This window comes from Medicago sativa, chromosome 7 (assembly GCF_051527215.1).
Source record: "Medicago sativa cultivar Bolivia chromosome 7, Bolivia_mono, whole genome shotgun sequence".
Classification (NCBI taxonomy): Eukaryota; Viridiplantae; Streptophyta; class Magnoliopsida; order Fabales; family Fabaceae; genus Medicago; species Medicago sativa.
In genome coordinates this window covers 65,138,478-65,258,297 of record NC_140755.1, presented here as the reverse complement: position 1 = coordinate 65,258,297, position 119,820 = coordinate 65,138,478, and the positions used below count along the sequence as shown (strand labels likewise).

At 33.1% G+C, this 119,820-nt stretch overlaps 7 protein-coding genes, 2 long non-coding RNA genes and 1 pseudogene across 9 annotated transcripts in view; 4 read left to right on the top strand and 6 right to left on the bottom strand.

Moving 5' to 3' along the window:
* Positions 1 to 13,217: 13,217 nt before the first annotated feature.
* Positions 13,218 to 16,795, bottom strand: LOC146907725 (uncharacterized). Its single transcript, XR_015019210.1, has 4 exons — positions 15,312 to 16,795; positions 14,293 to 14,380; positions 14,035 to 14,121; positions 13,218 to 13,733 (listed from the first exon to the last, which is right to left on the bottom strand). It is a non-coding gene; the product is annotated as an uncharacterized LOC146907725 (long non-coding RNA).
* A 6,753-nt stretch (positions 16,796 to 23,548) lies between these two features.
* LOC146907724 (protein NRT1/ PTR FAMILY 5.6-like) lies at positions 23,549 to 32,786 on the top strand. The gene is made up of 4 exons (XM_085723329.1): positions 23,549 to 23,753; positions 29,025 to 29,242; positions 30,619 to 31,166; positions 31,779 to 32,786. Exons 1-4 carry the CDS (start codon positions 23,627 to 23,629, stop codon positions 32,623 to 32,625), a joined length of 1,740 nt encoding a protein of 579 aa, XP_085579455.1. The 5' UTR covers positions 23,549 to 23,626; the 3' UTR covers positions 32,626 to 32,786.
* Positions 32,787 to 49,729: 16,943 nt separating this feature from the next.
* Positions 49,730 to 54,342, top strand: RPL (POX (plant homeobox) family protein). Its single transcript, XM_085726075.1, has 4 exons — positions 49,730 to 50,711; positions 52,532 to 52,896; positions 53,327 to 53,387; positions 53,483 to 54,342. The coding sequence occupies exons 1-4, from the start codon at positions 50,079 to 50,081 to the stop codon at positions 53,978 to 53,980; spliced, it is 1,557 nt and encodes a 518-aa protein (XP_085582201.1). The 5' UTR covers positions 49,730 to 50,078; the 3' UTR covers positions 53,981 to 54,342.
* A 2,442-nt stretch (positions 54,343 to 56,784) lies between these two features.
* LOC146907722 (uncharacterized) lies at positions 56,785 to 60,504 on the bottom strand. The gene is made up of 2 exons (XR_015019098.1): positions 60,285 to 60,504; positions 56,785 to 57,082 (listed from the first exon to the last, which is right to left on the bottom strand). It is a non-coding gene; the product is annotated as an uncharacterized LOC146907722 (long non-coding RNA).
* A 7,492-nt stretch (positions 60,505 to 67,996) lies between these two features.
* On the bottom strand, positions 67,997 to 68,506 carry LOC146907721 (uncharacterized). Its single transcript, XM_085729156.1, has one exon. It carries the CDS (start codon positions 68,504 to 68,506, stop codon positions 67,997 to 67,999), a length of 510 nt encoding a protein of 169 aa, XP_085585282.1.
* Positions 68,507 to 80,877: 12,371 nt separating this feature from the next.
* Positions 80,878 to 81,732, bottom strand: LOC146907720 (uncharacterized). The gene has a single exon (XM_085729155.1). The coding sequence runs from the start codon at positions 81,730 to 81,732 to the stop codon at positions 80,878 to 80,880; it is 855 nt and encodes a 284-aa protein (XP_085585281.1).
* A 5,035-nt stretch (positions 81,733 to 86,767) lies between these two features.
* Positions 86,768 to 91,715, top strand: LOC146907719 (uncharacterized). The gene is made up of 7 exons (XM_085725569.1): positions 86,768 to 87,162; positions 89,326 to 89,511; positions 89,615 to 89,761; positions 89,945 to 90,046; positions 90,149 to 90,219; positions 90,335 to 90,402; positions 90,953 to 91,715. Exons 1-7 carry the CDS (start codon positions 87,013 to 87,015, stop codon positions 91,189 to 91,191), a joined length of 963 nt encoding a protein of 320 aa, XP_085581695.1. The 5' UTR covers positions 86,768 to 87,012; the 3' UTR covers positions 91,192 to 91,715.
* Positions 91,716 to 95,294: 3,579 nt separating this feature from the next.
* Positions 95,295 to 96,550, top strand: LOC146907718 (uncharacterized). The gene is made up of 2 exons (XM_085729153.1): positions 95,295 to 95,530; positions 96,175 to 96,550. The coding sequence occupies exons 1-2, from the start codon at positions 95,295 to 95,297 to the stop codon at positions 96,548 to 96,550; spliced, it is 612 nt and encodes a 203-aa protein (XP_085585279.1).
* Positions 96,551 to 108,469: 11,919 nt separating this feature from the next.
* On the bottom strand, positions 108,470 to 109,250 carry LOC146907717 (putative calcium-binding protein CML25 pseudogene; annotated as a pseudogene).
* A 9,831-nt stretch (positions 109,251 to 119,081) lies between these two features.
* Positions 119,082 to 119,820, bottom strand: part of LOC146907716 (uncharacterized) — a 3,343-nt gene continuing 2,604 nt past the window's right edge. Inside the window, exons 3-4 of the mRNA XM_085727406.1 lie at positions 119,696 to 119,820; positions 119,082 to 119,602 (exon numbers count right to left, since the gene is read on the bottom strand). The exon at positions 119,696 to 119,820 is cut by the window's right edge and continues 278 nt beyond it. Coding sequence (XP_085583532.1) covers positions 119,288 to 119,602; positions 119,696 to 119,820 — 440 coding nt within the window. The 3' untranslated portion in view covers positions 119,082 to 119,287. The remainder of the gene's footprint in view (positions 119,603 to 119,695) is intronic.

The following is a 119,820-nucleotide window of genomic DNA, read 5'->3' as shown; positions in this document are numbered from 1 at the left end:
GTCAACAAGAAATATTTTTTAGTGATGTAACGATCAAACGGGGTTATCATTGAAAGTGGATATAGCATAAAGCAAAACAAAAAGGAAGAAAAGAAGAATCTTATCCTCTCCAGACTGGTGTTTTTTCACTAAAGAAAGACAATGAAAGGAGTTTTAAATTCTAAATTTTTGATTCTTTATTCTAGTTACATGTATTTCTATTGGCTTATTTATGGACTACATAATTTCATTTATATATGCCATTTTCTTTGGATTTGGTACACAATCATACTCAATGAACCGTACGAGGTTATTTTGATCAAAAACAAGATTTGAAAATAACTTATCAAGAACATTTTTCTAATTGGATCGAATTTTATGTTTTAATACAATTATCGACATCTTTAAGTCAATATTTTATTTTAGAGAACAAAAATAAGGGTCCTTAAAAAAAACAGAATAAGGGTTTGTCTAATATGTGCAATATTGCACATGTTAAAGAAATTAAAAATAGTAAATTTTTTTATTGAAAAACACTAATTATTCACTAAAAAGTTATATATTTAATAAAAAATGTACAAGTTTCACTACAAACTAACCATTTTAAATTTTTTTACATGTACAAATTTGCACATGATAAAAAAACTCAATAAATATTACTCTTTCCGATCCTTATTATAAGAAAAATAAAAAAAACATCAAAACTAATGCGGTCATTAATTATTGTAACATTTCAAATATTTTTACATATATATTCATCCTTATAGAAAATTGTGAAACATTAAATACATTCACTAATATAAAAAACATTAAAAGAAGGATAAAAAAGTCTTTTAAGCAATAACTACACCTTAAAAATTGTGGCATTTTCTTATAAATATGATCAAATGTTTTTCTTGAAAATCTTCTTATAATAAAAATTAGATGAAATATAACTTAATTTGGTCATGTTAAACACTGCGGTCTTGCACAAATGGTTGACGTTGAGTGTATTTAAATGTTGTAAGTGTGTGTGTAAGTGTCGTAAACCATAAGATATCAACTTCAATTTCTAAAAAAAATGGTGATCACAAGACTTAGACAAGTATATATTTTTATTTTTTTTTTATAGTGAAGGAATAATGTTTCAATTCAAAGTAGAGAAGACTTTAAAAATCCAAAGAATAGTTATAAAAGATATTTATGTTTTCCTCCCTTCAAGAACACTAACAAGACTCAAACATGAAACATTTAAATCTAAGACATATCTTTTTAACACTGAAACAAATCCTCAAGTTTTTAAGATAAATACATGAGACAATATAAAAGTTCCCAACAATATTCCATCCATTATTTACACCTATCACCCAAACTCTTGTCATGAAATCAACTTATCACTATTGATTCTAATAAGCCTTGTATACACTGATCAAAGAGTGCCATCAAATGGGTGCCACATATAGTTCCATCATATAATTCAATCAAGAAGTACCTCTTTTTGACTAAACAGTTGTTTTTAATAAAGCTGAAATCGACATATTTTATGTGTCTAGTGGCTGTTGGGTGAAAAATATATGAAAGATATAACTTTTGATTGGCAGGGCAGTGTGGACCGTAAAGATTTTAATCAGTTCATTGCTGCTATGGTCCTGTCCACAACTAACAAAAGCACACTACTATCTTTAAAAAACATGCAACTATCATATATGATTTAACATTCTGATAAATAATTGTTCTAATATTTTCTTTTAAAGAGCGTACCATTAATTTTTGTGAGCGAGTTGTTCACTCAAATCATTGATCTAGTCTTAAAAATCTTAAGGGTGAGGCAAGAAGATCTCAAATGATCATAACTAGCTTATATATATATATATATATATATATATGTTACATTATAAAAGTAATTTAAACTATATCATGAAACGTCAAAAAAAAACTATATCATGAAAATTCATTTTCAAAATGAAAATGTTGAAACCATGTTATTTACTCTAGGATTGGTAACATAATAACGAATATTATTTTGATCTTCAAGTCTACGACACATTTTTGGATACATAATGTGTGTTTGTTTCAACTTTAAAACTATATATTGTGTTAAAAAAATTGAAAAAAACTTAAAAGTTATTTCTGTTTGTTTACAGGCTAAAATTGTGGTTAAAAGGTTGTAACCAACTTTTTGATTTGATAGTCTACTATACCGTAGTAATTTGGAAGCAATATTTTTTTTTGTTGTTGAGGGAATTTGGAAGCAATGTTTTTTTTTTTTTTTTGAGAAAATTTGGAAGCAATATTTGTAAACTACTATTATTAATCTTCAAACAACGTGACACTTTTTTTTTTAAGGAACAACGTTACACTTTTTGGTACTGCAACAAGTATATTAGCACATTTAAGAATCCAATCACATGAAAGAAGGCATATAAGTACATTCGATTAGAAATCATGTGCTAAAAGAAAGTATGATCATAAACTTTCAAATCAAACCCACCTTCATCTCACTGATCAAGTTCAAAGAGAATATATATTGGATTTGTATAAATCTTAAGTGTTCTCAACTACCATTGAATTGATCAAAGGGTAAATCATCATCACCATTGGTTGAGAAGGTTATTTTTTGAAGAAAAAAAATAAACGATATTCATTTATTCAAATTGATAAAGTATATCGATACAATATAAATTTAAAATCGCTAAAAACAAAGAGATGAATATGCGAACAAACTCACAACGTCAATGTTAATAGCATAACACGACAGAGTATATATGCCTATAAATATGAAACTGAAATACTCATGTTACCGAATCTGCAACGTTACGACGCAAAAATCATTGATTGAATTTGCACTTGATCAAAACTAATATATTTCAACCTGAATCAAATAAACACTGCACTAAGTCAGGAAATAAAAAACGCACCGCACAAAGACGGGAAATAACAAAACCAACGACGAAATCACAAAACCAACGAAAGAAAGTTGAAAATATGTGAAAAATCACATATTTAACTAAAAGAGAAAGAAAAACAGTCCAGATGGATGATTTCGGGTCAAAATTGTTCTTAAACCACCCCTTTTTAGTAGACGAGAAGAAGAAAAGTTTTGACGGCTAAGTTTGGAAAAGAGCAAAGAGAAAAGAGAGAGGATATGTTATCTCGAGTCTTTTTTAAACAAATACTCAACGTAAAAAATAAATTTAAACATATACTCTCTCTTGTCTTAAAAATAAGTAACAAAACAGAAAAAATTAATGGTCTTGAATATAAGCAAATGTCTTCTACCTCCATCTTATTTAATGATATTATTTTTAAATTATCCTTCAATTAATGTGAATTTTATTTTTTGACAAAACTTTTTTTCTTATGGAACAAGTTTTTCATGAGAGGTAATTTAGAAATTACAGTTGTATTTTTTATAACTTTGAGAGATTTTTCATTGTCTTAGAGATTGCTCAACTTCTAAAAAAGTGGGGCATGGTCTTGGATTCATGGACATCAACTTCTTATCAAATTTGAATCTGCAGGATTGGATTCGAACTAATTCCACTGGCCCTTCTATGTGTCTGTTCTTAGCAGGGCTTTGGTGGAATTGGAGAGCTCGTAATATTGTATGTGTGCAATAGGAAACAGTCTTTTTGTTTCAAGTCCTAGCAGAAACAAGAAAACTTGCCTCTATTATGGAAGTTTCTTTTCGAAATAGTAATATTTCGCCAATTGACATTAGATGGGTGTCCTGACATCCAACAAGAGAGGATTATTTTGTTCTAAACGTGGATGGAAGCTACCTTGGTGACGTAGAGCTGGAGTTGGTGGTATAATTAGAAGATGGGATGGTACTTGGTTAACTAGGTTTAGCGACTTTCTAGGTATTGCCAATAATACTTATGCGAAACTTATGCCAAAAATACTTTTGGTCTGAAGTTTGCTAATAATATGGGTTGCAATCAAGTATGTTTCTATTCAGACTCGAAAACTATTATTGATATTGGTACTTAGCCGGTTAACAAGTACCATTGTTATGCTTTTGTCATTGGTTGTGTTTAGAATTTATTAAGAATGGATTGGGAGGTGTAGTTATGCCACTCTCTTAGAGAAGGGAATACTAGTGCAGATTTTTTTGGCTAAATTGGGTGCTCCCAACGATGACAAGTTCAAGATCTGGGACTCCTCACCAGAAGACTTGATTCTTTTCTATTAAGTGACTCCTTGATGGTTCTTTATCCTCGGGGCTAAGTTTTTTTTTTTTTTATCATATGTACCAAAAAAAATCTAACTTTTTTCAGAGTATGTGATTTTTTTTTTGTTGCTTACATATGAGACCCGATGTATCATTTCCCTACCTAAATACCCCCTACAGTCTTATTTGTAAGAAACAATTGACTTTTTAGATTAAGTGAAGAGTTGATGTATCTCGTATATATTCCAGACCAGATACATCTATTAAACAATGAATCTAAAAAATCAATTGTTTCTTATAAATAGAACCGGATGAAGTATAAGATTCTCTTGAAAATGTATTAGTCCTCTTTTTATAAGATCCCCATTGATTTTTCAATTGCGTATTTATTTACCAACATACTGTTGGAACAAAATGTGTTTAACAATGAACCTTAATGAGTTTTGATGATAACAATGTATTAAAAATTGTAAATTGGACTAGCTAATATTTGTTCAAGTGTACATGACCATAGTTAAATTTTTACATCATTAATTGGTACTGAAGAACAAATAAAGAGCAAAAGAAATCAACAAATTGAAGCTTAGACGCTCCTGAAGGCAATATGCTCCTGAAGACAAAAAGCGCTCATGAAGTCAATTTGCTCTTGAAGAGAGAAAAGCGCTCCTGAAGTCAAGTGCTCCTGAAGACTAGTGCTCCTGAAGACTAGAGGTCCTGAAGTGCCACGTCATCATCAGAAGCAACATCATCAGAAGCTGCCTCATCAGAAGTCATTTCACCAGAAGCTGAAGATCAACTGAATTTGCGAAATTCAAGGATTCAAGAGTTGTTTCATGGATTGAAATTCATCAAAGGACATCAGAAGACTAGTGGAACGTTGCAACGGTCATTTCAAAGTTGTTTGAAGGGATTTGCTTGCAAAAGGAACGAAAGCGTTGACATTGTACTGTGTACGAACTGTACAACCACCTTCTCCACTACTCTGTTTTGTGTCCACGCTACAAGACAAGAAAACAACTCTAGAATACGGCTTCACCTGCAAAGATGTTCCTTTGGATTAGGAATGGATTTCAAATTGGTTCTTCATAGGACAACAACCAAATCAGGCAAAAGATCATTAGTGAAAGATCAAGCTTCAACAACGACTCTTTTGATGTGTTGGCAATTTCTCAACGTCTCTTTCACACCTCTATATAAAGGAGTGAAGACTTAGAGATTTGGTAATGCTGAACGAATGACTCTCAACTTTTTTACAAGTGCCAAACCTCTGCTGAAATTGTTCTGCATTCACTTAGAATTTCTGTTTCTCAAAGTTCTAGTCTTAGAAATTCTTAAGTCTTAGAGTCTGTATCTGATTGTATTGTGAGCACCTCTGATTGTATATCAAGTGTTCAACCTCAAACATTATTCTTTGTAATCTTGTTTGTTTAGAAGTCTCTTGCAGTTGTGCTTGAGCATAAAAGTCTCTTGATTGTGTTCTTGAGCATAGAAAGACTCTTGCGAAGTGTGCTTGAGCAAAGGAAGTCTCTTGATGTGTGCTTGAGCAATTGTAATCAGATATTACATTCTAGTGAAATCTCCTTGGAAGTGCAAGGGGGACTGGACTACTTCCGGATTGTGGAAGGAACCAGTATAATTGCTTTGTGTCTTTCTTCTTCCCTCTCTATTTTATTCCGATGCGTTCAGATTCTGTTTATCACTTCAGAAGCTGTTTCACTCAGCTTCTGATCAGTGTGTTCAGTTTTTAGGAGAAACGAATAATTTTTCAAAACACAATTCAACCCCCCTTCTTGTGTTTTTCTCACCTTCACATACCTCTATTGATTTTATCTTTTTCTACAATCAATAATTAATATTATGTCGGGAACATAAAATAACTCTCTCATATTAATTACTAACAAATTTAATACTACTACCAACTTTATTTTTCTAAAAAAATAATTTAATACTACCACCAACTTTCTTAATTTATGTGATTTACCAAAAATGATCTTATATTAAAAAGTGAATATCCATTTTAGTCCCTGCAAAAATTCACAGGAGTCAATTTATCCCCTGAGAAATTTGAAAGCAACTTTTAGTCCCTAAGAAAAGTAAATTGGGACAAGTTAATCCTTTTCCTCTTTAAATTTGTTTGGTTGATGAAGAAAATATAGAGGAAAGGAAAGAAAGTAAAAAGAAGAGATTATTTAATAATTTTGTTTCGAAAGTACGGTAACCGATCCTCATCGTATTTTGGACAAGGTGAAACGGGTGTCTTTTTTATGGCTATCGTCGAATTCTGTTCCTTTAGCTTTTGGTTTTCATGACTGGTGGAGATACCCACTTACTTGTATTGGTGTCTTGTAATTGAGTTTTGTTTTGTTCGGTGGTGGCACTTTTCTTTTGTGCCTGGTCTTTGTAACAGATTTTGGATGCTTCACCACTTTAGCACATCTTGTGCGGGGTGAAGTTCTCCTTTTTTGAGCAATATATTCCATTTTGATTTGTTCAAAAAAAAAAATAATTTTGTTTCGAAGAGATTGAAAGAAAATTATGATAGAAAATAAATTTATGTATTTATTTAATAACATAAATATCATTCAATGAAAACTTGATATGATAAAAATAAATTAAAATAAACAATTTCAATACAATCAATGAAATTTACAAAATATAAAAATAATAATATAAAATATATTTTAGAACAATCAAATAATTTTCTTTTTCTCAATTTGATAAATTAGTAATAAAATGAAAGAAATGTTACAAATAATTTTATGCATTTACATTACAAACTATGAGTAATAAACTGTAAGAAACTAACGTATACATATAAGATAAAGAAATATAAAATTACATATTATACATTTAATTAAAGGTTAGATATAATTTTTATCTCTATAAAATTATCAACTTTTTTTGCCTCCATGAATATTTTCTTCAAAAATTTATCCTACAAATAATTTATGCCACCAAATGTATCATGTCACGGTCAACCTGACCATAATTTGCATCAACAACGTAGTAAAGGTCTAATGTAGTAAAGATCATAGGCCTCTACTATATCCCAAAAGCATCTTTGATTCCTTGGATGTTTTTTGAAGTTGATTATCCTTTTGACATTGTTGATGCACTTTAGCAGTTAAGTTTAGCATGTTCATAAAAAATAGCAACAAAAACATTAATACAAACGTATACAACAACAACAACAACCAAGCCTTATCCCACTAAGTGAGGTCGACTACATGGATCAAATGACGCCATAATGTTCTATCAAAAACCATATTTGGATCCAACTCATTGACCTCTAAACCTTTTCTAATGGTTTCTCGAATGGTTTTCTTAGGTCTTCCTCTACCTCTTTGAACCTGACTCTCCTCCATTTGATCTACTCTTCTTACAACGGCATCTACGGGTCTTCTCTCTACATGTCCAAACCATCTAAGCCTATTTTCTACCAACTTTTCTACTATAGGTGCTACACCCACTCTCTCCCTAATGATGTCATTCCTAATCCTATCATGTCTAGTCTTACCACTCATCCAGCGCAACATCCTCTTCTCTGCTACACTTACTTTACTTTCGTGGTGGCTCTTAACCGCCCAACGTCCGTACCATACATATTTATACTTACATCTCTCACTCATATATTCCCTCCGTTTCAAAATGAGTGTCGCTTTAGCCAAAAAAATTTGTTTCAAAATGAGTGTCGCTTTCAGTTTCCAATGCAATAATAACTTTTTCTTTTCAATTGTACCCTTCAATTAATACTCTGTACACTACTTCCAAAGTATTACTTTTAAAACTAACCAATAGTTAATAAGGATAATTTGGTAAAATAACCATTCTCTTTCTCTTAATCATTGCATTTCTTAATATATGTGTAAACAACTAAAACGACACTCATTTTGAAACGGAGGGAGTATATGTCGGCTTCAATGTACTTTACTAAAATTCGGCAGCAGTGACATATTAAATAAAAACCCTCGCTAAATTCATGATCAATTACTGCCATCTCAACATCCTGTAGTGGTGGTGATGACATTTGTGGCATCTCAGGCTCTTGCGCCAGTGAAGGCACTCATATGACCCGTTTTGGAGGATTATTTGTCGCACATTCTCTTTATGCGGATGATGTAACGTCTCCCTAACAAGTCTCGTGCTACCAACATCATCAATCATATCTATAACAACTAACAGGAAATGACAAAGTAATGATTCAAACATTTTGTAAAACACTTGGAACATACAACATAAGAACTACATTCACATTCCTAAACAAAATTTCAATACCACATTTCACTAATTACAAACAACAACTAATCTATACATAAACAATACTTAAATAAATCCTATTACTATATTTTGCTACTCAAAACCTAAACAATTTATACTTGATCGACAACTAAAAAACCTTAACCTTCAACAAAAACAAAATGTGAGAAATTTAAAACTCACTTGTTGGATTTAAGAAGAAATGTGACAACAAATACAATATCCTTAATGTCAATTTGATATAAATCAATGGTTAAAATAAGGAGTGTTTGGAGGTCCAAAACTCATTTTTTAATGTTTTAAATCAAATGTCACACAGATGAAAACAAAGCTTATATTCTAATATTATTCTAAAACACATCGGAATGTATCTCCTTTTATCTAACAATCAAAATATATCTTCCAATTCTATCAAATTGTAAATTATGATCGATTTATAAAAAATAAAAAATAAAACAATTTTGAAATTTTGGAGATCTGTGAGCAAGTAGGGCACAAACAGCAATCTCCTTGTGTAATCTGCTGTTTTGTGCGTAGTGCGTAATCTATATATGGGTTGACTATTTTAAAGTAGATAATTACAATTATATTGACCATTTAAAAGTAGATCACTACAATTATAGTTTCTTGCAAAAAATTGTATATTTTTTTTTCATTTAAAGTTAAAACATTTGGTAGGTTGTGCTTTCCACCACCTTCCATATGGACCGGTTAGATTCATATTAGCGCACTGAAGAACGTGAAAGTGCTTTGGCCACCATGAATTTGGAGCTAATCCACTAATTGACCAGCATGTTAAGAGGATTGTATTTTTTTTAATGGGGAATTAGTCACTTTAGTCCATGAATGAGAAAAAAGTAGTCACTTTAGTCCCTGAATGCTAAGAAATTGTAAAACAGTCCCTGAACGTAGACTCTATTGGTAAATTTCAGGGACTAAAGTGACTAGCGGAGTCTACAATTAGGGACTAAATTGACTAATGAAGTCTGCATTCAGGGACTAAATTGACTAAGAGAGTCAACATTCAGGGACTATTTTGCAATTTATCTACATTCAGAGACTTAAGTGACGACTCCTTTCCTATTCAGGGACTAAAGTGACTAATCTCCCTTTTTTAATGGATATCCAATCTAATGATCAACTAATCTTATGATCAATCTCATTGTCTATTAGAAGAAGGTTAAGCCGAATACAAAACAAGTCATATATGTAATGTCTAATCATAGAAATTGTTGACATCTAGAGAATTCGAACCCAAGATCTAGAAAAGGAGCACATTAATCTTAGATCTCAAACTAACATTATCAGAACTATCCTTAGGGATGTTCATTACACCATTTGATTTTATAAACAAAAATACTTGATTAAAAAAACCATGTAGTATCAAAAGTGTCCCTAAAAACTTAATTTACGAAAATAAAACAGTAATTGACAAAGCATTATTAAATAGAGTGAAAGTTGTTTAATGTAGTTATCTTCGAGATTTTTCTGAATGGTCTATCAAAAAAAGAGAATTTTTTGAATATATTTGAGATTATTAGATATGTTCAAACTACGATCTTTTAATTATACTCGAGGGAGTACTTGCTTTCCAACTTCAAACTACGACCGGTGTTTTATTTTGAGCATAAACTTAATTCAAGCTCCTCTTGCCACTAGGATCCTCTCAATACTTGGCATATTTATGTAACTATCATTCGAAATATCAACGATCTCCTTAATCTCTTTTGAAATGTGCATCTGACCCACATCCTTCGAGAGATAAATGAATATGCGGATTTTTTTAGTCAAACATAATGCCAATCACGATTCTTCTTAGTGCAGTATGGAGAAACCCCTCCCAAATTTGAAAGATTTACTTCTTGCTAATGCATCTAGAGTGTAGAGTGCAACTAAGGTTATAGCCTAGTTTTCTTTTTCGTTGTTTTCTCGATGTACCAAAAGAATTAAGATTAATAACTTTTAAGACTGAAAGAAAGAAAGAAAGACATCACTCTTGTTTGATATGAGAAGTATGGGTCACCAATAACATGTTGCGCTTCCTTCAACAACAAAAAAAGAAAAACATGTTGCGCTGCTTTATGACTTGCAACATATGTAAAAGTAAGAAATAAAGAAAGCAAAACTTTCGTAAAAAAGGAAAGGCGAAATCGTTATTAGATATAGACATGAAAACTTCATTATTAGGGCTACAAAGTTTTAATCACATGATTTAGATTAAAGGTGTGTGGTGGATTTGTTTTTCTTTGAATGGACTGGTATAGTGGTATTGTGTATTGCCAAGAAGGTAGGGGAGATATTGTCAAAATCAATATTCAATTGTGGCCATAATGGAAAAAGAGTTCAAAAGTTATGGATTTCATTGTCTTATTTTCTTTACAAAAGTGCTAAATGTTACTGAAAATGACACTCTTTTATCATAGAAGAGTGAAGAATGTGTGCACCAAAATTTGGACCATTAGTGATAACTTATACATGTACCCAGTGTGATACATATACGTAGGCATAACAACAAAACTCATACTTGTGGATATCCTCCCGAACCAAACTCAATTAGACGGGTTTTCTCCGCTTTGGTTGGGTTCATGTATGAGTTTGAGTTTTTCCTGATTTCAAAACACGGGTACATGACGGGTAACGGGGATATATGTACCTACCCTGAACCGTACCCAAACTCGTCCCAAATGTACAAAATCAATTTACTATCCATTTTATATAAATAGAAACTCAAACCCTAAATTATTTCACTCACATAGTCAGAGTCTCTGTCTCTAAGATGACACTCATTTATCATAGTTATCTTTTTTATCCCTGCATATCTCACACTCTCGGCCTTTATCTTCTCAATCACCACAGCCATCAATCGTCATCATCTCTTTGCCGGATAATGCATTAAAACATTGCGGTCGGGGCTGAAAAATACTTTTATTTTTATTAAAAAAAAATCCATTGCAGGGATGGGGATGGGTGGGGGATACCCGAACCCGTCGGGGACATGAACGAGATTCGATTTCTCATCTCCGTTAGGTATGGGTAGAGTAACGGGTAAGTATACGAGACTAAGGTATGAAAACGGAGAAGGTAAAACTCGTCCCCACCCCGCCCCATTGCCATGCCTACACGTATGGATGGTGGCATTATTTGTAATTTAAATAGTTTTGTTAAAGGATTTAAATAGTTTGTTTGTTTACGGATTATTTAAATAGTTTGTTATTTGTTACTCCCTCCGGTTCTTATTATAAGAAAAAAGTTGACTATTTAGGTTCATAGAATAATTAATGTATCTTATTGGAAATATAGACTAGATACATCACTTGCACAATGAACCAAAAAAGTTAATTGTTTCTTATAATAAGGACCGGAGGGAGTATAATTTTAGATTATATAATTGCTCAAATTAATTTTTAAAAAAAATATAATCTGCTGGACATGAGATCTCTAGATGGTGGCGTTGAATGACTTTTGAGTGTGGACCTTCGTCGACAACATTCTTCTCCGACATAAGGGCGGTACTTATAAATACACTTTAACACTTAAGTTAGTGAGCATCGATGATCCGTGATATATTTTAGGGTAAAATATATGCGTACCTTGACCGATGTCATGGGTTAATATTTGTAAAGTAGGTTTAGGATTTTGGTCATTGAACCTCTACCTCGACCAATGTCACGAGTTAATATTTATAGAGTAGGTTGAGAGTTTTGGCCATTGAACTTGCAGCAGTGCTATTTATCCCGACGGAAATTGTCCCAAAGGGAAAGCGAAAAGCAATTCACCAATAACATGTGTGCCTGGCCGAAATACAAGGGAGGTAGTTGCTTTAAATTAGGAAAAATTATTCAGTAAACACTTCTCCTGAAACCTTCGCTAGATGTTTGTTCGCTATACACAACAGTTCCCTTGAACTTGTGCCTGAACAAGTGCCATGCATACCTGGACCATATTTTTAGATTTTAAATTTGATCAAAATCATTCCGACAAAATCAGTTGATAAGATGAGATGTGTCATCCTTAAAAAATTTATTTCATATTTCATCTTTATTAATGTAAGATTTAGATTTTTTACATAGTACTATCTCAAGCCCATCACTATCACTATTAAATTTGATACGTAGATATAAATAGTGGTGACTCAAATCGATAGATTAAAACATATATTAAATTTATATTTTACATAATTTATCTTTATAAAATAAACTTTTTTTTACTAAATCTTTATTAAAATCAATTTTTAAGATGAAAAATGCCAAAACATATATAAACTCATTTTTGAATTTTATCTCTATTTAATGGACGACTTCAGTTTTTTCTTTCCCAAAACATGTATTATATGCGCAATGCTTATCCATCCATTTTAAGTATATGCCTATTATGCAACTAACTAGATCGTCTACCCGTGCTGCCGCACGGGCCATAAAAAGCTAAGAACATTACTTGCTATTCATCGTGAATTGTCGAACGAAATTAGTAAAATGTCCATGACACACGCGATACGTTATAATGTGGTTATTATTACATATGTTCTTATGGATGTAAAAATAACAAAGAACCGCAACCACCAATGGACATCATACCGTACTCCAGTACCATCACCTTCCATTAGTTATATAACCAAAATTGATGTAAAAAATGGCTAACATATTGAACAAACCACTTGGGAATATTAAGAATTACAAACGTATGTTAGGTATCAGCCAAACCTGCTATGGCCTTTGTTAGCAAAACCAAATCCCAAGCCTTACAAATAGACCATGCTTAAATCAACAAATATGAGAAATGTAGATTCACACCCCTATGTTATATTATATAATCAACAAATAGTTCCAAATTTATACTCACAAAATAAACATATTATTGACATCGGCAAGTAGTCCTTCAAATTTCATTGGCCATTTACTAATACTATGCATTGGTTTGCTTCCATGATATGCTACTCGCAACAACTAATCCACTAAGGTTCAAAACTGACTTTTGTAAGGTCTGCTTGTAGTTTTGAGACTACATAACATTTATATGAACATTATAAAGAGACAAAAGGAAATACAGTAGTTATGCAAGAGCACTAAAAAAATAAAGGAAATATGAACCAAGAGAGCATAAGAAATCATTCCAACCAATTCTCTAGTACCCACTTGCTTGGTAATAGTATGGTGTGGGACGTTTTGTGCCTGCCATGCTTTTATTTTCATTTGACTCTCAAAATCCAACTTAAAAGTCTTTTCCAAAGGTTTTTACTTGATCACAACTCAGTCTTCTTTTCTTCTCCAACATTAAGCTACCATCTTGCTCCAAACATTAATGGAAATCATTCACAAACATCTTGTTTCATTACTCTGATTCACCCCTACATTGGTAAGAAATGAAATCAATTGAAAGTTTGGAATCAACCATGAAGAAGCATAACTTCAATGTTAAATTAATGTAAGCCTTTTCAACATTTTTCTTTCCCTCAACTGAAAATTTGGTCCCTTACCAAACATTCCATTCTTGAAAAGCAATCGGTAAAAGTATATTAAAAATAGGAGGCGGAATTTCAACATTATGAAAAGTGAAAATAAGGAATATCAACATAATCAATCACCCAAAAAAAAAAACTAAAAAAAATTAACGGAACATAGAGCAAATAAAGAGACCAAGTTACCAACCATTTGTCACATATGAGGATGTCATATACTTTCATCATATCTGCTACGAAATCCACTCCAACATTATGAACGCTTACATAAAAATTTCTGCAAATACAAATATATACATAAGTCAATTAAAGGACTAATTAGAATGGTTTTACATATATACAAAGACATATATGAAATATATTTTTAGAACTGAAAAGTATTGATTGACAACCAGCAATAGGGTTTTTACAGATAGGAAGTGGACAAAAAAAAGTTGGAATATCAAACCTGAGGCAAATAAATTAAACTCTTTGGATAAAACCTTGAATTTCAAAGGTTCATGCCACAATTGGTTTTGCACAGCAAGTTGAAAGCACTGCAAAATGAACGATAAATAGACAACATACAAAACACATTAGCATCAGAACAATCAAGAATATGGCATGAAGAACAAAATGAGAAAGGTGGAGCAGAAAAGATATGTGGGAAAATGAACAAAATCAACCGAACGTGGGAGACATAAATTCAATTTGGTTTGTCACTATTGTACATCTTTGTAGCCGAGGAGCGGAAAATATGAAGTATTTTGCGGTTAAGCTTTGATTTCTTAATTAAGGATATGCCACTACTATGATGAGAGTATAGACCTTCTTGGTTAAGAGAGTGAGAGTTGGAGAAATTAGTGAGAATGTGAAAGGGCAACATGAGGAATAATATCTCAACCATTTTTCTATATATCCTTCTACTTCTAATTCGTAAGTGTTTGGAGCACCTCGTTTTGAATTGAATTGTGTGACAGTTAGTAATTAGAACTTTCAAAAATGAGAAAATTTGTTTCTAAAGCACTCCAACAGTACAAAACACATTTAACATTCTTCAACGATAATCTACAAAAGAAATGGAATCTTGCTTTGCAGCATGACCATGTCAAACTCTATATACCACAAACAATCATTAAAGTGGGGTACAATATTTCGACAAATTTTAACATATAAATTTAACCAACAAAAATTGATTATGAAACATATCATCTTTAGCATTATTAACTAACTTGAGCTTTAAGCATAATTTGTCACTGAGCTTTATGCAGAGCTTAGATAACATTGTTATTATGTGTTTGGTTCCAACAATTTTGAAGAAGAGGCATTTTTTTTTCCAGGAGACTTTGATTTCTAAACAAAACATTCATGTAACAGGTTCATATTGTACTAACAATAATACTTTTCTAACCAAAAAATTAGACTTGATGAGAAGCAATTTAAATCGCAGTTTGGTCTTCACAGTTTGAGACAATATGAATGACTTACCACCACCACCAACTAAAGCTGGTAGAGATAGCTGTAGCAGCACATACGGCAACCAGATACTTTTTTCATCATTTCCATAATCTAGTAATGATATAAACTCACCTGCATTTGACTCTCAATGCAATCAAGTCACCAATGTTGTTAAACCCATTTTAAGATATAAGAATTATGAATCAAACACTGTAGCATAAGTATTTTTTTTTTCAAACTTTGTTTTCCGAAGACATTGTATAACATCATGATTAAACAAAACATTCATGTAATTAGTTCATTTGCTTCACCATTAAAAATCTCATCCAAACATAGATGAAGTAGTAGAATGCTTAAAATTAATGCCAAATACACAGATGCAAATAAAGTGTTTAAAAAATTAAAATTAACCTACTTTTCACAATAGCACTTAATGAGTAGATATTCATAGTTGGTGTGATCTATTTCAATAAAAATAAATCTGAACAGAGAAAATAAGAATAAGAGAACATGAAGAAAAAGTCCAACCATTCTTCTTTATCAAAATAGACCATGCTTCTCTATAATCAGTGCTTGAAAGTTTTGATTCCATATCAAAATAGACCATTCTTCTATATCAAAAATAGACCATTCTTCTAGCCTAAAAGTTTTGATTCCATCAAAAAAACAGACCATGCTTCTCTATAAGCAGTGCTTGAAAAATCAATGCTTCTCTACAAATTCATGTCAAAAGAATCATAAGCAAACTTCAAAGGACTCTTGATTACAACATCTAACTAAAAGAAGGAACATTCAATTTTAGAAAAACGTATTTTAGCCTGAAAAGAGTTAAGTTGTTCTAAAAGAGCCAATCAAAAAGACAAACCCTGTTTAGTAAAACTAAAAGAGTGATAATCACCACCCACAATCAGTTATGAGTTAACTGTTGTCAATCAGTTAGAGAGGAGGCCGCAAGAGAAAATTCACTGCTGACGGTGGCGGTCGATTCAACAACGGCCAGGGATGAGAGGAGAAGTACGACTGTGGAGACGCTTTACCCCTGCCATGCGTTCCGTTGCATCCTTCGTGCGTGCTTCCTCCATTGTGAAGCGGTTGGATTTGGTTTGTGGTGGTTCAGATCTGGTTACGGTGTTCTCTGATTCGGCACCGCATGAAATTGAAATGGGAGTGTGGATAGAGAAAGAGGAAGAGACGGTAAATTGACAGAGAAAGAGGTCGGTGAACATGGAGGTGCCTTGGAAAATACAGGTTAGAATGGAAGAGAAGAAGAGAAAGAGGCTCACGTGATTTTGTTTTCCCATGCGCGTGAATCAATTTTCAAGGAGTGAGAATTGATCAACGGCTGATATGCTAACCCCACTAATTACAATGATCTAACGGTCTGGATAGATTGGAGCCAAAAAAGTAGGGTTATGGGTTGGGAATTAGGGTAAGAATGTTTGCTAGGATTAGATATAAAGGATAACATTTTGTGGTTTAGAATGACATCAAAGGATAAGTCCAACATTCTGAAATCTCACTTCCATATTCTCTGGCTTTGAGTTGTTCTAAATGTCATATGTTTTATCCATCTTTAACTGTTCGATAATATTTTTTATAATAAACTTTTTTATAATTAGTATGCAAATAAAGTGTGACATCATACTCCATATCTTATAGTTCATATGTTTTATCCATCTTTAACTGTTTGATAATATTTTTTATAATAAACTTTTTTATAATTAGTATGCAAATAAAGTGTGACATCATACTCCATATCTTATAATGAACAATTATATAAATTAATAGGTTTAAAGATTTTTTCTGCTGTCGCACCATAAAGGAGCCATAGAGGATTAGAATCCTCAATTTTTCATCAAACAAATAATGTGATATCGTTAAGAAGCCATTTTAGTCAACTATGTATTGTATTTATAACATGGTTAATAGTTAAATATATAATAGGGACATCAATAAAGTTATGGGGATTGTTCTTTACGAACCTAACAAATGCCCATAAACATCTAAAAAACACTCCGATAGGTAATTAACTAATGTTTAACATTTAAGCATGGCAACAAAACTCATACCTATGGTTACCCACCCGAACCAAACCCAATTTAACGGGTTTTCCCCGTTTTGACTGGGTTTGGGTATGAGTTTGAGTTTTTCCCAATTTCAAAACACGGATATGGGACGGGTAACGGGTATATAGGTACCCACTCCGAACCCATACCCAAACTCATACCGAATACTGAAAACTACTTTATGTTGATATGTTGCCATGTTATTTTGTTTGATAATTGCCGTGATATAAAAACTACCGTTGATATTTAAAGGAGCAACTAAATCAATCGGTCTAACAAATGTTAAAGTGAATATATTGTTGGATAATGCATTACAATATTTCTCTAGGGGTTGCAAAAAAACTTCTATTTTTTATTAAAAAAAATTATTCAATGCGGGAACGTGGACGAGGATGAGGTGAGGATACCCGAACCCTTCGGGGACGGGAATGAGGTTCAATTTCTCATCCCCGTTGGGTATAGGTAGGGTAACAGGTAAGTATATGAGAATCGGGTATGGGGACGGGGAATGTAAAACCCGCCCCCACCCCGCCCCATTGCTATGTCTATTAACATTAACCCACTTGGGTTGGCTTAGTGGTATTGACTTGAAGCCTGGGAGTGTGCTCCTCCTCGAGGTCTCAGGTTCGATTCTCCCTAGTGTCAATTTAAGCGGGCTAATTTAATTTCTTAAATAAAAACTAATATTTAACATTTTTTTAAATCAGTTAAATCACATTTTTAAACTGGTTAAGTCACTTTTAAAAGATCCAAAGGTAATTAACTACCGATGGATTGATTTAGGTGTTTGTGAATTTTTAAGTACCTAAAGAACAATCTTCTAAAGATATTCTTCACCAAGGCCGACCCAATCTCAAGCCAAGTGAATCTAGGGCTTTAGGCTTCTGATTTTAGGGCCTTAAAGGATAGTGGAGGAAACTCCAAACATACCTTTAAATTGACAATGGAGATAAAAACAAGTAAATTGATATTGTTAAGAATGATTTACTCATTTTGGAAAACCATTGGGATGATGAAACTGAAGGTAATAGTTTAGATAGAATTGAAGACTTTCTTATCGCACCTTTAGGTAATGACACCAATTGGTTTGAGGATAGTTTGGTGTGTGTGGTCGATAAAGGTAAAAAAATACTTTATTTTGGAGAGATTCTTGGTTGAAAGATGGTGCTTTAGGAGAAAGGTTTGAACGGTTATATGATGCTAGTAACAATAAAAATATTACTATTATGGATAGGTTTAGATTATGGTGGGGTGTTGGAGGAGGAGGTAGGAGTTGGAGGAGAAGGTTATTTGTTTGGGAAGAAGAAAGATTTTTGGAGTGCATTGCATTACTGGCTAATGTGATTTTGCAAGTCAATTTAGTTGACAAATGGAGATGGAAAGAATGAGCAATCTGAAAAATACTTTGTCAAAGGCACGTACCAATTATTAACTCAAGACTTTTCAGTTAAAGAGATTAATTTGCTTGATGTCAAAGATATTGTGTGGAGCAAAGTGGTGCCGTTAAAAGTTTCAGTTTTTTCTCGTAAGTTGTTGCAAAATCGACTTCCAACAAAAGACAACTTGTTTAGGCGCGGTGGTCTTACTTTTACTTATCTTGCTTGTGTTGGAGGATGTCACACCGAGGAACGTTTTATTCATCTTTTTTTTAGTGTCCCGTGTTTAATACAACATGATGACTTATTCTTGAGAGCTGGGTATACATAGTGCTTTATTGAACAATTTCTAAATTCACGTTCATCAATTTTGTGGTTTATCTTCTAATGTAAAGCAAGTCACAATTTTCTTTTGCTGTATTTGGTTGGTTTTGCATTTGGTCCATATGGGAAGAACATAATAGTGGTTTATTTCGCCAATAGGAAGTTTCTCTAATGGAGATCATTGACATGGTGAAATTGCATACTTGATGGTGGCTCTCGAGAAAAATTCTAAGACTTTTGGTTTTTTTTTTTTTTAACAGTAAATTTTATTAAAACAACCAGATCTCTGCTTAAGACGAACAGAGACTGGTGATTTAGATAATACAAACTAAAAGCGCCGTATATAGGTGCAACACCCGAAATAAACACCATAAAAGACACTCATACACACAACCCCTAGCCAATCCCTACCTTCATCATCCATGAGGACACACCCACCAAAATAAACATCAACACTATAGCTAAGCCACCTCCGAAAAAGTCCTATTCTTAAGATCATTCAGCTTCGACCACCTCCCAAGCTCCGATCCACCGAAAGAACACCAAAATAAACCCAAAGCAGAACTTGAACCAAAGAACTGACTCTCGATTTCAAATCAAAAACGATCGGCCCACCAGACTTTAGTACCAAATCAGAAGGGCACCCCTCACCCCGGTCCACTAGAGAAACACCATAGCCAGCCAAACAAGATTGTAACTAGATACCAACTCCCGATCTCGAAGCAAAATTAACCGTCCCACCAGAATTCAACATACAACTTATAAGACAAATGACATGATTTGTGGTGGTGCAAACCTCAGTTAAATCAAAGAGGAAAAGGCTCAGCTCAAAGGACACACTCTCTCAAAGCACCCAAAACACCTTAATACCCCAAAACTCAAACAAAAGCTAGCGACGACAGATAAGGACCCGAATAATAGAGGCGACCTCCAAAAAAATCACCCACAACAAACACCACAACGTCTATCGCCCCTTCTTGATCAACTCCCATGCACAGATATATCCGAGTCCAGAAATCCCACCACGACGCCATCTAAGACTTTTGGGTTTGATTTTTAACCGTTGGTGGTCTAATCCTTTAGAGTGTTGTTGATTTGCGATAATTTTCCTTTTTTGTTTGCCTATTTTCTTATAACATTTTGTATTTTTATGGTTGTCCTAGCACTCCCATAGATAACTTATTTTTGCATTTTTAGCCTTTACATAAAAAAGGTAATCTTTAAATATTTAAAATTCTTGAATTTAGGTTCTACTATTAAGATGCTAGTGATTAACATGATGGATTGACATATTTACCGAATAAATTGATAGATTTCATATATTTTAAAGATTAATTTTTATATTTATTTACTTCATGTACTAAATTGGAGAGAGATAGTTTAGAAAACTAAATTGGTGGTCAAGTCTATGATGCAAAAGGAAGATAAAACTCGAACCATGCGCAATATTGTTTGCATCATTGGTGGTTTATTTAAGGTGCAGGCACGATACAAGACTTATTTACATGTTCACATTAGACTAAAATTCTATTTAATTCTAAAGTAAATGGGTAATTCATAATTCACAAAAGTTTGATCTAAAGCTCAAAAGTATTACGGGAGTTTAAATAGAAAATGTAATTTCATATAGGGTTAAATATATTTTTGGGGAATTAGTCACTTTAGTCCCTGAATGGGGAATGATTCGTCAATTTAGTCCCTGAATGCAGATAATATGCAAAACAGTCCCTGCATGGTCAATTTCAGGGACTAAAGTGACTAACGAAGTCTACATTCAAGGACTGAATTGACTAACAGAGTCTGCATTCAGGGACTAAATTGACTAACAAAGTCTACATTCAGGGACTATTTTGCAATTTATCTTCATTCAGGGACTAAATTGACGAATCGTTCCCCATTCAGGGACTAAAGTGACTAATTCCCCATATATTTTTAGGGTGACATTTAGCATGGGAAAGGGAAGTTGTTTCCCACTATAGGAAAGCTATTTTTTTACCACTTGATTAAATAGGAACGCTGATTTAATCATAGACTACCCACACCATATCTTGTTTACATTGTCTTCAACCTCATGGGATTAGGCATGGCAACAAAACCCGTGCCCATGGTATCCGCCCAAACCAACCCCTATTTGACTGGGTTTGGGTATGGGTTTGGGTTTTCCCCGATTTTAAAATACGGGTATGGGATGGGTAACGGGGATATATGTAGCCACCCCGAACCCATACCCAAACCATACCCGGATGTAGAAAGGTCATTGTTTTGTTTTTGTTGAGGAGGTTGATAATGATATGCCATGTTATTTGGTTTGATAATTGTGAACTTTCATTGATAGTTAAAGGAGAAACTGAATTATTTAGTAAGGAAATGTTAAAATAAGCGCAAATTGTTGGATAATGCATCACAACATTACCATTGAAGCTTAAAAAAACTCTTTTTTTATTAAAAAATTGATTCAGTGCGGGGACGGGGATGGGGCGGGAATACCCGAACCCATTGGGTACGTGGATGTGATTCAATTTCTCATCCCCGTTAGGTATGGGTAGGGTAACAGGTAAGTATATGAGATTAGGGGATGGGGATAAGGAGGGCAAAACCCGTCCCCATCCCGCCCCGCCTCATTGCCATGCCTACATGGGATTGAAACTAACCCACGTCGACCATTTTCTTTACTGCTCAATCAACAACACAAATCCATACTAGATTTTTTTCCTCTCCCAATTGTTTCTAAAATAAGACTTATTCAAACCAATTTTTTATTTATTGGGGAATTAGTCACTTTAGTCCCTGAATGGGGAACGATTCATCAATTTAGTCCCTGAATACAGATAAATTGCAAAATAGTCCCTGAATGTAGACTTTGTTAGTCAATTTAGTCCCTGAATGCACACTCCGTTAGTCAATTTAGTCCCTGAATGTAGACTTCGTTAGTCACTTTAGTCCCTGAAATTGACCATGCAGGGACTGTTTTGCATATTATCTGCATTCAGGGACTAAATTGACGAATCGTTCGCCATTCAGGGACTAAAGTGACTAATTCCCCTTTATTTATTTATCAACATCTAATTTAAAAGAAAAACAAGCATCAAAATCAAAATTACTCAGAAGCAGATCTGGGTATCAAAAATAAGTAGAGTTTAAAGAAAATTACAAATTATTTATTTATTTATTAACATCTAGTTCAAAGAACCTTCGCTTGATTAAATATGACTCATGTAGATGTGTTTTCTATATTTGGGGAGATTTATTGGAGTTTGATTCATCTATATTATTGGTAGAGATGCTTATAAATTTGCCGATGGTGACAACATAGTCCCTCGTTGTTTCCAAAACTCAACTCAGTTTGTCCAAATTTGAGTAGTAAATTTGGGGTTAGGATCCTCTCCATTTGATAAAATAAATGGAAGGACGCAATTTGAAGAGAGATAGACACATAAAATAGATAGTGGTTCCTATCACTAAGTGGGTCCCACCATCATTAATTGTTTTTTACTTTTTCCAAATTTTTTTGAGTCTATATCTCTCCAAATGGAGAAATGGAGAGGATACAAAATGGAGAAGATATTGACTCGTAAATTTGTGTTCTTTGGATTGAAAAGTATGACTGTGATGGAAGATGAATAGTGTGGTGGTGGAATGGAGGAGAGAGAATGCTGATGGATTATATAGTGTAGACAAACCATCATAATTTTTTTTTTTTGAGAGAAAACCATCATAAAATTTGTATTCCTCTTTAATCTAACGGTCCAAAAAAACTTTCTCATGGTAGGAAACAATTTTGCTTTCCCATACTAAACCCCACCTGTTTTTGGTCCCTATAAATATACTCACTTTTCATTTTAATCTCTTTAAAATTTTCCTTCAACTTTTAGTCCCTAAAAAATTTTCAATCACTACTTTTGGTCCCTATTTTAAAGTAAATTTTTGTATTTTTTAATGAAATTGTGCAGAAATGTGTAGAATATTGTAAAAATCTCTCCCAAAAAAAATTAGAATTTTTTAACATAACATAAATTTAATATGAATTTTTAACCAGCAAATATAAAAATTCATATTTAATTCATGTTTTGTTAAAAAAATTAATTTTTTTTGGGAGAGTTTCTTATAATATTATAAATTTTTCAGCAAATTTTCATTCAAAAATATGAATTCTACATATATGAGTTTACTTTAAAAAAAGGGACCAAAAGTGTAGATGAAATTTTTTTGAGAGACTATAAGTTGAAGATAATTTTTAGAGGGACCAAAACGAAAAATTGACATATTTATAGGGACAAAAAACATATTTAACACTTTTATATATCTCTAACATTTTTGCATGAGTTTTAGTTTTGATCCCCTGATTTTATTTTTATTTTAATTTTGAATAAAAAGATTTATTCTTTGGATATATAGTTCAAAAATCTTAGTAACGATGTGATGATAAAAAAAAAAAAAAAGGCAAAGCAAACCCTTCTCCATTTGTTTCCCTATAAAAGCAGGTCAAGTAATGACAGTGAGTAGTACACAACTAGCTCACATATTATACTCTCTAATTTGACATATTTGAGCTATAGCTAGAGAAGCTACACTTTTCAAGATGGAGAAGATCAATGTAAAAGAAGATGATGAGATGAATTGGGTTCATGATTCTTCAGTTGATCATAAAGGAAGGGTTCCACTTCGAGCTTCAACTGGTTCATGGAAAGCTGCTCTTTTCATTTTTGGTAAGCAATGTTTGTGAATTGCTCTTCTTTTACCTAAATTATTGCATTCAAATATATGATAACTTTTATGTGTTGTGTCTTTTCATTATGCTGCCTCATTTTGTCTCTCAATAGAACTTTTTGTTTCCTCAAACTTCCACCTATCAATTACAATTACCAATTTTGAAATATTCCCACTACTTTTTATCTATTTGCATTTGGCTTTAAGCATAAGTTCGAATTTTCAATTAATTGGCAAAAAAAACCTATTCTAGATTTCAATTTTTTTTTTTACTTCCACTGTATGCTACCTTTGGTTTTAAATATAGGCAAAAGTCAAAATGTATTTGGTCCTAATTTTAGACTAAATACGTTTTGACATTAGTTAAGATACATGTTAAATGAGTTTAGACAGACTTGACTTTATATCACATAATTGATTAATTTACGTGAGTGAAAATTATATCACACTTTTTAATTTAAATAAAGATTATAAAACCATATTTTTGAATCTCTTTTAATTTTCTGTGAGAATATTGACATGTATTAACAACATTAAAAAAACAATATTGCATTTCTAATCAAAACTTTACCACTTAATTTTATTTTTTTGTCAAATCACTTATTTATTGTTTTTTTAAACTGAAAAATGGAAACATATATCAAAATTATTTAAGATAAAAATCACAATTATTAACTCTTATAGAGAATAAAATTTAGAGAATGAAGGTATGAAATTTATCACTAGTCTCATCATTAACTTTAATTAATAGAAAGAAAATTAGAGAGGAAGTTAATATTTTGCATCTCTATTCTAATATTGGCCACTAATGAACATAATCATATACATGTATCTATGATTAATTACATATAAATAGAAGGTAAGCGGACAACAAGTTGCGTCGTTAGACCTTTTTGATAATAAAATGTAAACACAACATTCATGAACTTAGGAGACATGACATTGTTACGCATGACCTTTTGAACTCTATATAGAAGGTCGACTGCCTCTAGTGCTAGGAAACGAAAATGATCAAAAACAAATGGTATAAAAACATATTGATTGTCCTAACACAATTTCTCATATTTAACCACTTTACTTGACGTAGTTTTCAGAGTTGCGTACCCTACCATAAAAGCCACTAATTATATTTTTTTTAGTAAGAGATTGCTTCGGCATGATCTTATCACTCGTATCTAAAATTCACAATAAATCAATAATCCAAATGAGATCAGAAAACTTTACATCTGATTCATAAAAATAGGAAGGTTTAAATGTGTAATTGGTCCCTGCACTTTTAACAGATTTTGGCATTGGTCCCTGCACTTTTTTTTGTTTGGCATTGGTCCCTGCACTTTGTAAAAATATTGGCATTGGTCCCTGCACTTTTTTTTGTTTGGCATTGGTCCCTGCACTTTGTAAAAATATTGGTATTGGTCCCTGCACTTTGGAAAAATATTGGTATTGGTCCCAATCATTTCATGCCACGTGGCACCAATACCAATATTTTTTCAAAGTGCAGGGACCAATACCAATATTTTTACAAAGTGCAGGGACCAATGCCAAACAAAAAAAAGTGCAGGGACCAATGCCAATATTTTTACAAAGTGCAGGGACCAATGCCAAACAAAAAAAAGTGCAGGGACCAATGCCAAAATCTGTTAAAAGTGCAGGGACCAATTACACATTTAAACCAAATGGGAATGCATAAGTTTACGAGACATCAACCCCATTTGGAAAGCAATTGTGGACAGGGCCACATGCGCACATTAATTGGTTTGTGGTTGAAGAAGTTTGAAATAATCATCTTTTTATATCTTCAGATGCTCATTTTTCATATGGGTCATGCTAACCACTCCCTCCGCCACATAATAACTGAGCCATTTTCATAAAAAAAATGTCCTAAAATAATTGAGTCATTTCACTTTTCAATACAATATTAATTACTTTTTTCCTTTTATAACTCTAATTAATATTACTTTCATCACTCCCAATTCAATACATTTCACTTTACATTTATGATAGTGGAGAATGCACTAATACTTAACAAGAGCACTTAAAACCATTTTTCTCTCTCTCTTTCACTTATATTTTTTTTCTTAATATGTGTGAAATAAGCAAATGGCTCAGTTAATCCGGAACAGATTAAGTAATTAAAAATAGAAAGAAAATACAAAATTAGTATTAAAAAGAATGTTTTTTTAAGTTTTAAAAAGTAAAATACATATTGTTACACCCAAAAAATTTAAGAAAACTGAGAAATATGTTTAAAATAAAGAAAAATAATTTTTTTTAAAACAGGTCAAACCATTTTGCTGAACTTGTTAAAGCAACAATTGACCAATCCACCCCAATTTTTTTCAACAACAAATCATTTTATTAAATAAACTCTTCTCATAGTGGGCAAGAGTTTGAAACAAGAGTACAAACTTGTGCAAACACAGCTGAAAACTACCATAATATGCCAAGGCAAACCAAAGCAATTCCAAACAATAAAATTATATTTGGCATATTTAACTAGTTTTTTTAACACCTTTTTGTTCATATTCATTTAGGTGTGAATTTATAATCTAATAATTCAAATCAATTAATCCTAAAAAAAGAAATTCAAATTAAGTAAAATTTAACTAATATTCGATCTGATTTTCAAAGATAGATAATAATTCCGTGTGCAACCAATCCATTGAACGTGATGGATTCTCACTGCCAACAAACAGATTATATACGAAGAGCACCCACTAATATACATGATAAATCATACCAACCACACAAATCAGTTTTATCATCTTATGGTTACATACATTTTTCTTTTTGGAACAAAAAGAAAATACATTTTCTTTAAGAACCTTATGGTTACATACATATATACCTACACTAACAAATTGAAATTATATTGATTTATTTATTAACAAAAAAAAAAATATTATTTTGATTTCTCCTTTTGAGATGTTGACATTACTTTAAATCAATTATTATAAAGAATTATTTTTTTCAAAAAAAAAAAAAAACTAAACTAACCCACTCAAATTAACATCGGGAGAATCGAATTGAGATCTTAATAGAAACTTTCTCCAAATTATCAAACCAAGTCCACCAAACCAACTCATATGGATTAAAAATTATATTATTTGAACATCAAAATACATACATCATACATAACATCATCTATTTTTTTTCTCAATCTCTCTCAAACATTAAAATTTTGATGTTAATGCATGATTTCTCAATCTTTCTCAATCTCTAACAAATATTAAAATTTTGATGTTAATTGTCTAATAGGTTTACAAAAATAGTCCTTTCGTGTTGCAGTTTCAATTTTTAATAAAATATCTTTTACTTTAGTTTAATGTGATGTATTACTAATCATCTTTTTGGTATATACTATATAATGTAAAATAACATATATTATGCTCTATTCGACCCTTAGTCCATCTCCCATGATATGTTGCCTTAGGTGGTTGATCTCGCATTCTCTACCACAAAACTAATCATTTATCTTCTTCTTTTTTTGACTAAAAAAAACTAATCATTTATTTTGAATATATATTTGCAAGTTAATAAGGACCTATACCTTCCACTAGTTTTAAAAATTCCTCCTGCACTATGATGGCAAATCATTGAGCTCTCAATACTGTTCCTCTTTCTTTTAAGGAACACAAGCTTAAAAATTATTTCTCAATATCAATGCATAATTAAAAATATTTTAGAATTAATTAAATTAGATACATTATTTTGTTTTGCCTTCTTCTAAGTTAAAAAAAATAGCTTAGTTGGTCAGCTGTAAACGTTATTTTTTTTGTTAAAGAAGTCAAGCTAGTTCACGAAATTGACGCCAAAGAAAATCGAGTATACAATATACACACACTGAAATATATTTTAGAGTTTGGTTTTTTTTTTTGGTTACATTTTTTTTAGAGTTTGGTTGAGTACACATACCTCATTGACAAAATTTGTTTAACAATTAAATATATTTTAATATAAAATATGACATGACATTGAATGATTGGATGAGAAATGCATATTCAACTAAACTCAATGATATACCATTCTGTTTGAAAATGCTAAAAAAGGAATGGAATTGTACATGTTTGCTTTATGTCTAATTAGTGCTTAGAAGCCAAAGATTAGGGATGAGTGGCTCAAGTTGATTGTCCGTTTTCAAATGGATTCGACCTTTATGGTCAGCTTAACAATATCTAACATGCACTCAAATATGAACATAAAATCACTTCCAATTTCCTTTATCTAAAAGTATTTTTAGTGCAACAGTGGTAGCAAGATCTAATGTCCACTATACAAATTGCAGCTCTAATTGCTGTCTTTTTATATCCAAAAGGTTAACATCATTTCTTGAATTGGCAACATTAATAATTAATCATTTCCAATTCCAATGGTAGCCATGCACCAAATTTTGTCTTGCACTTAGCATATAGTATACAGCAGGGGTTACATTCCAATTATTTCCACTAGTTTAATTAGTGTGATAAATTTTGATATCCCATGGTTCTCATTATAGAAGACTTGAACAATTTAATGATTAAGCTGTTTTTAAAACATAATTCATGATATCAGTATATCATAATTTGAAAATAATTTAATCAATTTCTTTTCACTAAATTACACTTTTAGTCCCTTAGTTATTTTTAGAAATCACTTACACTTTTAGTCCCTTAGTTATTTTTAGAAATCACTTTGGTCTTTTAAATTTTTTTGTTCAATTTCGCTTCCTCAAGTTACATATGTTAAACTCTTTGGTCTCTAAGTTTTTTCTATTTTATTTTGATCGCTAAGTTATAAACGTCACACTTTGGTAATTTATGTTAGTTTTTCCTTTGAGTTCATCAAATGTTTGTTTCTTCTTGTTGAGTCATATACCTAATCACTAGAACGTAATATACAATATTTGATAAATCTATTTGGGTTGGTTTGGTGGTACTGTCTTGGGATTTGAGAGTCCGCTCCTTCTCAATATCTCAGATTCGATTCTCTTTGATGCTAATTTGGTGGACTAATTTAGTTTTTTTTTTAAATATTTGACAAACACAAAAATATCTAAAAAAATAAAAAAAAAATTAAAGTGTTTAAGATTTTATACCTTAAGGAATCAAAATGAAGAAGGAAAGAAAAAACTTATGAGACAAATGTCTAACTTCAAGGAGAGAAAAAATAAATTAAAGGTAACAAAATTAAACTCAAAAAGTAACTAAGGACTAAAAGTGTAATGTACTCTTATGTTTTTACATGTCATTTAACCACAAGAGAATGATTATTTTTTGAATAATTGTTTTCAGCAATTGAGTTTAGTGAGAGGTTGAGCTACTTTGGAATAGCAACTAGCTTAGTCCTTTACCTCACAAAGGTTATCCATCAAGATCTTAAGACAGCAGCAAGGAATGTTAATTATTGGGCTGGTGTCACAACTCTGATGCCACTGTTTGGTGGATTCATAGCTGATGCATATTTGGGTCGTTACTCCACTGTGGTTGCATCAAGCATTGTTTATCTTATGGTAAGCTTAATTGCTACCCCACTACAACTTAATTAGGATTTTTTACTATTGTTATAATTGTTTAATTTTTCAGATCATCCCTTGTTATATTTGAGTGTTGCTGTTTTCACATCCATTGTTTTCCAGACACACATGGAAATGACAAAAAAAACTCAGCAATAGTTAACTACCGTCGGTTTTCTAGTAATAAGTCAGCGGTAGTTAACTACCGTTGATGTGTTTTTGGTCATTTCCATGTGTTTTTAGAAAACAATGGATGTGAGAAAAAATTATCGTTATATTTTTACTTGTTTAATATTGTCTAGACTAGTGTTTTATCTTGGGCTTGCATCCAAAGTCTCCCATGGCCCTCAAGTATCTGAAGATTACTCTTTAGACACCTAGCAATTGCTTACAAATAACCATTACCTTTCACTGAACGACAATTAACTACCTTTCGCTTCAAAACGGTAATTAATTCCATTTAGTCATTTTTAAATCGGTTAAATCACTTTTTAAATTATTGTAACCTATTAAAAAAGTTCCCCAACAATAGTTTCCTAAAGAGCAATTTTACAAATCTCCCTTTCTTTAAATTATTTGTGTATGTTCTTTTTGAGTCTCAAAGACCCATTTTTTCTTTCTTTAAATCGGTACAAACTATTATGTGATTGAACTTTCTCCCGTGATTCTTAAAAATCGTTGCCATTCGAATTTATTCATTTGGACCAAGAAAAAACACCTTATTTTCTGGATTGTCCGTTCAAACGTGAGAAACACCGTGTGGGTTTGTAAATCCACATGGATGTGGTTTATAAGATAACAATAGAAGGGTGAAGCAAATTGTTGTTCCCACCTAAGTTTTTGCTTGAAAACACATGGAAATTACACATTTAACTCCACTGGTAGCTAACTATCGTTCAACTTCCTTCGTTTTCTTTTTTCCCGAACGGTAGTTAGTTATCATTGGGATTAAATGTGTAATTTCAGTCTATTTTAAAGGAAAACTGAAGTGGAAACAACAATGATCAAGGGTGAAAGTATCTCACTTGGACCTTTTTTAGAGTGAGGCCAATGTGGGCAATACACACTAGAGTGAAGTCAAGCCTAAAGAGTTGTAATGTTGTTAAAAAAAATTCTAAATTTGATGGATTAAAACACTCAAATTTAGGGATCAAATTTACCCATTTTCCACGTTTCTAAAAACCTACACGACTCTTGGATTGTACACTTTTGTACGAGAAAAAAAAATAGCTGGGAAATACACATCCAGACGATACATAAAATTGTGTTTTCTTTGAATGTGAACTTTTAAAGTGACTTCAATAAAGTTATTATTTTAATTTTTTACTCTAGATTCTTAACTAAAACAACTTCATGTTGTAAAAAAATCACAGGGTTTGATACTCCTTACTCTCTCATGGTTCCTACCAAGTTTAAAGCCATGTGATCACACAAACACATGCAACGAACCAAGGAAAATTCATGAAGTGGTTTTCTTCCTAGCTATCTACTTAATATCAATAGCAACTGGAGGCCACAAACCCTCTTTGGAGAGCTTTGGAGCTGACCAATTTGATGAGGATCATGATGAAGAAAGGAAACAAAAAATGTCCTTTTTCAATTGGTGGAATTGTGCTCTATGTAGTGGACTTATTCTAGGAGTGACCCTTATTGTTTATATACAAGATAACATAAATTGGGGTGCTGCTGATATTATTTTCACTGGAATTATGGCTCTTTCACTTCTCATATTCATTATTGGAAGGCCTTTTTATCGTTATAGGGTACCAAGTGGGAGTCCCTTGACTCCAATGTGTCAAGTTCTTGTTGCTGCCATCTCTAAAAGGAAACTTCCTTATCCTTCTAATCCTGATCAATTGTATGAGGTTTCCAAGTCTCATGGTAACAAAAGAAAGTTTCTTTGCCACACTAAGAAACTAAGGTATGTGCATTATTAATCACATTTTGAAAAATGACTCAATTGAAGTATGTGTGAATATCAAATTGGTCATTATGTTGTAAGTATTGGTCAAAATAGTATTTTATTCTTGAAAAATGATAAATGCATTCCCAATATTTTTAAAAATATTTGAAATGATCAATTTATAACATATGCCGTTAGAGCCTATGACGTGACATGCTAAGTGAATGTATCACATTGCACGTTGATTGCACACTTGAATGTAAGCTCACTATCGACTAATTTGACTATGCAATTTAGGTCATCTTAGAGATAAACTTGTCAATAATTGCAATAAGCAAAGATATCGTTTATGAAAAACCTAAGATTTATAGGTAAAATAGTCTTTAGTGTGATGGTATTGATGTGATCAATATGAAGGGGTCACATATTCAATTAACCCTTCACTCCATACTCTAATGGTAAAAGTTAATAAATAGACAATTCTGAAAGACACTTAACAATTCCAAGAATCTATTTGCTAATTCACAAAAATCGATGACTATTTTGATCGATGCTTACAATTTTGAGGCCTAATTTATCTATTCGCTCATTCAAGTGCTAGCAACACTAACTTGTATGAATTGTCTTCAGATTTCTTGACAAGGCAGCTATAATTGAAAATGCTGAAAATTCAATAGAGAAGCAAAGTCCATGGAAGCTAACAACTGTAACTACAGTTGAAGAAATGAAACTTATAATCAACATGATTCCCATTTGGGTATTCACTATACCTTTTGGAATAAGTGTGGCACAAACTTCAACATTCTTCATCAAACAAAGTGCTATAATGAACAGAAAGATAGGTGAAAGGTTTGAACTTCCACCAGCTTCAATTTTCACAGTTGCTGCCTTAGGAATGATAATTTCTGTGGCCATTTATGACAAGATTCTAGTACCTATGTTAAGAAAAATAAATCAAAATGAGAGAGGAATCAACATCCTTCAAAGAATAGGTTTTGGAATGTTTTTCACTATTATTACAATGATAGTAGCAGCTTTAATAGAGAAAAAGAGACTTGAAGATGTTGAAAAGGATCCATTAAGTATTTTTTGGTTGGCACCACAATTTCTAATTATTGGTTTTGGTGATGGATTTACCCTTGTGGGATTACAAGAATATTTCTATGACCAAGTTCCTGATTCAATGAGAAGCTTAGGAATAGCTTTTTATTTAAGTGTGATTGGAGCAGCAAATTTTATGAGTAGTGTGTTGATAACAATTGTTGATCATATAACAAAGAAAAATGGGAAGAGTTGGTTTGGTAAGGATTTGAATAGTAGTAGATTGGACAAATTTTATTGGCTATTGGCAGCTATAACTACGGTGAATTTGTTCTTGTTTGTGTTCTTTGCTAGAAGGTATTCATACAAAAATGTGCAAAAGGTTGCAGTTGTTGATGATAGTTGTAAAGGCAAAAGTGTAGACAATTCGGTTTGAGTTTGTTACTAAGGTTGTTTAAACAAAAATAGGGAAATGTTCTACCATAATATTTTATCATATATCTCTTTTGATTTTTTTTTTAAGGGAAAATATCTCTTTTGATTGTTGGAAATTTGTATTTATATATGTTACATATATACAACTCTATATTATGCTCCCATCCTTAAGATCTCATAATGTTCATCATGGCTTAGCTTATTTTAGAAATACAATTAATGGGACCAACGGGACTATATAATAGGTTAATGATTTGCATATATGAAATGTTTGATATTGTTAGAAACCACATGATCAAGGGATAGGATCAAATGACACCAAGGTGTCAAATTAAATTTGACACCAAATCCTAGCCATTAATATAGTTTTAATCTAATGGCTCATATCAATTCATTAAATGCTCACATGCTTGATCAAGTGACCCACCTTTTAATTTTAGAAATAATTTATTATTTCTTCTTTTGGTTAATTCCTTTCCAAAAATTCTCTGATTCTATATTTTTTTTTAACGATTCTACATCCTCTATGTTATAACTATCTTCTTCGGCATTTGATTTTGAACTTTCCATTGTTATGTGACTTTTCTTCTTAAAAAAAGTGGCATGGAAGTGGTGTAGGGGAAGATAGAGTCGACTGGTATAGGAAAAAACAAGAGAAGATGGAAGTTGTGATGGTGAATAGCTTGGAAAGTGAAGCATAAAATACTGGTATAGGAAAGAAAACGGCAATTAGGTTTTGGAGTAATGGACCGGGATAAAGCATGTGCAAGAGTGGCTTAATAATAAGTGACGTAGAATTTCTTAAAAAAATAAAAATAAGGACGTAGAATCCTTAAAAAATATATATATAGAATCAGATGATATTTAGAATGAAATTAACCAAAAGAAAAAAGAATAAATTATTTCTAAAATTAAAAGGTAGATCACTTGATCAAGCATGTGAGCACTTAATGAATTGATGGGAGTCATTAGATTAAAATTGTATTAATGGCTAGGATTTGGTGTCAAACTTAATTTGACACCTTGGTGTCATTTGATCCTATCCCCATGATCAAAGAGGCAAAGATTCATCTCATATAAGAAGTAAGCTTGAGAGCTTGATACAAAGAAAAAATCCTTAAAATTTATATTGGATATTGATTATATAGAGCTAGTAGAGAATTAACAAACTAACTACCTACACCAAACACTCTAACAAACTAACTACCACCCTCAATTTTTTTACACTTACTTTCTGAGTTTTTGTCTGTTGTGTTTTGTGTTGGTCCTCATAATTTGGTTCGTGTTTAGTAGATTAAATATATAAACAAACCAAAAAAAAAAAATTGATTGAGAAGAGTGGATATTATAATTGGCTTTGATTAGTTTCATGCACACAAGCTCATGTAAAGGAACATATTATCCAATTCCGATTGTTGGGTGGCTTCTCAAAAAATATTTGTTTTGCTTTTTATTTAATTTGGCTCTATTGTGTTTGGATTATTTGGCGTGATAGGAATGTTAGAAGAGTTTTTCAACAAAATGAAAATTCTATCAATCATCTTATTGATAAAATTAAGTTCCAATCATTCTGGTGATTGAAAGCAAATCATTCTAAATTTGCCTACAATTATCGCATGTGGTGGCTTAATCTCCTTTTATGTTTGGGAGTTCTTATTTAGTTCATGTAGCTTATGTCTCCTTTTCATTTTAAGTGTGACTGCTTTGTGGCTCTATCACTTACATTATCTATGGTAACCTGATGTAACAACTGTTTTTCTTCCTTGGTTTTTCTCAGACACTTCTTGTGCTGGAGAGACTAAGTTTTGGTTATAATATTTTATTTTAGCTTCCTCAAAAAAAAAAGTATCATCTAAATTATTTTTTTTTTAAAATTAAAATGAAATATATTAAATGAACCACCTAGTTGTTTTCGCACAAGGAGTGCTAGAAAATACTAAGAAAAAACAACTATTACGTATAATATCCATCAGTGCACAAAATAAAAAAGAGCCAAAAAGCAATCTCTTTAAAAGAATTACAGAAGAAGAAAACCTCTCCACTCCACTAATAGCGTGACCCTCCTCTCCATATTTTGCAGATAAAACTCTAATCCATAAACTCTCTCTTTCATCCTTCAACCTCCAACACCATTTACCAAGAAATGATAAATTAAACTCATTAATCATTCGAACCTCCAAACCTCCATTTTCCTTTTTTAAACAAACAGTATCTCAATTAATCCAAGATATTTTCCTAAAGTCATTACATCCCCCAAACATAATAAATAAATAAATAAATATAGATTCAAGAGAAGAAATAATACATGCGAGAGCCTTAAAGACGGAAATAAAGTAGATTGGTAGAGAGGACAAAATAGACTTCAGAAGAACCAATCAGTCACCCAAAGAAAGATTTATACTCTTCCACACAGACAATCTTGACCTTATTCGATCAAGCAAGGGATTCCAAAAATTCAGCTTACGAGAATTGATGACAGGTCATTTTACGTTACTCTTAACATGTTTTTTAGTCATTTTAAGTAGGTTTTAGCATCAAAAAGGAGGAGTATTAGAACGATTGCCTATGATTTAGGGATTTTTGCAATGTTTTCTATATTTGAGTCTGTAATTTTAGTTTTCCCGAAACATAGAAATTTTAGGGGTTTTTTGAAGTAATTCACGAAGAAAACATGCAAATCAGCAAATCAAGAACATCTGAAGAATTATGAAGACTTTGGGAAGACCAAGAATGAAGATTCAAGAGGCCTCGAGAGACTTTACAGTGGGAGGAATTTTGTTCCCAAGTTCCGAGGCAAGTTATTTGAAGACGAAGACCCAAAACGACGAAAATCGGAGAAACTGAGCCAATGAAAGCAATACCATGCGCCTTGAGCACATAGCACGCGCCTTGGGCATCTTGCAGGCGCCTTAGGCATTGCTCGTGTGCCTTGGGCACTGCTCATGCACCTTGGGCATTTGAAAATGCTAGAGGCGCATACGTAATTTTATGCGTTTTTGCCGGTTTTGCCCGCGTTTTTAGCCCAAACCCAATTAGAAAATCTCACTATAAATACCAGCCTTCCTCATTTAGAATTTCTCGTTCAGAACTGTGGCAGTTCAAGAGGAAGACAATTGTGGAGCTTCAGGAGAGTTTTTATCTTCTCTTTGATTTTCTAGGGTTAGAGTTCTAATAAGATGAACCTCTATTTATTTTTATTGGATATTTATTTAATTTAATGTCGATTTGTATTATTTGTCTTTTATTCATTATTTAGGAATTATTTATTTCAAAGGAGTGTAACCCTAGATTAGGTACTTAGGTTGTGACAAGGCTTAATATTGTTACTACTATATGTTTTATCTTGGTTTTCGGGTGTCAAACATTGATTACGTTTGAACCTTTTTAACCTTTGATATCTCATTTTTTCTTGGGAAGGGAAAAAATAAGCAAAACCCTTGAGAATCGAGGTCCGGGAGTTGTTTTCGCTACGGGAAGGTGTTAGGCACCCATAACGACTATAGTATCCTATAGGAACCGTCTTTACTTTCTACGCGCGCGCTTTATTTTTAAATGCTATTTGAAAGTTGATATTTACACCTAAGGTTTACTAAGTCAAGAATTGGAGGGAGAAGAATGTGTTTGAATTTTTATTTTATTTGAATTGAAGGAATTTTGTTCCTTGCCTACGTACCCGTTTAAGGGATCAAATCCACCGTAGTTCTCTTCCAAAAATGTTTTTGTTTTTGTTGGTTGATTTTAAGTTTGAAAATGGGATTTTGAAGAATGAGAGAGAGAGGCCTCAAGGGCATGAGATTATGAAAAAAGTGAGGTGGAATTAGTCAATTGCAAAGTGTGGTCTAAGTATGGTTAAAGTTCATTAAGATTTTTATCTAAGAAAATAAAGGGAAAATTCAATGGGATTTTGATCCCAAGGTTTATTATGAAAAAGGATTTGAGTGAAGTTGGTTCATATTTTTGGGAAATTGATTTTTCTAAATGTAAATCCTAAGCATTCATCTAAACATACAATCCTAAACATACATCTAAACATGCATATTCTAGCTATATACCTAAAGTGAGGTGTGTGCATGTGTCGGTGCTTGTGTCGGTGTACATTATTAGAGTCCATTGTCCTTATTACATCATTGGCCTAGATACATTCTATGGTCTTGCAAGAAATTTAAAGGCATAAAGTAAAAGATTACAAAATTCCTAAGTCTTTACATTTGTTTCTTGCATGAATCTTAAAGTGCAAGAAAGATAAAAACCAAGAATGTGAGATGAAGATTGAAATGCTTATGGAATGTATGAAGTATGAAATGGAAGGGTTAGTATCACATGATGCAATGGGATAAAAAAACAAGGCAAGAAAGTGTTAGACAAAGGTGGTAAAATCAACAAGAATAAAGTGTTAAACTATGCTAAAAGTTTACCATAACTTCCCAATATGCATATGACCTATAATTCTCTCATCATAGCACTTTTCAAGGGACTTTATTGCAGCCACAATGTGGTAATTATAGGCACATATTCAAACCAAGAGTTATGACACACTTTTAAGCACATTTTACACTTTATTTTTGCATAGAAATATTCACATAACTTGTAAAACATGAAACCAACAAATCAAACTCCAAAACAGTAAAGAATAGCACCAAATCAGAGGCATACACATTGTAAACTCTCATACCAAGGGTCAATATACCATAGCAAGATTTTAGGATCAAGAACATGCAAGAATTTCACAAGAAATTAACAAAAAGTAACACAAAATCACAAGAAAACTCCACATATATTTTTATCAATTTTCAATAGGCTAGAATCATTACAAAAATACCACAAAACCACCAAGCAATGTGTATGAAAATTTTTAGAATTTTTAAAGAATTTTTAGACACAAAACATATAAAAACTTCACAATTTTTAACAAAAAATAGTAAACAATTGACAAGAAAATACCACACATTCTATAATCAAGATTTAACCTATAACAACATCACAAAAATGTCAAGAAAATGATTAAGAACACATAGGAAATTTTTAAGAATTTTTAAAGGACTTTTAAGCTCAAAAATGTACAAAGTTCTTCACAAATTTGACACAAATACATCACATAAGCAAGAAACTATTACACATTTTTTTATCAATTTTTTCTCATGCAAAACCACTACACAAACATTACATATGCATCAAAAAATACTTACGAATTTTTATAGAATTTTTGCAAGAATTTAAAGCAAGGCAGGGGTGTATACAGTAAGAAACTATCAAGAATACACAAGAAAGGGGGGTGTGAGCAGCAACACGTGTATAAACAAGGCAGACTGGGCCTGAGAGTGCAATTGGACCGGGTTAGTGGAGCAAGCAAGATCCGAACCGGTTCATTGGCCTATATAAGGCTCTGAACCGGTTTTTAATCCATTTTCACTCTCTATTTCTCTCTCTAAAGGAAACCTAGAGAGAGAGAGAGTCTGCAACAGGCTCATCTTCTCCGATCATCTTCTTCCCCACTCCGACGTGGTGGCCGGCGGTGGCGCCGCCGCGTCGGAGCTGCAGACTACTTCGATTCAAAACCTACTTACATGATTTTAAAGCTCTTTCTCTCCTCTACATGATTTTGAGACTAGTTTTCCGAGGAGAGGTCAGAATCGAAGTAGATCTACATTTTTCTGATTCGGTTTAAACTTGAAATGGAAGGGAAAGAGAAAGGAGGAGAAACTTTTACCTCGATCTGTTCGTAGATTTGTGATTTTGTCGCAGAACTGAACTCTTCCTTGTGATTGTACCGAACCGGTTCCTTTTTACTTCGATCTCTCTTCTTCTTGTCTCCTCTGTGATCGTTCAGTTTTTGCTGCCTTAGTGGTGAATCTGAGCTCGGATTGCAGGGAATTAGGTTCGATGATGATGATTCGTAACGAATCTCTGAGAACCTTGCAAATTCGTTGCAATCTTGTGATTAATTGCGCTTGGATCCGTTTTTTTGCTTGATGTATGCGTTGTATTGTGTGAATTCGCTCTTGAATTTGCACTGTAATGTTGTGTGAGCTTGGATCGGCTTCTTTGTGTGATTGATGATGATGATTTGGTTATGGTAGTTGGATGAATATTCAAGTGTGTTCTTGAATATTCTTGAGAATTTTTGTGATTTTTGTGGTGTTTGATCCGTGGAATGGAGAGAGAGAAAGGTGAAAAATGTTTCTGCTGAGTTGTAACAGAATCAATAGTGATTGGTGACTTGGCCTGTGATGACTGGAATTTATAGCTGACACTTGTGCACCCTGGACCAATGGCTGACTGCCACGTGGCATTGGACCTTGTAACAAACTTTTGTGGACAAATGGAAAATTGACATGTGGACTGGACTCATAACAAACTTTTGGACCTATTTGCAATTATTAAAAATTGGGGACTAAAATGCAAAATGACACACACAGGACTAAAAAGTAATTAATAATAAAATTGGTAAAAAAACGTAATTTGAAAACAACGTAAAGTGAAACCAATAAAAAACACAAAATGGACTAAAACGAACCAATTACTTAAATGAGGTACTTTAAAGTAACCTCTCTCTGCCGAAATTTTGTGTGAAATGACCAAAATGCCCCTGGGGACTAAAACGACTAAAAATGACTCAAATGAAATTTTTAAAATGGACTTTTAACAGAGAATTAAAGCAAACATTTATACAAGCAATTTAAAAGACTCAGAGACAATTTTAAGAGTTTGAACAGGGTTTTGACACCTGAAAAGACTAAAATGCCCCTAGGGGCAAAACTGACTCAAAATGACTTCAAATGCAATTTTTTGAAATGGATTTTGACATAAAATTGAAATGAGGACTTATTCAAACTACTTGAAAGGACTCAAATAAATCTTTTTAAAAGACTGAAAGAAATTTTGACATAGGAAATGACTAAAATGCCCCTAGGGGCTAAACTGACTAAAAAATGACTCAACTGATATTTTTGAAATGAATTTTGACATGAGGTTGAAACAAGGACTTATACAAACCAATTTAAAAGACTCAAGCAATTTTTCAAGGATTAAAATGAGTTGAATGCAGGAAATGACTGAAATACCCTTCTATGGGAATTTTGCAAATAACATTGAAATAAAATGCAGAAAAAGATGTAATTGATCAGAGACAGTTCAAATGACTTATAATGCAAGAAAAGAAGAATTGAATAAGTATTTTTAGGTCCAAAATTAGGGTATAACACTATATTCCTGCTTATATCTTGATATTTATAGCATTATACTACTAACTATATGTCTATGAAGTAATTATTTATTAACTAGCGAAAGATACCGAAAGAGAGTTGACCCGAATAGTAAGTACTTAGAAGGTGACATTACTAAGACTAAGTAGTAACTCTGCTGAATCTAGGATGTAAATGGTTAGTAATTAAGGAAACAAGCTACTCCGAGGAATAAACCTAAATAAAACCATTCTCTTAAATTCTTAGTAAGGTATACGTAGATTAGGGCTGCCCGTTTGTAGAACTACTAAGTAAGTGTGAGAGAGAATGTGATTTGAGTGTCCTAAGATTCATATATGGGCTGAACTAATGGAACCTTGGCCAAGCCTTGGGAAAAACTGAAATGCCAATTTAAGTTTATGCTTTCAATTACCTTAGAGACGGTAAGACCCAACATGTAAGGATCACCATGCGATTAGCAGGTGCAACGAGACATAGGAGGGATAGACCTAGTTAACCGAGATTTATAGCTCCCACACGTAAGAGATAATTAAAGATCAGACATTATAAGAAAAAGAGAAAGAGAAGAACAAATAAATGCAAAAATGTGCTCTCATTTGTTCTTCTCTTACCTTTTTCTTATAAAGTCTGATCTCTAATTATCTCTTTGATAGGTATTGAAAGTATCTCTCATTACACTGTTGTTGAAAGTGCACATTCTTGCATTGGCGGAGCCAGAAAATATGAATAGTGGGGGCACCAATATACATATATTATTGAAAACATAAATATATATCACACTAAAGTAAAGAATTCACAAGAAAATGTAATTGTAGTTTTTGATACTTCAACTATAGAGGGTGCAACACAAATAATCGAAGCGAAAAAATACCGATGCGTAATATTTTTTATCAACAGAGTATGGTTTTCAGGCATGTCGAACGAAATGAGAATCTTAAGTTTCATCATTAACACAAATTTAAGCTCAGTAAATTAATAAAGAATGTTCTGTATCATTACATTAATAAATAAATTATAAATTATAAATGTATAAGAATGGAAATATAAAATTAAAATTTAGAATAGGGGTTTAACCTTTAAAAGATCAACAATGGAAGAAACTATGAGTGAGGTTTGTTGTTTGTATTGTATGTAGTGTTTGTGTTTCTTTTAATGAAATTTTATTATGAATGTGAGACAACTATAAGTGAGACAAAAAACAAATATCTGATTGAAATTGTGAAAGTGTGTCTACCTCTATTTGAGTAGAATAGAGAAGCTTCTAACCTTCCAACTGGATGATAGATGAGTGATTGGTCAAAATTTCAACATATAAACACATAGTACTAAATAATTTTACAAAACTTAGTGCAGGCATGTGCACCCTGAAGATAATATTGCTTATTGCCTTAGTTTATGTTTTGATGATGTCTAAGATAGCAAGGTTTATTTGATGATGTTATTTTGTGTTGATTAGCTTTAGCTTAGAAACTTGTTAAAGCACCCTAGCAAATCATGTCTCATAGTGTCATGTGAATCTTTGATGTCTCGTGTGTTGTCATGAATTTCTTGATTCGATTCATGATTCATTGATTCATATCTAGAATTCATTTTGTCCATTTTCCTTGTGTCAATCCTTTTGAATCGAGTCAAACCTTGTCTCATTGTTTCTTGTATTCCCTTGATGTCTTGTGCGGTGTCTTGTTTTGCAAACTTCATTTTTGTGTGTTAGTATCTTTCATTTTTGTGTTTGAATCGACTCATTACAGTCTGAATCGATTCAATAAAGTTTCTGACTTCATGTGAATCGATTCACACTTACTTTGAATCGATTCATAAACCTCTCTGACTTTGGTTAAATCTATTCAAATTTTCATGACTAGCTACTCAGTGAATAGATTCAAAATAATTTTGAATCTATTCAATCACCTTTCTGACTTTGGTTGAATCTATTCAAATTAATTTGAATCGATTCAAATTCCTCTCTGACTCTGGTTGAATAGATTCAAATCCTGTCTGAATCTATTCAATCTTCATCCTGGGATTTTTGAATCTATTCAAATTATGTCTGAATCGATTCAATCTTCATCCTGGGATTTTTGAATCTATTCAAATCCTGTCTGAATCTATTCAATCTTCAAAACTGTCTGAATCGATTCAGACATTAATTGAATCGATTCAAAATGTTGTTTTTGGTCAAAATCTTGCTCTTGCCACCCTTTTCTATATATACTCACTACCTCATAACACCCAATTCATTGAATCATTTGCATCTATTCTCTCTAGGTCTCAAAAACTCATTGCTCATAGATTCTTCAAGATTAAACACTTTTTCTTAGAATCACTTTGTCTTTGAGTGTGTAGATTCTCTAGGGTGCTAGTAGGGATTGTAAGTTGGTTCTCTCAAGGAGATTGATTGGGCTTAATCAAGGCTCTAAAGGAAGTAAATAATCTCATTCCACCTCCAAAGGGCTTGGGGGTCTTTCTAACCGTTCTTGAAGTCGAAGGGGGTTCGTTTGCTGGACGTAGCATTGAAGACTCGAGTGAAGTGATCGAAGGAGTGCACAAGCAATTCAAGGATCCGAAGATTCAAGGAGCACCAAATTCAAGGGGTACTTGAAGTTTGGGGGAGCTTTGTTTTACATAGAAGTTGAAGAATTAGGGCTTTAATTTGAAGGAACTCTTGTAAACATTGTAATCAACTTTTCATACATAGTGGATGACTTTGGTGAAGGCGTACTTCATCAAGAAGAGTAGACGTATCCCTTAGCGAGGACGAACAAGGGTGAACTACTATAAATCTCGGTGTTCTCTCTCTCTCTCTCTCTCTCTCTCTCTCTCTCTCTCTCTCTCTCTCTCTCTCTCTCTCTCTTTACTTTCATTATAGCACTTGAGTATTTGAATGATTGATTAGTGAATTGCTAGCTTTGATCTAAGTAGTGTTTTTTTCTCAATAGATTAATCTAAATCCGTTTGATTTAGGTTAAAACAATTTCTCTTGGATCAATTAATTACAATATCAATTCAATTATTCAAATTCATGTGTTTTGTATTTCCAATTGATAATTAGGTTTATTGTCATATAGGTTTGGTTTGAAATTGTATATCATTTTGTATCTTGTTTAAGGATTGTTAATAATTGATTGTGTCAAAAGATTTGTATCGTGAATCTCTCAATTCTAAGATAAAATCTTATTCCACATATATTTGATATTTGTTAATTCATTGTTTGTGATTGTTCAAGCAACTTTCAAATAGTCAATTTCAATAAAACCGTTTTTTTTATCAAATCTCCATAAAAGTTTTCCAAAAGCGCTATCCCCCCCCCCCCCCCCCCCCCAGCTTGGTAACTATCTAGCCATATAAACCAACACACCCACTATGCTCTACTTGCCTCCGCCACTTCATTCTTGCGTTTGAAAAGCAAAAGACGCAAGAGCTTTCAGAATCAATAGCAACAAGACCCCTTTTGATGCTAAATTATCTTTAGTAAACAACCTATTTTTGAGCAATCCCACTCAAAAACTTGAACCTTAGTCAGAATAGAATAGACTAATGACGTTAGAAAGCTTTAGACAAATCATCTTATAAAGAATATTTTTATCTTTTTTGAAAAATAATAACATCCCTTCTACTCTTCTTTCTTTTATATTAAACAATGCATCAATCTTTCAAACATAAAACTAAACAATACATCAAATCTACTTTATTTTTTAGATATTTTTTCTACCCGCAAACTCTCTCTAACCATCTTCTCTTTTTCAAACATCTCTCTCTTCTAAATCAAACATTCCCTAAATTCTCCATAGCAGCTAAGCTCATGAATACGATTTATAGTTCATAAGAAAAATAGTGTAACTTTATTTTATATCATGTAATACCATATGAATAAACATTTACTACTACCATAAGTTATATAGGCAAATTGCAGAATCAAACAAAATGAGAGAATCTCGGTTTCGTTGGAAAACGACGCAGAACACTGTTAAGCAAAAGATATTTCACATGCACAGTGAAGTTAATTATTGTGTTATGTAATAACCTCATATGATTGTTATTATGAACACTGACATGTCATGTGTGTTAGACTACTATTTGTCACTGTTTCAACTCGTGGGTTCTTTCTTTCGAGAAACTCTTCTGTGAACCAGGACCAAGAAATTTGGTTTGGTCACACATAGAGTTTTTGCCTTCTCTCTCTTTACAAATAAACAAATACTTTACATTTTCTCTCTTCTCTCTTCTCTCTTCTTTCTTTGGTTGTGACCAAAGAAAATTTCTTGGTCCTGAACCACCTAAGAATTTCTCTCTTTCTTTCTTCTACCTAAACTTTTCTCCTGTTAATTCTCCTTTCCGATGCAACTGAGTGCACGGTTCATGTCTTCATCAATATAGTAGAAACACTGTTTAGTCAGAATTTTTTCTACGAAATGGAGAAACATAATGGCCACGTCCATTTAATTAATTCAATTGTACTTTAATGTGTTCACAGTGTTGTAACAAAATTAGAGAAATATTCCCTCCTGGATAAGAAGGGAAAAAAACACTTATAAATTTTTAATAATTACTAATATATTTGATTTATAATAAAGATTATTCAATAAATTTAAAAATAAAATGTTATATAATTGAGATAGATAGGAGTGCCAACAAAATAAATGAAATTTATATGATTATTTTATAACAATTTTTGGAACAACTCTTATGCTCTCATTATGTTTTTATTCTCTTTTAATTGTTTTAGTTTATGTGTCAATACATATATTATATTTCTTTATATATCTTTAGTTGTCACATAAATTGTCTAAAAAAAATGGTTGTTTGAATACATTTACTAATAAATTCTTTAGGTGTTGTTTAAACTACCAAAAAAAATATTTTTTGCATTAAAAATTGTGTATTCGTGTTTGATTTATTTATGTTTTAAAAACAAAAAAAAATATCATGGATACCTTAAACAGTGATTTTAAACCGTTGTTACCATGATGATCCCATGTAGATTTATGACGACAATAATATAAACTTTGGGGTTCGTTTGCTTCAACTTAAAAAAATAACAATATATTTTAGGTTAAAAGATTCTAAAGATTTTTTAAGAGATTTTTACAAAAATTTGGAATAATTTCTATTTGTTAACTATCATAATTTTTTTTTTATAATTTAAAGCTTTTACACTTGAATTCTTTGTTATTTTTTTAATATTTTTTTTTTTTTGGAAAAACTACTAGAAGTAGTAGTTTTTTTTTTTCATTTTGAGGATAAAAAAGATTTTTTTCGACAAAATGAAACAAATTACAAAAATTAATGAAAAAAAGATTCTTTTGGTAAAAAAACAGAATTTTTTCAAGAAAATCCTAAACAAATGTGCACAAATCAATTAGTATTGTACCATACACAAACTTATTTTTTACCATTGGATCATTAAATTTCATCATATTTCATTTTAGTTAAGGCTTATTTATTCCTTTAGTCCCGCAAATATGGTTCATTTGAAGTTTGGTCCCTGAAGTTACTAATTATTTCAAACAATCACTGCAATTATTAATCACTTCAAAATTTGTCCCTCAACCCACTTAATGACGGCCACATCACTAATCTGATTAGGTGTCATTGTTGATTTGTCAAGTGGCAGTCTGAGTCAGCAAAAGTTGGTGTGAACGGACGAAAATGCCCATGGCTTCTCATACACACACAAAAGGGCAAAACTACCCCTATTTTCATTTTCTCTTGAATTGGAAACACATACGAATCGAATTAGGAATTAGGGTTCTTGAGAGTAGTAGATAGATCAAAACCATACAAATTGAAACAAAACTGAGATTGAAAAAACGATCTTAGTTCAAATCAAAACGAATCGAAACCAAACTAAATCGAAACGAAACTGGAATTGAAGAACTGAGAAGGAATAACACAACATCTGGAGAATTGAATCGAAATGAAGGTATGTCATTCAGAAACTTTTTTGCGAAATATAAATGTATATGCTTTGCATTACTGTATTATGTTGTGTATTTGCTTCAAATATGAATGACTTTGCTTTCTTGAATGAATTTTTTTTCCTTCCATTTTTTTCGTTGTTTTAAGTTTTTCAGTTATGTGTTTTTCTGTTAATTTTCATCATGGCGGTAACTTTGTTAGGGATTGACTTATTACTTACAAAGGGGGGGAATGAAACATTGAAGGAAGGGTTAGTTGAAGATAGATATAGTTATTTTAAGGTAATCAGTATAGAAGAAAATGATTTGAATGTTAAAAAACCTTATAGGCTGTGGTGGTTGTTACATGAAGAGGTGAATTTCAGAGTGATTCAAGTAGATGTTGATGCCAATGATATTAAAGATTATGCTTTAAAAAAAAAAGTTGTGTTAATATTTTTGTCGAGCATAATGTGGATGAAACCAATGAATTAGTTGATGTTTCTATCTGTGTTGTTGGTGCTGAAGTGGGTGAAAGTTCCAAGTAGTTAACACTAATAAGGGTGAAAGTTCTTAAGTAGTTAACTCTGACAAAGAAAAAGGGTTATTAGTATACAATGATAATGATCAAGAGGAGGTAGGCGGTGTAAGTAGTAGTGAAGATGAGGCTAACAATGTTAGATTAGATGATAGTGAAGATGAGAGAGCACTAGGAGTTGAAGATGAGTTCGAGGAAAAACAAAATGGACATTTGAATGTTGACAGTGGGGCCCTAAAGTCTGATAAAGGTAAAAAAAAAGTTGAAAGTAGTAACTAGAGATTATGTGGTTGACCCAGATTGGGAGAAGGAGTATGAGAGTGAAGAATTAAATTCTAATGTTCCTGATGTGTCTGATGATAAGAGAATATTTGTTTATGATGTATTTAAGACGAGCCAGCAAACCAAGAACTATGTTTTTAAAGTAGGTATGGATTTTAAGTCTCTAATTAAGTTTAAGGATATAATAAGGTAGTGGTTTGTATTAAATGAGACTGAGATAAAGTTTGTGAAAAATGATAAAGAAAGGTGTAAGATAATGTGTAAAAAAGAATGTGGTTTCCTGGCTCACTGCATCAAAATGGCTTACAACCATACATTTAAACTAAATATATGGTATAGGGACCATAAGTGTCCATGGGTATTAGATAATAGTAATGAAAATTCTAAGTTTGTTTTCAAATATGCCCTTGATAAAATCAGAGCATCCTAGATGAAAGTAACTGAAATCATGACATATATGAGAAACAACCACTCAGTAAAAGTATCATTCAAACAACTTGGATGGCAGAAAAGAAAGCTAAGGAACTCTTACAAGGGGATGCCAGGAAACAGTATACCTTATTTTGGGTGTATGCAGCTGAGCTTAAAAGGGTTTCAACTATAAAGACTTGTAAGATTAATGTTGAGAGAACCTTAGTAACTGCTCAACCTAGATTTAACATATTTTACTTTTGTTTTGATGGATGCAAGAAGACATTTTTATCAATTTGTAGGTCATTCATAGGTGTAGCTAGGTGTCATCTGAAAACCCAGTTTGGAGGAATTTTATTGATTGCAGTTAATAGAGATGTAAATGACCAATACTTTCCTGTAGCATTTGGAGTTGTAGAGACTGAGACCACAGATTTATGGAGGTGGTTCCTTACCTTACTACTTGAAGATATTGGAACATGATAAAAAAAATATGATTTAGTGGTAGTTTCATGGATGGATGGTTTTTTTCCTTTTCTTTCACGAGAAGAAAGAAAGCGAATCCGTAAAAGAAAGTTGAAAAAGAAATTTGAACATGGGAGTAATGCTAAAATGAATACTTGAGTTGAAGTGACATTAGCTTTTTAGTCACCTCTCGCTGTAAGTGAACAATAAACCAACTACCAACCCCCTCTCCATCACCCCTCTATATGCTAAGCGAATTACTCCACCACACTGAAGCTAGTCTCCCCCAACCGTCTAAAGATCCACCCTCCACACCATACATCGCTGCTAAAACTTTATACCATAAACAACATTTTTTCCTCCCTCAATCTCCAATACCATTTATCAAGTAAAGACATATTAAACTCTCTAATTCTCCTAACCCCCAAACCTCCATCCTCCTATTTGCGACAAATAGTGTCCCAACTAATCTAAGATATTTTCCTAGAATCCTCACTTTCTCTAAAAAAAACAAGTCAAAAATAAATTCAAGGAAAGTAATGATCTTGTAGGAGCCTTGAAGAAGGAAAGAAAGTAGATCAGGAGAGATGACCTAACAGACTTCAGAAGAACTAAACGACCACCCAGAGATAAATTGGGAATCTTCCACCCAGACAATCTATATTTATTCCGCTCAACCAAAGGTTTCTAAAAATTCAGTTTCTGGGAGTCATCGACAATAGGAAGTCCCAATTAAAGAAAAGGAAGATGACCAATTTTACAATCCAAAACCATAGAAGTCTCGTTTAATCACGAGTCCGGAACATTAACACCAACTTATTTTTTTATCAAGTAATAATTACAATACTTTTTATAAGAATTTACTTATTTTAGTTGTTTAACCAATGCCTCTAAAACACCGGTTAGCAATCTCCATTTTATAAATTATGAAATTGTTTTTTTTTTTTTTTTTTTTACAATTATTATCAAACTGTTTCTCTTATAATACAATTGTTAATTGAAATAATTTTATAAAGTATGAAATTGTTTCTTTTATAATCCTTTAAGCATTCCTAATAAAGAAATTATTATTTAAAAAAATTAAATACTTCAATTTTCAATGTAATAAATACACAAATTTTTATAAAATGTAAAAAATTAAATTTAAAAAATTCCTCTAAATTAAAAAAGGGTAGTTCTAATTCGTACCCTTAAGCACATGTTAAAAAATTGAAAAGAAGAAATATTTTCTAAAATTTTGTGCATTTAATTTATTAAAAAATTAAAATTAAATTCAATACACGCATTCCAATAAAAAGTTACTATATTTGATTCATTAGCTTGTGCTAAAAGAGCATAAGATAGCATTTTCCATTGAAAAATTTAGGGTTAAATATGTTTTTGGTGCCTATAAATATACCAACTTTTCGTTTTGCTCCCTCTAAAATTTTCCTTCAACTTTGAGTCCCTATAAAATTTTCAATCACTACTTTTGGTCCCTATTTTTAAATTAATTTTTGTATTTTTTAATGAAATTATGCAGAAATATGTAGAATATTGTAAAAAAAATTCCCAAAAAAATTAGAATTTTTTAACAAAACATGAATTAAATATGAATTTTAAACCGTAAAAAATGTAAAAATTCATATTAAATTCATGTTATGTTAAAAAATTCTAATTTTTTTGGGAGATATTCTTATAATATTATGAATTTTTACTCAAAAAATGAATTCTACCTATGATTTTACTTCAAAAGAGGGACCAAAAGTAAAAAAGAAATTTTTTTAAGGGACCAAAAATTGAAGGAAAATTTTAGAGGGACTAAAACGAAAAATTGATATATTTATAGGGATCAAAGACATATTTAACCCAAAAATTTATAAACCTCTAACATGACAAAATTTATACAAATAAAAGAAAGAATAATGATATTTTGACATCCATTTGATGACAACTTTGTTGACAACCTTGTTTTTCTCATTTCTTATTGGTCAAAAACAATAGAGAGAGAAAAAGGAAGAGAGAGGATAACAACATCACGTGAGTATGAGAGAGAAAGTTGTTCAAAAGTTGTCAAAAAGTGGTTGTCAAAATATCATTTCTCTAAAACAGACTATTCACATTGAATAAAAAAATAAGAAGAATTGTCACACCTCACAAGACACAACGGATTGAGAAGACGACAAAACTCAGAAAGCCAGTAATGTCAGAAATTTCTGAGACATGCACAGAAACAAGCAGTATAGTCAATTCAATTATTACCGGAAATAGCCGGTTCATCTCGTTACCCAATGTATCTTCATCAATACCTTCCCCTATTCATTTGTTCCTTCCAATATTATTAATCAAATCAAACATAGAAACAAACCTCATTCACATTAATCATTATTACTAGTACTACCTCATAGGATAGAGAAAAATTTATCTAAACTTGGTTTTCCTTGTGAGAGTGAGTGTGTGAGTTTGTGTGCATTTTCAGTCTCACCAAATTAATGCGTATTGAAAACAACAAAACCAAAACCCAATTTACGTATAAGATCATCTTCATCATTATTCTTACCATATCTTTTCATTTCACTATCACAATCACTATCACCATCACTTCCATCACTCTCTTTCTCTCTTTTCTTCATAAACAAACCCTATTCTTTATTATTGATTTTTGTTTTGTTTGTTTAGTACTATGGCTGATGAGGGTTTTGAAAATTATTATCATATCCCACAACAAAGTAGAAGAGAAAAACTTCGTTATTTATCTCAAAACCAAACAAGTTTCATTGAATCTTCACCCACCCTTAACCCTAACTATTCACCTTTACCTTCTCTTTACGATCCTTCACTCATTTCACCTTTAGATGCTATAAACAGTAACCCTTTTCTTTATCAAACTCAAATGAATCATGTATACAACGATGGTGGTAGTAGTAGTAACAACAATGAAGTTATGTTGTTGAAATCTGAACCTTTATCTTTGTCTTTATCATCAAACAAAAACAACCAGAATCAGATGAGTGCTGCTGATTTTCAGCGTTATGGTTCTGTTGTTGATCATGTTTCTAGGAACACGGTTCCATTAGGGCCATTTACAGGTTATGCTTCTGTTTTGAAGGGATCGAGGTTTTTGAAACCTGCACAACAATTATTGGATGAGATATGTGATGTTGGTGTTCGTGCTGAGAAGATTATTGCTGCCGTTGATGCATCTTTGATGGAAACTAATCATGGTAACAGTGGAATGATTAATGGTGTTGATGATGATACACTTGGTGATGATGGAAGGAAGAACAAGTCTAGATTGTTAACAGTGCTTGATGAGGTACAAAGTTTTTTATTTTTTCTTCTTTCTCTTTTATGATATTTTTTAATTTTTTGTTTATGAGTTGTGTTATATAAACATACAATAGTGAGACATCGTATTGGTATGGTATATAATACAACTCTAATGTGTTATCAATGAGAGAAAAAACAATATAATAATTGGAAACCCTATTCATACATACATACATACGGGTGTTGATGTGGATTTTGTGTCAAAGAATTTATTATTATTTTTTTATTATAATCCATATAATTTTTTTTTTTGAGAGCATAATCCATATAATTTTTGGTTATGCTATTTTTTCATGGTTCGGGTGTTCAAAACCAAAACTGTAAAAAACCGTATTGATTTGAATCTATTCGAATCATTTTTTTAATCAACCGCATGTGTTGGTTCGGTTTGTAATTTTCATTTTAACAATCAATACAAAGCAAACCGCAACATAAAAAAAAACACTAATTAAATCTATGTCACCTAAAACAATACTTATATAAACTCAATGAAAACTTTTATAAAAAGATATATTTATTTTCTTTGTTAAGTTTTTTCTTTGCTTTTTTTTTAGATGTATTTATCTGCCACTTGAACTTTTAGAGAATGATAAAATCTTAATCTTTCATATTTCTTACCTAATATGATTACTTTTTGTCTACGTTTTTAATTTAGTTTATACTGTTTGATGAAAATAAAATTGTAACGTTGAATGAAATAAAAAACATTGTCGGAAACATTGTTGGAAATATGTTGTGTTTTAATTTTTTTAACACGATTTTAATGTTGAAAACAAAAAATTGTGTTGTCTAAAAAACATTAAAACTCATTTGGTGTTCCTTAGTTCAATGGAGTTATCTACTTGGGACATGACATTAATAACAATGGTGATACTTTTCTTTAAAAAAAAAAAAAACAATGGTGATACTTTTCTCACTACTATCGAATCAAATTTTGATGTTAAAAAAAAAAACAATGGTTGTACTCTTTTTGTGGATAGATTTTGGTTTATGTTGTATTTATGTGACTATATGGATCAACTTTTTACCCGATATACTATGGGATAAGTTTGTGAACTTGATGATCCTTTTTGTAAAGTATTGATGAGAAGGAATATATGCTGAAGAATGGGAGAGTAAAGTAATTGACACCCATAGCAAAGATTTTATACCATTTGTATTTTATTAAAGTGATTGATTGGTAGGAATCCTTTAGAAAAGATTTTTGCTCCAAAAAAGTGTGTATTGATTTATTCATCTTGCTCAAAGGTTAAAGTAATTAACGTGTGTAGATAACAAAGTTTTTTCCTTAAAAAAAAAGTTTTTTTGCCTAAAAAGATTGGTTTCTGAAATTTTGGATGCTATTACAGTTGCATGTCATTCCAAAGTAGTGATAGAATCAGAATATGCAAATGGATTTGCTGCAGTAATTGCATCACGCAGTTTCAATCTCTAATGTCCAATCTCAAAATATCGGTCGGTATTGTTTAAAGCTAATTTTATTATTGTGTAATCCGATTCGTAAGATCTCAAAAACAGTCGAGATTGTTTACATCGTGCAAATGCGTGCTACTCTTGGGAATCCGGATCCGGTAGAATATATATTGTTTCACTTTTATTTATCCGGCAATTACTATGACCAATTTGATGCAAGATGAAATTGGTATTTCCAATGATACTGTGTAGTTTGAGGGTGTATTATTGATTACATAAAGTGCAGCTTTAGATCTTTGTTGTAATATTGATTTCTTGATGTAGAAGTGGAAGTGGAATATATACATGTCACATTAGCTTGTGAGATAATTCTTCTTTTCCAATCCTAAACAGGTTTGCAGGAGGTACAGACAGTACTATCAGCAGATTCATGCAGTAATAACTTCATTTGAATATGTTTCCGGCCTTGGTAACGCAGCTCCGTATGCAAGTTTGGCTATAAATGCCATGTCCAAACATTTTAGATTCTTGAAGAATGTGATTACTGACCAGCTTCAGTATATCGGCAAGTCTAATTATCAGATAAGCAATAGAAAGGATGAATCTCCAAGGTTTCACAACGGCGATGGAGCCCCTTACAGTCAAAGGCCAGGGTTTGTAGAACATGTCCAACAACCTGTTTGGCGACCTCAAAGAGGGCTCCCTGAGCGTGCTGTCAGTGTTCTTAGGGGATGGTTGTTTGAACACTTTTTGCATCCGTAAGTGTGTTATTTCAATCTTATTAATATCTTTTGAAACACAAACATCAGCTTGACACAATCATATTGACGCTGATATTAGTTTTTTTTAGAAATCACAGTTGAGGAGACGTCAAACTTTTTGATGTCGCTGCTAGATCGCAGCTCCATATATTCTTTTTAAACCCTTCTATCAAGTCGCGCTTCAGCTGTGATATACACATTGGGCTTTTCCCTTCTATGATCATCTATAGAAAAAGTTGAAACAACAACGGGTTCGTCACCAAATTCGGTCACTATATATATCACTTAGCGACAGAAATTATAGAGGCAGATTTTATATTTTTCCGTCTATCTATTTCAGGCTTTTCTAGTAGTGACATGTATATGGACATTCCAACCATTTTATAAGACGTGTTTAGATTACTAATATGTTGTTTTCTTGTTACAGTTACCCTACTGATACTGACAAGCTAATGTTGGCTAAACAAACTGGTCTATCTCGTAACCAGGTAAATTTTTCATGATTAAAGCTGCATTTTCTTTTTCATTTCATGCTTGAGGGATTCTTTGTAGAATTATAATCGACAATGTCTATGTGTTACAGGTGTCTAATTGGTTTATAAATGCAAGAGTAAGGCTTTGGAAGCCAATGGTGGAGGAAATACACATGCTTGAATCACAGCAATCTCCAAAGGAATCACAAAGAGATGAACATAGTCGAAACAATTTAAGAGAGAACAACATTGCTGAGAATCCATCTACCTCCACAGACAAGTTTATCGATGTTGCATATAAACGCACTAGAAACGAACTTCACAACATGTCAGTGCCGAATCATAGTATCGCAAGCAATCAACAAGTTGGTAATGTTGGAGTGAGCATGATGAATAATGGTGCAACAAGCAATGGTGTATCTCTGACGCTCGGTCTTCATCAAAATCATGGAATTGGGTTATCTGAGCCTTTCAACATGAGTGCCGCGCAGCGTTTTGGTCTTGCACATCAACCTGATAGTTACGCCGCGAGTGGTTTTCAATTGCAGAATAGGCAATTTAGGAGAGATTTTATTGGTGGGCAACTTTTGCGTGACTATGTAGGATGAATCTTCAATCCACTAACTAAGCAACTACTAACCATGTTTCTTTGGTTTCATAATCACAAGATAAATTAGGAGTGATTGAAATTTGATTCTAGTTTGGGATTAAGTGGTGTTGTACATTCTTTTTATCTTAGTAGTGGAAAAAAAATGGATATGTGTGACGCAATTGATGGATATGTTATAGGATGATCCATTCCACTTTTCTAATGGCCTTGTTTGTTACAAGGCTAAGTGTTGTTAATTGTCCTTTTTATAATATTTAGGCAAACAAGGTCAAATGGATATGTGTGACATAATTGATGGATAAACTTGTCAAATTAAATTTTCAACTCCATAAAAAAGTGACATGTTTCCGTCTTTCAAAATTGTTCAATTATTCTTTTTGAGGAATGGATAGCCCATTTCATTTCATCCATGATAAGAGAGTGAATACAATAAAGAATGGGACTAACATGACTAACATGTAATATAGATGCTCTAGCAAGACTATTAGCGACTCTATTAGCTTGTCTCCTAATAAATGCTATAGTATAACTAGCATTAGATGAGAGTAGAGTCCCACAATTAGACATTAAACTTCCACGTTCATTAACATATAAACTATTAACCAATTTGAATCGATTTATAAGACCAAAAATCTTTTTAAAAAAATGTGAAAAATATTTTCCTTCTCAAGTCTGTTCTAAATTTAGTTTTCAACCAAAGTTTTATGCAATGATGCAAAAGATGGATATGCAAAGAGATGACACATACAAATAAATTGTCTTGTGATCTAAGACATCACTCAAAATAATGGAACCACACGAACAATGAGAACGATATAAATATCTTTGGGAGTGAAATGGATAATCGGACTTAATGAGTCTTGTCAACATAACAACAATGAAAATATAAGGCTATTTTGGTAAGACAAACCTTTGTAACTTGAAAGAGAACATAGGTTACCTTAGAGTAACCTTACCATTATGATTTGATCTCCCTTAACATTAGAAAAGGTTGGATCTCCCTTAACATTAGAAAAGGTTGGGATTTATATTGTTCATTTTTGTGATGAACTTCAATAATTCGAAGAAACCTTTTTATAAATTGCATATTTTCAGAACAATCAATCATCAAATCTCCCAAACACTTAAACCGTACTAGCTAAACACTTAGAAAGAGTATCATTGATATCAACAAGTCCATGTCGATCAATATTTTATTATGACGATAAAACCTCACATTTGTGGGCTTATCATTGGCTTGATTCCATTGTTGGGCACTTGTTGAATTATTGAGGTGATTTTCCTCTAACCCGTTTAGACTAGAATTTCTCTACTACTTTTTATTTTGGGGAAATAGTCACTTTAGTCCCTGAACGAGGAACGAATAGTCACAATAGTCCCTCAATGTATCGAAATTTCAAAATAGTCCATGATTGTGCATTTTGTTAGTCAAAATAGTCCTTGATATTAAAATATTTCGTTAATATTGTCATATTAGTCCTTCAATAGACTTACTTATTATCATATTAGTCCTTATACGTACTTACTTATTGTCATTTTAGTCCCTATATAAAAAGAGTTATTGTGAGTATTAAGGGATTATTTAAGCGTTAGGGACTATTTTGACTAGCAAAGTGGACAATCAGGGACTATTTTAGAATTTTGATACATTGAAGGACTATTATGACTACTTGCTACACATTCAGGGATCAAAGTGACTATTACCCCTTTTATTTTACTTTGTTCTGATTTTTTTTATTATGGCTGAAAATTTTCAAATAAAACATAGTTTACGGAGAGTTTTGCATAAAGAATGTCTATTCTCTGATTTTCAAATGGGTGATTCAAATTTTCATCTATAAATTTTTCTCGAATGTTGTATAAAAATAGATGGAGTGGCTAATGGTTACATGAGGCTAGACTTTTCCCTTTTCCACTCGGAGATTGGTTTTAGCTACATTATATGCCTCCTAATGTCATAGGAATGTAGGATGAATTGAATCAATCTTTCCCCACTCAATGTTCCCATGCATCCAAAGTTTCTCAATCGGGGAATGAAGCAATAAGTTTTTCACAAAAATATTGGGAGTCGTTATATGAAGTCTTGAAGGACTTCAAGAAAATACTTTTGTTTTTTACTTTAAATAAAATTTCATTAACAAAAGTCTGGCAATAAATCAAAAGTCAAGACTGCAGAAATACAAGGTGAGATCTCTTCAATCCATATACATTCAGGATTATGAAGAGAGTATTGAACTATATAATGGACAACATGGTTAGTATCACGTCCAACATGCAAGAATCTTAAACTACAAAAAATACATTATAATTAATGCTATCTCAAATAATAGAGCCAGCATAGTTGTGATGTTGTTGATGAGTGTTCAATGCCTGAACCACATTAGAAGCATTTGATTTTGCTATAAGATTCATAAAAAACATGTCTTTTGCAAATTCCAACTCCTTCCACATAGTTAAAGCTTCTGCTACATCTGAATCTAGTAATGAAAATACTTAGGTTATGCAGCTTAATATTAAATAAAATATCGTACATACTATCAAGCAATTACACAAAAATGCACATAGTAACACAAAAATTGTTGAAACATAACACGTATAAGTCTGACAGACATACCAATTTCTGATACCACTAATATAAAACCCTAAATCCCAAAATAATTATTATAGAAATTCTCTAAAAAATATGTAAGTTTTTTAATTGAGAATAGAAAAAACGAAATAAAATACATTTAAAACTAATAATAATTGTTTTCGTAAAATAAATAAATTTTTATATTGTATAAGATATCACATCTACGCCACTAATAATAACACAACATCATAATTTAAAATAAAATATATCAGCTTCTTAGAGCCTTACAATTATTCTCATAATAAAATCACATATAATATTTTCTCTATATCCAACAAAATAAGTCAAGACCATATTATTAACCCCAAATTTGATATCGTAATATCAATGTCTTACTACCCAATTTAAACATAAACAATAATTCTAAACTTTCAAGAACACCATAACATAGGTGAGATAATAACTATCCAATTTATTCTCATGAATAAACACTTCGATATTATTCCTCAATCTTATCTTGATGATAGCCTGCATATAATTTATACAAGAGAAATAGTTAGAAAACATTGGGGTGATATAAGTTCCAAGTCACTCAATTAGAAACAAATATAAAAAGATACGTACAAAACACAAAAACTTCAAAGGTGTACATATAACTATACAAGATATAACAAGATATATACATCAAATGCAATATTCATGCACCTATACTCCTTAAACATGTCATACAAATAACTCAAGCTCAAGAAAGTAGCATAGGAGGATATCGACTATCATATAAGAATAACATCCCACTTAATGAATTTTAGTAGAAAACACTTTCACTACTATGATTTTATTTAGAGACTAGTCTGAGTTACCAAGATTTATCAGTACGCCCTAACATCATGGGGTCAACAAGAGTCGTTGAGGTTTTCACACCGAAGCATGGTTAACCCGAAGGTAAGGATAATAAATCCCAATAGTCATTCATCATCCAATTAGTTTTTCTCTATCTCTTTTTATAAATCCTCACAACGTCTCTCTGCCTTGTTGAACCAAGATAAGTTTTAGAATAATATCTCTAAGATTTTTATGCTAACAATGTATAAAAGAACAATTTGGTACTCTAAATTTTGTTCTAGTGTGCAGGAACATAGAATTAAATTCTGACCCTGAAGTCAATATTTTGACTCTGAAAACACTAAACTCTGAAGAAAAGAATTATTTCCTGGTTCAACAAGGTAGACATATTTGGTACCCAAGACGAAGTTCTGATGACAAAGCTCTAATTTAAAGATGGCCAATAAAAATCCAAAGCTCTGATCAAATATGGATCAAGTTAGTAAGACATGTTTTGGTCTGAAGACGAAGTTATAAAGGATTAAGTCAATGGTCAGCGCTATGAAGATCATCTGACCAGTCTTGTCTTATTTTGACGAAACATCATTGTCCAAGTTCAGTAGTATGTTTTTTCATGTTATGTTAAATGAAGATACATTGTAGAAGCGGGTAAAGCTCTTATAAGACAAAGTGAATGCAACAGATCATTCTAAAAGAAGCAAAGAAATTCTAAAGTAGTGTTCAATGAAATTATCCTTTAGAGGAAAAGAATTTACTTATGAAGATAGCTCTTGATGTGCTGGCAATATCTTCAAACAATGGCTCTATTCAAATCTCGTATAAAAGTACATTGAGCATTTGAAGAAACAGACACAACTACACGCTTTCAATTGTACTAAAATTCTGACAAAATTTCTAGCGCAAAAACACTTAAAAAAAATTCTTACAAATTTTCATTTTAGAATTTCTAAGTGTTTAAAATTACTCTGTGCTTAATTTAGTCTACCACTCTTTGACTCAAAAATGTAAACAAACATAAATTTTTACTGTAAACTCTGATCATGTTGGATTGTAAAAGTCCTCAAGAAGAGGCAGAAAATCTTAGACTTGTGTGTCTAAGTAGTTTGTAATCAATATTGATGACGGTGAAAAAAATATATCTCAAGTGTGCGGGGGCTAAACGTAATACCGGATTATGGGGTGAACAAGGATAAATATATGTGTTGACCTCTTCTCTCTTCTCAGGTTATCTTTTGCATCCTTTGATTTGTTTTTAATTTGGAAAATATTTTCAAAAAAATCCAACACAATTCAACCTACCTTTCTTGTGTTTTTCTCACCATCATGCCTCTCTATATTATTTTTGTTTTACCCAAATGCTCCTATCCACATAAATCTAATTATGATCGAGGTGCTCCTGACATCTCGATATGAGTTAGGGTTTTGATCTTGGAGCCTAGCAATGATATTTGTTTTTTGGGAAGGTATTGTTAAGTTAAAAATAATATATAAATTTGTTGTTTCCAAATTCGCTCAATATTTGCGTAGTCACTTTAATGACCAAATTGCATTCTCATTGTTAATTAGGGATTCCAGGACGTCACGTGAGCTACACAAGGATTCTATTGATAATTATTTGGGATTTCTTGGTAAGTATTATATTCTCTTAACCTAACATCCATATGTTATCATTATATACCTTATATGCATCAACAATTTAATGTGTTGAATTTATCATTTTTATCCGTGTAAGTAGGTATATCGCTAGAGCAACCATAATTTTTTTTTGAAATTTTGGAACATATGTACTTTTACACCTCTAAAATGATGAAGTTTCTTGCCTTATATATACTATATACAATTAAGATTAATTTTACATTGATTTCTTTTAAAAAAATTAATTATGTCTAATGAATTCTCTACAACTACATATGCAACATGTACAAACTTATAAATTGGTATATTTCAAAAACAATGGTATTGTTCCTAAATAAAATGATAAAGACTTTAAAACTTTTTTGTTTGTATGTGCAGAAAATCTAATCTAAATACATTATGATTTATAGATATTTTAACGGGAATTAGTATAGAAATGTTACAAAAAGAAAGTAAATAAATTATGAAAATAATAATAATACTAATAATGACTGTATTACTCATGTTAGTATCAAAGCTCAACCATATACATGATGATCAATTAATATATAAATGTTACAAATATCACATATAAGATCTTCAATTAATTAATTTTTGAGTTGTTTCTTTCGTAAATTTACATTTAGCATGACATATTTTATCTTTCTTTATCTGGTCAAATAGTACAATATGTTTGCATTGCCTCTTTTTTATTATTCATATGCTCTATAAAATGAAAGCATCATTAATTTTAACTTTGTCAACGACCAAATACAACTGACCTATGGGTTAGTTACTTAGGTTTCAACTTTGGATGTTAGAACATCTCACATTCTCACAATGATGATATTATTAGGTGATTAGTTGGTAAATGTATTAAAATATCTTTAAGATAACACCTTTAAATATAAAACTCTACAATTTACTCTCCTCACTTGAGCTCTATAACTCTATTTGAATTTTATTAGATTATATATCGAGAACCTAGGTCATATTATTCATAAAACATCTCTACTTCATTCCCAACAAAACAAGGATAAAAATTTCATAATATATTTAACTTTCTTATCTTTTATAGGCCTTTATATTTTCTAGTATCAGTTAGAGTACCCCTTGCACTCCCTTTTTAATTTAATATATATTTATATAACATATTTCTAATGCTATTAAATAAATTGCAAAGTTAGAGAAATATATAAAAGTGTAAGAGAAACAACATTATGAAGAGAAAAGTAAATGAAAATCATATACATAATAGAGAAAAAAAAATAACCTTAACTATGTAGGTTTGTCCAACCGTTGGCAAAAACCTTCAAAGCACTTCAGTTGTCCAAAAGGAGCGTGCGGATTTTTTATATAACACTCAAAGTCCTCAGTACAACTTTGTGCTAACTTACTTACTCCGTCAACTACAACAAGATATAGGGAAACAAAAAGAATCATAATATAAAACAACCTAAGAGTATCAACCATTTTTCACCTTTGCATGTAACAAATATAAATTGGTTTGATCATTATATATAGTAAAAAAACCTCTTTTTTTTACAAATATAGTAAAAATCCCCTTGTTATGTTTACATCAATTAAATAGTTTATATTAATTATGTTGTTGCAAGAAATCCTTTAAAGTTAGAATAATTTTAAATGTCTCTAAAGTACATTGATGAATCATATTTGCCCCTTTAGCTCATAGAGTAAATCTCACAAAAATATTTTACTTGTAATTAGAGTTCATTGTTGTTTACCAACCTTTCATTATTATTATTATTATTATTATTATTATTATTATTATTATTATTATTATTATTATTATTCCTCAAAAATTATTATTATTATTATTATTATTATTATTATTATTATTATTATTATTATTATTATTATTATTATTATTATTATTATTATTATTATTAATAGAGAGAGGGAAACCAATATTATACTATGTTTGCATTAGTGGAAATGGACCCCAATATCTTTAAGAAGGTATTGTGTTCGTATCTTGCGGTTAACTAAATTGTTGTCAGAAGATGACGCCACATTAAAGGTGGTCGTAATATTCCTTGATTGAGATTTTTCATTGATAACTAATGAATATTTTGCATCTGTAATACAATGAAGTAAAATAATAAGAAAAATGATAAATGAGAAAAACTAGTGCAGAGTGGTGATGTTATAAGTTGTATGAGTATATATTCAAGGTGATTTGATTATTCCTCATTAGTCACTATTTTTAGAGTCTATAAATTAAATTTATAATCTATTTGTATTATTTTACTCTCCGTTTCAAAATGAGTGTCGTTTTAGCCAAAAAAGTTTGTTTCAAAATGAATGTCGCTTTACATTTCCAATACAACTTTAATTTTTTTCTTCCAACTTTACCCTCTCCAACTTTTCTCTCACACAATTTTCAATGCAACTTTAAGTTTGTCTTTTTCTTATAAAGTAAGGGCAATTTAGTAAAAGTGTTATGTCTAATGATTATTTCATTCCATTCCTTAATCTGTGTGCAATGGCCTATAACGACACTCATTTTGAAACGGAGGGAGTAATATTTAATTTAGAGTTAATTTGAATAAGTTATATCTTTTGATTTATTGAGCCAATTAAGTGTTTGTGATTTCAATTTATTTATTAACCAAAAATTTGGTATAATTTTAGTTCTATTTCATTGGTTCATCTATTAGGTTGATTGTTTAAATAGAATACTATCATTGAAGTTGCAAAGCTATTATTGATGCATATAATATTTTGAAGGCCTTAGACTATGTTAAATCACCCAAACCAGACAACTTTGTGGTCATGCTATGCTTTTTACAAGATTATCAAAGTGATTTTTCGGGGTATAGTCACTATTGATGTTTCAGTGAGGAGAAATGAGAGGATGAAGAAAAGACGAAGAAACGTCTCTTTGTACATGCATGATGCATGCTATTAGCTACACATCACGCAGTTGGAAGGAAAAGCAAAGGAGTCAATGATTGCCCATTATGTGGCGCATAACGATTGATACATAAATATTGTGAATTTTTTGTCTATAAATAAAGAGGCCTTACTTCACTTGATAAACACACTCTAACTTGGAGAAAAAGGTGAAACCATGATTTAAGAAGGCCTTCAGAAGCATCTCGGAGGCATGGAACCGACTAACAATGCTCCCCATTCATGTATTTCTTTACATGTTTTTTTGTTTATGTTTAGATAGCATGAGTAATTAATCTTCTAGGCTAGATCATGTAGTTGACCCTCTCTGTAACTGCTTGAACCATGTAATTTGTTATGTTTGGTTTTATTTAATTCAATTATAACTTGTTCTTAAGGATTTTTGCGTTTAAGGATGTCCATGAAATGATCCAATCTCACTGACTATTAACCATAGCTTTGAGACTTTCCCTAATTATAATTATTCAATCTGTAGCATCTTTAGACATATTATATTTGCGCCATTGTGACAATAGTTTGGCGCTCATTCAAACATTCAAAGGTTACACACTATTCTAAGACATTTGAGGGTTGTAATCGCATAAGCATACAAGTGAACAAGACATTCCCTAACTATTTTGTTTAAATGTTGTGAAACCAAATAGGCAATTGTAAACACTGGACCCAATTAGTAAGAAGTGTAAGAGAGGGAAATCCAACCTGACATAATCTCTATTTCCTATATTTTCTATCGTTTACGTAAAAACAATCATTGATCAAATGCAACCCCTTAAGTTACATAATTTTAATCATATTCATAGTAGCGACATATGAATTTTACAACCCCTATAAATAACGAGGGACAATAAGAGACATGTATACACTAGTTCTACAAATAGGCATATCAGTATACATTAGCCAACCAATACATCCAACATATGGATACAAACTTCATAAATTTTACTACTTGACGATAGTCTAGTACACTTTGCATTCAATGCGCACCATGCATCTTCTAACTTTCAGGAAGTAATGCATTACTCTTGAAACTTATGGAGCAATCTTCAAGTGGCAGTTTTTGAAGGTTGCATCATTTGAATTCTTAAAGCCATAATGATAGTTATTTTTTTATGGTTGTTGCAGCTTTTGTTGAGATAATTTTTAATTTTTTTTATGAATGCTTTAATGATTAAAAGCTTCATATAATAAATGTTATGTGTTCCGAACCGGCTAAGAGCTCAATAAGCTAAGGCCCAAACACGACGAAGGCACATGCCAAGCTCCGTGTGGATCACTGCACATAAGCGCGCCTCAAGCCCATCTGCACCGTTTGTGCCATCTCCAACTGCATCCTAGAGAGGCGCCACATTTAACGTAGACAATTAGGCTCTCTACGCACCTATATAAAGATGACTCAACGTCACCCTTAAGGTACAAATCTTTTTACCACCATTTCGCACATAACCACCTCATTCATATATCTAACGAAGACAATTAGGCTGTTTACGCTCGATCTTCATCAAAATCATTGAATTAGGTTATCCGAACTGTTCAACATGAGTGTCACGCAACATTTAGGATGACCCATGCCACTTTGCTAATGGCCTTGTTTGTCACAAGGCTAAAGTGTTGTTAATTGTCCTTTTTATAATGTTTAAGCAAACAAGGTCAAATGGATATGTGTGACACAATTGGTGAAAAAACTTATCAAATTAAGTTTTTCGACCACATAAAAATTTGACATGTTTCCGTCTTTCAAAAATTGTTTAATTATTCTCAAAACTTTTAAATTTTTAAATAATTTTTTCATACAAGTTTAAAACATTTAAAAATAAAACTTCTTTACATAATTTTGAATTTCTTAATATGGATAAATTAAATATAATTTTTTTAAATCTAAAAACGTTTATAATAAAAGTAACAAAAATCTCAACATAGAAATCAAATTTTGAACTATTATTTAGAAACTTTTATAATCTTCCTGAACATGTTATAAACTTTTATAGAAACAAAAAAGTGCCAATTTTTTTTTATAAGGACACGAAAAATATAATTTATATATATATGGGTATAGTATATATATATATATATATATATATGGAGTTTGCTATAATAGACCCATTCATTTTCATGAAGGTCTATTTTAGCAACCACCTTTTCACTTGGACAAAAAGACTCATGTTTTTGTTTTTTGGAGCAATTAAAACTAAAGGACGCAAATGTAATTGTCCGTTTTTCTTTTTATTTTCTATTTTTTTTTACAATACTTTGTATCTCCCTTTCTCTTTCTTCCTTCACGTCTTTTGTTATTGCCATTCACCAGCTTCCATGAATTGATGATGTTTCTTGCTTCCATTCAATTGTATGCTTAGCTAATTCTTATTCACTATTTTTATTATTCAAAGTTTAAATATTATCCTGCAACTTCTAAATCACGATTTAAAATTGCTTCCAAGAACTATACAATCAATTATCAAAATTCAACCAACCAAAAAATATCATCTTGTGGAGGTAAAGGAACTGAAGCTAGGTAGACACGTTTCTACTTAGATGACGCAACTGAAATGGGTGGCGGAGCCAAAACAGCCCATGGCGGCGACTGAAGCTTGGATCTAATTTTGGGATATTGGGTTTCATCGGTTCTTGTTCTGTGTAAAACTGAAACCGAAAAGATGATTGGAAAAAAGAAATAAAAAACTCAAGAGATTTCAAGAGAAGAGAGATTGCTGATTAGAAAAGGAAAACACAGAGAAAGTGGTGAGGGAAGAGGGATCGTAAAAACTCAGAGAAATAGCTCCAGATACGAGGCAAGAAGGGATCATAAAAAAATAGAAAATAAAAAGAAAAACTGACAATTACATTTGCGTCCTTTAGTTTTAATTGCTCCAAAAAAAAAACATAAGTCTTTTTGTCCAAGTGAAAAGGTGCCGGTTGCTAAAATAGACATTCATAAAAATGAATGGGTCTATTGCAGCTAACCCATATATATATATATATATATATATATATATATATATATATATATATATATATATATATATATGGAAAATGTTAACCAGTGCCCCCGGGGCACTAGTTAAGGAAGCAAAAGTAGAAGCTTTTGCATTGAAAATTGTGTAATCAAGGTTTCAAAATAAAAAAAGTGTCTTTTTTTTATGGGAAAATTACATCAACCTCCCCTAAAGTTTATGCAAATGTAAGAAACACCCCCTCTATTTTTTCACTATGCACAAACCTCCCTTATTATTTGATAAATCATGTGAGAGACCCCTTTGCCTAACACCGTTAATTGACTGCCATCATACTTTTTCTCAATGTAAAGAGGTATGATCTTGGCTCCTAAGAACGGTTGTGTTGTTGTTCCTTTTCTGCATTCCTATTTCCGTTGGTTCCTTAGAAAACTAACAAAAGGAAAATTTGAATTGTTATTCGACTTGAATTGAACAGATTGTTGTGTTCTTTCAATTGTTGAGTAATTAATTTGCTTAACAGTGACTGCCCTTAGGTTTAAGATCTTATATAAATCATCTACATATTTCAATCAAGTATTATTTGAATATCCTTTTATTCAAATCTACCAATATCAGCTTAACAGGGCTGCGAATCTTGCAAGAATTACTGGTTTGTCTATTAATTTTTTGAATTGCAGTGACCTGAGATGTTATGCTCCAACTCAATTTAGCAATTGATGTGAATGGTAGTGTGGATTCGGTTGTTTCAGTTGATTGATTTGAGAGGATTAAAGATTGGTTTTTTGAGAAAAAGGATGAAAGATTGCTTTTGATGACCTGGTTCCATATACTCGAGTGTTTATTGATTCACTTCCTTTGGGTTTTCCATTCGAAGAGTGAGGAATACCATTTCCAGAACAACATGTTTAACCATTTCTCTCTAACGGAAGTTGGATGGTTCTTACAGTAAGGGAGGTGAATGATTTTTCGGAAAATAGAGGGGGTGTTTGTTGTATTTACATTAACCTCAGGGGAGGTCAATATAATTATCCCTTTTTTTATTTAATATTTCCTTTTTTAGATACCTTAACCAGTGCCCCGGGGCACCGGTTAACACAATATATATATATATATATATATATATATATATATATATATATATATATATATATATATATATATATATATATATATATATATATATATAAGGGATGTGTTAAGATTAAGTAAGAGAGTAGTTATTGTGAGATATGAATGATTCAATCCGGATCGAAATGTAAGTTTGAGATTAAAACCCAAATTAAAAAGTCATGTACGTGTCTCTCTTCTTTTTCCTTTCTCATCAAAAGTTGTGACCTTTATTTACTGGAGATGCAAATAGATGGCCTTGGCATCGGATAATTGTGATTCTTAATATGAAAAAGTGATTCTTAGTTGAACAATCGTTTGATTCTTGAATAGCGAAATTAACTCTCTAAATTTCTAACCACAACGATATCAAATCAAACATAAGTATAAACAACAAATCGTTACAAAGACACAATTAACACATTGAATTTATGAAATTCACATGGGTTGGTCTGGTGGTGTTTGTTTGAGACCTGCGAGTGTGCTCCTCCTAAGGGTCTCAGGTTCGATTCTCCATAGTGCCAATTTTGATGAGCTAATTTAGCTTCTTCAAAAAAAAAAAAATGAATCTATTACAAATATGAAATCAAGTTGATAAAAATGAAATCAAGTTGATAAAAAAAAATGAATCTATGACAAATGAAATCAAGTTGATAAAAAAAATGAATCTATGACAAATATGAAATCAAGTTGATTACAAATCTATTTAGTGATTGAACTAAGAAAAATAACTTGAAATTGTTAATTAAATCAACTTGTTAATGTTAAACTTGAATCACAACAATACAATTTGTAATTAACCACATGCCAACATCATCACAATCCAATTTAATCTTGCAAGAAAATTAAAAAGAGAGAGTTGAGAGAAACAACATCGTTGTTTATAGTGGTTCAACTCAATCATCCTCGCTTTGGACCTAATCCACTCTCGATGAATATATACGCCGAACTTATTCTCTTTCACTGTGAATGATGCACAAGTTGCATGAGTTTAAACAAGAAATCAGCCACCAAATAGCTACCAAATGCCTGGGTTCCTATTCTTGAAGTAAACCCCTCAACAAATCCCAATCCTTGAGATTTCTAACCAAAATTGTTAGTAATCAGAGGATTACATGGTTCTAGCTCAAATGCAGTGGAAAAAAAGATTGTGTAATTCTCTTAATAAAGTCATCACAAAGATAGAAATGAATAAAAAATAATAGAAATGATACATGTGTGTTTCTATATATAGAGATTAGTTGAAGTAACTAGTTGTAACTAACTCTTAACCAAACTACTAACTCTAGTTAACCTATCAACTAACTATAGTTGATTAACTATAGTGTAATAGTCCCCCTCAAACTTAAAGTGGTGAAATTTACCAATTTGAGTTTGAAATACAATGAAAATACACTTGATTAACCACAGTGTAGGAACTAAGTAAAATGGGGGGAAACTAAGTAAAAAGAAAACTAATAGAAAAACAAAGAAGCCCAAATTGAAGTCCAACAAGTTGATGAAGCCCAGACCTAATTTGAGAAATTCAATTATTGTGAGAAGAGAGTTGCTTTTCTGACAAAGAATACTTTCAATTGACACATGGAAATGACCTTAATACCCCCAGCGGTTGTTAACTGCCGCTAGAAAACACGCCGGTAGTTAACTACCGTTGAGTGCCAGCGGTTGTTAACAACCGCCGAAGTTGAGTGTAGCGGTTGTTAACTGCCGCTACGTGCTTAACAATTTTCCAGAAGCTCATTTCCATCTTCCTTATTTTGTGTTTTTCCTAACCAATTTTAACTTTTATTTTCATCTAAAATTTTCATCTAATAATACCTAAACATATTCATCCAATATTTAATAGGAACATGGTTAAATTAAAACGCAAGAAATAATATATAACGAACGTACGTATATGTCATAAAAATAGTAAAATGTACGGAACATGTCATAATAATACATCATCATCATCATACTCAAAAAATACATAAAAAAATCCTAATACTAATCAGCCCTGCCTAGCCTGCCTCTGCTGCCCCCTGCGCCGCCTGAAAATCTGAGAAGTAAGGACAGGTTCAGTAGCACTAACTATCCGCAAGACCTCCTGGACAACCTCCTCTTTGGTCATCTCGCCATGCCTGACTGCAATATCTCGGGCTATGTGCGCCACATCCCGGACGATCGTCAGTGTGTCAGGCATCTCCCTGGCATGCTCCTCCTCAATCAGCTGCTCCACATTCGCCGGCCTGGGAGGGGATCCCTCATTAGGTGGGAGAATGCGAGGGTGAAAGACTGTGGCATACCAAGCCATGTAGCCAGGAACATGATGCCATGGTGTCTGACACCCATCTACCCAACCACCTACTAACCATGCAGCAACGTCCATCAACACAGTAGTCAGCATCTGTGTAGGCACCTGAGGGACAACTGAAGGATGTCTGGGAATGTCCTGCACAAAGGAGAACTGCCTCTTCACCCGCTCAGGCAAATGACGGTACACCCTCTCCTTCCCGCACATGAGTCATCCAGAGTAAGTGCACAACATCTGAAATGGGTGGACGTCTCTGCGATCACCATAGGTAGAAAATCTAACGTCATCCACCTCCATGCGATTCATGCGTGATCGGTAATGGTGCACACTCGTATGGCCTTTGGTAGTGAGCCATCTCCCAGCACATGGTGTCCGCAGGTCCCAATCCGGGTTACGCCTCCTTGGGTAAGGACCTGGCAAATGCTCCAAAATCCATCCCTACAACAAAATAAATAATAGTCTAACATTATAAATAATAGTCTAACATTATAAATAATAGTCTAACAAAATAAATAATAGTCTAAGAAAATAAATTATTCGAGTTAAATATTCAATAAATCTAAAACATTATAAAATAGTCTAACATGATAATAAAATTTATAAAATAAATTCATAAACAAATTAAGATAAATATTACCATCAAAAGAGTCGCAGAGTCAGCCATCGTTCTGTTATTCAAGATAACATAATCATCCAGATAATCATAGAGGTAGGCTAAGGTCATCCCTCCCCACGACCACTTCCCAATCGCCCCCAAGTCCGCCATGCAATCCAGATATATCAAGTCGATGTGTCTGTTCGTTTTGTTAGTGAACAGCGCACAACCGACAAGATATAAAAGGAAACTCCTCACACAGCACGCCCTCCTCCTGGCTCTCTCCTGCATCTCCTCCCTCGACTGTGGACGCTTAAGCCGTCTAGCCTCAGTCAGGTGCTCCTCATAAACCCGCTTCAGTGCGGGATAACTGATATGACTAGGAGATTCATCCCTAACCTGATCTCTGGCATCAGCATCTGACATGCCCAACAACCTAGTCATCATATCAATCGATCGGTCCCGACCCATCGACTCATCGTGCTCCAACATGCGGTCGTAAATAGGAATGTGCAGAAGATTATGCACATCGTCCAGAGTGATCGTCATCTCCCCCACAGGTAGATGAAAACTACTCGTCTCCGTGTGCCACCTCTCGCATAGAGCACGTATCATCGCATGGGTCACAGTCGAATACCCAACGTGTATCAAACCAAGGAGGCCAGACCCTTCCACAGGCTCCCAAAACCATCTCAAAGCCTCCTCAGGCTTATCAAGCTCCTTCAACCTCTTCCCTGCGTTAACGCACTTATAACCCGCTTGATCATGCCACATCTGAAATTCAAGTTAAATAAGACATTGTCACTATTTTAAATGATTCAAAAACTTACGCTACGTTATATTAATTAATTAAATCACTTACGCTACGTTATATTAATTAATTAAATCACTTACGCTACGTTATATTAATTAATTAAACAACTTACGATACCTAATTTTAATTAATTAAATCACTTACGCTACGTTATATTAATTAATTAAATCACTTACGCTACATTATATTAATTAATTAAACCACTTAGGCTACGTTATATTAATTAATTAAATCACTTACGCTACGTTATATTAATTAATTAAACAACTTACGCTACCTAATTTTAATTAATTAAATCACTTACGCTACGTTATATTAATTAATTAAACAACTTACGCTACGTTATATTAATTAATTAAATCACTTACGCTACGTTATATTAATTAATTAAATCAATTACGCTACGTTATATTAATTAATTAAACAACTTACGCTACCTAATTTTAATTAATTAAATCACTTACGCTACGTTATATTAATTAATTAAACAATTTACGCTACGTTATATTATTTAATTAAATCACTTACGCTACCTAATATAATTAATTAAAACATTTAAAGAATTTTAAACAATTTAAACACTTACATTATTGTGGTTCACCAAAAGAGGGTTCGCCACGTGTCTCGCATAGTCGGAGAACAATGCCAAGGTCTGAGGTCCTCCAGGAAAGGGAGCCTCTCCAGCAGGATAGGGCGGTATCCGCCGAACACGACCATCTCGTCGTGGCTGACGCTGACGCTCAGGCTCACCCTCGAGAATAACATTATGTGCCTCCATATAATCTGCCACTACATCCTCTGGCACCCCCTCATCATCTCCCATCTCCTCATCCTGTGCCTCGGCCTCCCGCGGCGGCTGATAAAACATCCTCTCCTCCTCCATCCGATCATATCCAGCAAAACCCTCATCCGCATACCCAGCATAATCATGCGCTGGTGTCGGATCAACCACCTGGGAGGAGTCATCCACATGTGCCTGTGACTGTGAGCCCTCTCCATGAATCCTCGGGTCCATGCGCTTCCGAGGCTTAGGGACATACGGGTCATCAGCACTCCTTTCTCTCCGAGCACTAGCGGTACTCGCCTCTTTACCTCTCCGCATCCTATCCTCTCTTATAATCCACTGCTGCTCATCCGTATCCCTAGCCATATCTGTACAAAACAAATTTTAAAAAACATAATTACGTGGAACAATGGTTCTAATCTAATCTAACTTATGCATTCATCAAACCTAATCTAACGACATTATCACATATGGTTATTCTACATTATGATTATCATTATGCCAAATTTATGGAACAATGGTTCTAACCATTACATTATCACACATTAAACTTAAGCATATGAAAAATTAAACTTAGGCACATTATGTCATTCATCATTACGTCATTCATCAAACTTGCCAAAAAAGCAAAAAAAAACAAACTTATAAACACCATAACATATATAAATTACATAATTTAACATTTTTGCAAAAAAAATTACACAAAAAAACAAGATTTTCTCATTTAGGCATTTCATCAAACACCTTAAGTGCTATTCAAAATACTAACACAATTGGTGTTATTTCAACATCAAATTCAACTACATTGTACCTACATTGTCTCTAAACATCAATTCCAGCATAAACAATCCATCAAAGCAACTAAATCATGCATAATTTGCAATTTTCTAACATAACCTAAAACTACCTAAAACTAACATTTTGCTCAAAATTATCAAAACTAACACCCTAAACATATTACATTACATGTAAATAAGAAGAAGAGAACTTACTTGTAATCTAATTGAAGAAATTGGGCTCAAATTCGTGCAATTGAAGTTTGGAGAAATTTGGAAGAGAGTTTGATAGTGTTTGTGTTGCTGGAAAATGAAGAAATGAGGGTTCTGGAGTTGTTTAATCGCAGAACACAGCGGTTGTTAACAACCGCTGACACTCAGCGTTAGTTAACAACCGGCGTGTTTACCAGCGGTTGTTAACTACCGTCAGGGGTATTAAGGTCATTTTCATTTGTCAATTGAAAGTATTCGTTGTCAAAAAAGCAACTCTCTTGTGAGAATCTGAAATTGGAAGCTCTTACACGCACTCTTGAAATCGGCCACTTTAAACATTTAATCTACATGCATCCAACAATAAAATAATAAAGCAAGGTAACAATTATAAAAATCGTACAATTGATCTATTTACACTGGAACTATATATACATTACTCTCTAATCTGTTCATCTTTTTTTCTTGTTAAATCTAACCCATTCATCTATCTCAACAGGTATACTTTTACTATTGGAAATGAAAAGTTCTTGAAACCCGGCAACATAGCAGAAGGCATGGGAAGACCAACAATACATCTCCTTCTCCATCTATATTTCTGTAATTGAATCAATGCCATGACAACATACAAAAGCGGCACCAAACTTGCAAATTCCTTTAAGTAGTAAAATAATATCCTAACCAACTCCTAGCTGCAAAATTTCACAGGTTTCAGCTGAGATATTCAGCCTCTAATCCAAAGTTATTCCCAAGAAGACCATGCTTTATATTGTAACAAAGCATGAAGACAATTTGAAAATAAAAAAGGATTGACATTGATAATTAAAAAGAAAGAAAGGAGTATAACCAAAACAAAGAGAGAATTCCGATGTGAAATGAAATTTTAAGAAGAGAGAAGGTTGGATTTATATTGGGAGGGAGAATGAAGTGAATTGAGAAGGAGCCAAGAGGGGAGAAGTCGTCTGCCTTGGGAAGTGAAATAGGTTGGGTGGGATGGTTGGTTGTACCGAAAAGAAAAATGGGAATAGGTGGCGTGGAAATTGGAACGGGGTATTGGTAATGGAAAACCATTTAACTCATCATGGCAGTGTGAAAGGAGTATAATTTAAAAAAAAGAAAAATTAATAGTGCAAAACTAATGGAAGAGCTAACTGGAAGGAATGTAACAATAGCCAGACAAATTTTGAATTTCAAATTCAACATATAGAAGGAGGGAAATATTTTAAGCTTTAGAGGATTAGCAAGAAATGATAGGTAATTAGAGGGAAATTTTTAGGTTTAGTTGTAGCTTAACCTGATAAGCTTTAAGAATAAGAGATACGAGATTATCTAAAAATTATGTAAGTTTTTAAACTGAGAGTAGAAAAAATCAAATAAAAGAAAGTTAAAACTAATAATAATTGCTCCCTAAAAAAAACTAATAATAATTGTTTTCGTAAAATAAATAAATTTTTATATTTTATAAAATATCACATCCACACCACTAATAATAACACTACATCATAATTTAAAATAATAAAATCATATATAATATTTTCTCTATATCCAACAATAAGTCGAGACCATATTATTAACCCCAAACTTGATATAATAATATCGAAGTCTTACAACCCAATTTAAACATAAACAATAATTCTATAAACTTTTAGGAACACCATAACATAGGTGAGATAATAATTATCCAATTTATTCTCATGATTAAACACTTTGACACTATTCCTTAATCTTATCTTGATGATAGCCTGCATATAATTTACTCCCTCTGGTCACATTTATAAGCAAAAAGAACTTTTAGATTCATTCAATACTTAATGTATTTGGTCAATATATAGACCAAATACATTATATATTCAATGAACTTAAAAAGTACATTTTTGCTTATAAATGTGACCGGAGGGAGTATACAAGAGAAATAGTTAGAAAACATTGGGGTGATATACAGGGGCGGATCTGAACTCACAGTATTAGTGGGGAAAATAAATTCTGTCAAATAATTAAATAATATTAAATTTAATAAAGACGTTACAATAGATCAATCAAATGCTCTAGCAGAATTCCCGTGCATAGGGACGGTTGAGCGTGTTGCGCTCTTTTTTTGGAAGCAAGTCGCAATTGCGTAGAAATTATAAAAAAAAAATTTTGTATTGATATATGGATAAAAATATAGACAGATGCACAAATTATACAAAACATTATTTCTGTATTAAATACGAGTGAAAAATATAGACATGAGTATAAATTTTTTAAAAAAAAAACTCCGTACTGTATAGACACATGTAAGAATTAATAAAAAAAATAGCCCCTTTACTAATATACGAGTAAAAATACAGACACATGTATATATTTCAAAAAAAAAAAGATTCATGTATGAGTAAAAATATAAACACATGTATAAACATAAAAGATGTTTGTATTAATAAATGAGTAAAATTATAAAGTAAACTAATAAAGGAAAGTAAAAAAAAAAAATGGTGTGGCACTTGCCACACCATGCCCTGGCCAAATCCGTCCCTGGTGATATATGTTCCAAGTCACTCAATTAGAAACAAACATAAAAATATACGTACAAAACACAAAAACATATAAGGTGTACATATGACTATATAAGATATATACATCAAATGCAATATTCATGCACCTCTACTCCTTATACATGTCATACAAATAACTCAAGCTCAAGAAAGTATCATAGGAGGATATCGACAATCATACAAGAATAGCATCCCTCTCAATGAATTTTAGTACAAACATTTTCACTTCTATGATTTTTTTTAGGAGACTAGTTTGAGTTACCAAGATTTATCAGTACGCCCTAACATCATGGTGTCAACAAGAGTGATTGAGATTTTCACACCAAAACAGAGTTAACCAGAAGGTCGGGATAATAAATCACAATAGCCCTTTACCATCCAATTAACTCAGTACTTTGACTCACATATTAAACAACCCATGTATGATGCAGGTTCTCCTAGAAAATATCAAACGCATATCATCATTTATTTCCCATAAAAAAATATCAATACCATCCTAACATTTAACAAGCTAGGTACATCATAAACAAAATATTACCAAAGCGTCGTCCTTTTCTTATTTATATCTTGGTGGATCATGTCAGTATTATTCCTGACAAAATTATTCACAACACATACATTCTTAAGAAAAACTTTTTAATTATGTCAAAACGATAATTTAATTCTTATACTAAAAACTAAAATTCTAATCATCATTAAAATATTAATTACGTTATCTATTTTTTCTTATTTGTAATAAGAATTCAATTAGTAAATAAAAAATTAAGAATTCGTTAATAATTGAAGTAGATCACTAATTGTATTTAGTAATTAACTACCTATAGTGAAAATGCACTTAGTTTAGGGGCACCATTAAGTTTATGCACCAACCATATTTTATCAACACAAAATCCATGGCCATCCCCTCCACCAATGACCATTGTTATACCCATGAGGTAAAAGAATTTCCCTCTACCTTAGTTACAAGTGTTATACCCCGGTTTTCATACTTTGGTAGATCAATTACACTTAAAATCTTAGCATTCTATTTTCTAGTCTTGCTAGTTTTTATTGTGTGAATATTTTTGTCTATAGATTTTTTTTTCATTTGAGATTTAAAAGCACTTCAGATAGAGTTAAATTTTCTCATTTGACACTCTACAATTACTCTCTCTCTCTCTCTCTCTCTCTCTCTCTCTCTCTCTCTCTCTAAATCCTCACAATGTCTCTCTACCTTGTTGAACCAAGATAAGTTTTAGAATGATGTCTCTAAGGTTTTGATGTTAACAATGTATAGAAGAACAATTGGGGTACTCCAAGGTTTGTTCTAGTGTGTAAGACCATAAAATTAAATTCTGACTCTGAAGTCAATATTTTGATTCTGAAAAACACTAACCTCTGAAAGATATGCTCTGAACAAAGTAGAACATATTTGGTACCCAAGACGAAGTTCTATTGACAATGCTTTGTTTTGAAGATGGTTAATTAAAAGCCAAAGCTCTAATCAAATATAGATCAAGTTATGAAGACAAGCTTCGGTCTGAAGATGAAGCTCAGAAGGATCAAGCCAACGGTCAGCGCTCTGAAGAACATCTGATCAGTTTTGTCTTATTTTGAAGAAACATCATTGTCTAGGTTCATTAGTATGTTTTGTCATGTTAAGTTAAATGAAGATACGTTGTAGAAATGGATAAAGCTCTTATAAGACAAAGTGGATGCAACAAATCGTTCTAAAAGGAGCAAAGAAATTTTGAAGTGGTGTTCAATGAAATTATCCCTTAGAGGAAAATAATTATTTTATGAAGATAGATCTTGATGTGCTGGCAATATCTTCAAACAACGACTCTATTCAAATCTCATATAAAAGTACATTGAGCATTTGAAGAAAGAGACACAACTACACACTTTCAATTGTGCCAAAACTCTGACAAAATTTCTAGCGCAAAAAAAGAAATCATACAAACTCTCATATTAGAATTGCTCAAGTTTTTAGAATTACTTTGTGCTTAATTGATTTTACCACTCTTTGAATCTGAAAAGTAATCAAACATCAATTTTGACTGCAGACTCGAATCATGTTGGATTGTAAAAGTCTTCAAGAAGAGGCAGAAAATCTTAAACATGTATGTCTAAGTAGTTTGTAATCAAGATTAATTATGGTAAAAAAAATCTCTGGTGTTAGAGGACTAGACGTAATACCAGATTCTGCGGTGAACCAGGATAAATATATGTGTTGACCTTTTCTCTCTTCTCTGGTTATCTTTTGCATCCTTTAATTTGTTTTTAACTTGGAAAATATTTTTCAAAAAAATCCAATACAATTCAACTTCCTTTCTTGTGTTTTTCTCGCCTTCATGTCTCTTTATATTTTTTTGGTTTTACCCAAATGTTCCTATCCACATAAATCTAATTGTGATCGAGGTGTTTCTGACATCTCGATATGAGTTAAGGTTTTGATCTTGGGGCCTGGTATTGATATTTGTCTTTTGGTAAGGTACTATTAAGTTAAACATAATATATAAATTTCTGGTTTCCAAATTCTCTCAATCTTTACGTAGTCATTTTAATGACCAAATTGCATTCTCACTATTAATTAGGGATTCCACGACGTTACATGACCTACACAAGGATTCTATTGATAATTATTTGGGATTTCTTGGTTGGTATTATATTCTCTCAACTTAACCTCTATATGTTATCATTATATACCTTAGATATATCAACAATTTAATGTGTTGATGTTATCATGCTTGTCCATGTAAGTAGGTATATCGCTGGAGCGACCATCAATTTTTTTGAAAGTTTGGAAAATATTTACCTTTATACCTCTAAAATCATGAGGTTCCTTGCCTTATATATACTATATACAATTAAGATTAATGTTACATTGATTTCTTTTACAAATTAATCTTTATAATCAACTCTCCACAACTACATATGCAACATGTACAAACTTATAAATTGGTATATTTAAAAAACAATGGTATGTGCCTAAATAAAAATACTAAAGACTTTTAAACTTTTTTGTTTATATGTGTAGAAAATCTAATCTAAATACATTATGATTAAATTTTTTTTTTATGGGAACTAGTATAGAAATGTTACAAAAACAAACTAAATAATTTAAGATAAAAACAATACTAATAATGACTATATTACTCATGTTAGGATAAAACTTCAACTAATTAATATATAAATGTTACAAATATCACATATAAGATCTTCAATTAATTGATTTTTTAGTTGTTTCTTTCATAAATTTACAATTAGCATGACATGTTTTATCTTTCTTTATCGGGTCAAATAGTACAATATGTTTGTGTTGCCTCTTTTTTTTTTTTTTTGGTACAATGTGTTGCCTCTTTTTTATTGTACATATGCTCTATAAAATGAAACCATCATTAATTTTAACCTTGTCAACGACCAAATACAACTGACCTGGATAGTTACTTAGGTTTCAAATTTGGATGTTAGGGAATCTCACAGTCTCACTATGATGGTATTATTAGGTGATTAGTCGGTAAATGTATCAAAATATCCTTAAGATAACACCTTTAAAAATAAAATAAAAAACTACGGTTTCTTCACTATTCTTGAGCTCTATAACTCAATTTGAATTTTATTACATTATATATCGAGAACCAAGGTCATACGCCTAAAACATATCTTCTTCATTCCCAAGAAAACAAAGTTAAAAATTTCATAATAAATTTAACATGCTTATCTTTTATAGGCCTTTAGATTTTCTTGTATCAGCTAGAGTACTCATTGTACTCCCTTTTTAATTTAATATATATTTATATAACATGCTTCTAAGGCTATTAAATAAATTGCAAGGTTAGAGAAATATATGAAAGTGTAAGAGAAACGACATTATGACAAGAAAAGTAAATGAAAATCGTATACATAATAGAGGGAAAAAATCACCTTAACTATGTAGGCTTTTCCAATTGTTGGCAAAAACCTTCAAAGCACCTCAGGTGTCCAAAAGGAACGTGCGGATTTTTTATATAACACTCAAAGTCCTCACTACAAGTTTGTTCTAACTTACTTACTCCGTCAACTACAACAAGACATAGGGAAACAAAAAGAATCATAATATAAAATAACCTGAAAATTTCAACCATTTTTTCATCTTTGCAAGTGACAAATATAAATTGGTTTGATCACTATATATATATATATATTAAAAAAACCTCTTCTTCTTTTTTACAAATATAGTAAAAAAAACATCTTGTTATGTTTACATCAATTAAATAATTTTTTAATAATTATGTTATAGCAAGAAATCCTTTAAAATTAGAATAATTTTTAAATGTCTCTAAAGTACATTGATGAATCATATTTGCCCCTCCAACTCATAGAGTAAATTTCACAAAAATATTTTACTTGTAATTAGAGTCCATTGTTGTTTACCAACCTTTCATTAATATTTTATTATTATTATTATTATTATTATTATTATTATTATTATTATTATTACTATTACTAGCGAAAATACGGGCAGCCACGTGTCTGTCTTTCCACTTTTTTTACTACGCTAACATTTGAAAATTATTAACGTTTTTTTTATGAAATTCAGATATAGAATAAAACTAAAAATATAAATGTCCGTTGCTTTCAAGTTATAACAAACCAAACTAATCATGATTATTTATTTCAATGACACAAACAATATAACAAAAAATATATAATTTAAATTCTTTTTTTAATGACACCAACAACGATCTTTATTATAGAAAAAGTTGTTTAAGGGTATAATTGAGATAATGTAAAAGTAACTATAAATATACTCATCTAGTTTGTTACACTTTTTAAATGATAAAGAAAAAAAAACAGACATATATATTTATTTATATCGTGTTTGTTACATTTGTTTTAATATTTAAATTTATTCTTATCTATTTGTTATATGTGTTATTTGTATTAAAAATTGAGGGTATTTTTGAAAAGGAAAAATCCAGCCCAAAAGTGCTGAAAAAGGTAGTTTTCTTTATATATAATAAGTATAGATTATTATTATTATTATTATTATTATTATTATTATTATTATTATTATTATTAATATTATTATTATTATTATTATTATTATTATTATTATTATTATTATCATTATTATTATTATTATTATTATTATTATTTTGAAAGATTTATTATTATTATTATTAGCGAAAAGACGGGCACTAACGTGCCCGTTTTTCCACTCTTTTTTTGCGTTAAAGTTTGAAAATTATGAACAATGTTTTTATATGAATTTTTTATTTTGATTAAATGTATAAATATACATGGTTGTTGCTTTCAAATTATAACACACCAAACCATTTTTTTTTTTGAGGGAACAGACCAAACCAACCATGTTTATCTATTTCAATGACATCAACAATATAACAAAAAAAAAAATCTAAATTCATATCTTTTTAATGACACCAACAACAATAATTATTATAGAATACATTGTTTTAGGTATAATTAAGATAATAAAAAAGTCAGCCAAAAATCTTACTTATATACTCGATGTAGTTTGTTACACTTTTTAAAGCATAATAAAAAAAAATTGGACATATATTCATATTGGGTTTATTACATATATATATTTTTTATTTTGAATTCACTCACATCAATTATCTTTTTTAAAGAATAAAGGATAAGGAAAAAAATTGATATATCGTGGACAATAACGATTGTATTTGTTACACTTTTTTTAATATTTGAAATTACTCTTATCTATTTGTTATATGTGCTATTGGTATTTAAAGTTGAGGGTAATTAGGGAAAGAGGAAAAGTCAGTCCAAGAGAATCAAAAATAGGCTATTTTCTTTATACATTATTATTATTATTATTATTATTATTATTATTATTATTATTATTATTATTATTATTATTATTATTATTATTATATAGAGTTTCATATAGAGAGAGAGAGGAAAACCAACATTATATATTGGGTTAAAAGGTCTTTACCCCCTGTAATATAAGTCATTTTCGGTTTTACATCTTGTAATCTTTTTTTATTTATCCCCTGTAAAATATTTTTGTTTTGATTTACCCCCCTAATAGGCTAAACAAAAACGAAAATTTCTTGAAAAAAAATAAAATTGGTTTTTGTTTGGCCAATTGGGGGGTAAATAAATAAAATTATAGGGGGGGTGAATTAAAAAAAATTACACGGGGGAAAACCGAAAATGACCTATATTACAGAGTGGTAAAGACCTATTAACCCTTATATATTTGTATCAGTGGAAATGGACTCCCATATCTTTAAGAAGATCTTGTGTTCGAATATTGTGGTTAACTAAAATGTGGTTAGAAGAGTCTCCCACATTAAAGATGGCCATAATATTCTTTGATTGAAATTTGTCATTGATAACCAACATATATTTTGCATTCATTTTTTTCCGATAAGGCCAGCATCCCAATTAGGTTGGCACCCAACAGAAGCCTCCATCCTCTACCGCCTTTCCAATACGAAATATTATTAAAAAAAAGGAAAAATGTTTACAATAAGGGGGGACTAGGCCAAAACCCTCAAAAGAAAAAATAAATATATACATAAAAGAAGGACCCAAAATAGCTAAGGAAATCTATAATTAAGCATCACATTCATGTCCCTTGTAAAATCCGCCAACAAAGAAGAAGGCAACATAGTGAACCACACGTATTATCTGGTGTCGCATGACCTAAAGCTTCCAAAAAAATAATATTCATTTAAACGGTGGAAGAGGACCCTGAGAGCGGGTTTTGCATGAAGTCTTTTGCAAATTCTTTTTTTTTCTTCTGGGACTTTGAAACTACCTCTTTAAATGGCACCTCATTCACAGCAGCCTTTGCTATCCAAGTTTGCATAAAATCTAAGTCCTTCTGCAACACCGAATCTACCAGAGCATCATCCTAAGCCACAATACTGCTGATATCTAATGTTTTTTCTTTGATGGGAGATAAAATATGTTCTTGGTTCTCCTCCAAATCATTTCTAGCTATCTCATCAGATGCATTCTCAAGTTGTATGCTAAAAGTATTATCATTAATAGCAGAGCTATGAGAAATAGGAGTTACCATAGTTGTTTGTGTTTCTACCGGGATGTCATCTGTGTGGTTAATAATTTCGTCCCCATGGGATAGGGACGATGCACCAAGCTCCAATGTAGCATCCAAAGATGCGGCCTCAAGTGTTTTTTGAACTGGAATATCTGAATTCGTGGATTGGTGATGCGGATGTGAGACAGTTTCCATTTCCTCCTCCAAAGGTGCGGCCTCAATTGTTTTTTGAACTGTAACATTTGAATTCATGGACGGTTGTGGGACTGCTTCCATTTCCTCATCAACAGTTATAAGTTCTGAATCCTTTTCTTTTGAGGAGCCAAAAGCTACAGAGGAACCAATGCCCAAAGGATTATCTTTTATTGGTACCCAAGCAACCTTCTTTACAGGGACTTGCTTCTTCCCCTGCGCAATCTGATCCTTAGGTGTCGTTGTTTCCTTTCTAGGATAGAGCCGTCTGCAAGCAGTGGCATCGTGGCCTATATTCTGATAGTGAGAACAGAAATTTGGTAACCATTCATAGGCCACTTTCACCGTAAAGGCATACCCTTCCCTTTCGACCAAAATTTCATGAAAGAGCTTGCTAGAGAAATCCATGTCAACCATAATACGTGCATAATGACCGAACAAGCGCTTGGATGTCGCATTGTCGATCAAAAGAGGTGTACCAACCGCACTGACAATCTCACAGAGTGTTTGCTCCATCCAATACTCCTAAGGCAATTCGAGAAATCGAATCCACACCTGAGAATGTGTGTTGCGCTTATCCTTGAACCACTCAAAAAACCTAAGGACTCCCAGCTTCAAGTTCACCGTGCCCACAGCCCAGACCGTGCGCATATCCATCTCTGTTGTAAAGAAAAACTCATAATACCCTCTTCCTAAAGACAACATATGCCATGCTCCTGTTGTCTTCCAAAGTTTTTGTAGTTTCGACTTTATTTCTTTGGTCGCATAAGACTTGTCGCCTTTGTCCAACTATTTTGCATTAGGGAAGTAAAAGGAGAAGAAAAATAATAAAAGAGATAAAATTGTGCAGAGTGGTCACGTTATAAGTTGTAGGAGTATATATTCAAGGGGATGTGATTATTCCTCGTTAGTTAATATTTTTAGAGTCTTTAAATTAAGTTTATAATCTATTTTTATTATTTTAATATTTAATTTAGAGTTAATTTGAATAAATTACAACTTTTGATTTATTGAGCCAATTAAGTGTTTGTGATTTCAATTTAGAGTAAATTACACTCCACTCCCCTCAAAGATGCTTGAATTACACTCCCCTCCCCTCTTATGTTAGAATATACACTTCCCTCCCTTGAAAAGTAAAATTTATACTCCCCTCCCTTATAAGATGCTTGAATTACAACCCCCTCCCTTATAATTAAACATGGACTACACTTTAATCTATTTTAACATAAATAAATATTTTTATGATATATATTGATTTTGAACCACCATTTAAGAAAAAATAATTCATTTCTTTATAATTTAAATGTTAATGATAATTAAATTTAAATATTTCGCTATTGATTTTATAATTTAGTGGATAAAATTAACTTTTAAATAACCATACTTTATTGTCTTTAGTAATTTTTCACATATTTTAATTTTATTTTGGGTTGCTTCATATTTTATAATAGGGTTTAAAACTATATGTTAATGAAATTGTGAATAAAAAATAGCGAAAAATATGTATTCAATTTTTTATTATATTAAAATAGACCCACAATACTATTTTTTTCGAAGTGTGTTAGATTATTATTATTTTTTTGCTAGATTATTAGAAATAAATAAAAATATTGAGGGATTAAAGTGTAGATTTTAACATAAGAGGGGAGAGAAATGTAATTTAAGCTTCTCTTAGGGGAGGGGAGTGAAATTTTTTCTAATATACTTTGAATAAAAGGGGAGGGGGTGTATATTTTAACATAAGAGGGAAGGGGAGTGTAATTTACTCTTCAATTTATTCATTAACCAAACATTTGATATAGATTTAGTTCTATTTCATTGGTTCATCTAGTAGGTTGATAGTTTAAATAGAATATTACTATTGAAATCGCAAAGTTATTACTGATGCATATTATATAATAGGGGAATGCTAATACACACCCACTTCAATTTTAGAAGGTGTGTATTAGCATCCTACACCTAATTGATTTGGACAAAAAATACCCTTCTATCTTTTTTAATTGTTATTAAACACATGTCCTCTAATGTAATTTTCATGCCTGGCCCACGCCCTCTTTCTCTTTTTTCATGCGAACGCGCCGTACTGTGTTCAACGGAAATTTCGGCGGCTATGCCATATGACGGTGGTGCTGACACGAAGGGTGGAAGTGTCGGAACTGCGGTCCGGCGTTACGATGCCATGCTTGTTGGGGTGTGACGACGGTTTTTGATGACACAGCCAACAGCCGACTATGTTGATGTGGGAGATTATGCAGATCTTTGGTTTTGGTCGGTTCCAATACCATGGGTTTTTTCTTCAGCTTCCCGTTGTAACATACATGGCAGCCACCGTGAAGGCTTTTTTGTTTGTTTTTGGTTGATCTGATTTTTTTCAGAAGGAGAGAGTATGAGTGTGGGCCATACATGAAAATTACATTAAAGGACATTATTTTTCGGAAACTCTTTTAATGTAATTTTGGAAACTCTTTAAATAGAGATCACTTTAACATTATTTTTCGGTATATAATGGCATTCTAAGTTAGAGAAACGTAGAAGAGAAGAGGAGAAGGTTGGAAAACAAGGTGGTGCTTCATCATCTTGAAGATTCAAGTCAATGATGCTTCATTTAATCTCTCTTCATATATGTTTGTTAGCTACATTATCATGTGTAGCTATGGTTCTCTTTTATGTTTTTTTTTTGACACAAGATAAACGACATTCATTCATTCAAATTGATAGAGTACATCGATGCAATACAAATTCGCTAAAAATAAGAAGGATGAATCTGTGAACAAACTCACAACATCCATGTTAATAGTATAAAACGGCAAAGTACATAAGCCTACAAATATGACTATACTAAAATCCTCAGAATAGCCATGCCTCCGGATCTGCAACGTTGATGACGCCAAATTCATTGGTTGGATCTGCACTGGATCGAAGCTGGTCTGACAATTTGAACTGAACAAACACCTGAACAAGAGGGAAAATACAAACAACGTCGCACAAAGACGACAAACAAAATAGCGTCGCATTAAGACGACGAAATCACAAAAGGAAAACCTAATTTGATGTGAAAATCACTTATTTAAATAAAAAGGGAAGGAGAAAAACGATTTAGAGGGGTGATTTAGGGTCAAAAATTGACCCTAAACCATCTCTCTTTGGTGGATGAAGGAGAAGAAATTAGGGTTTCAGCTGACGGCTCACAAAAGAGAGAGGGAGAGAAATGGATTGGTTCTCCTTTATGTTGGGATTATGTGTAGTTAGCTTTGACCATAATGTAAATACTTGGTTTGATTGATTTAGCTTCTTTAAAAAAAAAAATTGGTATGATTGATTATATATAAATATTGTTTCGCTATATCAATGAGTTTATTATTGCGCTTAACGCTTTTTCGACGTTAAAGTATGAAATTGATTTTTTGATTTAGAAACTGTTGAACATAGACTTTTTTTATTATTATTTATTTATCTAAGGGATATGTTATAGATTCATTTGCAGATGCTAGTTGCAAGACATTAGGCCAGGTTTACAATCACAAACCGCTATCAAAACGTAATAATATTTTATATGTCAACTGAACGAGACATTAGAAGTTAATAGATGAATAAATATTCTATTATCTACCAGACATGGAGAAGTAAGGTGACCGACATGTGAAGATGTAGTTAGATGTATTCAAAACCGAATCAACCCAATAGAAAAACCACAAATCGAACCTACCTAAACCAAAAACCGCGTTTGGGTTGAATGTATTCAGGTCACTTTTTCACTCAGCCGGGCAATTTGGTTTGTAGTTTTTATCAGGGCCGGTCCTAGAGATTAAGAGGCCTAAAACAAAAAATTTAATGTGGCCTTTAAAAATATATTTTTCTAACATAATATTTATATAAAATCAATTTTGTGGAGTTCAAAATTTAAATTCATAACCAAGAGTAATTGAGGTCTTTTTAGTAATCAGTTATGTTATGCAAATGTCTGTAATTTATCTATCATAGAATATATTTATAACCAAATTAATTTTTTAGAGGCTTTTTTTTCACCTATAACTTTGAGGCCTAAAGCCCTTGCTTGGGTTGCTTAGCCCTTAGGCCGGCCCTGGTTTTTATTTTATCATCCGAACCAAATCAAACCAAACCGCAGACTTAACGAAACACTCACTCAGCCCAAAATAGCCCATTTTGGTTATATTTTCTCTTAGCCCTTTTCCCCTTCTTCTTTTCCAATCAACCTAAAAACACATGTTTTTTATTTTACGATTCTGATGACTTTTAACCTCTAAACTAAACTAAACTGCACTGCAAACACCCCTATATATAGTTGAAACAATAGAATTATATAATTGATAAAAAAAATACATTTTACATATAATTCGAGGGGACCAATCACGCCGCCCACTTGCAGGGGCCCATTTAAAGTCAAATCATAACTTTGTATGGACTTCGCCCACCGAAATTGACACTAGAGGGAATCAAACTTGGGATCTTGAGAGGAGCACACTCCAAGATCCCAAACCAATCACTAGACCAACCCCAAATGAGTTACATTACATAATTAACTAATGAAGCTTAATCTAAGCATTTTAATATAATATGATACTTCGTTACTAAACAATCAAACATTTAAATTTTTCACTTAAAACAATTTAAGGGCACTTGATAAGAAATAAAAAAAAAAACTTTATCTTAGAAATGATACATTTAACACCTCTAAACCTTAAAAGTTGACTTTTTGTTTTTCACTTATTTCCATTTTAAACTTCTTAACAAGTGGCCTACCATAGGGCTGATAGGGCACTTGTTATCACGCCCCTTTAAATTTAGGCAAAATACGTCTTTTGATCCTTTATATTTGACAAACATATGGGGGTAGTCTTTTAAGTTTGTTAAATTTCAAATAAGTTTTTAAATTTTTTTAAGTTTCCAATATATGTCCTTTACATTTTTTTAAGTTTCAAATAAGTCATTTAAGTTGTTAATTTAATGCACATATTTGAAGATTTTTAAGTTTAAAATATATCTTTTTAAGGATTTATTTGAAACTTAAAAAACTTAAAGGACTAGCCTATTATTTTTGTCAAACTTAAAGGACCAAAAGAGATATTTGACCTTAAATTTATCAACACTCTTCAATTATTATATTTGCCAGCCAGAGAAAATTAACAACCAAGGGTAAGTTCCCACAAGCTTAACTCAGTTACTAAGCATAATATGACCTCGTTTGGATTGAACTTATTTTGAGCTTATGAAAATTAGCTTATGCCAATAAATAAGCTTTTATATTAATTCATAAGTTCCCACTAACAAATATTGTATCTTCATAAGTTGTTTTTTCATAAACTACTTAAACAAGTTTATCAATAATTAATAAAAGCTTATTTTTTTTATAAACTGTTTTATATAAACTCAATCCAAACAGACCTTTATGTAGAGACCGGATTCGAACTCCAAACATCCGGCTAAAATCTTTAAAACAAAAATAAATTGCATATAGTTTCCTTAACCACAAGACTCACGCGACAAGAGTGTAAGCCACGACAATAAACGGAAAGGAAGCAAAGACCACGTCACATAGTCCAACTCCGAAAAACCCTAATTCAAATCCTCGCTCTTTCCTTTGTTCACATCATAAACCCTATATTCTTCACCTTTTACTTTTACTCTTTCTCTTCTTTTCCACACACCTTCGTTTTCAATTTTCAACCCTTCTTTCCAATTTCTCTCTGTTTCATTCACCACAAAACCCATTCAAGGAAAGAAGGGTATTTAATTTAATTTATTATTATTATTTGATTAATTTGGCGGTGTCTGAGAATGGGAACGGTGGTTGAAGGAAGACAGAGAGTATTGAACAATCAACAATCACAGATTGGAACTGTTTCTCAGCTTTTAGCTGGTGGTTTGGCTGGTGCTTTTGGAAAAACATGCACTGCTCCTCTTTCTAGACTCACCATTCTTTTTCAGGTTTCCTTTTATTCTTTTCTTGTAATTTATGAAGCTCTGTGGCATCTGATCAAAGACATGTCTCGTGTCTGACACATTGACATGACACCCGCATATGTCATTACATTTAATTAATTCTAATTTTTTTTGAAGTTTTACCGGTGTCGTGTTCGGTGTCCTGTGTGTCATTGCTTCGTAGTTATTTGAGAGCTATTTTTTTTTTTAAGTATTTGTCACAGAAATATCATAAATTACTTTTTAGAGATGTGTATGTTTCTTGTAAGTACAATTCAGTTACTCCCTCCGTCCTAAAATATAAGCAAAAAAATCTCATTTTCTTTGTATCAAAATATAAGCAAAAAACACCAACTTTTATGTTATTATTGTGTTTTTTCAAACAAATCATCTTTTCCAATATAAAATTAAATGCATGTTGCATTCAATTTGTTTCTCTTTTTATTTTCTCCATAATTTTTAACCAATGAGAATTATTTTTACATCTTTCCATGAAACTTATTCCAAGGAGAACACAAAAAATTATACCTCAAATCACTAAGCATTGGTTTTCTTAATAAGTGTGAATTAGTGTTTTTTGCTTATAAAAAAAGACGGAGGGAGTAGATGGAAGGACATTTGATTTGTTGGGGTGCGTGTGAACCTGTGATTTCCCACTTCTCCGGACACTAAAGTTTAAGTGTGTGATTTGTGCCGGTAGCTATTTGACCAAAAAAATGAAATAAATTGAAACTGTCCTGTATTTTAGTGTGTATTTAGTTTTATTGTGAGGAAAATTAATTTTGAATTGAATTGATTTTGTAAAAATTGATTTTTTTATTTTATTTAGTTGAATGTAATATGTGGATGCCTTCATATAGTTTGATAACAAATTTTAGGTTGAAAGGTTAGGTTTGATGGCAGAAGCTCTGTATTTCGGTTTTGAAATATCATGTTTGGAGATAAAATTATATCTCAGCTTTAAGTGATGTTCAATTTTATGTCGAAAAGTTGTGTTTGAAGGTAGAAGCTCTGTTTTTCGGTTTTGAAATATCATGTTTGGAGATAAAATTATATAAATCTCAGCTTTAAGTGATGTTTAATTTTAGGTTGAAAAGTTATGTTTGAAGGTAGAAGATCTCTATTTCAGTTTTGAAATATCATGTTTGGAGATAAAATTATAGATCTCAGCTTTAAGTGTTATGTTTGAAGGTAGAAGCTCCGTATGTTTAGAGACTATGAGGCATGGACACGGACACGGACACGACACGGACACGCCACACCGCTAATAATATGATAAAATCACATAATTCAGTGTAATTATATGTGTCGGTGTCCTGTCGCAGGGGACACGCCTAATCCGAGGAGTGTCTGTGTTTCATAGTTAGAGATAAAATTATAAATCTCAGCTTTGAGTGATGTTCAATTTTGAAGGTAAAATCTATTCTACTCTAGAAAAACCAAATAGGTTGAATCCAAATATGCAGTAAACAATATAAGGATAAGAAGTTGATTAGTTCTTACTTCTTAAGAGGTGTAAGTTCAATGATTCACAATGGGAATGTAATTTATCAGCCGGTGCTTGCCACGGGTTGGTTTAATGTGTTGAAAATTCCATTTCTATATTATGGTTATTCTGAAGGCTAATGTTTATCTTTTGTAAAATTATTCTAGCAACACACTCTTTTATTGTTTGATATTTATATGGGTCTCACTAAATTTATTGAAAAATACATGATTTGGTGGGATCTATTTGATTTCAATCAATAGGAGAGTTTTTTATGGAAGGAGTGTGTTGCTAGCACTCATCGTTTTTGTACAATTGTGATGTTGAGATTTGATTCGTTACCTCGTTCAAACTAACCAAGCCCTGTTATTACTAGACTAGGAGACGGGATTTTGAAGGCAAGAGTAGTTCAAAGTTTAGCCTATTATTTCTGTAGCTTGGTTGTTATGATGAAAAATTGAAGAGATTGTCTGCTGGTAATCATGATAGCAAATTTGCATGTTATAACTTCTTTTCTTTATTTTTAATGATCATTTTATAATACTAAAATGTAATGTAGCTGGGTTGTTTAATTGGGAATGTTTGTGTCTATATATTATATCCACATTAAAACCTTGTTGGTACTGCTGTAGTTCGTTCAACTGGTATTTATCTGAATAATTTATGGGCGTTAACTTTATCAGGTACAAGGTATGCATTTTGATGTCGGCCATGTTGCAACACTGAGCAAGACTAGCCTTTTGTACGAGGCTCAACGTATTGTCAAAGAAGAAGGATTTAGAGCATTTTGGAAAGGCAATTTAGTGACAATAGCTCATCGTCTCCCTTATTCTGCAGTCAATTTCTATACTTATGAATGTTACAAGAATGTATGCTCTGATGTTCTTTACATAATCTGTGTGTAGCTCAGAATTTGGTGCTTATGTTCCTTAAGTTTGAATCTATCTCATAGTTGTTTTTTCTTTCTTTCAGCTATTGCATTCTGTTCTGGGGGAGAATCATAAAGCAAAGGCTAGTAGTGATGTCTTTGTGCACTTTGTCAGTGGTGGTTTGTCAGGTATGACAGCTGCCTCGACTTTATATCCTTTGGATTTAGTAAGAACACGACTTGCAGCACAGGTAATTGCCACTTTTTGTTTGTTGAATTTTTGACACTATATTTAAGCCCCTAATGGCATGCATTGAATAAAATAATGTCTTGGTTATATTTTAACAGCCACTTATCAAAAAAGTAGCAACTCTTCTGTTTGTGAGTATATTTTTTCCGAGAGTTGAGACTGTTATGCTATGTTTCCAATGCAGAGAAATGTCATATACTACAAGGGAATCTACCATGCTTTTACCACAATTTGCAGAGATGAAGGATTCTTTGGAATGTACAAGGGACTTGGTGCAACGTTGTTGGTGTGTGTTCATGATGCATTTTTTAATTCCTCCTTTTGCTTCTTTATTTTGATACCTGCTTTATCTTGCAACTGATATTACTACATACTTTATTTGGTACAGGGTGTTGGGCCTTGCATAGCTTTAAGTTTCTCCGCTTACGAGAGCTTGCGTTCTTTTTGGAAGTCTCAAAGGTGAATATACTAACTTGCACTGAATTGAGGTGCTCTTTATGCTGAAGGTTACTTCCTCTTGCTTCGTACATATGGTTTTGTAAATAATTACGGTCTATTTTATTTTTTGATTCAGGCCGGATGATTCAAATGCTATGGTCAGTCTTGCTTGTGGAAGTCTTTCGGGCATTGTATCAGCAACAGGTGGGTGTTTATTGACTGTTGCTACATCTGATCTCTCAAATAGATCTGTATAGCTTATCATAATGTGATTGTTAAGTACTCATTTTATGCTGTTAGAAGTTGCCTACTTGGTGGTGTGGTGCGTTTTGTAACGTTTGCCTACTTTCTTGCATGATGCACATGTGTGGTTATTAAATCCTTGGGAAAAAAGATGAATTCAGATATAGCTGATACATAAAACTAGCTCCCAAGAAACAATCAGGCTGACCCTGTGTTAATCCGGAACGCACAAACAAAAACAACTAGTTGGCTGTAGAATGCGATTCAATAGTTTTGTTTGGCTTATTGTAAAAATTGCTTGTGATTGGTATAAACAGATTTGGTGCTGTTATAAGTTGCATGCTTGGTGAGTTAATTCAGTGCATCTTATGATATAAGCTGACTTTCTTGCATGATGCTCAAGTGCCCTTGTTTGAAACACATCATGTTTCTGTACTCTTTAAAATGAATCTGTTAGCTAGTGTCAGATTGTATTTTCAATATTGACTTTCTTTGTCTCTTGCACTCGCAGCAACATTTCCGTTGGATCTTGTAAGGCGAAGGATGCAGTTAGAAGGGGTTGGTGGTCGAGCACGTGTCTATAATACCAGTTTGTTCGGGACATTTGGTCACATATTTCGTAATGAAGGGATACGAGGTTTGTATAGAGGCATTTTGCCTGAGTACTACAAGGTTGTTCCCGGCGTCGGTATTGTTTTTATGACTTACGAGACACTGAAGTCCCTTCTTTCCAGCTATCAAAGTCGTTAGCAGACAGCATTTTCCATCATATATGATACCCATCACTTCAGTTATATTCATGGTAGGAAATTTTGTGGTGTTGGATTTTCATATTTGGTAGCCACGGACACATTTTTGACTGTGTATACACCATTCGGACACTATTATAAGCAAAATGTCATTTATTAGGTTCATTGAATAACTGATGTATCTGGCCAATGACCAGATACACAATGAACCTAAAATTTGGTTTTTGTGCTTATAATAGTGACCAGAGGGTGTAGGTAGTTGTAGCTGAGAGTAAGATCTCAATTGTAGCAAAGCGTAGTTTAGTCTGAATATCTTTGTAGTTGACGATAACGAAATAGTTTTTTTTCTTTTCTTTTTTCTTTTCTCAATTGGACACTGCTTTGATCTATATGGTGTAAACAAAAATTGAGATGTTGATGTATTGAGGAAAATTGAGCTGTTGGTGAGGTGGGCATTTGTACAAGTTAACTGCATGTGTACAATGGACATCTATGGTGGCAATCAGTTGTTCCATTTTTTTTGAACATTTTTCCTTCCTTTCTTTTGACTCTTGGACTCCTCCATTACCAGTTTTGAACTAAGGACATGATGGTTGAAATATAGACTTCTGGATCTGACCAGGAGATCACTTGGAAACTGCAAAGAATATTTTAGTTTTGAATACATTTATTGTAATCTAGGTATATCTTGTGTAACTACAAAGATTAATCCTCGAGCTTTGTAGAACATAAATTATACTATGCATGCCCAAATTTGAGTTTGAACTTGAGACAAAAATTATTTACAAATTTAATAAACCAAGTGTTGGAAACAATGGAAGATGAAGGATATTTTATTCAATGGCCAACATCGTTTACTCCTACAACTTAATGCGACCGGAACCCACAACCAAGCTCATCTAGTCATCGGAAAAGTTCAACTTGACTAATCAAATTTCTGTAAAGAATATACCAAAACTACAGACTGGAATTTTCTTTTTCCTTCATAAGTCGTTATATTTTTTTTGGACAGAGGTGACATTTTACGTACGTATGTATTCAATCACACCTCATCTCAACGTTATAAGTAAATTTTGACTTAGTTCATTCAATTGATGGTATATGTAGCCCATATAATATAAATCGCATACATCATTAATTGAATAAATCTAAAATCAAAATATTCTTATAATTAACAGCAGAGGTAGTAGCATAATCAATTAAAAAAAAAAGTAGGTAGCATAATGATTATGAACCCGATGGATAAAAAAAAGTCGGCCCTAGTTTTTTAGTGAGAGAAACTCTAACTTCTCTCTAAGTTTTCTTTCTCTCTCACTCATCAAGGAGGGGTGGTTTCAGGTCATTTTTTTTGACCTAGAATCACCCCTCTGCATCTTTTTTCCCCTTTCTTTCAGGTCAAAAAACTTAAGTGATTTTTCCCCTCTGCATCTGTGATTTCTTCGTTTGAGTTCGTGTTGTATTGGTCGTCGTCTTGTGCGGCGTTGTTTGATTTCGCGTCTTGATGCAGTGTTCGTTTGGTTCATCTTGAAAGAAGATTCACTCAATCACAGATTCAATCAATGATTTGGACGTCAACGTTGCAGATCCGGAAGCATGGGCATTCTAGTGATTTAGATTTTATCATACTATTTGTAAGCATTTTGCAGTTGTATGCTATTAACTTGAGTGATGTGAGTTTGTTCGGAGATTCACATTTTACGTTTTTAGCGATCTAGATTCGAATGTATTCTATCAATTTGAACGAATGAATATCGTTTTGTTTTTGTCAAAAACAAAATGATTATGGACCCGTTTCGTTTAAAATTTATTAACAATTTTTTTTTGGTGTTTTAATTGTATTTGTATCTAAACATTTTATTTAAAATCATTTGGTTAACTTGCAAAAAAAAAATAAAAAAATCATTTGGTTAACCTTTTTTCAACCAAAAAAAAATCATTTTGTCAAACAAATTTTTTATTTTTTGCCGAAGATGAAAAGTTATTTTGATTAGCTTTTGAATTATTATTATTTTTTTTATAGAAGAACAAATACAAAATAGCATATTTTCTTTTTTACTTGGGACTCTAAATCACTTCCCTCTAAGGATATTAACGAGGCTTGAACTCGGAGATCCCGAGTTCAAGGTCTATCTTTTTTAAATCAAAATTTTGGAGTTAAATACTAGTACATTTTTTTTATAAATCTTGAAAATACACTACTCTCTAAATTATTTCTATCAAAAGGATTATTAAAAAAACTTACAAACATAACTAAAACATCAAAAATGTTATTCTTTTCAATAAAAACTCACTTTTGGTGTATTGTACGCATCAGGATAACTTGTAAAATATAAAATTTATTCTTTTCAATAAAAACTCACTTTTGTTCTGGTTTTTAGACACTGATGCCTTTTCTTTTCTTATTAAAACAATCCCTTTTTGGCAAAACAAACCCATCACTTCCAGTCATACATTCTTTGTTCAATACTCACTATCACAACAAATTCTTTCTTTTTTGACAAATAGCATTGTTGTTAGATTTATAGTTGCACATTTTTGAATCTGCAAGTAACAAGATCAGCTTGTAGACCTTGCTTTATCATAACATCTGACATATTTCTAGATTTTTTTTACCTCTCATACCTTACATAAACCATAATGTCGTAAGAGTAAGAACATACGCGCTAATATTTTCAACAACTTTTCGTTGAACAATATACTATCTTGTTTTCTCTTTATTGGAGTATTCTATTGGATACAATATCAGGAAACAATTTCATAAAAATCATATCAGCATATAAATCATAGGAATCCATGAAACAAACATAGATAAGGTGATACCTTAACCTTGAAAATATCAATTATTAGATGTCCATCCATTAACCTTTCACATCCTTGTAACTCCCACTAGTAAGAGGATTGTAATATGATTATTCATCTACCGATTTGTGTCTTATAAATAGGACATAGATTTGTGTCTTATAAATAGGACATATATTGCAATGTATGGACACACTTATGAAGTAATATAATATACCATCTTGTTTTCTCTTTATCTCTTTCACTCTATTCTTATGTACATATTCAATATATTATCATACTTTTGATTAATTTCAACAAAAAGCAATTTGTTGGTCCATAAAAGCAATTAATTGTTTTTTAATAAAACAAAAGGAATAAAGCACGACGTAAATACGGGAAACCAATGGGCAGTGGCTTGATGTTTTTTTCTCGAAACTTGGGGCGATGTAACGCGTAATTAGCATAGATTTTTCTAAGGTGGAGTTGCATGTTGGTTCGAGTGTGGCTGTACATACACTGCAAATAAACAAGGACGGGGATGTGGTTGGTTGGCGCCACATTCAAGAATTTCTTAGATTGCTTGCGCTGGAGTGGGAGGTTAAGGTATGTCATTTCTATCGCAAGGCGAATTCGTTTGCAGAAGCTCTTGCAAACTTAGGTTGTGAGCATGCCCCTGGATTGTGTATGTATGAGTAGTGTCCTTCAAGTTTAAGCTCTTTGATTTTAGCGGATGTTATAGGGATAGTGACCCCTAGACTAACCTCTTTCTAGTAGTTTCTTTTTTCTTCCAAAACAATGGTGCTATGAGATACTAATCGGAATCGAAAATTATTTCTAGATCCAACGTTTGAAATTTGAGATCCCATAACATTCTTGTCTACCCATATTCCGTTTTTGTGTATAAGGCATCCAATGTTTATTTGGGGTTCAAAAGGAATATATTTTGACAGCTTACTGAACCAACATTCTTAATGTAGTTTCAGTAAGGACGACCGATGTTGATGCTATGGTTCAGTTCCGATATACTAGTTAGAGTGACAGGAGAAAGAATGTTGAAATACACGCGTCTTGTTAGGATAAGAGAACATAGTTCAAAGTGTACATGGTACTACATCTAAGTCTAGTCTTTCTAATCCAGGCATTTTATCAGAGATTCTGGCATGTGTGTGTGATGATATCATTCAGGCAGCCACTTCTTCGTTGGATTGTGGTTACTTCCCTTCAAACCTTACAGCAATAAATATTTGTTTGATCCCGAAGTGCGAAGAACCAGATAATATGAAGGATTTTTGGCCTATATCTCTTTGTAATGTGTTGTATAAGATGGTGTCGAAGTTGCTCGCTAATCGCCTGAAATGGTGTTTGGATAAATGTGTGGCAGAGGAGCAGTCAGCGTTTGTCGTGGGTCGTTCTATACTAGACAATGTGTTAGTAGCTACCGAGATAATCCACTCAATGAAGAGAAAGACGAAGGGATGGAGAGGGGAATTGGCTCTCAAGATTGATATTAGCAAGGCTTATGATAGAGTGGATTGGGGGTTTCTTCGTGGTGTGCTTATGTGAATGAGATTTAGTGAGAAATGGATCCAGTGGATGATGATGTGTGTTAGTTGTAACGCCTCCGCTTGGCGGGCATGTAACGCCTGAGGCTGATGAGGGCAGGGAGTGGTCCGGCTCCTGGAAGCTTGTAGGCAAAACAAAATCACATCAGAATGAGAGGGATCCTGATGCCGTGCAGGTATGGGATTGCATGGTTAAAGGAAGGCTTATAAGAATTGTTTGGTACTACCTATATTAACAAGATGCATCTTCTTTTCGGTAGCTCATTCCATAAGAACTCCACAGTTAAGCGTGCTTGACTTGGAGCAATTTTGGGATAGGTGACCTACTGGGAAGTTTCCCGATAAGCGTGCGAGTGTGGACAAAACACGCTGAAAAGACTCGTGTTGGTTTGTGGGGTCAGTCGACAATCCTAAAAGCAGTCTGGGATGTTACATTAGTTCTGTTACTTATTCAGTGCTTATGAATTTTGATAGAGTGGGGTCTATTGTACCCGGCCGAGGGTTGCGCCAGGGTGACCCGTTATCACCATATTTATCCATAAGGCAGTTAATATAGGTTATATTCATGAGGTACAAGTATGTCATGGCGTACCAGTGGTGTCCCATCTGTTGTTTGCAGACGATTGTTTCTTGTTTTGCAGGGCCAATGTGGTGGAAGCACAACGTTTACTCACTATTCCTAAAACTCATGAGGCAACATCTGGACAAGAAATTAACTTATCAAAGTCTGAGGTATTTTTCAGTCGCAATATGAATGAGGCAGCGCAAGAGGATTTGTCACGCATTATTGGTGTCCGGCATGTGATGGGTATGGGAAAGTATTTAGGATTACCTTCGATGATTGGTAGAGATAAGAGGTCTGTTTTTTCTTTTATCAAGGATCGTATTTGGAAACGAATAAACGCATGGATGGGACAAGCATTATTGAAGGCGGGCAAGGAAGTTATGATCAAATCTGTGTTACAATCTATTCCTTCATACATAATGACTATTTACTTCTACCGAATTCAGTTATAGATGATATTGAGAAGATGATCAATGCGTTTTGGTGGGGCGGGGAACGCGTGGGATTAAAAGGATGGCATGGGAACGCGTGGCATGCCCTAAAGAATTCGGTGGAATGGGGTTTAGGAATTTCAAAGCTTTTAATCTCGCTATGGTAGCTAAGTATGGATGGAGTTTTAAGTCGAAACCTGAATCTCTGGTTGCTAGAGTTTTTAAATCGAGGTACTTTTCCAGTTCTTCATTTTTGGGTTCTAAACTTGGTTATAACCTGAGCTTTGCTTGGCGGAGTATTTGGAATTCGCGTCAGCTACTTTTATATGGATGTAGGTGGACAATCGAAAATGGGAAGCAGGTCAACGTGATGAATGATCCATGGGTTCGAGGTGTTCAAGGTAGCTGGATCCAATCCCCACAAAGCCAAGGTTTGCATAGTATGAGTGTGTCTGACTTGATAGCTGCCGAGGAACAGATTTGGGATATTGATAAGATTGAATCTTTGTTTTCAGATGATATGGTGCAAGCTATTATCGACATACCACTGTTTGCGGAAGTTCAGAATTATAGAATAGCGTGGATGATGGAACGTAGCAGGAGGTATACTATTAAGACTGGTTATAAACTGGCTATGATGGAGTTGCTACATACTGATCGATTCCATGTTGATGGAGAGTGACATAGAATCTGGAAGGTGAATTCCCCTCATAAAGCTCGTAATTTGCGATGAAGGATTTACTGAGAGTGTGTTTCGACTCAACTCCGGTTACAATCACGACATGTACAATGTGAGATGATATGCCCCTGGTGTGATACAGTTGATGAGGATGATTGACATGCTTTTGTGGGTTGTATGATGGCGCATGAGAGTTGGTATTGGGCAAGGCTTTTGACTGTGCTGCAACTGCGAGTTGGAACTGTGAGTAGTTTGACAGATTTTGTTTTTGATATATGTCATTCAGAAAGCCGAGACATTGTTGGTCGGGTGACTTTACTTCTTTGGCAAATTTGGGCTGCACATAATGATGTCATTTGGAATGACGCTCATCATACTTAAACGAGCATTGGGAGGGCAGCTCTAGATGCATGGCAGCAATGGCAAGAGGTTCATAAACAACCTTCACCACTGGTTGTTCAACACGGGCAGAATAGAGTGCAAGGTAACACCTTAGTTTGGGAGAAACCGAGCGAGTCTTAGTTGAAGTGCAATGTGGATGCCGCATTCCATGACCGTAACCATATTACATCGTGTTAGAGACTCCAGCGGGCAATTTATTCGGGCTCAAACGAAATTGCAGCGGACAAATATGACAGTATTGGAGGGGGAGGCAGTAGCCTTACTCGACGCCCTTCAATTTGCTGATGAGAACAGATGGAACTAGGTTGTCTTCGAGTCCAACTCATCTACTCTAGTGCAAGCTCTATCCTCTCCAGGCCATGGTGATTCGGAATTCTGTGCTATTGTTTCTAGTATTATTCATCAGTTATCTTTACATTCCAACTTCAAGGTGAAGTTTGTTATGAGACAAGCGAACATTGTTGCTCATACTTTAGCTAGGGCGGCCTGTTCTTGGGCTAGTCACCGTATTTTTTATTCTTATCCTTCTTATATTGAACATTGGTTGATTAATGATAATAGTTAACTTTGGTTCGGTAAAAAAAAAAGTCCGGTCCTTCTAATTATTCCTTGCACACTTAATGATATTGTTTTCAAAATTTTATTCCCATGTAACAACAAAACAAATTTATTAATGTCGCAAAAGGATAACCGTTATGCTCCTTCCGTTTCTATATATAAACACTTATTTGACTAAAATTTAGTCCTTAAATATAAATCTCTTTTCAAATTATTAGATGCATTAATTTTTTTCTAAACATATCTCTGATTAGTATTACTAACTTGTCTTAAAATATGAAAAATCAAATCTAATACACATACAACCAAAAAACAATTTAGTAATATTCACACATAAAATACACATATTAATTGCACTAACAACTTTTGTTAAGAAATGCGAAAAAGGTAAACGGAGCTTATATATAAAGACGGAGGGAGTACTTGTTATTACAAGTGGTGATAATATTTTTTTCAAATACTTTTTAAATTAAAATTGTCAAGATTACAAAAACACCTCCGAATTGTTAGGGGATGGGACGGCCCTGACTACATTGCAAAGTAAATAAAAGAACAACAATCTAAATTATAGAAATATTTTCATGCGGTGGAAGTTTGTAAACACCAAAGGGGTTAACTCTACAGAAAACTCGGCACGACGATGAAGGGAACCGTGGCTGTGAGCAGTTGATGAATAAAATAAAAATAAAAATTGAGGTAGGTGTAATTAGATGGGATGATGAAAATACAAATTGAAATGAAAATTTCTAAGGAGGGAGGTGAAAGTAAGCCAAAGAGGAGGAATGCGTTAGAAGGGGAAAATATGGAAAAAGGAAAGGGGAGAGCGTATGAAACAGTTTATAACTCTATGGTCATTTGCTAGTGTTTCGTGAAGATTGTCTCTCTATAGTCGGCAAATAGATATTGATTTTTCAGAAACTTTTGTTTATGTAGCTAGGTTAGAGGCAATAAGATCATTGTTATCATATGATAAACCATGATATCACTTTATACCAAATGATTGTTAAAAGTGTATTTTTGAATATTGTCATTTCTCAAGAAGTGTATGTCAAACAACTACATTGATTTGAAGATTTAGAGCACCAACAGTTTGTATACAAACTGAAAAAGACACTGTGGCCTCAAACAATATCCCAGAGCATGGTATGACAGACCTGATAAATTTCTTTTGGACATTGGTTTTAAATGTAGATAAGTTAATTCCAGTCTCTTCAAAAATGCTCTGTAGAAAGAAATTTTAATTGTCCAAATATATGTTGATGATATAATCTTTGATTTTACGATTGAAACTTTGTGCAAATAACTAGTATGCCAATCCCGTGCGATGCACGGTTAAAAACACTTACAGGTGACTTTAGTTTGATTACAAAGACGAAATTAATTTTTATTTTAAAGTTGAACACGACAATAACAAATTTTTATTTCATATTTATTTTGGTTGGTTTTCGACAAATACCTTTCATTAACAGTAGTTGCATAATATGATAAGTCGCAACAACACACAAATACATTAAACTTGTTGAGGCCCAAAAAGACTTGTCCTTCCTTCAACAAGCTTTCCAATACATGGCTATGTTATCCCTCTAATGACACAATCGTGTGGAATGTGTAAGAATGGGGAATGAATTAGAGAGTAAGTAAAAAGAACAATTAAAATTAATGAATAAATAAATAAGATAAAAATAAATAAATGGTAAAAAGTTGAATTCAGAAGGCAAAGGTATTATTGTGGTCCTTTAACTTATAACAATTTTACCATTTATATTTTTTTTTCAAGTCATGTTGGTCCTTCACCTATGTTTTGATATGAATTTCAGGCTTGAAATCTAGGTTTTATTTCTCTGTCAGCTCTTCGTCTGAAGTATATGATATGTAAAAAAAAATCATTTGAAGATTGAAATTTCATATGCAAACATGACGAAAGATCAAAGGTACAATGAATCGAACTTGAGATTGAGATAACAATACAACATATTAACACATAAACATAAATGTGTCTATAATATTGTTAAATATATAAAATGTCAAACTAAGACATAATGTCATATTGGATATGGTATAGTGATACAACACAATAATTGAATATACAAATTCCTTAAAAAAATGAATATATAAATAAATACTCCATCACTCACGTAACATATCACAATTCTAAAAAAGTATATGTCCAAAGTAGAGATGTCCATGGGTATCCATTAGTATGGATAGTATGATATTCATTCCCGTCTAATTGGATAAATATGATACTTGTGGTGGAAGGTTGGGATACCGCCTTGACTCTATGTTCTATGCGCCATAATCGATGGTGGACGGGGTGACGACGACCCTGTGATGGTGGAAGGTTGGAGGCGTCAGATCTGGTGGTGGAAGGAAGAAGAATCGACAACGTGCAATAGAACTGATTGATAGAGTGGGTGTGTCACATGCGTTATTTAATTGGACAAAGAAATCCTTCATCTTTATCATTTAAAACTAATAGTTTAAGGGTTACTTTAGTAATTTTCATTAAAACATACTTCCTCCGATCCGATTTATAAGAAAAAAATTGACTTTTTAGATTCATTGAGTAATTAATGTACTTGGTGTAGAATATAGACCAAATACATCATTTATGCAATGAATCAAAAAAATCAAATGTTTCTTATAAATAGGACCGGAGGGAGTATAGTTTAAGCATGTCACCACATATAAATTTAGAGGATTGTTAACTTGCACTAATTTGTCAACTTAGACCCACTTTTATTTTATAACAAATAGTTTGAGGAATATTTACTAAACTATCCCTTACTTTAAATTGGTTTACCAAACTAAATAAGTTTCTAGCTTCCATGATGAGTTTATAGCTTATCTTTACAAGCTTATAATTTTTTTGTGAGATATATTTGAGAGTGTAAGTGTTTTTAAAATAAATAATATAATCTTTAAGGTTGAAATTGTTTTTTTAAATGTAATATAAAAAAATTCATTTTGGACATATTGCTATCCACACCATCGTTTTAGGCCTACACCACTTCACTAAACAAAATTGGGCCGAACCCAATCTCCCACAAGAAATCAGCGACCACTCTACTCTCTCACTCATTTCTCATTAGAAACCCTAATTTACAGAACTGATTCATCCCCCCCCTCAACCGCCGCCACAACCTTTTCTCCCCGACCACCGCCGAAATCAGCCTCGTTTGGCTAGAAGAATCGAGTTTTCGTTTTTTTCCTCAACCTTCTCTATTTATATATTCAAACAGAATCACAAAGGGGTAGATCCAAAAATGGTCATCTCTTTTGAAGGTTTATCCAACTGTCGCTCCCCGAACTCTACAACAATTAGTATCATAGTCGATGCTTGTTAAAGTGACCGACACCTAGTGTTGAAGAGTTCCTGGAAATAACGGTCAGTATGTCTCTTCATTCAGTGGAAACTACGACGGGAGTGTGTGTATGAATAAAGCTTCTGCAACATTGTAATTTGGACGATAGTATTTGTATGTGATTTGTAACACTGTAAACTCTAATCCTATTCACTATCAATAAGACGTAACTACAACTGCACTATAGTTGGAGAAGTATTCTTGGAACAATAATCAAAATTAGATAAAAAATATTTTCTGTCACCGAACAGATTACTAGGCGGAGTCGCGGACTAGGTCGATCTCTTTAAAACGTTTTGTAATACTGACCAAAATTGTGCAAGCAGAATATCAACCACGACGTACTCAAGATAAAACAACTCAGTTACAACTGTATCAGAGTCCTACTACACTATAAGATCCGTCCTAGAAATACACTTTCAAATATGGTGCTAAGACCACTCCAATATGGTATTTTCACCACTCTATTATGGTACTGAGACCACTCTGATATGATATTATGACCACTCTAATATGGTGTTTCCACCATTTTAACCTCTTACGTCTCTTATGGCATAAAGTATGTAAAGGAAATATATTCTTAAGATCATTTTTATTTCTAGAGGGTCAATATATCTCGTAAGGGACAATGATCTTAAGAATATTGTTATTTCTGAATTGAAAGGGACTATATTAATAAGATCATTCTTATTTTCGAAGGGTCAATGTATATCGTAAGGGACTATGATCTTAATAATACTCTTATTTCCAAATCGAAATGGACTATGCTTTTAAGACCATTCTTAATTCGGAAGGGACATTATAAATCAAAGGGACAATGACCTTAAGAACACTTTTTGAATCCGAATGGATAGAAAAAAAGGGAAACGAAAAGAATAGCTCGTCAACACAAGTTAAAGGAGGGAGAAAAGAGAAAAGTTCTTTGACAACTCAAAAGAACTTTTCGCATGAGTTAAAGTGAGGAATGAGAGCTCTATGGTTTCAGATCCAACGACCAAGATCATTCAACCGTTACATAATTAATAGTTTGGCCTTCCCTCATAGATAATCAATAATCATAAAAGTTGACATGAGATTTATTTTTAATTCACACTATAACACTACATGTTTTCGAACAAGGCATACTTGGACGAACTTCGAAACCAAGCATCGTGTTTCATTTCATGCGCTTAGTCATTTCTTTTTATCTTCTGTTACAAGTTGTTGTTTTCACATAATTTAGTTTTTAATAATGATCATGAACCCAAGAGCAAATGTATGAGATGATTCAGGTTCATCCATCTTAAGCATAGGTATTAAATTCAAATCCTACCCTTAAAATTTAGCAGCTTTAAAACTCTTGAAGGAGGACTGTACTGTGCACTGTTTTCTTACTCAATTAGATGAATTTGTCTCTTTAGATACACAAAGAGAATACCTTGTTACTATTGTTGTCAAAATCCCGACTTAAATCCTAAAATCCAGAATTTTGCGACTTTATTCACCTTTAAAGACTCAAATCCATAGCAGAATATCAAAATAAGCAAAATCTTAATAAGATTGCATCAAAATCGAGAAATCCATACAAAATCGCAGAATTTTAAAAGGTTTTTGAAGGATGTTGTCCATTTTTTTTACATTTATGTATAAGTATTTTGTGGACTTTAAACTGAGTCATTTATGACTATATACAATTTATAACATATATTTAAAATTATTTTTGTTTTGGTAAAATTCTTCAATTTTGATTGCGATTTTATGATTTTCGATTTTGTTCTTCCCTTTTGACCTGGAGCAAAATCCCGATTTTAACAACCTTGTTTATTGCACACAAATATAATGATCGTGAATTTATTTTTATTTGTGATAAATAAATAATGATAACAAAATGGTCCTCCTGCCAGCCGTGACAATTATGGGCTTGTCCTCAACAAATTGAGATATTCTAGACCATTCAAATAAACATCAAGAATTACACTCTCAATGGTCCTCAAGTATAGAACATCTGCCAAAAGTGTTAGATTTGTTGATATATATTCTTTATGGAATTAAGTGTTTCCATGAAGCTAGATAATTTCATTGCAGGGTGGTGCATCCTTGTGGCTCTACATCTGTTGGTATCTATTCTGATCCAAAAAAAGACAAATTTCAGTATAAGCTTACAATGTTGAATTTGAATGTGACATTTTGTCAAGAACAAGTGATCTTCATACTTTTCAGGAAAGCGGTCAAGTTAAGAATCCTAAAAAAATGATTGGCAAACCAATCTTGATGGAATATATTTGAAGAGCACAATATAAACTCCTTTGATGATGCAGATGACTCTCATTCAAACCTAACTCAAGTATTCTTCGTTAGAGTATTTGCTGATCATGCTCTTCTTGCACTCCCATTTGCTTAATACTACTTGCAATTTGAGTCCTTTTGGGATTCAAATTACATTTTCCATAGTACAACCACTAAACATACTTGTTGAATGAGGATCTATTGGGATCAGATGAGATAATCTGCATCCTGAGGTTTAGAACAACCGATGCGTAACTGTATCTAAGCCTTGGAATGCAGATTATCTCATCCTTATCACCAATGTAGAACTGAAATCAACTTGATAGTTTCCATTTTCCAATAGAGTAATAGGTCGTCATGATGTAGTCGGTATAAATATTGGGTAAGGATTAGATAATCTGCATCCTGAGGTTTATAGAAATATTTTAGTTGTTTATAATCCTTGGAATGCAGATTATCCTTTCCTTATTGGCAATGCAAAATTATTTGATCACTTTGATGTAATATAACAATGTCGGTTCACAAAACGTCACAAGCATTTGACATAGCTAGCATGTAACATTAGTTTATAGAAAGATGGCGACTTAATGTGACCGATCCCAAGAATTTCAATTTGTGGGAGCAAGATTTTATACTGTAATTTATTTTTTATTTTCATAAGAAAACGCATCAATGTATGAGTGATAAAAATTTAAACCAAGAATGTTATACTATTTTATATCTAAAAATTAAAACATCTAAATATCTATGATATATAACTCTCTAGGTGTTCCTTAAAAAAAAAAAAAAAACTCAAGGTGTATTTATATTTTAAAATTATAACATAATTTGCTTCATTTTCAACTCTATCAAATACATGTTCTAAATGTATGTGATCAAATTATCATTGAACAATTTATCTCTCAAACAATTGTATATGTGATTTTTCACAGTAAAATTGTCAATATTTTTTATGTGGGGTCGATACTTATTTTTAATAGAACAAAAAATAAAACTATTGAATAATTTACAACAAAATATTTTTTTTAAAAGAAACAAAATAATTAATTCAGTGGTTGCACTTGCCCCGAATGCAATTATACATGGATCCGTGGCTGGGACTTTCTTACTCACGCGCGATGCGCAGGAAGGGCTACCCAATGTACACATAGGAACTTTCTGTTTACTTGGTCGCAAGTTTTTAGGGCTGAACGAATTTTATAAATAGGCAGTTCGGGTTTAGGGTATCAGTATGTGGAAAATGCATACCTATAGAGACCAAAATAGGAATCTTTAGTGAATCAATATGCTGAAGGTTGAGTGCTTCTGGGTGGGATTATTGGGTTTGGAAAAACACTTGAAACATGTCGAGTGTGAGATCATTGAGTCTCTTGGCCATGGGAAGAGATTCCGGTAAAGAATAGAAAGTAGAGTTTATAATTTAAACTCTAATATAATTGAAGAAATTCACATTATCTTTGAATAGACGGACAAAGTGGGAAGATTCAAGAAACAAGAAAATATATTAATTTATCCATTTCTCTTGGCCTGAGTATATTGGCAAAGCTCAAATGGTCCAATAGGATGAAGAATTGAAGCAGAGAGAGCTGAGCGAAAAATACTTGAGCTAAGGGAATCTGACTTCTTCGGCATTAAGATCCTTCTGAAGTGGTGTTTGTTGTAATTTTAGAGTTTTATTTTATTTCAAAAGTTAATTCTAACTAAGTCCAACCAAAAATGATGTTTCCACATGTTTTTATCATTTCCTAAATAAGCTAACTATGACTCAGCATGCTTACTTAGTCAATTAAGCCTTACCTTAATTTTCTCAACTGGAAAATTAGTTCTGTTCATGTGGCTAACAACTTTCTTTTTCTCACGTAACTCAGCTATCATTTTTATATATATAAGACAAAGCATACTTGCTACAGAGTCAGGTGAAACCATACATAGCATACACACATATATTCTCTCACTTCATATTTCTCTATACCTATAATTATTTTCTCTCATCCAAAATATTGAGTTTCTGGTTGCATCTCATGTTATCTTTGAGATAAATTTGAGCTGTTCTGTCACCTCCGGTTATGATTCATAACGGGGAAGAACTGTTGTATCCTGGGAGGATATGCGCTTATGAGGCGGATAAAATCCTCAAGGACAGTGACTATGTCACGCCTCAGGTTACTTAACAGTGTGTTGTTTTGCAGGTTTCTTCTAAGTTGATTTGTGAACATTTTGATGGAGCTGTGTCTACAACCAAATTCGATAAGTTTCTCTTGTTCTCTAATTTAATTTTAGTTGTAATTGTTTGTTATTATTACTTGAGATGATTCTATGTCAATATTTTACAACAGTGTTCCTCTCAAGGTTTCAAGTTTAATTCTCTCTGATGTCTGTGTGGACAAGTTTGGTTTCTTCAAAAAAAAAAAAGGCCTTCACGAAGCAAATTTTTTTAGTGGCTAGCAAGTTTTCAATGATATGCTGCCTCGGCTTGGCAAAACCATAACCATATAAGAACGAAGGAAAGAAATAATTGAAGAATTCTATCAATCAAGGTGTAGTTTAAGAATTGAAAGATTTGAACCAAAACCATAACCACATAATTTTGAAAATCGCAGCACACTTTTGAATGTAATGCAAAATCTTGACACAATTTTTAAAAATCATGGCACGATTTGTGCATCCATACTGTAATCTATATAATAAAAACTTCATTTCAGAGCAAGGGTTGTGAATTTATGGATCTAGAAGACACATTTTGCACTAGAAGTTTAAGATTAAGTGGTGGCGTGCCATCCAACTTATAGTTGGTCTTATTTCATGCAATGTTATCTTAATTTACATCAGTTATTTGTGCTTTAGTCACGAGTAGCTGAATTCATAGTGATTATGTATTAGATGAATCTATCTTCTGTTTGAAATATGTAACTGTGAAACTCTATTCAAATGCAATGATAATCCTAGTGTTATTCTGAATTAGTTGTTTGTATTGCTTTTTGTATATTGATTACATATAAGAGATTAGGGTGTTGTAGCTTTAGAAGAGAGTTTTGAGTCAAGGGATTGATCTGAACAATTTTGTCAATTTGTCCTAAAATTAGGATAATAAGTGTAGAAGATAGATGCAGTTTATCGAACAACGAGAGACATATGAATTGAAAGACCTAGTCATTTTTCCTTTGAAGAGAGTTTTAATTAGCATTAGTTATTTTTATGCTAGTGTCACGGATGGGATGTAAACTTCCTTGTACTTGTTTTATCTTGGTTTTCGGGTGTCAAACATTGATTACGTTTGAACCTTTTAAACCGGTGATATCTTATTTTTTCTTGGGAAGGGAAAAAGTAAGCAAAACCCTTGAGAATCGAGGTCCGGGAGTTGTTTTCGCTACGGGAAGGTGTTAGGCACCCATAACGACTATAGTAACCTATAGGAACCGTCTTTAATTTCTACGCGCGCGCTTTATTTTTAAATGCTATTTTGAAATGCTTATTAAACCTAAGGATGTTCTAAGTGAAGAATTGGAGGGAGAAGAATGTTTTTGGATTTTTATTTTAGTTGAATTGAAGGAATTTTGTTCCTTGCCTACGTACCCGATTAAGGGATCAAATCCACCGTAGTTCTCTTTCAAAAAATGTTTTTGTTTTTGTTGGTTGATTTTAAGTTTGAAAATTGGAGTTTGAAGAATAGAAAGAGGCCTTAAAGGCATGGGATTGTAAAAAAGTGAGGTTGGATTAGTCATTTGCAAAAGAAGTCAAAGTTTGATTATTTTTCATTGAAGTTTGATTAAGAAAATGGAAAAGAAAATACAATGGGATATTGGATCCCAAGGTTTGTTTGGAAAAGATTTGAGTGAAGTTGTTCACATTTGTTTGGAAAATTGGTTTTTTCTAAGTATAAATCCTAGGCATTCATCTAAACATACAATCCTAGACATACATCTAAACATGCATATTCTAGCTATAGTGGTGTGTGTGCATGTGTCGGTGCTTGTGTCGGTGTACATCATTAGAGTCCATTGTCCTTTACATCATACCCTAGATACATTCTATGGCCTCTTTGCCAAGAAATTAAAAGCATGAAAGTAAAATATTACAAGAGTTCCTAAGTGTTTACATTCTAATTTTTTGCATGAAATTGAAACTTAAAGTGCAAGAAATAAGATGGAGAAGAAGATGAAGTGTGGAATGCTCATGAATGAATAAAACATGAAACGAAAGTGGTTAGTAGCACAAGATATTAAGCAAGTCAAAGCTATCATAACAAAAGTAAGAAAATTTACATAAAAAACAAGCAAAAACAATGTGAAATAGGCCTAAAAGATTCATCACCAATGCAAGGCTTGAATATGACCTATAATCCTCATGTTTCAAGGGTTCCCAAAGAATTTCAATTCAGTTTTCACAAAGAGGATTAAAGGAATATATACTACCAAGCATTTAAGACAAAAATTAGGCAAATTTCACATTATTTATTCACAAACAAAACTTGGAATACAAGGCATTAACGAAACATTCACAAACAGCACCAATTTCATGGATTCGAAGTCACAATATTCATAAAATTCATATAGCAAAGTTCCATATCAAACACTCAAGATTAAGGGCCAAGATCATGCAAGGTTTTTTCCTAGTTCTTCACAAAGTATCACACATAAGCAAGAAAATTCCTACATTATTTTTTTATCAATTTTAAAATTGTAAAAACACTGCAAAAATACCACAAATGTACTTAGAAACGTATAGAAAAGAGAAAAAAAAAATTAGGACATTAACATGAAAATTGAGCAACATAGGGGTATACCTGGCAAGAAGCAAGGTGCAAATAGCGGAAACTCATCAAGAATGTAGCAAGGAGCAAGAGTGTGCAAGGACAAAGCCCAGGCCCAAATTTGGGAACCATGAGGCCACGCAGCATTCTCCATCATCATTATCTGAAACATTGATGCTGCACATTTCAACAAGGAGAAAGCAATTTCGCAAAAAAACTCCATCGCCGTCGCAAACATTACTCCGATCATTTTCCGGCACTCCGCCAACGAGCATTCTTCACCAAGGCTTCTTATAACCGTATTAAGCTCTTCCGCCGTAATGGAACCACTCCCATCCATATCAAAAACAGCAAAAGCATCTTTCAAATTCTCCAAGATCTCATCAGAATCAACGCCTTTGGTGTTGAGTTCGATGAATTCTTGTAAACTGATGCAACCGTCACCGTCTCCGTCGACTTCACGGATCATGTTGTTGAGTTCTTGTTCGGATGTTGGTTGACCTAAGCTTCCCATAATGGATCCGAGTTCTAATGCAGAGATCTTGCCGTCGCCGTTGACGTCGAATTTTTTGAAAACTTCTTCGAGTTCGCCGGCGAGACGAGTGCGTGAACGCACGGAGAGGGAGGTAGATCGGGAAGGAGGATCTGAGGATGAAGATGGCTTGTTGAACATTGATTTCAAACCCATAGGCATGGCTTGTTTTATTCCTCTTAATTCTTTCTTTGTGATGGATGAATTTGTTCTGTGCTTCTTCGATCTGGATCGTTTATGGCTCCGAAACGAACGTCTTTCTTCTTCCTTCTCTGCGGTTTGAACCTTCGAGGCTGGAAGCTTCAATTCGTCCACATTTTGTTCGGTCCAGCTAGCATTCTTCCTCTTCGAAACAGGTTCCGATTTGTTGATGATTGGAACGGTTACGTTTTGGTCGGCGTCACCGAATTGGAATTCGAAGATGATGGAACTTGGAGGTTTGGAACGATTGAAATTGAGTTTGGACTATGGCAATTTGTGATGAATTTTGGTGATGAGTGTTGATGATGATGAAGGTGGAAGAAAGGTTGTTGTGGTAATTTTTGGAGGTTGAAAAATGGAGGTTGAGAGTTAGTTAGGGTGGTTATAGGTGGAGGAGGAGGTTGTTATGGTGGAGAGAGAAAGTTGTTATGGTGGTGGAAGTGGTGGAGAGAAGTGGTTATAGTTTGTTAGAAGGGAGGGAAAAAATGAGAGAAAAATAAATATGAACTTTTGTAATTTTTGTGGAGTTTTTGTGAAATGATTTTTTGTTATGAATGAATTGACCCTTTGACCAATTTATAGGCTAAGTCTTTGACCTTGGACCAATAGGATAGAGACATGTGGCGCTGGACATAACAAACTGGACCAATAGAAAAAAGACACGTGGCACTGGACTTAACAAACTTTTGGACTAAATTGCAAATGACTAAAAATAAGGGACTAATATGCAAAAATGACAAAAAGGACTTAAAAGTAATTAATAATAAAATTGGTAAAAACGTAATTTGGAAATACACGTAAAGTGAAACGATTAAAACTGACAAAACGGACTAAAACGAACCAATGGCCTAAATGAGGTACTTTAAAGTAACCTCTCTCTGCCGAAATTTCGTGTGAAATGACCAAAATGCCCCTGGGGCTAAAACGACTAAAAATGACTCAGATGCAATTGGAGAAAATGGATTTTTAACAGAAATTGAATCAAAGACTCATACAAGCAAAATTAAAAGACTCAGAGACAATTTTTAGGATTTAAACAGTGACTTGACACTTGAAATGACCAAAATGCCCCTAGGGGCAAAACTGACTCAAAATGACTTCAAATGCAAATTTTGGAATGGATTTTGACATAGAATGAAACAAAGACTTATTCAACCTATTTGACAGGACTCAAACAAAGTTTTGAAAGACTGAGAGAAATTTGACATAGGAAATGACTAAAATACCCTTGTGTGTAAATTTTGCAAACAATATTGAAATAAAATGCAGGGAAAGATGCAATTGATCCGAGACATATCAAATGACTTATAATGCAAGAAAGGAAAAATTGACTAGTATTTTTAGGTCCAAAATTAGGGTATAACAGCTGCCCCTATTTAAGTTTCTTTGTCCGGAGAGTCAAGAGACGAAGTCTTAGAGTTGACGGGACGAAGATACTTAAATATTAGCATTTGCACTGCTTTTGGACATAAAAATATGCTTTCAGATTTTCAAAAATGTACATGCCATGCAATGCTTTGATTATGAATGCAAGACAAACAACTGGAGTCTATGGAACTTGTCATGTCACTGGGGATTCCGGTGGACATTGACAGGGTAGACAAACCAGGGAGTAAAAAATAAGGTACAAGTTGTTCTTTGGGTCGAACTAGCCACTTGACCAAGGGATACAAAACAAGAGATAGGTGCAAGCTGTTCTTGGGATTGAACTTGGCACTTGACCGGAAAACATAGACATATAGGCAGATACGAGCTGTTCTTTGGATCGAACTTGACACTTGGTTGAAAATACAAACAGATAGACAGACACAAACTGTTCTTTTTGGTTTGAACTGGCTGTTTGGCCGGAGACATAGACAAGAGGGTTGATACAAGCTGTTTCTTTGGATCGAACTTGCTCGTTGGGTTATCACCACATCATGTGGGGGAGTGCAGACTGTTCTTTTAGAACGAACTTGTCGTTTGACTGATAACAAAGCATAAGCTGGGTACAAACTGTTCTTCAGATTGAACTTGCCGTCTGACTGGTAACAAAGCATAAGCTGGGTACAAACTGTTCTATCGAACTTGCCGTTTGACCGGTACCAAAGCATATGCTGGGTACAAACTGTTCTATCGAACTTGCCGTTTGTCCGGAAGCATAGGTATACATACAGGTACAAGTGGTTCTTTTTTGGATCGAACCTGGCACTTGACCAGTAACAGGATACAAATTGAAAGTCTGGCTTAACAAGATACCAATTGAGGGTAAATTGTTATTGACTTGATTTGGAAATAGACATGACCATTTTTGTTGGCCCAAGGGTAAATTGACATTGATTTGAGTTGAAAATTGACATTGAAAGTGGAGATTGAAAGTTGAGATTGAACAGAGACATAGACATAGACATTGGAAATTGGAACTGGATTGGGACATAGACATTGACATTGGATTGGAGAATTGCAATTGACATTGAAATTGGATTGAAATTGGATTGAAAATTGACATCGACATTGGATATTGACATTGACATTGAAATTGGATTGGAAATTGATATTGGAGATTGTCATTGGAGATTGACATTGAAATTGGAATTGGAGATTGACATTGGAATTGGATTGAAATTGGAATTTGACATTGGAATTGGAATTGAAATTGGATATTGACATTGAAATTAGAGATTGACATTGACTTTGTCATTGGATGTCAACATTGGAATTGTCATTGAATGTTGTCATTGACATTGTTATTGAAGTTGAGATTGCCTCGAATTTGACAATTGAAATTGAGTTGAATTTGACAGTTTGACGTTGAAATTGAGATTGGAATTGACATGGGAGATTGGAAATTGCTTCGAATTTGACAGTTTGACATTGAATTGGATTTGACAGTTGGAATTGGAATTGAAATTGAGACTGAATTTGACAGTTGACAGTTGGACATGCAACATGTATGCATGGTATAGCAAGATTATTGGATGTATGAGCACATAAGACGCATGATTATGCGTGTATGAATGCTTGGAATGCATGATTGGTTGGTAATTTGGCAGAGAAATTTCACAAAGGCAGACAAGACATTGGAAGATTGGGCACATAGTGGCTTGTGCTGCAACATATTCACAGGGGAAAACCTCTTTGGAGAGACCGTCGTTGAGAGACGTATCGAAACCATGGCTGAGGGCAATAAAACTTGTAAAGGAGGACCCTTGGAAGGTTCTTGGACACAGTTCGCCGTTGCTAGGCGTGTCAGTGCTGGGTAAACATTGGATGTTCGCATCTGTGGTCAATGCTTCTTCAATATTTCATTCTTTCATTTTTCATTTTCAAACCCCATTTTTGCCTGAACCGCCCTTTCGGGTTTTCGATTCACCGGGGAATAAAATTCTTTTCATTGCCCCATTTTTGCCTGAATTGCCTTCATAGGTTGTCAATCAGCGGGGTGCTCATTTTTTCCTAAGCCGCCTTTTCGGGTTTTCAACTTAGCGAGCTTTTTATTTTCATTTTTCCATTTTTTCATTTTCATTCTGTTTTTTCATTCTTGCCATTGACCACAGATCATCCTGGGAGTAACCTGCTTGTAATATGTATTGAAATAGACATTGACATTCATTCATTCATGCATGTTTCATTGAAATGTACCCTATTGCTCAGGTTTGCTTTCAAAATAGACATAAAAACGATTGTTTAGTTTTCAGAAGATGTTTGTTTCAGACATTGTCATTATCAAATAGAAAGGAAGTGTTTTGTATATAGCATTGAAAGTAGAAAGAAAAATAGAATTTCAAACAATAGCACAGGCTCAAATTGATGTAGGAGAGTGAGAGTCAGCCAAAGGCATGACTTCACGGATTTACAAAGCCTGGAAAATGGTAATTTTATTGGTTGGTGATACATTGAACACGATGACCGCTACATTTCATAGAAATTTTGAATTCACAAGTACAGAAGCCTCTGATGAAGACGATCATTGACAGCTGCAGATGTCCCAAGGGGTGATGGTGATTTGCCAGATATAGTTACTTGTCTTTTATCAACCTCATTTTTGCATGAACCGCCCTTTCGGGTTTTCGGCTCATCGAGGCGCTCATTCTTGCCTGAGTTGCGTACAATCTCAGCGAGCTCTTTCATATTCATTTTTTTTGTCCCTCACTTTTGCCTGGATCGCCCTTTCGGGTTTTCGATCCACCGGGAAGCGCATTTTTGCCTAGGCCGCCCTTTCGGGTTTTCGACCTACCACGCTGTTCTTTTCTTTTTAGACAAAGTATTTCTTGACTATATCGGCATTGACAGGATTTGGGAGTTCAACACCATCCATGTGTATAAGAATCAAAGCACCACCAGAGAAAGCCTTCTTGACAACATAAGGACCTTCGTAGTTTGGTGTCCACTTGCCCCTTGGGTCGGGTTGCTGGTTTATCCTTCTTTTCAATAAAAGTTCGCCTTCCTTGAATTCTCGAGGTCGGACTTTCTTGTCAAAAGCATTCTTCATTCGCACTTGATACAACTGTCCATGAGTCATGGCATCCCTACGTTTCTCTTCAATCAGATTCAATTGATCATACCGACTTTGACACCATTCAGCCTCAGTTAACTTTGCTTCCATGATCACTCGAAGAGATGGAATCTCCACTTCCAGAGGGAGAACTGCTTCCATGCCATATACCAGAGAGAAAGGAGTTGCCCCGGTTGAACTGCGCACTGTAGTACGGTAACCATGCAAGGCAAACGGTAGCATTTCATGCCAGTCTTTGTAAGTAGTGACCATCTTCTGAACAATCTTCTTGATGTTCTTGTTAGCGGCCTCAACTGCACCATTCATCTGAGGTCTGTAAGGAGAAGAGTTGTGATGTTCAATTTTGAATTCTTCACATAAAGCTTGCATCATACTATTGTTCAGATTGGAACCATTGTCAGTGATGATTTTGTTGGGAACACCATATCGACAGATGATGTTATTCTTGATAATCTTGACAACCACTTGCTTGGTCACATTTGCATAGGAAACAGCTTCAACCCACTTGGTGAAGTAATCAATTGCCACTAGAATGAAACGATGTCCATTGGAAGCTTTTGGTTCAATTCTTCCGATCATGTCAATGCCCCACATAGAGAAAGGCCATGGGGAAGAGATAACATTGAGAGCGTGTGGAGGCACATGAATCTTGTCAGCATAAATTTGACATTTGTGGCATCTCTTGGCATGTTTGTGGCAATCACGCTCCATGGTTATCCAGTAATAGCCGGCTCTTAACAATTTCCTTGACATGGTATGACCCGAAGCATGGGTCCCAAAAGTACCATCATGTACATCATGCATCAGTTTCTCAGCTTCTTGTTTGTCAACACATCTCAACAAGACCATGTCGTAATTCCTCTTGTATAGGATTTCTCCGTCCAGAAGGAATCTGCTAGCCCATCGTCTCAAGGTCTTTTTATCCCTGTTGGAAGCACCAGGTGGATATTCACGATTCTGCAAGAATTGTTTGATGTTGTGATACCAAGGCTTTTTATCATTCACATCTTTATCAGCTTGATTTGGCATATTTTCAATGGTAAACACATGAGCGGGTCTATCAAGCCGTTGCACTTTTATCACAGGCACGTCATTCCAGTGATTGACACGAAACATAGAAGACAAAGTAGCAAGCGCGTCAGCCATCTGATTTTCATCCCGAGGGATATGGTCCAGCTCAACTTTGGTAAAGTATGTCAACAGACGTCTTGCATAGTCACGGTATGGGATCAGCTTCTCATGATGCGTCTCCCATTCACCCTTTATCTGATTGATGACAAGTGCAGAATCTCCATAGATGTCAAGGTGTTTGATTCTCAAGTCAAGGGCTTCTTCAATGCCCAAGATGCATGCTTCATATTCAGCTATGTTGTTTGTGCATTCAAAAGTTATTCGAGCGGTGAAAGGAATGTGGTGCCCCTGCGGAGTTACAATGATGGCTCCAATTCCTTTACCGTAAGCATTAACAGCACCATCAAACACCAATCCCCATTTGCTATTGGGATCTGGCCCTTCATTGATCAGTGGTTCTTCACAGTCTTTTGCTTTCAGATACATAATCTCTTCATCAGGGAAATCAAATTTAATTGGCTGGTAATCATCAAGCGGCTGACAAGCAAGATGCTCAGCAAGGACACTTCCTTTGATTGCTTTCTGAGCTTTGTACACAATATCATATTCAGACAACAACATTTGCCAACGTGCGATCTTTCCAGTAACAGCAGGCTTTTCAAAGATGTACTTGATTGGATCCATTCGGGATATCAACCAAGTTGTATGATTCACCATATAATGACGCAGGCGTTTGGCAGCCCAGGCTAAAGCACAACAAGTCTTTTCAAGCATTGTATACCGAGTCTCGCAGTCGGTGAACTTCTTGCTCAGATAGTAGATAGCATGCTCTTTCTTACCAGTCTCATCTTGTTGACCGAGAACACAACCCACTGAATCATCCAACACTGACAGATACATAATCAAAGGCCTTCCTTCTACTGGCGGGACAAGGATAGGTGGCTCCAACAGGTATTCCTTGATGCTATCAAAAGCTTCTTGACATTCATCATTCCATATAACAGGCTGGTTCTTTCTGAGCAGTTTGAAGATTGGACCACAAGTAGTAGTCATATGAGATATGAATCTTGAAATGTAATTCAGACGTCCGAGGAAACCTCTGACTTGCTTTTCAGTTTGAGGGGCCGGCATCTCTCTGATGGCTCGGACTTTGTCAGGATCAACTTCAATGCCTCTTTGACTGACAATGAAGCCTAGTAACTTTCCAGATCTTACACCAAATGTGCACTTGTTAGGATTCAACCGCAGCTTGTACTTTCTCAATCTTTCAAACATCTTTTTCAAATACACAACATGCTGCTTTTCATCACTTGACTTCACAATCATATCATCAACATATACTTCAATTTCTTTGTGAATCATATCATGAAACAGAGTGGTCATACCCCTTTGATAGGTAGCACCAGCATTTATCAGGACAAATGGCATAACTTTATAACAGAACGTTCCCCACGGAGTGATGAAGGACGTCTTTTCTCTATCTTCAGGAGACATTCGTATCTGATTATAGCCGGAGAAACCATCCATAAAAGAGAATACTTTGGATTGAGCAGTACTGTCAACAAGAACATCAATATGAGGCAATGGGAAGTTATCTTTTGGACTGGCTTTATTCAAATCTCTGTAATCAACACACATTCGAACTTTCCCATCTTTCTTTGGTACTGGTACGATGTTGGCAATCCACTCAGGGTATTCAGCTGTCATGAGGAAACCCGCATCAATTTGCTTCTGTACCTCAGCCTTGATCTTAAGAGCCATGTCTGGACGAGACCTTCTCAATTTCTGTTTGACAGGAGGACATTCAGGTCTTGTCGGTATCCGATGTTCCACAATCTTGGGATCTAGTCCCGGCATATCTTCATAGGACCATGCAAAGACATCTGGATAATCATGGAGAAGCTGGATGATCTTCTTTTTCACCTCTGGCTCAAGTGCTGCACCAATCTTGATCTCTCGCTTGTTTTCCTCAGTACCCAGGTTGATAAGCTCAATTTCTTCCTGGTGAGGCTGAATGGCTCTTCTTTCTTGCTCAAGCAGTCGAGTGATCTCGTACGGTATCTCTTCATAATCATCATCCTCATCTTCAGCTTCATATACAGGGAATTCAAAATTTGGAAGAACCATAGGGTCACTGTGTTCAACGGGTTTATTATGGTTCAATCTGCATAATATGATTGGGATGATTTTTAGAAAAATGTTTTCTATGCAGATTTTTGAAATTAATAAGAAAAATACAGATGTTTTGGTTTTTTCTGGCATTACCATTATTTCCAAGAAAAAGGCACTAAAAAGTAAAAAACAAAGAGTCGTGAGAAAGACGACAACTTTTTATTGATTAACGGCAATGCCGAAACAAACACGCCCTTACAAAGATATCACTTTCGCCTTGGGCAGAGCGAAAGGATTGTTATTTTGAAAACAGAAAACATGAGCAACAAAACACATTACATGGAGGCATGCATGACTAAAGGAACATCAATGGCTTCCCAATTTCTCACAGTGCCTCCTGGTATAACAAATGCAGGCACGTGACCACCTTCAGCAGCATCTTCAGTAATAGCATTGATGAACCCAGCACTGTAAAAGGTTCCTTTTGAAACAGCAGATGTCGGGGAGAATCCAAGGCCTTCTTTATGCTTGTTTTCCAAAATCTGAATCACTTTGCCCCAGCCAGCAGCTTGTCCTGCTTGAACAGCCTTCTGGGCGTCTTTCAGCGAAGCTATGCTAGCACCAGCTCTCCGGGGTTCTGCACCCTCGACAGTCAAGCCTTGAAACGACGTCCCTTCTGCGGACCCTGCTTCAACACAAGAGAACGATGATATTTGGCTAACCAGAAATGCCTCCTCACCATATACGGTGATAACCTTACCGTTTCTCATGAACTTGAGCTTCTGATGCAAAGTGGATGTGACTGCTCCAGCGTCGTGGATCCATGGTCTTCCGAGGAGACAGCTGTAAGAGGCATTGATATCCATGACTTGGAAAGTTATTTGGAATGTCTCGGGTCCAACGGTAATTGGCAAGTCCACTTCCCCGAGAACATCCTTGCGGGATCCATCAAAAGCTTTAACCAGGTAACTGCTACCCCTCAGAGAAATTCCATGATGGCTCAATTGCCTTAGTGTGGATTCAGGCATTACATTCAGAGACGATCCAGTGTCTACCAATACGTTGGATATCAGGTCAGATTCACAATGTACTGAAATATGTAGAGCCAAGTTGTGGCGTTTCCCTGCTTCGGGGAGCTCATCATCTCCAAACCCTAGGTTGTTGCAGGCAGTAATATTACTCACTATTCCATCAAATTGATCCACAGAGACTTGGTGGTCAACATAAGCTTGCTCAAGTATCTTCATTAACACCTTCCTGTGAGCCTCTGAGCTCATGAGCAGAGACAAGATGGATATCTTTGATGGGGTTTGTAGCAGCTGGTCAACAATCTTATAGTCACTTTTCTTGATAAGCCTCAGGATTTCGTCCAGATTGGACTCTTCAATAGATTGGCCTGCTGGGCTGGTGTTCTTGTCAACAGGAGGAGCAACTGGTGGAGTTACCGTGGCAATAGGTGTTACCACCTGTCTTTGAAACAAAGGCGGACGGACTTTTCCACTTCTCAGAGCTGTAACTTCACTAGCAACATTATCAACTGTAGCTGGGGATACCAGAGGTACTTCCACCCCATTTTCAACCATGGTTGCATTGTATTTGTAGGGAATTGCTTTGGTAGAGGTATAAGATACAGGACCAGGTAGCCTGATCACCAGAGGCTCAACATTCTTTGCACTTTCAACAGGAGAATCATGGAACACTGGTACAATCACACATACATCACTGGCAATCAAGTGTTTGTCATCCATCAGACTTTGGATATCATTTTGCACCACACAACAGCCCATAGGATTCTGCAGACATTCTGAACAAGCAGCATGATTATGTTTGAACAGAGAGGCCTGGCAAAGTTTGATATGTAATGGTACCAAGGGAGTAACGACATTGCGGACATCCAGCCTGGGATCCTCTTGATGGACAGGAACCCTTTCAAAGGCCTCAATCATATTGACAGCAGCAATGTTTTACAAATCGAGAGTTTACCTCGACTCGTTTTACCTGGGTAAACTCGAATCGTAAACTCGACTCGTAAACTCGTACGAGTTTACCTAAAATTGAAATTTTATATAATTTATTATACACATGACATAGGTAAGCTAATATAATATTGTAAAAAGATTAATAGTGCAAAATATGACTTAATTATAAATGCAAAGTATACCAAAAAGTGGTATACTTAACTTAGTATCAAAATAAAAAAGTTAGCACACAAAAGCATAAGTTTTATAAGTCTTTAACACATCCCAAAAAGCAAGTTTCTAAACTTGAGAATAAAACTATCCAAATTCTTCTCTGTCTTCATTCCAAAAAGCAAGTTTCCAAATTCTTCTAAAGTTCCATAAGATCATTTTCATCTATGTCTTCATCTCCATCTACATCAAATTCTTCTCCAAGTGATAAAGAGTCATCAATATCAGAACCAGACACATGGCTTGCACTCACTTCAACATTGGGCAGCTGCACATTCTCACCATCATCATTATGATCAGTGCTAGTTAGAAACTCATCATCAGATTCAATATCAACAAATTCAAAAGGTTCCCTCTTTCTTGTTTCTCTCCTTGTTAACCTCATATTGGCCATCACATAAACCAAATCATTCATTTTCTGTTGGCGCAACCGGTTCCTTTTTTTTGTATGAACCTTGAAAAACAGAACATAACTAAATTTAAAAACTATAAACTACAGTAATATATGAATGTAAAAAGTAAAAACTATACTATTTTATTCAATTACCATTTCAAACGCACTCCAATTACGTTCACATCCAGAAGAGCTACATGTCAAGCTTAAAATTCGAATAGCAAACCTCTTTAGCTCTGGTGTATAATCTCCATACATCTCCCACCATTGTCCTGGAT

What these genes read in the sequence shown, in the direction of transcription:
- LOC146907721 (XM_085729156.1), bottom strand. Translation starts at nt 68,506, where the DNA reads ATGTGCGGGAAGGAGAGGGTGTACCGTCATTTGCCTGAGCGGGTGAAG.
- LOC146907724 (XM_085723329.1), top strand. Translation starts at nt 23,627, where the DNA reads ATGGAGAAGATCAATGTAAAAGAAGATGATGAGATGAATTGGGTTCAT. An exon ending in AGCTGCTCTTTTCATTTTTG is followed by an intron (nt 23,754 to 29,024) that starts GTAAGCAATGTT and finishes AATTGTTTTCAG; the next exon opens with CAATTGAGTTTAGTGAGAGG. An exon ending in TGCCACACTAAGAAACTAAG is followed by an intron (nt 31,167 to 31,778) that starts GTATGTGCATTA and finishes AATTGTCTTCAG; the next exon opens with ATTTCTTGACAAGGCAGCTA.
- LOC146907718 (XM_085729153.1), top strand. Translation starts at nt 95,295, where the DNA reads ATGGTGTCGAAGTTGCTCGCTAATCGCCTGAAATGGTGTTTGGATAAA. An exon ending in TTTCTTCGTGGTGTGCTTAT is followed by an intron (nt 95,531 to 96,174) that starts GTGAATGAGATT and finishes CTTGTTTTGCAG; the next exon opens with GGCCAATGTGGTGGAAGCAC.
- LOC146907719 (XM_085725569.1), top strand. Translation starts at nt 87,013, where the DNA reads ATGGGAACGGTGGTTGAAGGAAGACAGAGAGTATTGAACAATCAACAA. An exon ending in GACTCACCATTCTTTTTCAG is followed by an intron (nt 87,163 to 89,325) that starts GTTTCCTTTTAT and finishes TAACTTTATCAG; the next exon opens with GTACAAGGTATGCATTTTGA. An exon ending in CTTATGAATGTTACAAGAAT is followed by an intron (nt 89,512 to 89,614) that starts GTATGCTCTGAT and finishes TCTTTCTTTCAG; the next exon opens with CTATTGCATTCTGTTCTGGG.
- RPL (XM_085726075.1), top strand. Translation starts at nt 50,079, where the DNA reads ATGGCTGATGAGGGTTTTGAAAATTATTATCATATCCCACAACAAAGT. An exon ending in TTTGAACACTTTTTGCATCC is followed by an intron (nt 52,897 to 53,326) that starts GTAAGTGTGTTA and finishes TTCTTGTTACAG; the next exon opens with TTACCCTACTGATACTGACA. An exon ending in CTGGTCTATCTCGTAACCAG is followed by an intron (nt 53,388 to 53,482) that starts GTAAATTTTTCA and finishes TATGTGTTACAG; the next exon opens with GTGTCTAATTGGTTTATAAA.
- LOC146907720 (XM_085729155.1), bottom strand. Translation starts at nt 81,732, where the DNA reads ATGGAGCAAACACTCTGTGAGATTGTCAGTGCGGTTGGTACACCTCTT.